The 121,971-nt window shown below is 43.8% G+C and overlaps 1 protein-coding gene across 1 annotated transcript; it reads left to right on the top strand.

Annotated features, from left to right (window-relative positions):
- The first annotated feature begins 14,972 nt into the window (after positions 1 to 14,972).
- Positions 14,973 to 117,328, top strand: POLQ (DNA polymerase theta). Its single transcript, XM_063433495.1, has 31 exons — positions 14,973 to 15,047; positions 23,110 to 23,880; positions 26,146 to 26,322; positions 29,888 to 30,018; positions 30,949 to 31,105; positions 31,310 to 31,418; positions 32,469 to 32,691; positions 34,964 to 35,123; positions 37,468 to 37,605; positions 38,289 to 38,501; positions 39,626 to 39,768; positions 40,738 to 40,936; positions 41,770 to 41,912; positions 42,360 to 42,553; positions 44,134 to 44,258; positions 54,439 to 54,682; positions 62,168 to 66,135; positions 67,659 to 67,802; positions 68,073 to 68,275; positions 75,705 to 75,945; positions 77,321 to 77,514; positions 77,960 to 78,097; positions 85,360 to 85,534; positions 87,248 to 87,374; positions 90,180 to 90,295; positions 91,657 to 91,841; positions 94,554 to 94,665; positions 96,942 to 97,066; positions 107,065 to 107,212; positions 115,341 to 115,441; positions 116,990 to 117,328. Exons 2-31 carry the CDS (start codon positions 23,355 to 23,357, stop codon positions 117,101 to 117,103), a joined length of 8,973 nt encoding a protein of 2,990 aa, XP_063289565.1. The 5' UTR covers positions 14,973 to 15,047; positions 23,110 to 23,354; the 3' UTR covers positions 117,104 to 117,328.
- The last annotated feature ends 4,643 nt before the right edge of the window (positions 117,329 to 121,971 follow it).

The following is a 121,971-nucleotide window of genomic DNA, read 5'->3' as shown; positions in this document are numbered from 1 at the left end:
TACAGGCCAAACGGGGTGACAAACGCCGACTTGGGGATGGCCTCCTTGGCTAGTGGAATCTGCCAGTATCCCTTACACAGATCAATGGTAGTGAGATACTGGCCTCTTGCCATCCTATCTAGCAGCTCGTCTATACGGGGCATCGGGTAGGCGTCAGACACTGTTTTGTCATTGAGCCTCCGGTAGTCTACACAAAACCGCGTGGTGCCATCCTTCTTGGGTACTAGCACTACCGGTGATGCCCAGGGGCTATCTGAATGTTCGATAACCCCTAACTGCAACATTTCCTCAATTTCTTTCCTCATGTGCTCCCTTACTGCTTCAGGGATACGATACGGAGTCTGTCTCATAGGGAGCTGTCCTGGGGTCTCTACTCGGTGGGTAGCTAACAGAGTGTACCCTGGTAAATTGGAGAAGGTAGCACCTTTTGCCGCAATCAACTCCTGTACCTGGGCACGCTCCTGGGGACTTAGCCGCTCCCCCAGCTGCACACCTGTAGCGTTTTCTGCAGAATCTTCCTTTTCTAACATGTCTGGTAAGGGCAGATTCTCATAATCCTCAGTGGCTGGGGCACAGATGGCTGCTACCTCCTATATTCTCTGGTGATAGGGTTTGAGCATGTTCACATGGAGCATGCGTCGTTTCCCTACCCCAGAGCACGGGCCGATCACATAAGTGGTGTCACATCTCTGTTCTACCACTTGGTATGGGCCCTGCCAGGTAGCCTGTAGCTTGTCTGTGCGGACAGGTTTCAAAATTAGAACTTTCTGTCCCACCTGAAAGCTACGGTCTCTGGCTCCCCTATCGTACCACCGGCGCTGTCGCCGCTGAGCCGCCCGGAGGTTCTCCCGTACGGTTTGGGTCAGAGCCTCCAAGCGGTCCCGGAACTCCAGCACGTATGGCACAATGGGGACTCCATCTGCACTGCTCCCCCCCTCCCAATGCTCTCTAATTAAGTCTAGGGGTCCTCTCACCCTTCTCCCAAACAATAACTCGAACGGAGAGAAGCCGGTAGATTCCTGTGGCACTTCTCGGTACGCAAAAAGCAGATGGGGTCAGGGGTGTATTTGCCGCGAGGCAAACAAGGCATTTGCCTTGGGCGGCATTTTTCAGGGGGCGGCAAAAAAAGCCGCCCCCAAATGCCCAGGGCAAATGCCTTGTTAGCCTTGCGGCTAACAAGGCATGCTGGGCGGCCGGCGGGCTGCTGGGAAGTGCGGGTAGGTGGGCGGCCGGCGAGGGAGCACTTCCTCTGAGCGGTCTGCTCAGCTCCCTCGCGCGCCGCAGAGTGAGGCTGGGAGCCGGAATATGACGTCATATTCCGGCTCCGCCTCCCAGCCTCACTCTGCGGCGCGCGAGGGAGCTGAGCAGACCGCTCAGAGGAAGTGCTCCCTCGCCGGCCGCCAACCTACCCGCACTTCCCAGCAGCCACTGGACCACCAGGGAGACAGATATCCCCCCCCCCCAGCTTTCCCAAAGGTAAGGAGGCTGGGGGGGTTAAATAAAAAAAAAAAAATGTATTAAATATGTGAGTGATTGAGTGTGTTTGTATGTCTGTGTATGTCTGTTAGTGTGTGTGTGTGTGTGTGTGTATGTCTGTAAGTGTATGTCTGTAAGTGTGTGTATGTCTGTTAGTGGGTCTGTGTGTGTGTCTGTTAGTTTGTGTGTGTATGTCTGTTAGTGTGTGTATGTCTGTTAGTGTGTGTATGTCTGTTAGTGTGTCTGTGTGTGTGTCTGTTAGTGTGTATGTCTGTATGTGTGTGTGTGTGTGTGTCTGTATGTGTGTGGGTCTGTGTGTGTGTGTGTATGTCTGTATGTGTGTGGGTCTGTGTGTGTGTGTGTTAGTGTGTGTGTATGTCAGTGTGTGTGTCTGTAAGTGTGTGTGTCTGTAAGTGTGTGTCTGTTAGACTGTGTGTGTGTCTGTTAGACTGTGTGTGTGTCTGCTAGTGAGTGTGTTTCTGTTACCTAGTGTATGCGTATTTGTCAGTGAATGTGTGTGTGTGTGTATTTAGAAGGCGGGACGGGGGAAGGGTTCGGTGGGGGTGGCGCGGGTGGGGGGGGAGGGTTGGGTGAGGGTGGCGTGGGTGGGAGGGGGGCGCCTGAGTTTTGTCCTGCCTAGGGCAGCACAAAACCAGGATACACCACTGGATGGGGTAAAAACCTCTCCCAGTCCTTATGGGACTCCCCAAATGTCCTGAGCATCTGCTTCAAGGTACCGTTAAAGCGCTCACATGACCCATTGGACTGCGGGTGATAGGCAGAATTTACAATTGGCTTAATGCCACATAACTTCCATAGCTGGTGGGTCACTTCGGCTGTAAATTGGGTCCCCATATCCGAAATTATCTCTTGGGGAAATCCCATCCTGGAAAATATCTTCATCATAGCTTCGGCTACCGTTTCTGCTTGTATATTGGAAAGGGCTATAGCCTCCGGGTACCGGGTGGCATAATCTACAATGGTCAGAATATACCGCTTGCCAGAAGGGCTAGGCTTGGACAGTGGTCCTACTATATCCACTGCTACTCTGCTAAAGGGTTCTTCAATAATGGGAAGGGGGCAAAATTTCGCTTTGTGGCGGTCACCCCTTTTTCCCACTCTCTGACAAATGTCACATGTCTGACAATACTGTCTCACATCTCTAGATATACCTGGCCAGAAAAATGCATGTGTCAATCTGTACCTCGTTCTTGTCATCCCTAAATGCCCAGACAGCGGAATATCATGGGCAATTCTAAGCAGTTCCTGCCGGTATTTCTGGGGCACTATAAGCTGCTTATTAGTCACATGTACAGACCCCCCTACCACCCGCTCAGCAACACAATACAACAGATTTTTCTCCCATACATACTGTTCTCCCTCTAAACCTGTCTGACCAGCTGTCGCCTTATCCTTATATATTTGCAACGTGGGATCGTTTTTAACCTCTGCCTCAAAGTCAGTCGGGGTATCCCAGGAAACACGGGTTACACGGGGTACATTGTCTCTTACCTGAGCCTCAGAGAGTGTGGAAGATGAAGCCGTGGTGCGAGCCTGCTGACGGGTGGTCACTGGATATGCCTCATGGCGAGGACTTTGGGGCACAAAAGCGGAAGTCATTTGCCCCAGGTCATTCCCCAAAACAACATCAGCTGGTAACTTGTGCATCAGCCCCACCTCCACCATACCTTCCCCCGCACCCCAATTCAGATGTACCTTGGCAGTTGGTAGCCGGTACATGGCACCCCCTGCTACCCGGACTGCTACCGATCCCCCGGTATGTGCTGATCCTGACACCAAATGCGGGGCAACCAAAGTTAAGGTAGCGCCGGAATCACGTAGCCCCTGTACCTCTTTCCCTTCCAGAGTCACGGTCTGGCGATGTGGTTGTCGGTTGTCAGTAGCATGGATGGACATTACATCGTGCAAAACGCCCAGGGGTTCATCAGCCGACTCAAGCGGCACTCCTGGCAAAGTTGGCTCTGTATGATAATGGGCAGCTGCCCGCGGGGCCATATTCTGCCGGAGCTGATTCCAGCTCTGGCGGCTCCGGTTTTGGGTGCACTCCCGGGCCATGTGCCCCCATTGCTTACAGGCATGGCACTGGATGTTGGCCCTGCCATTATAACGGGAGTGGGGAGGTTGTCCCACAAGTGCTGGTCTGGATGGTGCTGTCGCTGGGGCAGGAGCAATAACTGGAAACGGTTGCGGGTTGGGTTTTGCATACCCTCGGTTATTATTTTTATGATGCCTCCTAGCATCATAATGTTGGTCGGCCAATCGTGCCGCTTCGGTTAGGGTGTGAGGATTTCGGTCATTCACCCATTCTTGAGCCTCTGGTCCCAGGCCATTACAAAACTGCTCCAGTAGCAACATCTGGCGTAACTCCTCCATGGTGGTAGCTCTGCTGGCTTGTATCCAGCCTTGTGAGGCTTGGTCAAGCTTGTGTGCCCACTCCGCATGTGAGTCTTTGTCCCCTTTTTTCAATTCTCGGAACTTGCGCCGGTATGCCTCTGGGGTAATGGCATACCTTTCTAATAGCGCCTGCTTTACCTTGTCATAATTCTTGCTGTCCTCTCTGGGTACAGCCCGGAAGGCGTCTGCTGCACGCCCAGACAGTTTGCCTGCCAACAAGGGTACCCACATAGCTTGCTCTACATCATGCAAGTCACACAATCTTTCAAAATCTTGCAAGAATCCATCTATTTCGTCTTTATCCTCGCAAAAAGTTTTAAATGCATGATGTGGTATTTTTGGCCTTCCCTGGCCCACAGTTGAAACAGCAGCGGTTTCTGCTTGAGGTGAGAAGGCTTGATTCCTTTGCGCCATCACGTACTCCTGTGCATCCGCCGAAATTATGGTCATAATTTCTGGAGATACTGGAGCGGGCCAAAATGCCAATCTTGTCCTCAATTCTCGTTCAAATGGGGTCTCCTCCAAGTTTGCTGGGGGTGTAGCACTACGAGCTCGGTCTCCTTCCATTAGCTCGGCAATAAGTCTTGCTTTAGGCTTATTGCTGGCTATCTTACCCCTGGCTTCCAACAGCTCCTTTAACGTTTGCCGTTTCAATATGGTGTAGTCCGTCCCCATTCACTTCTGCATCTGTATCAATTGCCTTCTGCTTTCCAGTATGTCAATTCCAATTGTATAAACAGCGTTTTACCTGCTGTACGGTTGGATCCCACCGCTGCCACCAATTGTTGCGGAGCTGCAATATTATAATCCCAGGATCTCCGCTGGTAGAACACAATAATCCAAGTACAAAGCTGGAAGCAGGCAATATTCCCAAATCCTCCCAAGAACCAGACGAAACAGTCTGAGAGTCAACTGACACTTTATTCAAAAAGACTGATATTTAAAGCAGGTCACTCAACTGTCACTTTATTAAAAAAAAACTGATATTTATAGCAGGTCACTTAACAGGGGTTTCCAAAGATGGGCAGCAGGGGTTTTGGTTGAGGGGACTGGAGGGAGACTACCATTTCCAGGTCCTCCTCCCATCAGCCCCTGCTGTAACATACAGTAATGAAAACCACGAGGACATAAACCGTTACCTTTCTACTTCAAAATATACAACTTAGTCAGTTTTAATAGCAATGCTAACGAATGGGGAGGATTCGAACAGACATACACAATACAGCATAAATTAAACATAGCCGGAGACGCCCCACTATACCGGCGCGCAGTACACAACAGAAAATAGGCACAACCATTCTATCTTAGGCAGTCCCAAGTGGCTAGGTTTGCCACAATGTTTAAAAAAGGCTGACTCAAAGGGACACTTTAGGCACCCAGACCACTCCTGCCCATTGAAGTGGACTGGGTGCCAACTCCCACTACCCTTAACCCTGCAACTGCAAATATTGCTGTTTTTCTAAACTGTAATAATTACCTTGCAGGGTTAACTCCTCCTCTAGTGGCTGTCTATCAGGCAGTCACTAGAGGGACTTCCATGTTCTTAGAACACGAAAAGTGTTTTAAATGACGCTGAACGTCCTCATGCTATGTGAGTACCTCCAGCATCGCCGGAATCCCCATAGGAAAGCATTGAACAATGCTTTCCTATGGGGAGATCTAGTGCACGGCAATTGCCGCGCATGCGCATTAGGTATCCCCCACCGGCTGACGTCAGTGGGGGAGGAGCATGGGCGGAGCCTGCACCAGCGTTGCGGGACATCGCCGCTGGATTCAGGTAAGTCACTGAAGGGATTTTAACCCCTTCAGCAACATGGGGTGAGGGGATGGGAGGGAGGGGGGCACTGCAGGGTCCTGCAGTAACGGATTTGTTTTCCTGGCACTGGAGAGTCCCTTTAAGAGCAGACAATTAATTGATTAAAAAAGTATTTACTAAATTTCACACTAATATTTCCTATACTCTAAATACTTGCTTTACATCGCCTGCATATTGCCCTCTGTGGCCAATGAATAAAAATACTCTATTTCTGCTGAGCACTTTAGCTGAATACTGTGCTATTAAATCATTCATACATAGAAACAGATCTAAATCCCAAGGCTGCTCATAGCCCTGGGTGCTTCTACTGACACTTAGGGATATCAGTTGGAACTACCGGTTTAATTACTACATTTTATGGGGCCGTTAAAATAGGGACTTGCTATATAAAGCTATTCACAACTAAAATTCTCATCAGGCTCAGACAACCTATTCATGAGGTTGTTGGGAGTTATATTCCACGTGTGCACACCACCCAACATTTCAAATGGACAACAGAGGACACTTTAATTTTAGGGGTGTAAGTGGGAATGTGACCACCGGTGGGGCTGGTGTGACAGGGGTTTGGCCAGGGAAGGGGCTGTCCAGATACATTTTCAGTGACTTACTAACAATTTATAAAACTAAAATGTAATGTATAACAAGAACAATGTATCTTATTTACACAGACTGATTTCTACACACATTTATTGTAGTTTAAAGACACATTACTGGGGTATTATTGCTGTGGAGCTCTGTTATACACTCAGACACATTACTGGGGGTATTATTGCTGTGGAGCTCTGTTATACACTCAGACACATTACTGGGAGTATTATTGCTGTGGAGCTCTGTTATACACCCAGACACATTACTGGGAGTATTATTGCCGTGGAGCTCTGTTATACACTCAGACACATTACTGGGAGTATTATTGCTGTGGAGCTCTTTTATACACTCAGACACATTACTGGGAGTATTATTGCTGTGGAGCTCTGTTATACAATCAGACACATTACTGGGAGTATTATTGCTGTGGAGCTCTTTTATACACTCAGACACATTACTGGGAGTAGTATTGCTGTGGAGCTCTGTTATACACTCAGACACATTACTGGGAGTATTATTGCTGTGGAGCTCTGTTATACACTCAGACACATTACTGGGAGTAGTATTGCTGTGGAGCTCTGTTATACTCTCAGACACATTACTGGGATTATTATTGCTGTGGAGCTCTGTTATACACTCAGACATATTACTGGGAGTATTATTGCTGTGGAGCTCTGTTATACTCTCAGACACATTACTGGGAGTATTATTGCTGTGGAGTTCTGTTATACACTCAGACACATTACTGGGAGTATTATTGCTGTGGAGCTCTGTTATACACTCAGACACATTACTGGGAGTATTATTGCCGTGGAGCTCTGTTACACACTTAGACACATTCCTGGGAGTTATATTGCTGTGGAGTTCTGTTATACACTCAGACACATTACTGGGAGTATTATTGCTGTTGAGCTCTGTTATACACTCAGACACATTACTGGGAGTATTATTGCTGTGGAGTTCTTTTATACACCCAGAAACATTACTGGGAGTAGTATTGCTGTGAAGCTCTGTTATACACTAAGACACATTACTGGGAGTATTATTGCTGTGGAGCTCTGTTATACACTCAGACACATTACTGGGAGTATTATTGCTGTGGAGCTATGTTATACACTCAGACACATTAATGGGAGTATTATTGCTGTGGAACTCTGTTATACACTCAGACACATTACTGGGAGTATTAATACTGTGTATTATTATAGGATATAGACCCCACTGTCAGTGTGATATATTGTAATATTATGGGATATAGACCCCACTGTCAGTGTGATATATTGTATTATTATGGGATATAGACCCCACTGTCAGTGTGATATATTGTATTATTATGGGATATAGGCCCCACTGTCAGTGTGATATATTGTATTATTATGGGATATAGACCCCACTGTCAGTGGGATATATTGTATTATTATGGGATATAGACCCCACTGTCAGTGTGATATATTGTATTATTATGGGATATAGACACTGTCAGTGTGATATATTGTATTATTATGGGATATAGACCCCACTGTCAGTGTGATATATTGTATTATGGGATATAGACCCCACTGTCAGTGTGATATATTGTATTATTATGGGATATAGACCCCGCTGTCAGTGTGATATATTGTATTATTATGGGATATAGGCCCCACTGTCAGTGTGATATATTGTATTATTATGGGATATAGACCCCACTGTCAGTGTGATATATTGTATTATTATGGGATATAGACACTGTCAGTGTGATATATTGTATTATTATGGGATATAGACCCCACTGTCAGTGTGATATATTGTATTATGGGATATAGACCCCATTGTCAGTGTGATATATTGTATTATTATGGGATATAGACCCCGCTGTCAGTGTGATATATTGTATTATTATGGGATATAGGCCCCACTGTCAGTGTGATATATTGTATTATGGGATATAGACCCCGCTGTCAGTGTGATATATTGTATTATTATGGGATATAGACCCCGCTGTCAGTGTGATATATTGTATTATTATGGGATATAGACACTGTCAGTGTGATATATTGTATTATTATGGGATATAGACCCCACTGTCAGTGTGATATATTGTATTATTATGGAATATAGACCCCACTGTCAGTGTGATATATTGTATTATTATGGGATATAGACCCTGCTGTCAGTGTGATATATTGTATTATTATGGGATACAGACCCCGCTGTCAGTGTGATATATTGTATTATTATGGGATATAGACCCCACTGTCAGTGTGATATATTGTATTATTATGGAATATAGACCCCACTGTCAGTGTGATATATTGTATTATTATGGGATATAGGCCCCACTGTCAGTGTGATATATTGTATTATTATGGGATATAGACCCCGCTGTCAGTGTGATATATTGTATTATTATGGGATATAGACCGCACTGTCAGTGTGATATATTGTATTATTATGGGATATACACTGCGTGCAGAATTATTAGGCAAATGAGTATTTTGACCACATCATCCTCTTTATGCATGTTGTCTTACTCCAAGCTGTATAGGCTCGAAAGCCTACTACCAATTAAGCATATTAGGTGATGTGCATCTCTGTAATGAGAAGGGGTGTGGTCTAATGACATCAACACCCTATATCAGGTGTGCATAATTATTAGGCAACCTCCTTTCCTTTGGCAAAATGGGTCAAAAGAAGGACTTCACAGGCTCAGAAAAGTTAAAAATAGTGAGATATCTTGCAGAGGGATGCAGCACTCTTAAAATTGCAAAGCTTCTGAAGCGTGATCATCGAACAATCAAGCGTTTCATTCAAAATAGTCAACAGGGTCGCAAGAAGCGTGTGGAGAAACCAAGGCGCAAAATAACTGCCCATGAACTGAGAAAAGTCAAGCGTGCAGCTGCCAAGATGCCACTTGCCACCAGTCTGGCCATATTTCAGAGCTGCAACATCACTAGAGTGCCCGAAAGCACAAGGTGTGCAATACTCACAGACATGGTCAAGGTAAGAAAGGCTGAAAGACGACCACCACTGAACAAGACACACAAGCTGAAACGTCAAGACTGAGCCAAGAAATATCTCAAGACTGATTTTTCTAAGGTTTTATGGACTGATGAAATGAGAGTGAGTCTTGATGGGCCAGATGGATGGATTGGTAAAGGGCAGAGAGCTCCAGTCTGACTCAGACGCCAGCAAGGTGGAGGTGGAGTACTGGTTTGGGCTGGTATCATCAAAGATGAGCTTGTGGGGCCTTTTCGGGTTGAGGATGGAGTCAAGCTCAACTCCCAGTTTCTGGAAGACACCTTCTTCAAGCAGTGGTACAGGAAGAAGTCTGCATCCTTCAAGAAAAACATGATTTTCATGCAGGACAATGCTCCATCACACGCGTCCAAGTACTCCACAGCGTGGCTGGCAAGAAAGGGTATAAAAGAAGAAAATTTAATGACATGGCCTCCTTGTTCACCTGATCTGAACCCCATTGAGAACCTGTGGTCCATCATCAAATGTGAGATTTACAAGGAGGGAAAACAGTACACCTCTCTGAACAGTGTCTGGGAGGCTGTGGTTGCTGCTGCACGCAATATTGATGGTAAACAGATCAAAACACTGACAGAATCCATGGATGGCAGGCTTTTGAGTGTCCTTGCAAAGAAAGGTGGCTATATTGGTCACTGATTTGTTTTTGTTATGTTTTTGAATGTCAGAAATGTATATTTGTGAATGTTGAGATGTTATATTGGTTTCACTGGTAAAAATAAATAATTGAAATGGGTATATATTTGTTTTTTGTTAAGTTGCCTAATAATTATGCACAGTAATAGTCACCTGCACACACAGATATCCCCCTAAGATAGCTATAACTAAAAATAAACTAAAAACTACTTCCAAAAATATTCAGCTTTGATATTAATGAGTTTTTTGGGTTCATTGAGAACATGGTTGTTGTTCAATAATAAAATTAATCCTCAAAAATACAACTTGCCTAATAATTCTGCACTTCCTGTAGACCCCCACTGTCAGTGTGATATATTGTATTATTATGGGATATAGACCCCACTGTCAGTGTGATATATTGTATTATTATGGGATATAGACCCCACTGTCAGTGTGATATATTGTATTATTATGGTATATAGACCCCACTGTCAGTGTGATATATTGTATTATTATGGGATATAGACCCCACTGTCAGTATGATATATTGTATTATTATGGGATATAGACCCCACTGTCAGTGTGATATATTGTATTATTATGGGATATAGACCCCACTGTCAGTATGATATATTGTATTATTATGGGATATAGACCCCACTGTCAGTGTGATATATTGTATTATTATGGGATACAGACCCCACTGTCAGTGTGATATATTGTATTATTATGGGATATAGACCGCACTGTCAGTGATATATTGTATTATTATGGGATATAGACCCCACTGTCAGTGATATATTGTATTATTATGGGATATAGACCCCACTGTCAGTGTGATATATTGTATTATTATAGGATATAGACCCCCCTGTCAGTGTGATATATTGTATTATTATGGGATATAGACCCCGCTGTCAGTGTGATATATTGTATTATTATGGGATATAGACCCCCACTGTCAGTGTGATATATTGTATTATTATGGGCTATAGACCCCACTGTTAGTGTGATATATTGTATTATTATGGAATATAGACCCCACTGTCAGTGTGATATATTGTATTATTATGGGATATAGACCGCACTGTCAGTGTGATATATTGTATTATTATGGGATATAGAGCCCACTGTCAGTGTGATATATTGTATTATTATGGGATATAGACCCTGCTGTCAGTGTGATATATTGTATTATTATGGGATATAGACCCCGCTGTCAGTGTGATATATTGTATTATTATGGGATATAGACCCCCACTGTCAGTGTGATATATTGTATTATGGGATATAGACCCCCACTGTCAGTGTGATATATTGTATTATTATGGGATATAGACCCCACTGTCAGTGTGATATATTGTATTATTATGGGATATAGACCCCACTGTCAGTGTGATATATTGTATTATTATGGGTATATAGACCCCCGCTGTCAGTGTGATATATTGTATTATTATGGAATATAGACCGCACTGTCAGTGTGATATATTGTATTATTATGGGATATAGACCCCCCTGTCAGTGTGATATATTGTATTATTATGGGATATAGACCCCCACTGTCAGTGTGATATATTGTATTATTATGGGATATAGACCCCACTGTCAGTGTGATATATTGTATTATTATTATTATTATTATTATTATTGCCATTTATATAGCGCCAACAGATTCCGTAGCGCTTTACAATATTTTGAGAGGGGGGGATGCAACAATAAATAAGACAATTACAAGAAAACTTACAGGAATAATAGGTTGAAGAGGACCCTGCTCAAATGAGCTTACAGTCTATAGGAGGTGGGGTATTAGAAACATTAGGATAGGAAATATCAAGTAGGAGTGAAGCAGAGCTGGAGGAGAGAGCAAAGCACTATCCCATAGGAGAGCAAGAGACAGGTATGTAAGGGAGAGATTACTCTGGGAGGCCATACGCTTTCCTGAAGAGATGGGATTTAAGGCCCTTCTTAAATGATTGAAGACTAGGGGAGAGTCTGATGGCAGTAGGCAAGTTATTCCATAGGAGAGGAGCCGCCCGTGAGAAGTCCTGCAAGCGTGAGTTGGCCGTACGGGTGCGAGCAGCGGTCAGGAGGTGGTCGCGGGCAGAGCAGAGGGTACGAGGAGGGGCATACCTCTGGATCAGTGAAGAGATATAAGAGGGGCTGGAATTGTTCAGTGCTTTAAATGTATGGGTTAGCACTTTGAATTGACTCCTATAGGATACAGGGAGCCAATGTAAGGACTGGCAGAGGGGCGAGGTGTGAGAGGACCGACTGGATAGGAAAATCAGTCTAGCTGCAGCATTCATTACAGACTGTAGCGGGGCAGTACGGCTTTTGGGGAGACCAATCAGGAGAGGGTTACAGTAATCCATGCGGGAAATTACTAGAGCATGGACAAGCTCCTTGGTAGCATCTTGCTTAAGAAAGGGGCGGATGCGGGCTATGTTTTTGAGTTGGAACCTACAGGACTTGGCAACAAACTGGATGTGAGACTCAAAGGTGAGACCAGAGTCAAGTATTATTATGGGATATAGGCCCCACTGTCAGGGTGATATATTGTAATATTATGGGATATAGGCCCCACTGTCAGTGTGATATATTGTAATATTATGGGATATAGACCCCACTGTCAGTGTGATATATTGTATTATTATGGGATATAGACCCCACTGTCAGTGTGATATATTGTATTATTATGGGATATAGACCCCGCTGTCAGTGTGATATATTGTATTATTATGGGATATAGACCCCACTGTCAGTGTGATATATTGTATTATTATGGGATATAGACCCCCACTGTCAGTGTGATATATTGTATTATTATGGGATATAGACCCCGCTGTCAGTGTGATATATTGTATTATTATGGGATATAGGCCCCACTGTCAGTGTGATATATTGTAATATTATGGGAAATAGACCCCACTGTCAGTGTGATATATTGTATTATTATGGGATATAGACCCCCACTGTCAGTGTGATATATTGTATTATTATGGGATATAGACCCCCACTGTCAGTGTGATATATTGTATTATTATGGGATATAGACCCCACTGTCAGTCTGATATATTTTATTGTTATGGGATATAGACCCTGCTGTCAGTGTGATATATTGTATTATTATGGGATATAGACCCCGCTGTCAGTGTGATATATTGTATTATTATGGGATATAGACCCCACTGTCAGTGTGATATATTGTAATATTATGGGATATAGACCCACTGTCAGTGTGATATATTGTATTGTTATGGGATATAGACCCCGCTGTCAGTGTGATATATTGTATTATTATGGGATATAGACCCCCACTGTCAGTGTGATATATTGTATTATGGGATATAGACCCCCACTGTCAGTGTGATATATTGTATTATTATGGGATATAGACCCCACTGTCAGTGTGGTATATTGTATTATTATGGGATATAGACCCCACTGTCAGTGTGATATATTGTATTATTATGGGATATCGACCCCGCTGTCAGTGTGATATATTGTATTATTATGGGATATAGACCCCACTGTCAGTGTGATATATTGTAATATTATGGGATATAGACCCCACTGTCAGTGTGATATATTGTATTGTTATGGGATATAGACCCCGCTGTCAGTGTGATATATTGTATTATTATGGGATATAGACCCCCACTGTCAGTGTGATATATTGTATTATGGGATATAGACCCCCGCTGTCAGTGTGATATATTGTATTATTATGGGATATAGACCCCACTGTCAGTGTGATATATTGTATTATTATGGGATATAGACCCCACTGTCAGTGTGATATATTGTATTATTATGGGATATAGACCCCGCTGTCAGTGTGATATATTGTATTATTATGGGATATAGACCCCACTGTCAGTGTGATATATTGTATTGTTATGGGATATAGACCCTGCTGTCAGTGTGATATATTGTATTATTATGGGATATAGACCCCGCTGTCAGTGTGATATATTGTATTATTATGGGATATAGACCCCGCTGTCAGTGTGATATATTGTATTATTATGGGATATAGACCCCACTGTCAGTGTGATATATTGTATTATTATGGGATATAGACCCCACTGTCAGTGTGATATATTGTATTATTATGGGATATGGACCCCACTGTCAGTGATATATATTGTATTATGGGATATAGACCCCACTGTCAGTGTGATATATTGTATTATTATGGGATATAGACCCCACTGTCAGTGGGATATATTGTATTATTATGGGATATAGACCCCACTGTCAGTGTGATATATTGTATTATTATGGGATATAGACTCCACTGTAAGTGTGATATATTGTATTATTATGGGATATAGACCCCACTGTCAGTGTGATATATTGTATTGTTATGGGATATAGACCCCACTGTCAGTGTGATATATTGTATTATTATGGGATATAGACTCCACTGTAAGTGTGATATATTGTATTATTATGGGATATAGACCCCACTGTCAGTGTGATATATTGTATTATTATGGGATATGGACCCCACTGTCAGTGTGATATATTGTATTATGGGATATAGACCCCACTGTCAGTGTGATATATTGTATTATTATGGGATATAGACCCCACTGTCAGTGTGATATATTGTATTATTATGGGATATAGACCCCACTGTCAGTGTGATATATTGTATTATTATGGGATATAGACCCCACTGTCAGTGTGATATATTGTATTATTATGGGATATAGACCCCACTGTCAGTGTGATATATTGTATTATTATGGGATATAGACCCCACTGTCAGTGTGATATATTGTATTATTATGGGATATAGACCCCACTGTCAGTGTGATATATTGTATTATTATGGCATATAGACCCCACTGTCAGTGTGATATATTGTATTATTATGGCATATAGACACTGTCAGTGTGATATATTGTATTATTATGGGATATAGACTCAGTGATTTCAGCTCTCTGCCCATCCTTCTGCCCACAACAATCATGGCGCCCTCCCTTCCTGCCATGACGTCAGCGGCGCTGGAGAGTGACGTGCAGAGTTCAAACTTGAAGCCGCCAGCAGAGAGGGCAGGTTACCGGGAGCCCGGTCTGGGTCTGTCCGATTCGGGGTATGGGTCCAGGTAACAGCGGGGTAACCCGGGTAATACATATAGTCACCACTAGGAGGGGCTAAGCGACCTGCTCTTAGCTCATCTGGAGGAAGGATGAAAAGTAAGTTACCCTCTCAGTGGGGGCAGGGAGATCGGGTGCCTGCAGTTACCCTCTCAGTGGGGGCAGGGAGATCGGGTGCCTGCAGTTACCCTCTCTGGGTGGGGGCAGGGAGATGGGGTGCCTGCAGTTACCCTCTCTGAGTGGGGGCAGGGAGATGGGGTGCCTGCAGTTACCCTCTCTGGGTGGGGGCAGGGAGATGGGGTGCCTGCAGTTACCCTCTCTGGGTGGGGGCAGGGAGATGGGGTGCCTGCAGTTACCCTCTCTGGGTGGGGGCAGGGAGATGGGGTGCCTGCAGTTACCCTCTCTGGGTGGGGGCAGGGAGATGGGGTGCCTGCAGTTACCCTCTCTGGGTGGGGGCAGGGAGATGGGGTGCCTGCAGTTACCCTCTCTGGGTGGGGGCAGGGAGATGGGGTGCCTGCAGTTACCCTCTCTGGGTGGGGGCAGGGAGATGGGGTGCCTGCAGTTACCCTCTCTGGGTGGGGGCAGGGAGAAGGGGTGCCTGCAGTTACCCTCTCTGGGTGGGGGCAGGGAGAAGGGGTGCCTGCAGTTACCCTCTCTGGGTGGGGGCAGGGAGATCGGTTGCCTGCAGTTACCCTCTCTGGGTGGGGGCAGGGAGATGGGGTACCCTCGGTTACCCTCTCTGTGTTGTGGAGGGAGATATGGATCACCTTTGCTTACTCTGGGGGATCACCTTTGCTTACTCTGTTTGCTTTAGTGCTCTGTACCCAGTCTTTTAATAAAGATCTGTTGAGCTGCTGGGGCTGGTGGTTCAGGCTGGTATTAGAATTATGATCAGTTTGCCCATAGCTCTTTTAAAGCAATGTTCAGACATTTATTCTGCTGTTTTATGTATCAATCCCTGCCGGTTACAGAGTATCAAACATTCTGTCTGTGTTTTATTTTATTACATTGTATCAGCAAGTCACCCCTCCAGCTCAGTGTAACTGTATATAGTATTTGATTCAATTGTATCTATTTTATTTATTAATTCAAATTGTGTTCTTGTTTTGAACTGAGCTGAATGGGTGTTTGTTTTTTCTTTAAACATGAATCAGATGCCACTATAGTTTATAGTTGGCTTTCCAAATTACTTTTTTAGTCATCAATACATGGATTTTATAAATTATTAGATTTGAGTAACCTCTTCCCTGGTCCATTCCAGAAATCATGAGATAAGTTAAGAAGAAAAAATAGTGTTCTTTTTAAATACATTATATAGCGTGTGCATTCAAATGTATGCAAATAAATGAATAAGAATACAAACATGTTCACATTTAATTTATTTTCTTTAAATCCTCTGCAGTGAGCTGTCCCCAAACCAGGAAGTGACTATCCCAGTCATGCTCATTTAAATTCAGCCCTGAAAAATGATCCCTTTAGCCATGTTTTGTGGGTTCGGCAGGAGATTCTGAGAGGTGGAGTTCATTTGCCCACTGAGCACAGAATAGATTTGGTTTATAAAGAGCCCTCTGAATTCTTGGTGTTTTTTCACCATCAGGCTGGCCTGGGTGCTGCCAGACCCAGAGTGTTGGTGTCCTTTGTGTTACAATTCCCCAGACATAATGTGATCTCCTTATTAGGTTCATTTAAAAATCAAAGCAAAAAAACGCTAAATGGTTCCGTCACTTTGAGAGGGGTTTCCCGGTCCTTTGTGGGTAGAAGCATTGTTATTGAAACATAGAATGTGAGGGCAGATACGAGCCATTCGGCCCATCGAGTCTGCCCAATTTTCTAAATACTTTCATTAGTCCCTGGCCTTATCTTATAGTTAGGATAGCCTTATGCCTATCCCTTGCATGCTTAAACTCCTTTACTGTGTTACATAGTTACATAGCTGAAAATAGACTTGCGTACATCAAGTTCAGCCTTCCTCACATATGTTTTTGCTGTTGATCCAAAAGAGGGTAACTGCAAGCACCCCATCTCCCTGCCCCCACCCAGCTGGAATGCCATTCCATGCATCTACTACCCTCTCAGTAAAATAATACATCCTGATCTTATTTTTAAACCTTTTGCACCTCTAATTTAAGACTATGTCCTCTTGTTGTGGTAGTTTTTCTTCCTTTAAATATCGTCTCCTCCTTTACTGTGTTGATTCCATTTATGTATTTAAATGTTTCTATCATATCCCCCCTGTCTCGTCTTTCCCCCAAGCAATACATGTTAAGATCCTTTAACCTTTCCTGGTAAGTTTTATCCTGCAATCCATGAACCAGTTTAGTAGCCCTTCTCTGAACTCTCTCTAAAGTATCAATATCCTTCTGAAGTTACGGTCTCCAGTACTGCGTACAATACTCCAAGTGAGGTCTCACTAGTGTTCTGTACAATGGCATGAGCACTTCCCTCTTTCTACTGCTAATACCTCTCCCTATACAACCAAGCATTCTGCTAGCATTTCCTGCTGCTCTATTACATTGTCTGCCTACCTTTAAGTCATCAGAAATAATCACCCCTATATTCCTTTCCTCAGATGTTGCGGTTAGGACTATATCAAATATTCTATACTCTGCCCTTGGGTTTTTACGTCCAATATGCATTATCTTGCACTTATCCACATTAAAGGGACTTTCTAGTCACCAAAACAACTTTAGCTTAATGAAACAGTTTTGGTGTGTAGATCATGCCCCTGCAATCTTTGTGCTCAATTATCTGCCATTTAGGAGTTAAATCACTTTGTTTATGAACCCTAGTCACACCTCCCTGCATGTGACTTTCACAGCCTTCCATAAACATTTAAGAGTTAGATAATCTACTAGTTGAGGAAATAGCCATCTAATGTTATAACTTGCATAGCCTCTTTCTGCCTAATCTTATAGATCATTCTGTCTTCCTCACTCTGGTTTTTTTTTTTTTATAATTACTAAATGCTAACTTTTAGTTTTTTACTATTTTGGCTACATCTGCGGAGTACTACAGTGGTTTCTTGAATTTGTTGCTTTTACTGACAATCCTAATGCAATTTTCGGTTGCATTCATAGTTACATAGTTACATAGTTAGATAGCTGAAAAGAGACTTGCGTCCATCAAGTTCAGCCTTCCTCACACCTGTTTTTTGCTGTTGATCCAAAAGGCAAAAAAAAAAAACCCAGTTTGAAGCACAATTTTGCAACAAGCTAGGACAAAAAATTCCTTCTTGACCCCAGAATGGCAGTCAGATTTATCCTTGAATCAAGCAGTTATTACCCTACATTGAAAGATTATATCCTTGAATATTCTGTCTTTGCAAGTATGCATCTAGTAGCTGTTTGAACATCTGTATGGACTCTGATAAAACCACTTCTTCAGGCAGAGAATTCCACATCCTTATTGTTCTTACAGTAAAAAAACCTTTCCTTTGCCTTAGACGAAATCTTCTTTCTTCCAGTCTAAACGCATGGCCTCGTGTCCTATGTAAAGTCCGGTTTGTGAATAGATTTCCACACAATGGTTTGTATTGGCCCCGAATATATTTGTATAATGTTATCATATCCCCTCTCAGGCGACGTTTTTCTAAACTAAATAGGTTTAAATTTGTTAACCTTTCTCCATAGCTGATATGTTCCATTCCTTTTATTAATTTTGTAGCCCGCCTCTGCACTTTTTCTAGTGCCATGATATCCTTCTTTAGAACAGGTGCCCAAAATTGCACAGCATATTCAATATGTGGTCTTACCAGTGATTTATAGAGAGGCAAAATGATATTCTCGTCCCGAGAATGAATGCCCTTTTTCATGCATGACAATACCTTACTGGCCTTGGCCACTGCTGATTGACATTGCACATTGTTGCATAGTTTGTTGTCTATAACAATTCCCAAGTCCTTTTCGTGTGTTGTTATCCCTAATTCACTTCCATTAAGGGTATACGTTGCTTGTGTATTCTTTACGCCGAAGTGCATAACTTTGCATTTTTCAACATTAAATTTCATCTGCCATTTGAGTGCCCAGTCCTCCAGTCTATCTAAATCCTTCTGCAGCAAAGTAATATCTTGCTCACATTGTATTATTTTACAAAGTTTTGTGTCATCTGCAAACACTGAAACATGACTTTCAATGCTGTCTTCAAGATCATTTATAAAAATGTGAAATAGAAGGGGTCCCAGAACAGACCCCTGAGGGACACCACTTGCCACCTCTGTCCAGCTTGAAAATTTACCATTAACGACAACTCTTTGTATTCTGTTTTTAAGCCAATGTTCTACCCAAGAACAAGCATTTTCATCGAGACCGATTTCCTTGAGTTTGAACACTAATCTTTTGTGTGGAACTGTATCAAATGCCTTGGCAAAATCCAAATAGATCACATCCACTGCAACACCCTGATCTATACTTCTACTTACTTCTTCGTAGAACGCAATCAAGTTAGTTTGACATGACCTGTGCTTCATAAAACCGTGCTGATTTTTGCTGATAACCATATTCTTCTCAAGGAATTCTTGAATATTATCCCTTAATAACCTTTCAAATATTTTACCAGCCACAGAAGATAAGCTCACAGGTCTATAATTTCCAGGCAAGGATTTTGAACCCTTTTTGAATATAGGAACCACATCGGCCTTCCTCCAATCCTCCGGAACACTTCCTGAAAGAAAAGAATCTTGAAAGATTAAAAACAGAGGTTCACTTATTTCTACACTTAGTTCCTTAAGTACACGTGGATGGATACCGTCAGGCCCTGGAGCTTTGTTTATATTAACTTTCTTTAGTTGCTGCAGCACATTGTCTTGAGTTAACCAATTACAATTATTCTGCAAGTTTTTAGTAGCAATCATTTGCACATCTATTGCCATGGGTTCTTCTTTAATATATACGGAGGAGAAATAGCTATTTAGAATTCCTGCCTTTTCTTGGTCTTCATTAACCAACACCCCCGTTTCAGTTTTAAGTGTACCTATACTTTCATTTTTGGGTTTTTTGGAATTTATGTACTTAAAAAATGCTTTGGGGTTCAGCAGTGTAACTTTTTTTAAATAATACCTGTAACGGATCGCCTGGCACCCCGACTTGGTACCTCCGTTAATGGATGCTCCTAGTGCTTCCTGAGGACTCCAAGCACTCTGGCAGACACCACAATCACCGAATCCGAGAGAACCTTTTAAATTCTCCCAAGCATATGAATGCTGTAGACCATTGAATAGGAACCATACGAATAGGCTTGTACTTCTAGCAGTCAACTGGAACAGCATGCAATAAATCCTTCCCCCCAATAATGAGACGACACATCACTTTGAGGGTAAAAACAGGAACTCTGGACTGGCTCATCCAGACTGGCTTTTATTTCCATCTCACACATACAGGCCACACCCAGGGGGAGGCATAAAATAACCAATCCGAGATATGGTACAACCCACACATCCCCTCCCCTTAGCCTGAGAGATAATCCACTTATTATACAGTTTAAAACATAACTTTTACACAATATCTGTAACTTCAAAACCATACATCACATTCACATAAAAATACATATCCACAATCAATCCATTCAGGGGAACAACATATTAAAAAAATGGCATGGATCAGACCAGGGGTTCAAAAGTTAGTAAAGTATTTTTTTAAAACCCCTAGCTTTCCAGGTTTACAGGGCCTTCTCTGTGCTGGAGAAGTAATTCAATTATCTCCCAGCACAGAGACAGACTCCATTAAGCACATGGGGACACAAAGACAGTAAAACACTTTAAAATACATAAATTCACCTTTTACACATAACACACAGACATTTCACCTATCCCCAGATAGCTGGGATCTGCGCGCACAAAACTACCGAATAGCGCGCAGATCCTACTCACACAGTACAATTGCCATGGAGCTAAAGTCTTTCCCATAGTCTTTCATTATATGAATAGGCTCCATGGTATAGCTATCTGGGGTATCACATTCCCATAAAGTCTGGTCCATAGTCCAAAGGCAAGAGGCGGGCAATCAGCCCCCTCCAAGGACACGTGGCGAGGTCGGTTTCGCCACAATCCCAAAAAGTCCCAATATGTCCATCGATGATTTTAAAAGGGCCAGTAGCAGCAATATAAAGTACAATATGCCCCAAATAACCCAGGGGCCATAGTCAGCAGGTAGGAGGCTAGCAAACAGGCTTCTCCAGGGCCCAGTGGCGAGGTTGGTTTCGCCACAATACCATTTCTCTTGGACTCCATTTAAATGGCTCCAGTCTGATAATGACTCCTTTACACATATTCTAATTTTGAAAAGTCTGTTTTTCTAAAGTTCAAAACTTTTGTTTTTGTGTGGTGTGACTCAGTCACTGTTCTTATATTAAACCACACTGACTGATGATCACTGGATCCTAAACTTTCACCTACAGTAATATCGGATACCAAATCTCCATTTGTTAACACTAAATCTAGTATGGCCTCTTTACGAGTTGGCTCCTCAACGACTTGTTTTAGAGACAATCCCAGTAGGGAGTTTAGAATATGTGTGCTCCTGGCACAAGCAGCTATTTTGGTTTTCCAATTTACATCAGGAAGTTTAAAGTCACCCATGATGATAACTTCCCCCTTCATTGTCATTTTAGCTATTTCCTCAACTAGTAGATTATCTAACTCTTCAATTTGTCCTGGGGGCCTATAAATCACACCTACACGAGTTACTGTGTGATTACCAAATTCTAACGTAACCCAAACAGACTCTATGTTCGCCTCACTAACTTTTATTAGGCTAGATTTTCTGCTATCCTTAAAGGGACACTCCAGGCACCCAGACCACTTCTGCTCATTGGAGTGGTCTGGGTGCCAACTCCCACTACCCTTAACCCTGCAACTGTAATTATTGCAGTTTTTCATAAACTGCAATATTTACATTGCAGGGTTAACTCCACCTCTAGTGGCTGTCTATTAGACAGCCACTAGAGGTCACTTCCTTGTTTCTAGCACAGGTTTCCTGTGCTAGAGCGTCGCTGGACGTCCTCACGCTGTGTGAGGACCTCCAGCGTCGCTCTATTCCCCATAGGAAAGCATTGAAATGATTTTTCAATGCTTTCCTATGGGGAGACGTAATGCGCATGCGCGGCATTTCCGCGCATGCGCATTAGGTCTCCTCGGCCGGTGAGCGAGATTAGTCTCGCCCACTGGCCGACGTAATCACTAGGAGGAGCGTCGCGGAGGCGGAGACAGCGGCGAGGGACATCGCCGCTGTCCCAGGTAAGTGACTGAAGGGGTTTTCACCCCTTCAGTAACCGGGGATTGGTGGGTGGGAGGGAGAGGGACCCTCCAGTGCCAGAAAAACGGATCGTTTTTCTGGCACTGGAGTTTCCCTTTAACAAAGAGGTCCACCCCTCCCCCTTTCCTGCCTTCCCTGTCTTTTCTATATAAAGAGTACCCTGGTATTGCTATGTCCCAGTCATTTCTCTCATTATACCATGTCTCAGTAACCGCGATTAAATCTACACTATCAGTTGCCATTATTGCCACAAGTTCATGGATCTTATTCCCTAAACTGCGAGCAATTTGTAGACATGACTATCATTTTTTAACACACTTGCTGCAGGCACCTTCTGTCCTTGTTTTGGGGGACAATTGGATTGATGTTTTATCACCCTTTCCCCCCCCCCTCCTAGTTTAAATACATCTTAGCAAAACCTCTAAACTGCTCACTGAGAACATCTGTCCCCTTTTGAGAAAGATTCAAACCATCTTTTTGTACAGTTTATTTCCATTCCAAACAGAGCTACCATGAGAAATAAAGCCAAATCCTTGCTCCCGACACCATTCACCAAGCCACAAGTTATAATTTACTTTTAATGTTGGCAGATGTAGCCAATCTTTCTCCAGGAGTCTGAGTATGTTTCCTGTGATACTCAGAGAGTCATGGCTGGCTTAGAGTTTTAGTTTAAGAATAGCTGGAGACTGGCTGGTCTCTCCCTTGATTTGAGCTATGTATAAAACAATATGGGGTTAATTCACATTTAAAAATATCTATTTTAAATGATATTTTTCCTGATATCTTTGCTCATTGTCATTTTTGTTTCCTTGATTGTTTACAGGCTGCTGTCTTCCTGGGTATCAGAATGCAGATCTCAATAATAAAATGTGCTCTCCTTTGGCCTGTTCGATATGTCTCAGGATCCATTCAATTAACAGAAACCAGTAATTACTTAACTAATGAAAGGCTGCAGCTCTCTGTGGGACTTCACTGGAAAACAGCTCTCGATTGACACTTTTTATGGACTGTGTTATTTGTATTATCAATATGCTATTTATTTTATAATTAACCCAATAACCGTGCACAATGCAGCACCCGAATAAAAAGCTGCCAATGAATGGCCCACCTGGGTCAAGCACGAACCTTTCAAAAATATTATTTGGTGGTTTAACTTCCAAGGAAAATGAAAAGGCTAACACCTTATCTACAGTGAAAGGTATTTTAGGACCTCACAATGGCCGCAAGCGTTATCGACCCCCGTCACTCACAAGCCCTGGGTCAGAAGACTCTGCAAGCCCTTCTGCATCAAAGAAACCAGCAATATATCGCCACGTTTACAAAACATCTAAAGCCCTCCACCCCAGGTCTTCACAGAGACCTCAAACATCAGATTCTGGAAGGAGTAAGGAGATGTCTCCGAGCTCTGAAACCATTTCCACTGTCCACAAAGATTATATCCTGTTCAGTCCTGCCCATCAGGTGTCTATACTAGAGAAGAGGAAGCAACAAGACACAAACATCAATCTCTCTGTGTCGGTGTTGACTCCTCCACCTGGACTGGATCGGACATTCCTGGAGAACAGCAAACTCAGTGACAGCATATCTGCATCCGGTAAACCGTCACTTTGATTCAATGTGCCTGGGTAGTATCATACCATTATGTAAACCAGGGTAGGCAACCTTTTAGCAGTACTGTGGCAAAACAAGATACATTTTAGTTTTAATTAAGGTGTGTATGTTGCTGTATTTTGCATCGTATTTATGGATGCTGAAGTTGTTTTGTAGTGTTGTATTTGTGCGTATGTTGCCTGTTATGTATCACATATGTTCATGAGTAGTTTTGTGATATTATGTGTATATGTGTGAGGCTGCTTGTGATATGGCATGTCAGAGGCTGCTTGTAGGCTTGTGTGCCTGTATGTGGATTGTCAGTGGTGTTTGTATTTGTGAGTACTGTGTTGTGTTTGTGGTCTGTTTGTATTATTTGAATGAGAGGGAGGGTTCTTCTGCAGCTCTGTGTATAACTGGCAGTGTGGGTGGCTTCCCCGGGGACCAGACTGGCCAGGTACAGTTCAAAAGCAGGAACTACGATAGCTGCCATGAGCTTCTCTACTCCAATGTGGATTCCCATTCACAAGATCAGGGAGGAAGTGATGTGCGATCATGTCCTCTGAGTGCTTTAATATGTAATTTAAGGATTGTCCCTTGCCACCAGCTATCACCGCTCGGGTTGCACTAGCAGATATCTAAAGTCCCACTGGGACTCCTTTAAGGCCTGTTTGTCTCTGGCAGCCTTGAGTGCAGTGCAAAGACCCACGCGCCATAGCCTGCTGACCCCTGAGCTAAATCAAGTCCTTCTGCCAGGCTCCTGGATATTCCAGGTCGATAAACACTTATTTAGTGTTTTAGGAACAACGTTACTAAATTCCCCTCTACTGCTCTTTATATAAAGGATATTTGTCACAATGAGTTGATATTATTATTATTATTATTATTATTATTTTATTATAAATAAAGCGCAAGCAAATTCCTTAATAAACATTTCTGTAACAAAATGTACTGTTATCACAATATGTCCAACTGTAACAAGCCCTTGTCAAGCCTGGCTGCAGTGATCGCAAAAGGGGCATCTCCCACCTCAGACCTGGTCCTCAAAGCAGCAGAAGAATGACCTATTTAAAAAAAAAAAAAAAACTTTTTTTTTTTGCTTGCACAAAAAAAAAACAATGCAAAAAATAAATAAATAAATAGCTCATAGACCAGTCACAAGTTCAGAAGGTATTTTGTTCCCATTATTGATGTGTGAGTGTCTAACCTGCAGTGGCAAGCATGATTTGCCAGCCAATACTAAGAGAGCTCGGCATGCTCTAATGGACCTTAGTATGCTCTAACAGAGCTCAGTGTGACCTAATGGACCTTAGTATGCTCTAACAGAGCTCAGTGTGACCTAATGGACCTTAGTATGCTCTAACAGAGCTCAGTGTGACCTAATGGACCTTAGTAAGCTCTAACAGAGCTCAGTGTGACCTAATGGACCTTAGTAAGCTCTAACAGAGCTCGGCATGCTCTAATGGATCTTAGTAAGCTCTAACAGAGCTCAGTGTAGTATGCTCTAACAGAGCTTAGCATGCTCTAATGGATCTTAGTATGCTCTAAGATCAATTAGGGCACATTGAGCTCAATTAGAGCTTACTAAGGTCCATTAGGTCACACTGAGCTCTGTTAGAGCATACTAAGGTCCATTAGGTCACACTGAGCTCTGTTAGAGCATACTAAGGTCCATTAGGTCACACTGAGCTCTGCTGGAGCTTTCTAAGGTCCATTAGGGCACATTGAGCTCTGTTAGAGCATACTAAGGTCCATTAGGTCACACTAAGCTCTGTTAGTATACTCTAGCAGAGCTCAGCATGCCCTAATGGACCTTGGTATACTCTAACAGAGCTCTAAGGTCCATTATAGCACGCTGAGCTCTGTTAGAGCATACTAAGATCCATTAGAGCACACTGCGCTCTGTTAGAGCATATTAAGATCCATTAGAGCATGCTGAGCTCTGTTAGAGCATACTAAGATCCATTAGAGCATGCTGAGCTCTGTTAGAGCATACTAAGATCCATTAGAGCATGCTGAGCTCTGTTAGAGCATACTAAGATCCATTAGAGCATGCTGAGCTCTGTTAGAGCATACTAAGGTCCATTAGAGCATATGTAATGTTCCTGTAAAATTATTCTTCAAATACTTTTACACCTTGTGTCCAATGAATCATTAACAGTTTGGCTGTTGTCCTTAATTGAGGCGCAGCTTTTTGTCTATACTTTATGTTTTCATTATCTGTCAGTATAAGCACTTATTGATGGTAATGTATTCTTCCTCCCTGAAGGACTCCATATGGCAGCTCCAGATGACTTGACTGATAAACTCCTGCTGGCCAGCTGGGGGCTTCCTAAAGCTGTTCTTGAAGTGTACGGCAGCATCGGCGTGTCCCAGATGTTTGAGTGGCAAGCAGACTGTCTGATGCTCGGGCAGGTCCTGGAAGGAAGGAACCTGGTCTATTCAGGTGACAATAAATAGAAATAGCCCAGGGATGCTAGTCCATTTATGGATTTAGTGAAATAAAATCTGAAGAATTCTTGTAGGAGCCCAAGTAAAAATTGCTAATGAACATATGATAAAAAATAATACTGAAATGAGTCCATGCTGGGAACTTATATTTGGCAGGAAAAAATGCATCGGAGTAGTATCATGGTGGGATAACGGGAGTAGTATCATGGTGGGATAACGGAATTGGAACATGGTGGGATAACGGGAGTAGTATCATGGTGGGATAACGGGAGTAGTATCATGGTGGGATAACGGGAGTAGTATCATGGTGGGATAACGGGAGTAGTATCATGGTGGGATAACGGGAGTAGTATCATGGTGGGGTAACGGGAGTAGTATCATGGTGGGGTAACGGGAGTAGTATCATGGTGGGGTAACGGGAGTGGTATCATGGTGGGGTAACGGGAGTGGTATCATGGTGGGGTAACGGGAGTAGTATCATGGTGGGGTAACGGGAGTAGTATCATGGTGGGGTAACGGGAGTAGTATCATGGTGGGATAACGGGAGTAGTATCATGGTGGGGTAACGGGAGTAGTATCATGGTGGGGTAACGGGAGTAGTATCATGGTGGGGTAACGGGAGTAGTATCATGGTGGGGTAACGGGAGTGGTATCATGGTGGGGTAACGGGAGTAGTATCATGGTGGGGTAACGGGAGTGGTATCATGGTGGGGTAACGGGAGTAGTATCATGGTGGGGTAACGGGAGTAGTATCATGGTGGGGTAACGGGAGTGGTATCATGGTGGGGTAACGGGAGTAGTATCATGGTGGGGTAACGGGAGTGGTATCATGGTGGGGTAACGGGAGTAGTATCATGGTGGGGTAACGGGAGTAGTATCCTGCTGCGGAGTGGTATCATTGTGGGGGATGGCAGGAAAGGGATGCAATCTTGAATGTAGTTTCATGGCAGAGAGAGGTTTCATGCTCCAGGTGGTATTTTGGGTGATGGGATTCCTGCTGCGGAGTGGTGTCATTGTGGGGGATGGGATTCCTGCTGCGGAGTGGTGTCATTGTGGGGGATGGGATTCCTGCTGCGGAGTGGTGTCATTGTGGGGGATGGGATTCCTGCTGCGGAGTGGTATCATTGTGGGGGATGGGATTCCTGCTGCAGAGTGGTGTCATTGTGGGGGATGGGATTCCTGCTGCAGAGTGGTGTCATTGTGGGGGATGGGATTCCTGCTGCTGAGTGGTGTCATTGTGGGGGATGGGATTCCTGCTGCGGAGTGGTGTCATTGTGGGGGATGGGATTCCTGCTGCGGAGTGGTGTCATTGTAGGGGATGGGATTCTTGCTGCGGAGTGGTATCATTGTGGGGGATGGGATTCCTGCTGCGGAGTGGTGTCATTGTGGGGGATGGGATTCCTGCTGCGGAGTGGTGTCATTGTGGGGGATGGGATTCCTGCTGCGGAGTGGTGCCATTGTGGGGGATGGGATTCCTGCTGCGGAGTGGTATCATTGTGGGGGATGGGATTCCTGCTACGGAGTGGTATCATTGTGGGCGATGGGATTCCTGCTGCGGAGTGGTGTCATTGTGGGGGATGGGATTCCTGCTGCGGAGTGCTGTCATTGTGGAGGATGGGATTCCTGCTGCGGAGTGGTGTCATTGTGGGGGATGGGATTCCTGCTGCGGAGTGGTGTCATTGTGGGGGATGGGATTCCTGCTGCGGAGTGCTGTCATTGTGGAGGATGGGATTCCTGCTGCGGAGTGCTGTCATTGTGGAGGATGGGATTCCTGCTGCGGAGTGGTGTCATTGTGGGGGATGGGATTCCTGCTGCGGAGTGGTGTCATTGTGGGGGATGGGATTCCTGCTGCGGAGTGCTGTCATTGTGGGGGATGGGATTCCTGCTGCGGAGTGGTATCATTGTGGGGGATGGGATTCCTCCTGCGGAGTGGTATCATTGTGGGGGATGGGATTCCTCCTGCGGAGTGGTGTCATTGTGGGGGATGGGATTCCTGCTGCGGAGTGGTATCATTGTGGGGGATGGGATTCCTGCTGCGGAGTGGTGTCATTGTGGGGGATGGGATTCCTGCTGCGGAGTGGTGTCACTGTGGGGGATGGGATTCCTGCTGCGGAGTGGTGTCATTGTGGGGGATGGGATTCCTGCTGCGGAGTGGTGTCATTGTGGGGGATGGGATTCCTGCTGCGGAGTGCTGTCATTGTGGAGGATGGGATTCCTGCTGCGGAGTGGTGTCATTGTGGGGGATGGGATTCCTGCTGCGGAGTGGTGTCATTGTGGGGGATGGGATTCCTGCTGCGGAGTGCTGTCATTGTGGAGGATGGGATTCCTGCTGCGGAGTGCTGTCATTGTGGAGGATGGGATTCCTGCTGCGGAGTGGTGTCATTGTGGGGGATGGGATTCCTGCTGCGGAGTGGTGTCATTGTGGGGGATGGGATTCCTGCTGCGGAGTGCTGTCATTGTGGGGGATGGGATTCCTGCTGCGGAGTGGTATCATTGTGGGGGATGGGATTCCTCCTGCGGAGTGGTATCATTGTGGGGGATGGGATTCCTCCTGCGGAGTGGTGTCATTGTGGGGGATGGGATTCCTGCTGCGGAGTGGTATCATTGTGGGGGATGGGATTCCTGCTACGGAGTGGTGTCATTGTGGGGGATGGGATTCCTGCTACGGAGTGGTGTCATTGTGGGGGATGGGATTCCTGCTGCGGAGTGCTGTCATTGTGGGGGATGGGATTCCTGCTGCGGAGTGGTGTCATTGTGGGGGATGGGATTCCTGCTGCGGAGTGGTGTCACTGTGGGGGATGGGATTCCTGCTACGGAGTGGTGTCATTGTGGGGGATGGGATTCCTGCTGCGGAGTGGTGTCACTGTGGGGGATGGGATTCCTGCTGCGGAGTGGTGTCACTGTGGGGGATGGGATTCCTGCTGCGGAGTGGTGTCATTGTGGGGGATGGGATTCCTGCTGCGGAGTGCTGTCATTGTGGGGGATGGGATTCCTGCTGTGGAGTGGTATCATTGTGGGGGATGGGATTCCTCCTGCGGAGTGGTATCATTGTGGGGGATGGGATTCCTCCTGCGGAGTGGTGTCATTGTGGGGGATGGGATTCCTCCTGCGGAGTGGTGTCATTGTGGGGGATGGGATTCCTGCTGCGGAGTGGTATCATTGTGGGGGATGGGATTCCTGCTACGGAGTGGTGTCATTGTGGGGGATGGGATTCCTGCTACGGAGTGGTGTCATTGTGGGGGATGGGATTCCTGCTGCGGAGTGCTGTCATTGTGGGGGATGGGATTCCTGCTGCGGAGTGCTGTCATTGTGGGGGATGGGATTCCTGCTGCGGAGTGGTGTCATTGTGGGGGATGGGATTCCTGCTGCGGAGTGGTATCATTGTGGGGGATGGGATTCCTGCTGCGGAGTGGTGTCATTGTGGGGGATGGGATTCCTCCTGCGGAGTGGTGTCATTGTGGGGGATGGGATTCCTCCTGCGGAGTGGTGTCATTGTGGGGGATGGGATTCATACCCAATGTGAGTGCTGTTAAAAAGAACCCTTTTTCCTGTTTCTTTAGCCCCAACCAGTGCAGGAAAGACTTTAGTTGCTGAGTTGCTGATTTTGAAGAGAGTTTTGGAGACCAGAAAGAAAGCTTTATTCATCCTTCCATTCGTCTCTGTAGCAAAAGAGAAAACCTTCTACTTACAGGTAATTCTCAATATGGATCGGATGCCATTACGTTACCGTTATAAAGACAAAGTGTCATAGTGCATCTACACACAGGGCTGGGTGGGCCTTATATTCACAGTGAGAAAGTTTTAAAATACACTCACATCATTAGACATTGACCAGAATGTGAGTGGTGTCATTGCACTCACAAATTGTGAGTGCAAATATCTATAGCAGGGGCATCTCTACTCAACGGTGTTTCCCTATGAGTGTTCTCTGCTTTTGTTTTTTTCTAGGCGTATCTTGTTTTGTATGCTTCTTGTGAGGATTTGAGGAATCCTTTGTTACAGTCTAGATTTAAAGGGAAGTAATTAACCCTTCTCCCTAATATATTGCTGCACTTGGGTGGTCTTGTTTACACATTGACCAAAGGAACTCAACTTCTGGTTCCTCCTGTCTCCATGACGTATAAAATAAACCGGACTTGAGACTTGTCCTGCTGCGGGTTATCGGGCCTAGTGTACCCTAAATACAATATCTGACTACAGCCTTATTCGTTTAGTAAGTGACGGTTCTCTGTTCTTATTTTCTCAAAGTTGTCCCCCCCCCCCCAGCTCAATTTAACTTAGAAATGTTTATATCTGTACTATGAATACACTGCCGCATTATCAATGATGCCACCGCAAGCGATGCTGATTGATTAGCATGTGGAAAATTATCAGATGCATGAAGATAAAGCAATTATTCCTAATACTTATTGTGTACAAGCACCTACTCTCTGGATTTATTACAATGAATGTTCTAGTCTGTAAATATATATTACGCTGTGCACAATATATAGACTCTCTCTCACTATTGATATTTAATATACAGAATATTGTGTGCGTAGAAAACAAATATCACTCATTTTATTGGACATTGCCGTCTTGTAAAAAAATATACAGTCACTGCATGTCTCGGTCATTACAGAATCTGTTCCAGGAGGTCGGGGTAAGGGTCGGGGGCTATATGGGGAGCTCAGCCCCCGCAGGAGGATTCTCCTCTTTGGATGTTGCTGTCTGCACTATAGAAAAAGCCAATGGATTGGTTAACAGACTGATCGAGGAGGACAGGATGGATCTGCTGGGTAAGTTCCGGTTTCTGCAGGTAGAACAATCTTATTATCTGCAGGTAGAACAATCTTATTATCTGCAGGTAGAATAATGCTATATCATTGCCTCCCTCTGTATGCTGATAACATTGTGTCTCAGGAATGATGGATGTGTAAAGCCAGTGATTAACATGTAGCAGGTATGTGACATGTAACATGTTGGTTTGTCTCCCGTCCCAGGAATGATGGTTGTCGATGAGCTTCACATGCTCGGGGATTCCCATCGAGGTTATCTACTGGAACTACTCCTCACCAAGGTTCGATATGTCACTCAGAAGAGGGCCTCTAAGTAAGCTATTCATTTTAATTTTATCTATTTTACATTATTCTGCACATATTTAGCATTAATTTTTTTACTGTCTTATCTTTATAATATTTGATATTTATGTCACCAGTACCCAAGTCTACAAACATTTTACATGACCCTAATAATTCAATAGAAGAAAGTCTCATTATCCCTGATCAACACACCTTGACCCTATATTTAAAATTGGATGATGAGAAAGTGTGTTTTTTTTTGGGGGGGGGGGGGGGGGGGGGGAGGGGAGGGTTGGAGTTATGATTTTGCTATCTTACCCTAACAAGCTTTGTTGATCAGGTGTATTTTTTGACATCTCTCTGAACACATGCTTTCCGGAAACGTTCTCTTTTTGTCACACAACTTTTGCCTTCATCCTCTTTATCGTGTTCAAGTGATTCGTTAGTCGTGTTGTCATATGGACAACGTTTTGCATGTGGAAATATGTTGAAATAATTCCCGAGCCATTAAAGAGATCCCTTGATATGTAAATCCCACTTCACCTAATCAATATATTGTTCCATTTTCTAGATTCCCATATTGATAATCTCACTGTACTTGGTTTAATGCTGAATCAGTTGGAGAGAAACAATGTGTTCAGATCCATCAATATGCTAAGATCAGATGGTTCTCTGTCACAGTACCCTCTTATAGGGTATTACCCCTTAAACCAAGAACCCACTATAGTCCTCCTAATTCATTCTAAAATACGTGACCAGAAATGGGCAGGATTTCCCAGAAGTCCCATGTATAAAATTCTACAAAACAGAATGCTTGTTACTATCGCCAAAGCAGAGAAGGGCCCCCGGGAGATTGAGAATGGTCTTGTCAGCACTAGGAGATGTATATTACAGTGTGCTGTGATTGCATTTAATGCAATATTCACATCACAGTTTTATTTCCCAAACCAACTTCACTCAGTACAGCTAGTTCAAACTACATCTATATTTGTTTGCCAGAATGCTGTGAGTGATGCATAGTTTACAAACAGAAGATAATTTCTCTGATTCCCCCTCTAACTCTGCTCTCCTCTAATTACAGGAATGTTGATGCCCAAAGAGCCGATACACGGAATGAAGTACAGATTGTGGGTATGAGTGCCACCCTGCCTAATCTGGGCTTGCTGGCATCGTGGCTTAATGCTGAGCTATACTGCACAGATTACCGTCCGGTGCCACTTCTGGAGCAAGTGAAGGTTGGGAAAACGATATATGACTCCACCATGACAGCCATGCGAGACTTTGAGCCATTAATACCCCTGAAGGTAAGAATTCGAGCTGCGGAAATTATTGGTTATTATCGCTTATAGTCTAGCACACATCCAGAGGTGAAAAGCCTTATAGATTTATTGAGCTCTCCAGAGCAAGCTCAACAACGTTATGACTAGAGTTGAGCGGACACCTGGATGTTCGGTTTCGGCCGAACTTTGAAAAAAGTCCGGGTTCGGGCTTGAAGTCAATGGGGACCCGAACTTTTGGGCACTAAAATGCCTCTAAAAAAGTCCTGGAAAGGGCTAGAGGGCTGCAAACGGAAGTAAAATGGGGGGTAAGAGTAGGACAAGTGCCCTGCAAACAAATGTGGATAGGGAAATCACTTAAAATAACATAAAAATTAAAAATATAGCTGAGCCATAAAATAGCACTAGATGGAATCTTTGATTTTAGCTTTGGAAGAACATAAATCAAAATCTAAAGCATGACTGTCAGGAGGATCACCAGAATTATCCATTTGAGAGAGGGTTGGAGTGCAGGGTATTCTCTTTCATTGTTCAAACTGAACTCAACTCCTGATACATGGAGAAAAGGCCTTCACAAGCCTCGGCTATTGTGTACATAGTTTATACTAAGTGACCCATAGGTTGAGGAGGCGGTGACCGTGGCGGTGTAGGTGGAAGTAGCGGTGGAGGAGGAGGAGGTAGCCAACACTGTTTATATATATATATATATATATATATATATATATATATATATATATATATATAATTATAATATTTTAAAAAAATAATTATTTTTTTTAATTGGGGTAGCCCCCAAAATATTGGGACATATAAAAAAAAGACAACTCTGTTCCGCAGAGCGACTGACCTGTGCGTGCTGCAGCTGAATCGCCTGCTGCTGCTCACAGTCTCATGAGGCGGTGAGCGGGAAGGCCGAAGTTACGCTGCAGCGCAGACATGCGAGCAGCAGGGTGAGAACACCAAAAGCGCGCACAGACGACCTGCACTTTCTGCAGCAGCTTTGATATATCTGGGTAGTTTTTCAGGAATTTCTGCACCACCAAATTCAGCACATGCGCCAGGCAAGGGATGTGCGTCAAACCAGCTAGGCCCAGAGCTGCTACGAGATTTCGCCCATTATCGCACACCACCAGGCCGGGCTTGAGGCTCAGTGGCAACAACCACTCATTGGTCTGTTGTTCCATGCCTGTCCACAGCTCCTGCGCGGTGTGGGGTTTTAACCCCAAACATATGAGTTTGAAAACTGCCTGCTGTCATTTCCCCCTGGTTGTGCTGAAGTTGGTGGTGAAGGTGTTATGCTGACCGGATGAGGAGGTGGTAGAGGAGAAGGAGGAAGAAGCTGAGTAGGAGGAGGAGGCAGCAACAGGAGGCAAAGCTGTGTACCCAAATAAAGATTGTCAAACGTTGTATCCTGGAACTGTGTCCCATCCGGTTACTGGGGAAATGGGTCTGACCTATTCTAATCAAAGGGGATAACCATCAGTTACCCAGGTCCCGCTTCAATTGGTGGCAAGCGGCGGGATCCCATGTCCCTGCCAACAGACCCATGGACTACAGTGCTCTAAAGCGAACGCCTGGTGGGCGTAACAAGGCCGAATTGACTGCTGCGCTCATGGAGGATGACCAGGCACACAGTGAGGCAATGAACCCCAGCCAGGGGCCAAAGATGAGGAGGAAGTGTGCAAGGACATGGCTGTGATGGCTTCTAAGGGCACACGAGTTAAACGCTTGTTGATTGGCTGCCCTGCAGCCTTTCAAAACGCGCCATTAAATCGACGAACACCGAACTCCAACCCGAACATACAGTGATATGTCAGTGTTCGGGTCTGGGGTCCAAAAACCGTAATGTTCGGTACGAACCTGAACTTTACAGTCTGGGTTCGCTCAACTTAGTTATGACCTATCTACAGGGCTTTCTCCTTTTCTATTGTTAGGTTGAAGTGTTGTTCAGCCTGCTGTGGGGGCCTCAAAAAAATTATTTTTTCTTTTTCACCTCTGGATATGTACTAGACATTTGGGTTTTTTTTTTTTGTACAATATATTGAATGGTTGCAGAGCCAAAGTCTGTGTTTTGTACCCTAAAAGAGCAAATACATATACATGAGTGTCAAATGAAAACACTCTCAGCTTCCCCAGAAATTCTGAAATTATATTTTCTTTGGTTTTGCTTTTACTGCTCAAATTTGACATGATACAAAATGTATCTACCTAAAGACCATTCCCAGATTATGCATGTTTTTTACTAGTTTGCTCCAGGATACGTGTTAAAGTTTATATATTTTTAATGTTTTCCTTGCAGGGAGATGAAGATCACATTGTCAGTCTATGCTATGAAACTATACAAGGTGGACATTCTGTCTTAATCTTCTGTCCTTCAAAGAACTGGTGTGAGAAATTGGCCGACACCATTGCCCGTGAGTTCTACAACCTGTATCAGTCAGCCGCTCAGCAACCAGAAGGTGAGCAGAATTAAGGGTGAAATTAGTCTGGAATGGCACTGTTGAAGCTCAGTCTAGAGTAACACAGAAACATAGAATGTGACAGCAAATAAGAACCATTCGGCCCATCTAGCCTGCCCAATTAGCAGTAGCATGTCTTCTCTGTGTAGTCTCACCAGTGTCTCGCTACCAGTAGTATCTATGTTCTTCATTCTTCCCAAGACCTCTTTCTGCACATACCCATTCAAATTGCTTGTCTACACTGAGGCATCATGATACAGAGATCTCTCTTCATCCGTCATAGTGGCACATATTCTGCTGTTTTGGGTCTGTGCTAGCTAAGGAGACAAGACCTCATACAGTGAACTGTAACCACTAAAGATAAGTAATAGATATATGTATAGACAGGGGAATGTCGATTTCCATTAGAGGTGCACTGTTTAATCTTTAATCAAAGTATTACTGATCTCTCGCCAATCTATTGTCCGCTAATTTTTATTGTTCTTCCTCCAAATGTATTTCTCTAGAATAAAACTTTGTTTTTAAAAAAAAAAGAAACAGCAGAAAGCTTTGATATCTGATTATTCCATGAGCCCCACACCATATATCTTCTAGGAATCTGAACCTAGTATGGCACACAAATATGATAATTTTATAAACCGCTAGAATCCAGGTTATTTAGAATTCCTGCAGTAATCTTCAAATCTTCTCCGTAAGGTTGGAATGTAGTGGGATAGTTCTGTTGGCCTTTATTGTATCTGGCCTGTTTACATGTAAACTCTCTGCATACTATTGGATATTGCTGGGCTCCACTCATGACAGCCTGCTGTTCTTAATTTACAATAAAAATGATGAAAGTAAGTAGCTGCACAGAAAATGGCAATAAACAAATATCTACAAATATGTTGCTTGAAGACAGATAAAAAGCATAATACCTATCCACCTTTAGTCCACCTATTGTACAGCACTGCAGAATGTGTTGGTGCTTTATGTAGCAGAGCCCTAGTCCTAGCAGAGACTCTTCTCCGCTGGATCCACAAAATTAAAATGATGAACAAGTAAAACACCAAAGAAATATCCCACCTCCTCCCCAGCAACTGGACGACACACAGTTCTGGGGGTACAACTGAAGTTTATTCCCAGTCCCATGCAAGGGGTTTTCAACACAACAATACAATAGGATTCTCTGTGCCTGAGAGATAATTGCATGAGAAAAACCCTTTAATTTAATTATCTCTCAGGTACAGAAAATCCAACAAAATATACTGTACCCCAAAAGTACCCCCACCATACATAGGAACCCCCCAAAAAGTACATTCCTCGATAGCCCCGATCTGAGTGTATAACATTTCTAAGAATCGGTCCGGTGAAACGGAAATGCCATTGAGGTAAAACAGCCCAAAAGAGTTCCAGGGAAATAGGTGCCCTGGCCGGTCTCCGTTCGTAAGGTTCCAGTGCAAACACCAGGCAAGGGAAGTTCTTAATTTCAGGACTCAAATGCTCCCCCTGTTCGGTAGTACATATCTCCCGAACATCGTTCATCTAGGTGGTCTGGAAACAGAACGGGCAGCGGTGTAAGTTTTTTTTTTTTTTACCGACATTCGCGCGAGTGCCTAGCCGAAAAGAGTTCCAGACACTCGACGACCAAGTACCGCTGCCCACGTTCGGGAGACAAGATGGCTGCCACTATTTTGTCTGCCACGTGTTCGGTTATACGAAATGGTGGCCACCCAGGGGAAGCATGCATTAATTACTTCCCTTGCGGTTTCACACTTAAGTGGTCGGTGTCAGCGTTCTAATGGGATATAGGGCTGGTCTTCGTTCGGGAGATGAAAGAATTATGTTCGTATCAGGTCTCCCGAACGGAAAAAGGATAAAACAGGCGTTCTGTTCTGATGACGTGGTTGGAACAATCTCTTCATGTACACTCTTTATATTGTAACCTTAATTTGCATTATTCATTGCTTGTGCATTCGCTGCAATCGATTTCCCTTCTCTATATGAAATCCATTGGTCCCTTCAGTTCTTGGAAATATTTCTGTTTAAATGAACCCAGCTCATGGTAACAATTTACAGGACAATGATTGGTCGTCACACTTACTTTAAATAATAAAAGTTGAGTTCCAGCAAAGAGATGGAAATAACTGAACTGGGTGTGACGGGTTTCTGCTATATTCTATTATATTATTTTATGATCAGTATTCCATATTAGAACAGCCAATGGGAGACCGGGAGAGCAAATAAACCATCTTTCATTGGATGGACAGAGTTTGCCATTCTCAGTTTGATGAGCCACATTCTTCATTCATTCATTATTTGTCTGGTTTTGATTTTGAAGATTGTGTTCTCTCCCTTATTCATGCAGGAACGGGTATAATCGCCCCTGTGACACTGGATAAAGATGGTGTTCAGGATGTGGTGGATCAGTTAAAGCGCTCACCGGCAGCTCTGGACGCTGTATTGGCTCGTACGGTTCCCTGGGGTGTGGCGTTCCACCATGCTGGTAATGCAACATGTTGTTGTTTTCATTTCATCTCAGTTTCTTTTTTGTATTTTCTATTCTTGATGAGACTGCCTCAAAACCTTTGTGAATTAGAAAATATTTCCTTCCAAGAGAAGCTCAATGATCTAAGTTGTTAATCTCACATCAGTAATGTGGAGAGAGCCGGAGTATTTGCAAAGTGTGACATTTCTGAATGTGTGGTGCATTGAACTGCCGGGACATCTCCATTATATTGGCGTTTGTCACCATATTGTGGGTTTAATTTACAGACAGAACCAACCTTAACAGACACAGAAAGGACTGACCCCGATAAACAGATAATCCTGTAAGCCATTAGCTTTCCTGCAATGTAACCGGGCAGCTGAGCAAGTTAGAAATGATTGGATCAAAGATGATTGGAGAGATGGAGGGAATAAATTAACTCTGATTAAAACCAAATCCTGTTAACTGAGAACATTATGTTCACATAGAAACAGGGATTTCTCATCAATATCCTATGTGAACCCTTATTTACACCGTACACACATTCTAGTGTGCGAGATATCTCTATATTAAAGTTCTACATCACCAACAAAGTAATTCACTAATGCAGAATTTAAAGAGAATTTTACGATTTAGTAAATTATTTTTTTTTCCAGATTTGTTTATATTTCAAGTGAAATTCACTTTTTCTATCTATTCAGGTCTGACATTCGATGAGAGGGACATTATTGAAGGAGCTTTCCGCCAGGGATATGTCCGTGTCTTGGCCGCCACTTCAACTCTGTCGTCGGGGGTAAACCTGCCAGCTCGCCGTGTCATCATCCGATCTCCGCTTTTCAATGGCCGCCTACTCGACATTCTCACCTACAAGCAGATGTCAGGAAGAGCAGGGCGAAAAGGAGTGGATACTGTGGGTAAGTCCATAAAATGTCATGAAATATTGGACAGTCGGTCATTATAATATATACACGGCTTTATCACTGAATTTAATAAAACATTATATGTCCCAAATGATACATTTATTCTGGTGCCAAATACACAGAGCCTGCACACAAATTAGACCCTTCTAGTACCCTGTTCCAGCTCTTTAAGTTGCTAGAGGGCTTCCATTTATCATAATTTAATTTTATAAATCTATTATTTGTGTTGACAATTCCTGACTTTGATCCAGCTTTTTTTTTAAAGTCCAGTTCTTTAAAGTTTTTTCTAGAAGTATTTAGACAACGTGTGGTCCGACCATCTCATGTGAGCGCTAAAAGCACAGTCAGATGTAAGACGACACCGCTACTTTTTGTTTTATCAGTCATTGTGGTTGGAAGTGAATTCTTAATCGTTCATTTTTTTGTTAAGCCGTGGAACTATTGAAGTATCTAAAGTAGCTTCAGTTGCTAGAAATGTAATTTAAACATGTCCTGACTGCGACGTCGATGCTTTCAGCGCCTTAGGAAAGGTAGTAAGATCCCTTAGTGCTGTTATGGACCTGTGTTGGTAAGTTTGGAAGGTCAGAGCGCCTCCCATTGGTCAGAGGAGAAGGAGCAATTAAATACAGAGGATTAAAGGGATAGGACTGGTTAAAAAAAATGCATATTGTTTAATGCACTTGTGCAACATGCAATGCAAAAAATGCTTATATCAGGGGTTTAATATTTGTTACCTATGTCTGTCTAAAATCCAACCGCTGATGTTAATAAATAAAGTATTGTTATTTTACAGATACTGACAAAATAAAATACTTGCAGATGGGCTTACTTTGGTTAAGTCTGCAGGCTTGGGAAAATTGTGATCTTGTTTTTATATTCTTTCTTTATTGACATTGTATCTAACAGAAGGTGGCTTTACAATCTACATAGAAGGAGATAAGAACTTTCAGGAAGTTTTATTTCTGTGCATTGAACTCTACGCCTGGCTGTACAAATCCTTTCTAAAACCAGTTTAGACGTTCAGACTGGCACGGATTGTCATTGATCTGTGCTTTGTAACAGCGTTTGTTCTTTAACAAATAAATGTCTTCTCGTCTGATCATTGTTTCCATTTACAGGTGAAAGTATTCTTGTTTGTAAGAATTCTGAGCGCTCCAAGGGCATTAACTTGCTGCAGGGCACCCTTAAACCCATACAGAGCTGTCTGATGAGAAATGAAGGGGTTGGCATCACAGGAAGCATGATCCGGGCCATACTGGAGGTAAGTGAGCAGCATTATCTGGGCCATACTGGAGGTAAGTGAGCAGCATTATCTGGGCTATACTGGAGGTAAGGGGGCAGCATTATCTGGGCTATACTGGAGGTAAGGGGGCAGCATTATCTGGGCTATACTGGAGGTAAGGGGGCTGCATTATCTGGGCTATACTGGAGGTAAGGGGGCAGCATTATCTGGGCTATACTGGAGGTAAGGGGGCAGCATTATCTGGGCTATACTGGAGGTAAGGGGGCAGCATTATCTGGGCTATACTGGAGGTAAGGGAGGCATTATCTGGGCTATACTGGAGGTAAGGGGGCAGCATTATCTGTGCTATACTGGAGGTAAGTGGGCAGCATTATCTGGGCTATACTGGAGGTAAGGGGGCAGCATTATCTGGGCTATACTGGAGGTAAGGGGGCAGCATTATCTGGGCTATACTGGAGGTAAGGGGGCAGCATTATCTGGGCTATACTGGAGGTAAGGGGGCAGCATTATCTGTGCTATACTAGAGGTAAGGGGGCAGCATTATCTGTGCTATACTGGAGGTAAGGGGGCAGCATTATCTGGGCTATACTGGAGGTAAGGGGGGGTGGTCTCTGGGCTGTACTGGAGGTGAGGGGGAGCATGATCTCTGGGCTATGCTGGAGATGAGGGGGCATGATTTCTGGGCTGTACTGGAGGTGAGGGGGACATGATCGCTGGGCTATGCTGAAGGTCAGGGGGGCATGATCTCTGGGCTATACTGGAGGTGAGAGGGGGGCATGATCTCTGGGCTATACTGGAGGTGAGAGGGGGGCATGATCTCTGGGCTGTACTGGAGGTGAGGGCGGGGACATGGTTTCTGGGCTGTACTGGATGCGAGGGGGGTTCATGGCCATGTATACAGTCTGCAACTCTCTGTCCTATGTCTTTACTGTAAGTATTGGGGGGTCATTATTGATGATAGTGTAATCAGAGCATCCTATATCCTAGATTGTAGTTGGCGGAGTGGCAGACACCCCAGATGATGTTCGAGTTTATGCCTCTTGCACTCTCCTGGCTGCCAGCATAACGGAGAGTGAGGCAAACGTCAGGGGCAGGCAGGAAGAGGGAGCAATCGAATCCTGTGTGGATTGGCTACTGAAGAACGAGTTCATTCAAACTCTGGAGGAAGACAGAGAGGGCCGTAAAGGTAACTCACATCATTGCTCACGTTTGACAATCCGTGCAATTATCAGTCCTTAATACTTATCATTCCTTAATAAGGGCCATAAATGTCTCTTTCATACCTCCACATCTCTATGATTCTAGTCCTCAGTACATTGAGTAAGTACAGATTGGGGGCAAATTGTGTTTGGAACAATTTTATATTTTCTTTACCCTTGTTAAGAAATTGCTACACCACCATATAAGGTGATCATCGTAACCACTTCATATGGTGCTATGATAAGATCTGTAAAGATTTGTGGAATAATTCTTTACCTGTTACACAAAACACCAGTCAGGGAATTGAGTTACACGTCCCATCTCTCTGCAATAATCACATGCCGATGTGGATGGACTTTCCTCTGTGGTGACTGTTGCTTCCTGCACCGATCATTACAGAGACAGGGACAGTCTTAGAACTTGCGTGCACTCACTCATGGGACAGCAGTGACATACAGACTCATTGGCATAACTTTGTATGTGAGTTAGGATGTGTCGTTCCTGCTCTCTGATTGACTGACAGGGCTCTACCTGCTCTTCTTTAAAACCCTGTTTTATGAAAAAGACAGAATTTACACCCAAGACTGCAGGAACTTTAAAAGGAGTTTTGTCGCTAGAATGCCACTTTAGCACCATTTATTAGTGTACCGGGACATTCCTACCAGATTATGGGAATTAGTGAAGCATGCTCTGATATGTTCTTTAAGAGTACTAGCCAATGGATTGTGTTTTATGAAATTACCATATTTACACTGATTAACATGGCCTGTAACCCCTGCTATATTGGGATTCTATTGGAACTTTTGTTTCCATTTTTAGTCGAAGTCTATCGTCCAACAAAGCTGGGATCTGCGACTCTGTCCTCGTCCCTCTCTCCCTACGAAGCTTTGGGGATCTTTGCTGATCTGCAGAGGGCAATGAAGGGCTTTGTCCTGGAAAATGACTTGCACATCCTGTATCTGGTAAGACTATAATCCTCAGCAATGAATGGCCCGATCATGGCTCGTCTGCCACGTTCACTGATTCTCACACATGGGCTTTATTCTAATCTGTACTAATAGTAAACATATTGGAAACCAGCTTGGTACTTCGTTGCTTTATTACAAAACTCATAATCTGTAAAAATAACGTTTTGTATTGAAGCTATAAATTCCAGTTTATTCATTTACTGAGTGGCAGTTTGATTTGTAGCTGATTAGTTACTGTATATATATATATATATATATATATATATATATATATATATATATATATATATATATATATATATATACCGGTATATAAAAAGATTTATTGAATACCATTACATTATACCACGATTGCGAGAACAGATAGCAGTCTGCGCAGCCTATCTTTATGTGGCAGTGTGCCGGAGGGTTGTGCAAACTGTTCCTATGTTCCATTGTCAGGTCACACCGGTGTATGAGGAATGGACGACAATTGACTGGTACCAGTTTTTTTGCCTATGGGAGAAGCTTCCAGTCTCCATGAAACGCGTTGCAGAACTTGTTGGTGTTGAGGAGGGGTTCCTTGCACGTTCTGTAAAGGGCAAAATATCAGCTAAAAATGATCGGCAGCACCGGCAGATGGCAATCCACAAAAGGTAAGCCAGGATCCTTTATAAATTAAACTGGGACTGTGAAGAACTGATGAGGGAATTCCACTTTTGAGGCCAACATTGCTAAATGGGGCAAGCAGCTGAGCTGGCAAATATTTCCAGTTGAACTCTTTTTTAGCCTGTAGTTTGTAATTCCTTTGTCAGTTCTCCACAATTTTAGATTTAATGTGTATTTTGCATGTGTCTTGGTCTGTATCATCAGATATGGCTGTCTACATGGTCGGTCCTTGGTCTGTATGATCAAACATGGCTGTCTACACGGTCTATCCTTGGTCTGTATCATCAGACATGGCTGCGTACACAGTGTGTCCTTGGTCCGTATGATCAGACATTACTGTCTACATGGTCGGTCCTTGGTCTGTATCATCAGACATGGCTGCGTACACAGTGTGTCCTTGGTCCGTATGATCAAACATGGCTGTCTACACGGTCTATCCTTGGTCTGTATCATCAGACATGGCTGCGTACACAGTGTGTCCTTGGTCCGTATGATCAAACATGGCTGTCTACACGGTCGGTCCTTGGTCTGTATCATCAGACATGGCTGCGTACACAGTGTGTCCTTGGTCCGTATGATCAGACATTACTGTCTACATGGTCGGTCCTTGGTCTGTATGATCAAACATGGCTGTCTACACGGTCTATCCTTGGTCTGTATCATCAGACATGGCTGCGTACACAGTGTGTCCTTGGTCCGTATGATCAGACATTACTGTCTACATGGTCGGTCCTTGGTCTGTATCATCAGACATGGCTGCGTACACAGTGTGTCCTTGGTCCGTATGATCAAACATGGCTGTCTACACGGTCTATCCTTGGTCTGTATCATCAGACATGGCTGCGTACACAGTGTGTCCTTGGTCCGTATGATCAAACATGGCTGTCTACACGGTCGGTCCTTGGTCTGTATCATCAGACATGGCTGCGTACACAGTGTGTCCTTGGTCCGTATGATCAGACATTACTGTCTACATGGTCGGTCCTTGGTCTGTATGATCAAACATGGCTGTCTACACGGTCTATCCTTGGTCTGTATCATCAGACATGGCTGCGTACACAGTGTGTCCTTGGTCCGTATGATCAGACATCACTGTCTACTTGGTCGGTCCTTGGTCTGAATGATCAGATATGGCTGTCTATTCAGTCATGGTACATGGATTTGTAATATATAGGTATGTTTATGGCTACTCCCATTTTGTTGCCCTATTTTATCTTAGAAATGTTGGTATTTCCCAAAAGTTTACATATGTTTGTCAAATAGTCTTGTCACACGCTTTCTTTCCGGTTTTAACAGAGAATTATTCATAAAGACTTGCAACACTTTAATAAGTTGTTTAGTTCCTATTAAGCACTTTTATTCCATTTTTGAGTCGGCCAAAAGGGCTCCCCAGGGATCTAGGGTTCTTTTCATGTGAACACAGAAGGATCTTTGATTAACAGGATAGCAGCTTTACCAGGCCATTCCGTGATCCACCTCAATCATGGTGTGAGAAGGTTTGAAGGATCCTGAAGGCAGACGTTGAGAATTGGTTCTTTATGTTTTTAATATTTATGTATTTTTCTAGGTTTTTCACCAGCCTTGTGCTCCTTGATTTAATCAGTGAGGTTCCTCTAAAAGACCTGACCAAGAAATATGGCTGCAGCCGCGGCCAGCTTCAGTCACTGCAGCAATCAGCTGCAACATATGCAGGTGAGACACTTGTCACATGTTCAGCCCTATGGCATGATTGGTAAGTGCTGTTTGTAAATAATAACATCCACAAAGGTGCTAATGATATCGAGTCTTACAAATGCCAAATGTCAGACAGTCATCTCTTTAACGTCAAATAATCATACATTGCTTGTAGTTAAAGTTGTTCTAAGAAAGGATATCGAAACTGCCTTTTCATATTGAAACTACGCCAATCAGATGGTCTCCTTGATAGGAAGAAACGCCTCTAGTGGCTGTATGACCGTGTATGACCGCCACTAGAGGCAGATTAATCCTACAATGAAGATATTGATGAACGACAAGGTTTTCAGTTGCAGGGTTAAAACTGTGTGGACATGGCACCCAGGCCGCTTCATTGTCCGGTGTGTTCTGTTAAAATCCATTAAATCAACTCACTAGTTTAGTAAGTAAGCATTCATGGTTCTATTTCGATTACTGTATTTGACACTTGTTGCAGTTGGCTTCTTGAGTTATAAAATATTCAGGGTTTTTCATTGAGTGAGAATTGTTTGTTGTAGAAATAGAGCTTGGTTGCTTCATCTAAGTGTTGCTTCTAAGTGTGTGTGTGGTTGGAGATATTCTGGAGAGTTTTACAGAAGCTTCAACTGTCTAAGAGCTGTGCTAAGAGTTCTTTTTTACTGTTACAGATAAGATTCATCTGTAGGAAAAGGTTACTGACTGCACAAGGTTTGATTTCCTGTTGGTAATTATAAGGCATTTGATTGGATTAGGTAGCTACTTGCTATTGATTGCTATTTAAATTAGCTATTGTTTGCTAATAAGCAGAGGCCTACCCAGGTGTTAAACATTCCTAGTGGGTGGTGATTTTAGGAGTATATAAGGGTAGTTGTCATTAGCTTGGCTAATAGAGCTTGGTTGCTTCATCTAAGTGTTGCTTCTAAGTGTGTGTGTGGTTGGAGATATTCTGGAGAGTTTTACAGAAGCTTCAACTGTCTAAGAGCTGTGCTAAGAGTTCTTTTTTACTGTTACAGGTAAGATTCATCTGTAGGAAAAGGTTACTGACTGCACAAGGTTTGATTTCCTGTTGGTAATTATAAGGCATTTAATTGGATTAGGTAGCTACTTGCTATTGATTGCTATTTAAATTAGCTATTGTTTGCTAACAAGCAGAGGCCTACCCAGGTGTTAAACATTCCTAGTGGGTGGTGATTTTAGGAGTATATAAGGGTAGTTGTCATTAGCTTGGCTAATAGAGCTTGGTTGCTTCATCTAAGTGTTGCTTCTAAGTGTGTGTGTGGTTGGAGATATTCTGGAGAGTTTTACAGAAGCTTCAACTGTCTAAGAGCTGTGCTAAGAGTTCTTTTTTACTGTTACAGATAAGATTCATCTGTAGGAAAAGGTTACTGACTGCACAAGGTTTGATTTCCTGTTGGTAATTATAAGGCATTTGATTGGATTAGGTAGCTACTTGCTATTGATTGCTATTTAAATTAGCTATTGTTTGCTAATAAGCAGAGGCCTACCCAGGTGTTAAACATTCCTAGTGGGTGGTGATTTTAGGAGTATATAAGGGTAGTTGTCATTAGCTTGGCTAATAGAGCTTGGTTGCTTCATCTAAGTGTTGCTTCTAAGTGTGTGTGTGGTTGGAGATATTCTGGAGAGTGTTGCGTCTAAGTGTGTGTGGTTGGAGATAGTCTGGAGATAAGCTGGAGGTAATCCAAGGTATTCAGGAGGATAAATAAAAAGTTAAGGTTTGTTTGATTTAAATTATTCAACTCATTGGAATGGCAGACTTAGTTCAGTGTAATAGTTGCTTTGCATTTGTTTCACGTTCCACTTTTTGGAGGTTTGGTTGTTGTCTAATCTGTAGACAGTTCTCTATTTTGCGGCAGGAGATTGTATTTTTGAAGTCTGAGATTTGTAAATTATCTGGTAAACAAACTCAGGCTGGAACTGCTGCAAAGCCACTGCCGCAGAGACATACTAGGAATGGCAGATGGATTACTGTAGGATCTGGTAGACTTGGAGTTGTGGATAAAAGGCATATTGCACAGTCTGTTGCTCTACATAATTCATTTTCTGCACTTTCAGAGTGTAGTGGTGTCGTGGAGAGAGGCACTGAGGCTAGTGGTGTTGTGCAGAGAGGCACTGAGGCTAGTGGTGTTGTGCAGAGAGGCACTGAGGCTAGTGGTGTTGTGCAGAGAGGCACTGAGGCTAGTGGTGTTGTGCAGAGAGGCACTGAGGCTAGTGGAGTTGTGCAGAGAGGCACTGAGGCTAGTGGTGTTGTGCAGAGAGGCACTGAGGCTAGTGGTGTTGTGCAGAGAGGCACTGAGGCTAGTGGTGTTGTGCAGAGAGGCACTGAGGCTAGTGGTGTTGTGAAGAGAGGCACTGAGGCTAGTGGTGTTGTGAAGAGAGGCACTGAGGCTAGTGGTGTTGTGAAGAGAGGCACTGAGGCTAGTGGTGTTGTGAAGAGAGGCACTGAGGCTAGTGGTGTTGTGAAGAGAGGCATTGAGGCTAGTGGTGTTGTGCAGAGAGGCACTGAGGCTAGTGGTGTTGTGCAGAGAGGCTTGGTGAGGCCTAATAGAAAGCAGTTGTTGGTGGGGGATTCCATCATAAGAGGTGTGGAGATGGACAATGGTGGTCTTGTGAGGTGTCTTCCCGGAGCTACTGCTCACAGAGACAGGAGACGTATCGGTAATATTGTTAAGCAAGCAAAGCAGGAAGGGGAATTGGATGTACTTGTCCATTTAGGGACAAATGACTTGGCTTGCAATGAGGTTTCAGAGGTTAAGGAAGTTTTTAGTGTTTTTGCCAATGATATACGGCAGGTTGCTTCCACATTGTCATTCTCTGAAGTTCTGCCTGTGCATAACACTCAGAATGACAGGCGGATGCGTATTAGGGACTTTAACTTGTGGCTTGGTGAATGGTGTCGGGAGCAAGGATTTGGCTTTATTGCTCATGGTAGCTCTGTTTGGAATGGAAATAAACTGTACAAAAAAGATGGTTTGCATCTTTCTCAAAAGGGAACAAATGTTCTCAGTGAGCAGTTCAGAGGTTTTGCTAGGATGTATTTAAACTAGGAGGGGGGGGCAAAAGGGTGATAAAACATCAATCCAATTGTCCCCCAAAACAAGGACAGAAGGTGCCTGTAGCAAGTGTGTTAAAAAATGATAAGCTTAGAGTCATGTCTACAAATGCTCGCAGTTTAGGGAATAAGATCCATGAACTTGTGGCAATAATGGCAACTGATAGTGTAGATTTAGTCGCTGTTACTGAGACATGGTATAATGAGAAAAATGACTGGGACATAGCAATACCAGGGTACTCTTTATATAGAAAAGACAGGGAAGGCAAGAAAGGGGGAGGGGTGGCCCTGTATGTAAAGAATAGCATAAAATCTAGCCTAATAAAGGTTAGTGAGGCGAACATAGAGTCAGTTTGGGTTACGTTAGAATTTGGTAATCACACAGTAACTCGTGTAGGTGTGATTTATAGGCCCCCAGGACAAATTGAAGAGTTAGATAATCTACTAGTTGAAGAAATAGCTAAAATGACAATGAAGGGGGAAGTTATCATCATGGGTGACTTTAATCTTCCTGATATAAATTGGAAAACAAAAATAGCTACTTGTGCCAGGAGCACACATATTCTAAACTCCCTACTGGGATTGTCTCTAAAACAAGTCGTTGAGGAGCCAACTCGTAAAGAGGCCATACTAGATTTAGTGTTAACAAATGGAGATTTGGTATCAGATATTACTGTAGGTGAAAGTTTAGGATCCAGTGATCATCAGTCAGTGTGGTTTAATATAAGAACAGTGACTGAGTCACACCACACAAAAACAAAAGTTTTAGACTTTAGAAAAACAGACTTTTCCAAAATTAGAATATGTGTAAAGGAGTCATTATCAGACTGGAGCAATTTAAATGGAGTCCAAAAGAAATGGGATTATTTAAAAGTTGCACTACTGAAGGCAACAGAAAATTGCATTAGGCTTGTCAGTAAAAGCAAAAAATTCAAGAAACCACTGTGGTACTCCACAGATGTAGCCAAAATAGTAAAAAACAAAAAGTTAGCATTTAGTAATTATAAAAAAACCCAGAGTGAGGAAGACAGAATGACCTATAAGATTAGGCAGAAAGAGGCTAAGCAAGTTATAAGAGCTTCCAAATCACACACAGAAGAGAAAATAGCACAGTCAGTAAAAAAGGGGGACAAAACCTTTTTTAGATACATAAATGAGAAAAGAAAAGTAAAACAAGGATTAGTTAGATTAAAAACAAAAGAAGGAAGGTATGTAGATGAGGATAAAGGTCTAGCTGACTGCCTCAATGAATATTTTTGTTCGGTATTTACAGATGAAAATGAAGGAAAGGGACCTCAGTTAAGAAAAAGGATAAATGAGTCATTTATTACACGTGAGTTTACAGAGGAAGAGGTTCTATTTCAACTGTCAAAAGTAAAGACAAATAAGTCAATGGGACCTGATGGAATACACCCAAAGCTATTAAAAGAGCTTAGTGGTGTACTAGCAAAACCATTAACAGATTTATTTAACCAATCATTGATAACAGGAGTAGTCCCAGAAGATTGGAAGTTAGCGAATGTTGTGCCCATTCACAAGAAAGGTAATAGGGAGGAGTCGGGCAACTATAGGCCAGTAAGCCTAACTTCAGTAGTGGGGAAAGTGATGGAAACCATGTTAAAGGATAGGATTGTTGAACATCTAAAAACACATGGATTTCAAGATCAGAGACAACATGGGTTTACTTCAGGGAGATCATGCCAAACTAATCTTATTGATTTTTTTGATTGGGTAACTAAAATTATAGATCAGGGTGGTGCAGTAGACATTGCTTACCTCGATTTCAGTAAGGCTTTTGACACTGTTGCACATAGAAGGCTTATCAACAAACTACAATCTTTGAGTTTGGATTCCAATATTGTTGAATGGGTAAGGCAGTGGCTGAGTGACAGGCAACAGAGGGTTGTAGTCAATGGAGTATATTCGAAGCTTGGGCTTGTCACCAGTGGGGTACCTCAGGGATCTGTACTTGGACCCATTCTCTTTAATATTTTTATTAGTGATATTGCAGAAGGTCTTGATGGTAAGGTGTGTCTTTTTGCGGATGATACTAAGATATGTAACAGGGTTGATGTTCCAGGAGGGATAAGCCAAATGGAAAATGATTTAGGTAGACTAGAAAAATGGTCAGAGTTGTGGCAACTGACATTTAATGTGGATAAGTGCAAGATAATGCATCTTGGACGTAAAAACCCAAGGGCAGAGTACAGAATATTTGATAGAGTCCTAACCTCAACATCTGAGGAAAGGGATTTAGGGGTGATTATTTCTGATGACTTAAAGGTAGGCAGACAATGTAATAGAGCAGCAGGAAATGCTAGCAGAATGCTTGGTTGTATAGGGAGAGGTATTAGCAGTAGAAAGAGGGAAGTGCTCATGCCATTGTACAGAACACTGGTGAGACCTCACTTGGAGTACTGTACACAGTACTGGAGACCCTATCTTCAGAAGGATATTGATACCTTAGAGAGAGTTCAAAGAAGGGCTACTAAACTGGTTCATGGATTGCAGGATAAAACTTACCAGGAAAGGTTAAAGGATCTTAACATGTATAGCATGGAGGAAAGACGAGACAGGGGGGATATGATAGAAACATTTAAATACATAAAGGGAATCAACACAGTAAAGGAGGAGACTATATTTAAAAGAAGAAAAACTACCACAACAAGAGGACATAGTCTTAAATTAGAGGGACAAAGGTTTAAAAATAATATCAGGAAGTATTACTTTACTGAGAGGGTAGTGGATGCATGGAATAGCCTTCCAGCTGAAGTGGTAGAGGTTAACACAGTAAAGGAGTTTAAGCATGCGTGGGATAGGCATAAGGCTATCCTAACTATAAGATAAGGCCAGGGACTAATGAAAGTATTTAGAAAACTGGGCAGACTAGATGGGCCGAATGGTTCTTATCTGCCGTCACATTCTATGTTTCTATGTTTCTATTGTTGGGAATTCAGACAGAATACAAAGTAAACTTCAAATTTAAATCCAAAATAGCCCAACTGGAATAATCCTGTAAGTCGGCTATGTTACCAGTTCAGCTACTTTGGACTTTGAATTTCTTACAATTCTCACTTTCATAAATAACCCTGATGGAATATTATTTTTGGCAACAGAACCTCTTTAAATTCACTCTTTACCTATTAATTTATATCGTGCAAAAATGTGTGCAAACCTTATCTCAGCTGAATTAAGAGATTTGTAACCATAAATCTTAAACCATGAGTTTCTCCATTATGTGGACAATCTCCAACTCACAGCACTTTCCACAAAATTGGATACTTTCTGTGGGTTCCCACCAGACCTCCTCCATCTTTATATAAATACTCTAAAAGACTGGACTCGCGGATTTGTGTTTCTTGATTGATGTTACTTTTCATTCTTTAAAGGGACTCTATAGTCTACATATAAAAGCAAGAAAGACAGGTCCCCCAGCCTTCCTTCTTGCTTTTATATGAACTTACATTTAATTAAAAAAAAATTTGACGCGTTTTTATATTAAAAACTTACCTCCGTTCCAGCGCCGAGCTCCCAGCCAGGCCGCGCCCCCTTTTTCGTCAAAATGACGAAATCGCGGGGCCCAATAGGACGCTTCTCTGAGAGAAGCGTCAGGGCGATGTGGTGCGCATGCGCGGCTTCGCGCTGCACCAATCGCGTTCTTCATAGAGCGGCATTGACAGCCGCCCTATGAAGAACCTGAGCGCTTTACCGCGCATGTGCGCGGAATGCGCGTTCGCGAGCTGAGCTGTCTGACTGACAGCTCAGCTCGCTTTCTAAAATTATCAATAAGGGGGGACCTACTGTCCCCCCCCGGCCCCCACCCCTGAGCGGTGGGTGGGGGCCCTAAAATTCCAATAGGGGGGGGACCTACTGTCCCCCCCCGGCCCCCACCCCTGTGCGGCGGGTGGGGGCCCTAAAATTCACAATAGGGGGGGGACCTACTGTCCCCCCCCGGCCCCCACCCCTGTGCGGCGGGTGGGGGCCCTAAAATTATCAATAGGGGGGACCTATTGTCCCCCCCCGGCCCCCACCCCTGAGCGGTGGGTGGGGCCCCTAAAATTCACAATAGGGGGGGGACCTACTGTCCCCCCCCCGGCCCCCACCCCTGTGCGGCGGGTGGGGGCCCTAAAATTCACAATAAGGGGGGGGACCTACTGCCCCCCCCCCGGCCCCCACCCCTGAGCCGTGGGTGGGGGCCCTAAAATTCACAATAGGGGGGGACCTACTGTCCCCCCCCGGCCCCCACCCCTGTGCGGCGGGTGGGGGCCCTAAAATTCACAATAAGGGGGGGGGACCTACTGTCCCCCCCCGGCCCCCACCCCTGTGCGGCGGGTGGGGGCCCTAAAATTCACAATAAGGGGGGGGACCTACTGCCCCCCCCCCGGCCCCCACCCCTGAGCGGTGGGTGGGGGCCCTAAAATTCACAATAAGGGGGGGGACCTACTGCCCCCCCCCGGCCCCCACCCCTGAGCGGTGGGTGGGGGCCCTAAAATTATCAATAGGGGGGGACCTATTGTCCCCCCCCGGCCCCCACCCCTGAGCGGTGGGTGGGGGCCCTAAATACAAAGGGGGTGGGGACCCTAGTTAACCTCCCCCCCCCCCCAAAAAAAAAAAACTTATCTCCCTACCTACCCCCCTCACCCTAAAAATAATGAGGGGGGACCCTTTAACTAAAAACCTGTAAAGAGAAAAAAATAAGATAAAAACAACTTACCATTCGATGTTTTCTTTCTTCTAAAATCTTCTTTCTTCAGCCCCAAAAAAGGCCAAATAAAAATCCATAATAACCGACGCAATAAAAAAAAAAAAAAGACCCGAGCGCAAAAAAAAATAATCCATCTTCACCCATGGAGGGCTCCGCGCAGACTGAGCTCCGCAGGGCGGGGGAAGGCTTATAAAGCCTTGCCCCGCCCTGCAATTAGGCTAAGAACACTCTGATTGGTGGGTTTAAGCCAATCAGAGTGCTCTTTGTCATTTTACAAGCGTGGGAAAGTTCTTTGGAATTTTCCCACGCTTGTAAAATGACACAGAGCACTGTGATTGGATGGATTTCAAGCCATCCAATCACATTGCTCTGTGTCATTTTACAAGCGGGGGAAAATTCCAAAGAACTTTCCCACGCTTGTAAAATGACAAAGAGCACTCTGATTGGCTTAAACCCACCAATCAGAGTGTTCTTAGCCTAATTGCAGGGCGGGGCAAGGCTTTATAAGCCTTCCCCCGCCCTGCGGAGCTCAGTCTGCGCGGAGCCCTCCATGGGTGAAGATGGATTATTTTTTTTTGCGCTCGGGTTTTTTTTTTTTTTTTTTTTTGCGTCGGTTATTATGGATTTTTATTTGGCCTTTTTTGGGGCTGAAGAAAGAAGATTTTAGAAGAAAGAAAACATCGAATGGTAAGTTGTTTTTATCTTATTTTTTTTTTTCTTTACAGGTTTTTAGTTAAAGGGTCCCCCCTTATTATTTTTAGGGTGAGGGGGGTAGGTAGGGAGATAAGTTTTTTTTTTGGGGGGGGGGGGGAGAGGGTTAACTAAGGTCCCCACCCCCTTTGTATTTAGGGCCCCCACCCACCGCTCAGGGGTGGGGGCCGGGGGGGGGGACAGTAGGTCCCCCCCCTATTGTGAATTTTAGGGCCCCCACCCACCGCTCAGGGGTGGGGGCCGGGGGGGGACAATAGGTCCCCCCCCTTATTGTGAATTTTAGGGCCCCCACCCGCCGCACAGGGGTGGGGGCCGGGGGGGGACAGTAGGTCCCCCCCTATTGTGAATTTTAGGGCCCCCACCCACCGCTCAGGGGTGGGGGCCGGGGGGGGGCATTGGGCCCCCTCCCTTATTGTGAATTTTAGGGCCCCCACCCGCCGCACAGGGGTGGGGGCCGGGGGGGGCAGTATGTCCCCCCCTTATTTTTTATTTTAAGGCCCCCACCCACCGCACAGGGGTGGGGGCCGGGGGGGACAATAGGTCCCAATTATTGATAATTTTAGGGCCCCCACCCGCCGCACAGGGGTGGGGGCCGGGGGGGCAGTATGTCCCCCCCTTATTTTTTATTTTAAGGCCCCCACCCACCGCACAGGGGTGGGGGCCGGGGGGGGACAATAGGTCCCCCTTATTGATAATTTTAGGGCCCCCACCCTCCGCACAGGGGTGGGGGCCGGGGGGGGCAGTATGTCCCCCCCTTATTTTTTATTTTAAGGCCCCCACCCACCGCTCAGGGGTGGGGGCCGGTGGGGGGGCAGTAGCCCCCCCCCCCTTATTGTGAATTTTAGGGCCCCCACCCGCCGCACAGGGGTGGGGGCCGGGGGGGGCAGTATGTCCCCCCCTTATTTTTTATTTTAAGGCCCCCACCCACCGCACAGGGGTGGGGGCCGGGGGGGGACAATAGGTCCCCCTTATTGATAATTTTAGGGCCCCCACCCGCCGCACAGGGGTGGGGGCCGGGGGGGCAGTATGTCCCCCCCTTATTTTTTATTTTAAGGCCCCCACCCACCGCACAGGGGTGGGGGCCGGGGGGGGACAATAGGTCCCCCTTATTGATAATTTTAGGGCCCCCACCCGCCGTACAGGGGTGGGGGCCGGGGGGGCAGTATGTGCCCCCCTTATTTTTAGGGCCCCCATCCACCGCTCAGGGGTGGGGGCCGGGGGGTGGGAGGAGAGTAGGTCCGTCCCCCCCCCCTTCAACCACTATTGTGGCCAGACAGCATCCCTGTGGGTTCGGGCTTCAGCTGTCAGCTGAAGCCACGCCCACAGCAGTGCTGACAGGCTGTCAGCACACAAAGCGCGTTCACAGTGCTTTGTGTGCTGATAGCCCGTCTGATGCATTCACCCAGAATGCATCGGACGAGAGGCCTTTTTAGGGCCTCTGAACTCGGAAGTCCCTCTGGTGGCCGTCTGATTGACTGCAACAAGAGGTGTTCCAAGCTTCCAATGTAAACACTGCATTTTCTCAGAAAATACAGTGCTTACAAGAAAAAGGCTCCGGGTAGCTGTAGCACTCACCTAAACAACCTCATTAAGCTGAAGTTGTTCAGGTGACTATAGTGTCCCTTTAATGTTGGAAAGATAACTTGTCTCCTGTAGTCTTTATACCAATATGGATTTAATGCTTTGTGTTCCAGGAATGGTGACCATATTCAGTAATCGGCTCGGATGGCACAATATGGAGCTTCTCTTGTCCCAGTTCCAGAGCCGACTCACCTTTGGTATTCAGAGGGAGCTGTGCGACCTGGTCCGAGTGGACTTACTCAACGCTCAAAGGGCCCGGGCTCTCTATAATGCTGGCTTTATCACAGTGTCAGAGCTGGCAAGAGGAAATGTCATCGATGTGGAAACCGCATTGAAGAACGCAGTGCCCTTTAAAAGGTGAGTGCTTTATCTTGAACTGGCTTTGGTCTGTCAGTGACCAACAATGAAGTCAAGGTTGCTTACTGCTATTAAATGCTTCTTATGATGCCACTTGCGCTATGCCACGTGGCCGATTCCACTTGCGCTATGCCACGTGGCCGATGCCACTTGCGCTATGCCACATGGCCGATGCCACTTGCGCTATGCCACGTGGCCGATGCCACTTGCGCTATGCCACGTGGCTGATGCCACTTGCGCTATGCCACGTGGCTGATTCCACTTGCGCTATGCCACGTGGCTGATGCCACTTGCGCTATGCCACGTGGCTGATGCCACTTGCTCTATGCCACGTGGCCGATGCCACTTGCGCTATGCCACGTGGCCGATGCCACTTGCGCTATGCCACGTGGCCGATGCCACTTGCACACACACTTGGCCTATTATTATGTGATTGTAATTGTGCCTAACGTCTGTCACATTTCTATTTGATCTGACTATTTACGTACTATTATCTAAAAGATAATTGTACTATTCCAGGTTATATCATTTGCTTATTATGTGTGTGAATTATTTGCGTATGACATCCTCCATTGCTCCAGGAAGATGAAGCTGTAAGTCGGGTTAGAAGACATAGGTTTTATTTATGGTATTCCCATCATTCAGGGTTTTTTATTATTCAGGATGAATAGGCCAAGTTTAGGCCAAAATAATAGAAATGACATTTTTGAGGATTTTTCCAGTTGGCTGTTGTGTGAATTTCTGACCGTCACATTTTGGAAAATATCTCAATCCATTTTCCCCAACACAACTGGAAGACATATGTGCATCCTCTGAGACGTAACCAGATCAGTAATTGGTTCATTGATGTCACTTTTCCCAACTCCGTGAAACATAACTTTTACCTTAGGAAGGGTGAGTGACTGACTGCATTTACCCAATCGGGAAGATAACAAACTTAAGGCCTCGATCCAATTCTTCTCTAATGGTTTATCTGCAAAAATGAATATAGACTTTTTAAAGGAATGCTATATTGTCAGGAATACAAACATGTATGGTTTCTCTGTGACTGTTTAGGGGTCTGCCCTCCTATTAAATCACTCTGAAATGGTGACTTTACTCAGAATTCCGCGCTGCGCCAATCGTCATGTCCTCATGCAGATTCATTGAATCAGTGCATTTCTATGGGGAATGTTCAGCACCTCCATGGAGATGCTGAACGTAGGTGCTACACGCTGCAGCACTGACACCAGAAGCACCTCTAGTGGCCAATGGAGTGACTGCCAGTAGAGGTGTTACTAGGCAGCAATGACACTGCTTTGTCTCTGAATATTACCGTACATTGAAAAGGCTGCAGGGACAGGCTTTACACACCAGAACCACTGCATTAAGCTGTAGTTGTTGTTGTGACTCTATAGTGTCCCTTCACAGATGAGTTCTTTCTTTTTTGTTAATCTTTATTTTCAGTAATTAAGCTTACAGGCATGCTTGTAATGCCACGACAGCAAGTACAAGCCTATCCAATCTGAAATAAGCAACATCATGGTCATGAAAAAATGGGTGGGGGTATAAGAAACATGCTGGGCAAAATGCGACAGTAGGCTAGGAATCACTAGTAGTAACGTATAGGCTATACAAACTGACCTTATGGTTAATCTGAAAGTAATAAGGTATAACAGACTATGTTGAAAGAACTTTCCTGGTACTATACGGTGGCTAATACAGCCTAATGTGATTTAAAAGCAGGAATACATGAATGAGGAACATAACTGGTTAATGAAAAAAAACTCTGTGGCTTCAGCAGGATACGGGAAAGTCCCAGAATATGAGTTGCAAGTCTGGGAAACCCTTGACATAGCAGCTGAGCTCATGAAATGCAGCGGTAATAAGAGTGCGGTGTAGAGCATCCCTCCAGCCCCAAGACGGAGTACAGGCCAGCATCTCTGTGCCACGGGGTTAGTAGCTCACAGAGTCCAAGTCCATCTCGGTAAGGGAGAAACAGGAAGCCTCGGTGTCACTGCACCGCTGGTTGCAGTCGGTCTTCTGTCCATGTGGACAATGCCATAGGGTCTCACCTCCATTGGCTCTTGGCCAGGTGGACTAGTAGTACAGGAAACTTGCGCTTGTAAAATGGGAAGTCCCAAGGTAGACCCACCTACTATTCACCTTCAAGAGGTTGAGGTGACCGTTATCTGGCGCGCCTCCAAGGTGGCCCAGAAATGGATAAATATGTTCTTCACTCGCTTCAGAGATTGTTGGATGCTATCAGGGCTTTCCACTTTGAGCTTCATATGCTCTGTACCATGGAGTAAAGACATAGCTGCCATCCTAGCAGAGGGAGCCATGTTCCCAGTCTGGAGCAGGTGCAGTATGCAAGAACCACGCCTGTGTGGACCGGGAAAACCCCCACAGGTTAATTTATTATATAGCTAAAACAAAATATAAATAACATAAAATAAAATAATATAAAGGTAAATTTTTCTGCATAACTTGCAGCTTATGCAAATCTAGGAAGTAACTGGGCTCACTTTGTTTTCTACAGCACTGCTGAACATATTGGTAAGCTTGCTTATGGCCAAACACAGGTGTCCAATCCGTGGCCCTCCAGCTGCTGGATCAAATGTCACATTTTCTGGCTACCACTGATGCTAAATGCATTTGTATTGCAACGTCGTTCTTTACTATCACAGCCTCAGCGTTGTGTGATTTTTGTGATACAAATTCTTAAAGAACACCACTCTTTCTCGTATCTGATAGATTAAATAAAAACACACATTGCAATAATCAGTGTGTTCCCTTGGCATTTCAGCCCAGTAAAAACCATGGTACAGGCATGGGGATTTGTTTGCTCCTGTTGAGAAGATTGTGGTAGGTGGGAGGTTTGTCCTGGTTGGTTCACCTGTTAAATTGAGTTGCAGGTCTACCAAGACAAGGCCGGGGATTACTAGAACCTTTGATAGAGGCTGTTCTATTTGGTGCATAATTGATTAAAACAAAGTTAACTGCTTTAGACTGGGTTATAATGAATGACAGCAATGCAGATGATGATCTTTATTCCTAGCCATTCAATGTCTCTGATGACAAGAGGCACAATCCACAGCGTGCAGAGCCCTTCCTGCATAATTAACAGTGACAGACTCTGTACGTTCAGATGCAGATTGTCTTTCTGCTATGAATACAATTTACATTTTCTGATTTACCATATGATTATTCTGCAAGACTCCCGTATTGATGGAGATTTTCATGACTCACATCCTTTCTCTGCAAATTAACACGGCACACAGATGTTGTTTAATACCTTATTGATTTAATAAACCCCCTTCCCCCAAATTGTTTCAAGGAATTTCAAATAATTGTGAATAATAGATTCCTGTCCTCTTTCTTAGGAACCTCTTTGGGTTTCTATTCACTAAATGCTGTAAGACAGTCATGTTAACCTGTTCAACTATTCACAAAAGGTTATTCGGGTATTCATTATTTCAGCTGAATTTCTACTTCTAAATTGACTGCAGTTAAGTTCTTTATATCTTATCTTTTATCTTCATAATATGAGTGAAAAGCTACATTGCAGCCAAATTGTTACTGAATTGGCTTCATTAGGTTTCTCCAATTCTCCTAATATAGAGCTGGGAACTAATTCCCCTAATCCTAAATCACTCTAAGCCCCCTTAACAATCTAAGGTTACCCCAGCCCTAAATCGTACCCCAAATCTGACCTTAGATTAATGGCATTTTTTTTCATGTGGTAGGAAAATGTTGATGCAAATTTGGTTGCAATTCTTTTGTACTATGTTAAATTGAATCTCACTGCAGCAATAAGATCAATGGCTAGTATGACTAAATTTGGTTACCTTTCAGTTCTTGGTGAAAAAAGTGAACTATTGGGAAATTTTAACAAATTGAGCCAAAATTGCAAAAGCTAATTTTAATAGGTCCTTTTGTGTCAGGAATTATTTAAATACTGGTCTTCCAGTTCATAGCATAAAGCATTGAATAGCCTTCCAGCTGAAGCGGTAGAGGTTAACACAGTAAAGGAGTTTAAGCATGCGTGGGATAGGCATAAGGCTATCCTAACTATAAGATAACGCCAGGGACTAATGAAAGTATTTAGAAAATTGGAGATATAGCAGCAAGTGAGATTTCTGGCACTTGTTCCTTATGTGTACAGCAGCTAAAGCTTTCCCAAACCAGAGTCTCTTTTTTCTGGTCGTTGATGCAAGTAAAACTGGGGATGTAGGGAACAGGGCCGTCTTTAGCGCGGGGCAAACAGGGCAGCTGCCCCGGGCCCAGTTGCTCCTGGGGGGCCCCAAAGCAGCTGCCCCGTGGGCCCCGCGATTTGAGCAGCCCCCATGTACCCAACTAAGGAGGGCCCCCCGGGTGGCCCATGCACTAAGGGCCACCCGGTAAGCATGTGTGAGCAGGGGCCGGTCGGGCGCTGTGACACTTAAACAGTGCGATTGGACCCCTTCCTGTACCGGCTGGGAGGAAGTGAGTGCCGCGCGTCACTTCCTCCCACCGGAGATAATAGCCGCGCGGGAGGAGAAAGGCAGGTGGAGGGGAGTTCCAGTGGAGAACTCCCATCTGCCTCAACCTGCCACTGGACCCCAGGGAAACCACCCTCCAGGAAAAGGTAAGAACCTGGAGGGTGGCTAAATGTGTGTGTGTGTGTGTGTCAGTAGTATGTATGTGTATGTCAGTATGTCTGTGTATGTCAGTATGTCTGTGTGTGTGTGTGTGTGTGTCAGTGTGTGTGTGTGTGTGTATGTCAGTATGTCTGTGTGTGTGTCAGTATGTTTGTGTGTGTGTGTATGTCAGTATGTCTGTGTGTGTGTCAGTATGTTTGTGTGTGTGTGTATGTCAGTATGTTTGTGTATGTCAGTATGTCTGTGTGTGTGTATGTCTGTGTGTGTGTCAGTATGTCTGTGTGTGTGTGTCAGTATCTGTGTGTCAGTATGTCTGTGTGTGTGTCAGTATGTGTGTGTGTGTGTCAGTATGTCTGTGTGTGTGTGTGTCAGTATGTCTGTGTGTGTGTGTGTCAGTATGTCTGTGTGTGTGTGTGTCAGTATGTCTGTGTGTATGTCAGTATGTTTGTGTATGTCAGTATGTTTGTGTGTGTCAGTATGTGTGTGTGTGTGTGTCAGTATGTCTGTGTGTATGTCAGTATGTTTGTGTATGTCAGTATGTCTGTGTATGTCAGTATGTCTGTGTGTGTCAGTATGTGTGTGTATGTCAGTATGTCTGTGTGTGTGTCAGTATGTTTGAGTGGTTGTGTGTGTCAGTATGTTTGTGTGTGTGTATGTCTGTGTGAGTATGTCTGTGTGAGTATGTCTGTGTGAGTATGTCTGTGTGTGTGTGTGTGAGTATGTCTGTGTGTGTGTGTGTCAGTATGTCTGTGTGGGTGTGTGTGTCAGAATGTCTGTGTGTGTCAATACATCTGTCAGTTTATGTGTCTGTGTGTGTTTGTATGTATGTGTGTGTCAGTATGTCTGAATGTATATAAGTATATATTTGTGTCAGTATATGTCTGTATGTGAATGTGTCAGAAGGTCTGTCAGTGTGATTGGGGGTTGGGCGTAATTGGGGGGGGAGGGGAAGGGGCAGGGCCTAGGGTGCCCAAGAAAATGCTTTGCCCAGGGTTCTATTCATATTATAGACGGCCCTGGTAGGGAAGCAGCGCTAACAATTAAAATCCTTGTGTGGAGTCCAATGGAGCCAATATAAGGGAGAAAACAAAATGGGACAGGAATACTAATATAGTGTAGTATGTCTATAACAGCAGAGGCAGAATAGAAGGAAAAAATACATTGCACTCACACTTTTCTGGAGCTTAAGATCAGCTCCAGATCACAGCGTATGGGCGGTACAATCCCCGTCTGACCACCAGGACCATGCTTGCATCCACAGACGGGGATTGTGCAACATATGTTTTCCTTATATTCTGCCTCTGCTGTTATAGACATATTACACTATATTAGTATTCCTGTCCATTTTATTTTCTCCCTTATATTGGCTCCATTGGACTCCACACAAGGATTTTAATTGTTTAGCGCTGCTTCCCTACATCCCCCGTTTTATTTAGAAAATTGGGCAGACTAGATGGGCTGAATGGTTCTTATCTGCCGTCACATTCTATGTTTCTAAAGCTTTGCTATACAAAACTGGGCAATTAAACCGCAGAGTAGCGCTTATCGCTCCTTAGTGTTGGTTAGTAATATTACTGACCCTAATAACCAGCCGTTCTGTTCGGCTTCCTTTAATACAAAACAGCCATATAATCTACTACCCTGCAATCTGTATTACTTCTATAGTATCCTGATAAACTGAGAGATATTACTACTACTGAAACAAAACATAACAAAACACTGTCTCATATAACCATTGTTGGATTACAGGTTAGTAAAGTCCTTTAGATCTATCTAATTGGTTTCAATTAATATGCAGTTAATAGCCAATCGGCTATTTACACTTGTCCAATTATTTTAGCTCCCTTTTGTGCCAGTTCTAATATGTATCACAAATGTTGAAAAGAGAAATAAATAAATATTATTTATAAAGCCAGAAGTTAGGAAGGAATTCAGGGACAGGCTGTGAAATAGTGTCTGCTTAATGGGACACTATAGTCACCTGAACAACTTTAGCTAGATGAAGCAGTTTTGGTGTATAGAACATGCCCCTGCAGCCTCACTGCTCAATCCTCTGCCATTTAGGAGTTAAATCCCTTTGTTTATGAACCCTAGTCACACCTCCCTGCATGTGACTTGCACAGCCTTCCATAAACACTTCCTGTAAAGAGAGCCCTATTTAGGCTTTCTTTATTGCAAGTTCTGTTTAATTAAGATTTTCTTATCCCCTGCTATGTTAATAGCATACTAGACCCTGCAAGAGCCTCTTGTATGTGATTAAAGTTCAATTTAGAGATTGAGATACAATTATTTAAGGTAAATTACATCTGTTTGAAAGTGAAACCAGTTTTTTTTTCATGCAGGCTCTGTCAGTCATAGCCAGGGGAGGTGTGGCTAGGGCTGCATAAACAGAAACAAAGGGATTTAACTCCTAAATGACAGTGAATTGAGCAGTGAAATTGCTGGGGAATGATCTATACACTAAAACTGCTTTATTTAGCTAAAGTAATTTAGGTGACTATAGTGTTCCTTTAATATCTTATCTGCTGAGCCACTTCTTAAAAGGTTAGCATGTCCTATAGATGGTTGCATTCTCTGAATACTTGCAAGTATTTCAAAGGTCTATTATTTTGTCCTCTATCCCTGCTCTGCCTCTTTGACATCCCGCTTGTTTTCTTCACCAGTTCCATGTCTATTCATTGAGATAGAAATTTTAATGGCACTTATCAAGTTTCACTTCAACTTTTACAAAACCCACAGAATCTTTCTCGTGCAGAACCTGGGATGTTTTCTACTGAATTCTGTAAGACCTCACTAATTTAGTTGCTTGTTACTTGTCAGAAAACGTTTCACTCTAACACTTTGTGTTGCCTATATCTTTCAGTGTCCGGAGAGCAGTGGATGAAGATGAAGAGGCAGCTCAAGAGCGTCGAGCCGCTCGTTGCATCTGGATATCAGGGAAGAAAGGCCTCACTGAGAGAGAAGCCGCTGAACTGATTGTGGAAGAGGCCAGAAGATTACTAAAACAAGATTTGGCCATGATGGGAATCAACTGGGATCCTGACTCTGATTCCTCTTTCAACACAAGCGATGAGTCAGGAGAGAGGAGAAGAGAAATGGAGTCTGGGCAAACATCCGCTTCATCTAGAACAGAAAGGGAGCCTGGGCAAACTTCTACTTCATCTAGAACAGAAAGGGAGTCTGTGCAAGCATCTACTTCATGTAGAACAGAAATGGAGTCTGGGCACACATCCGCTTCATCTAGAACAGAAATGGAGTCTGGGCAAACATCCGCTTCATCTAGAACAGAAAGGGAGTCTGGGCAAACTTCTACTTCATCTAGAACAGAAAGGGAGTCTGTGCAAGCATCTACTTCATCTAGAACAGAAAGGGAGTCTGTGCAAACATCAGCTTCATGTAGAACAGAAATGGAGTCTGGGCACACATCCACTGCATCTAGAAGAGAAATGGAGTCTGGGCAAACATCCGCTTCATCTAGAACAGAAAGGGAGTCTGGGCAAACATCCGCTTCATCTAGAACAGAAAGGGAGTCTGGGCAAACATCCGCTTCATCTAGAACAGAAAGGGAGTCTGGGCAAACATCCGCTTCATCTAGAACAGAAAGGGAGTCTGGGCAAACATCCGCTTCATCTAGAACAGAAAGGGAGTCTGGGCAAACATCCGCTTCATCTAGAACAGAAAGGGAGTCTGGGCAAACATCCGCTTCATCTAGAACAGAAAGGGAGTCTGGGCAAACATCTGCTTCATCTAGAAGAGAAATGGAGTCTGGGCAAACATTCGCTTCATCTAGAACAGAAAGGGAGTCTGTGCAAGCATCTACTTCATGTAGAACAGAAATGAAGTCTGGGCAAACATCCACATCATCTAGAAGAGAAAGGGAGTCTGGGCAAACATCCGCTTCATCCAGAACAGAAATGGAGTCTGGGCAAGCATCAACTTCATCCAGAACAGAAATGGAGTCTGTGCAAGCATCAACTTCATCCAGAACAGAAATGGAGTCTGTGCAAGCATCAACTTCATCCAGAACAGAAATGGAGTCTGTGCAAGCATCAACTTCATCCAGAACAGAAATTGAGTCTGGGCAAACATCTACTTCATCTAGAACAGAAAGCGAGTTTGTGCAGGTATCTACTCTATCTATTACAAAGAGGCTGTTGGGGCAGGTATCTGTATCATATAGAACATTAGATGATTCAGAAAAACCATCTTCTTCATCTCGAACCAAGAGGGAATCAGGTCAGCCATCTAAATCATCTAGAAAAGTGGACAAGACAGGGCAGCCATCTGGCTCATATAGAAGTGAGGAGTCGTCAGAGCAGGCATCTTCACGATCTGAAGCAGAATTTAAATCTGTAAAATTATCTGCTTCATCTAGAACTGCAGTATTATCGGAACCATCAACTTTATCTAGAATCGATAGGGAGCTAGTAAAAGCATCTACTACACCTAGAATAGAAAGGAGATCAGAAGGGTTGTCTTCATTAACAAGAACAGAAAGAGATCCACTGGAGACATTTAAGTTCTCAAGAAAAGACCCCAGGAAAAATAATTTCCTGGAAAATGTGTTATTAAAGGATCCTAGACAAGTGTCAGTGCAGAGAAAGGAAGATTGTGTTCATTCAGACTCTTCACAACCTAAACCAAGTTGTGCAGAGAATGAAAACAATCCTTCAAGTCCATCAGCCACAGTGTCTGAGAACATTTTTAACGAGCTTCAATTAATGAATGAGCCTAGAACAAATTTACTTAAATATAACTCAGAGGAATTATTAAGTGATAACACTCTGAGTAATTGCTTGATTGATGAACCATTAAGAGAAATCGTTAATGTCAATGTGAACAAAACACTGGTCTATACAACTGAGAGAGACTGTGCCTCAAAGGTCAATATTATACATAAAGCCATGGTCGTCCAGGATAGGGCCAAACCCCAAAGCAATGCACTACCTGCCGTCTCCTCGATTTTACAAGCACCAATCATCTCTCATCTTGATTCAACAATGGGCCACATTATCTTAGGGAATCTGCCCGCTATACAGAGCGAGAATGACGCAACAGTCTACAAATCTGAAACCCTGAACGTAACACCCAAAGCTGAGATTTGCATACCAAGTAATTCTGGATTTTATTCATCTCCAGATTTGCATTCTGGATCAAAGGCATTTGAAGACAGTTTTCAGTTGGATACCCAGACTGAGCGACTCATGCAGCAGCGGATGACCGCAGAATCTGTGATACAGAAGGAAGAACTAGATCTGGACTTGCCGGCAGTATTTTTAGGAAGACAAAGTGTTTTACAAATTGCAAATGTTGCAAAAGTTATCACTGAGGCAAGTGAAGCACTTACAGAAATGAACCCATTGAATCAGATGACCGTGAAAGCTATAGAGAGAGCTGCGAGCTTCCTCAGTGAACAGATTGTATCCTCAACATGTCCAGAACCGGAGAATCAGCTAAAAAGTGCAGAAAAATGCTCTTGGCTTAAAGGTAATGATATGTCTCTCACCGATACACAGCTCCAGTGCTTTTTTCAGAATTCTCCCTCTCTAAGTAAGTGTCATGTCCTGCAATGTGTAGAGAGCCCAGACTCCCTACACAAAGATCCAGACTGCACACAGGTGACTGATACTGTCTATCAGATGGTGGAGACAAGCCTGAATATGAGTGATAGTTTCCTCTTTGATAGCTTTACCGAGGATATAATTACCGATCCTAAACCACAAGATGTCAATCAGCCTTTATTTGCAGCTTTACAGCCAGCCATCTCCAATGAGAGGCTTCAGATTGATAATCTAGATAACTCCTCTGACCTCAGAACTGAGCAACCAAATGAACTCGTTAATTTTAATGATGGATCCATGACTTTTTCCCAACTTGATTCCTTCCAGGTAATGGAAGTTCTAGAAAATGTAGATATTGCTCCACCATTGGACATCAAAACCGCAACCACAAGTCCCACTCCACCAAAAAAGGCTGCAGAAGATGGAACTAATTCTCATGCACAGCCCAGAAGGCTTGGAGTAGTAGAGATAATGAAAGGCCAATCACTGTGGTCTCAAGCATCATTTAGTTTGAGTCAAGGTATGCAAGATGCCCTAGATCAATGGCCAAGTCTTTCAAATAATCTTAATTTCACTGCCAGTCCTTCTGAATCACATGCAAGAGAACCTTTACTGGGATTCAACCAAGAAGGGGCAGAAGGTTACTCAAGAACAATTTGTCAGCAAATACAGATTTGTGCTTCTGATATAGAGGCTGATGCTATCAACCCTCCTGTAAATGACAACCATTGTTTCCTAGAACTCATGAGCCGGAATTCTACACCTATTGCTCTTCAAGAAAATAAAATAAAATCGGACACCAGGCCTGGAAGTAGGAATGAACTTGTTCCACCAACTCCGCCAGCAGATTGTGTGACTGGACAGTTGCTTGGCATGTCCTCTATTAAATCAAGCAATAAAATTAAAGTGATTGAGTCTCCGACAAGTCCTCCGTTCATTCAACTGGCGATCGAGGATAATGAAGAGGAAGTTCCTGGGACGCCAAACAAAAGCTTTGATCCAAGGGCAGGCCGCATTTCTGAGTTAATTCCAGATGTCTCTGCTATAGACGAAGGCTTTTCTCTCCAGTTATCACAGGATACATGTCCCTTCTCTGTTCCTTCTAGCTCAGATACTTTCAGTATTATTGATGTTGCGAGTGACCAGAAACTGTTTCACACATTTCTAAAGGAATGGAGAACCCAGTCTAGATTTTCCCTATCTGTGGCTTGTGAGAAGAGTAGGCAGCCATTGCAATCCCATTCCTCTATTGGAGGAAGGTTTAAACAAGGTCAGTGCTGTTCTTTACTTCTTAGAAGCTATAAAGGAGGTAATCATTTGAATTTCATGTTGTCTTTATATACTACTTGCAGACTCCGCATCACTTGTATGGTGGGTTACATGGCACACACAAGGTTATTTGAACTTTAAGCACACACAGGAGACTATTAACCGAGCGGGAGATAAGAAATTCCAAATTAAACACACTGTGTAATAAGGAAGCTAAAATGTGCTTCCTTATTACACAGTGTGTTTCAGAGTCGTCAACCTTCATCACTCCAGCAATTGTAGACCACATCTTCCCTGATGCTTTGCCAGCATTATGGGAGATATAGTCCACAACATCTGGAGTGCCGAAGGTGGACGGCTCCGAAACACACTGTGTAATAAGGAAGCACAACTGCGCTGTAACCACAATATTTGACGCTTCTATTTGACTCTCGGATATGAAGTGCACCCCACTAATGTACTATTTAGCAGTGTGTTTAATTTGGAATTTCTTATCTCCTGCTCGGTTAATAGTCTCCTGTGTGTGCTTAAAGTTCAAATAACCTTGTGTGTGCCATGTAACCCACCATACAAGTGTGCAATGATCTTTGATCTCCCTTTCCCGCGACTGAGTATATGTCTGTCTAACTATATTGATACTCTCTATATATGCATTTGCAATATGGGGCTGAAGCGGCTCGGATCTCTTACACATGTGTGGCTGCTCTTGGCTGTGCAAGGATTGAACTTGATTGAGATGTCACTTGCCAAATATACTAAATATACATATGTAAAAAAATTGCCTCACATGAAAAACAAAAGGCTAACTTAAGTTCTAAGTGATTATCAATGTATTAGTCATGGGTGTCATTTTCAGAGAACTGACAGTTCCTCTTTAAAAACAAAAATATCTAAAAATGTCACCAAAAGATCCCATCTGTGTCTATGACTGGGATAGGTTACCAGAGTTTTCTGTGTAATGTAATATTAATACTTAACAAACCTTATTTCAGTAGGAATAAACATTGATAAACAGTGTCATTTCTTGAATACAAATGACTGTTTTATTTTAATTTCTTTGTGTTTCAGGCTGATTTATGTTTGGCCATGTTCTTGAGATGTTACAATGTATACTTTGAGCTCATTGGACTATAAAGGAAGAGAGCCTCAAATGGCATAATCCCATTCCGATTACAGCTTCCGATTGGATGGTTTTAGCAGCCAATGGGAATGAGCAATGGAATCCCCCATGTCCTTTAATACCGTCACTTAAACAGGGAGCTCAGCCAGTAAATTCCATTTAGCAGCATTTAATCCATGAATAATCATAGATTTGTTTCGGTCTGTTTAATAGCGGCTCGCTGCCCCTGTATTTGGCCTTTCAGTGCCTTTAGCTGAAATCAAGTTTAGAAATCAATGAACTGCTCATTTCAATATAACGTTATTCATGGTATGACCACTAGAGGTCTCACCTTGCCTTTTCACTGTGTGCCATGACACTAGCTGGTGCAGATGAAGTTGAATTTTGTCTTTCTCTCTCTGTAGTAAAGTCGCCGTCTCGAGTGCCGAGTAAAGAAGACGGACTGCCTATCAAGGGCTGGGATGGTCTAGTGGTTGTTGGGCTGGCGGTGTGCTGGGGGGGGAAGGATGCCTATTACCTCTCTCTGCAGAAAGTAGAAAACCAGACAGGTAAAAATCATGTCCTTCCAACCAACCGTTTGCATCGGGAAATCCAGGGCTTAAACCCATCAGTCATATGTACTTTTACCTTTTATTCCAAAAAAAGAGAATATAAAACATATAAAGAGAGTTAGAAGAATAATACAGAGAGCAAAGAAAACAAGATAATCTTTATTTCTGCTATGTGACAAACGTATATTTAATGATTGGATTACCCAGAGCTGTAACTGTTGACAGAGCCTGCTTTTGTTGGGTTTTCACCCCATTTCTGATTTCTAGATATCAGCCCCAGCTTGGCTCCTCCCCCTCTGGACCAGAACCTCTCTGTGAAAGACCGTCTGTGGCACCTTCAGACCACGTTACAGCAGATATGTGGACGCAGAGGCCAGTGCTCCATCATCCTGTACAATGTCATCGACCAGTACAAAACCTTAGTCCGGGCGTGCAGTATCTCCCTGACGGGACACTTCGAGGACCCAAAGGTTCCGTAACTTGTTTAAAAATTAAATGGCTCCAAGAAACAGGATCTATTATTTATGCAGTAGAATCCTAATAGCTTTTGGAAGGCTGCCTCGCCTGTTGCCCCATTTATATTTTATTTGCAATTTATAGAAATCTGCTGCTGAGTGTTTGCAGAATAATCACCAGTAATTGCAAAGGATGAAGTGGTTTTGTACGTGGGGGATTTGATTCTTCGTTTAAATGCACTTTGTAGTTTAACTCGTTGCTGTTGGCTGGGTGTGCACGTTATCAAGGTATTTGTTAGAAAGTGGCTCAGACTGGAACTTTCCTTGCCGTGAATAGCTGTCACTGTTCAGATAAACGGTGCCTAGTACTGGTTACTAATTACCGGTACTAACTTGTTACCAACCATGGACTTTATCCCGGCTGACCGCCTACAATGACCTGTAAAGATACTAACCGATGTCTGGCAAAGCAAAGAGACGCACATTGTAACCATAGCAACCACACCGTGTGCATGCGTGCTTCACCCTGTTATTGGTCTTGGTATACAATGTATTTACTGTGTGCCCGATACATATCTCTATGGAAGTTTTGAAGTTCATTGCTGCTATGGGAATTTCACTGACATACACTTTACGTATAGAAAGAGTAATGTTATGTTTATATCAGGTGTGATGTTGCTGTTCTGTATGGTTTAATATATGTTTTGGAGTTCCCATGTAATGCCATACATACCATGTGTTCCTCCCATAGGATGGATCAGAATGTACTGCCGTTACTGAGGGTTAGCGGCAGCCATTACAAGGTAGCGGCAGGGCGTGAAGCCAGCCGCTAAGAAGTGGTTATCGGTAACACACAAAGAAAGAGATACGACTAAAAATGAATCTTTAGGGTCAGATCTAAGATAACGCTGATCCTATATAAATGTGATGTTTTATATAATATACAGCTAAAACTAGAACCAAGAGTAATATAAATCATAACCACTAGTACATTACAACGACGCAACCTCGGTAATATAAACCGTAACCACCAGTACACTACAGCAAAGCCCCCTCAGTAATATAAACCGTAACCACCAGTATACTACAGCAAAGCCCCCTCAGTAATATAAACCATAACCACCAGTACACTACAATGACGCCCCCTCAGTAATATAAACCATAACCACCAGTATACTACAGCCACGCCTCCACAGTGATATAAACCGTAACCACCATAAATAACAAAAGAAAAAATGGCAAGCTCAAGCAATCTGTAACATTTTGTTAGCGATTCAGTTGTGACCATTCTGCTTTATTTTTGCGGCCCTGTCTCTGGATGAAATAAACCTGGGTGGTTTGCGCTGTCTGATCTTAATTTAGCCGTGCTAGTGGGCAGTTCTCCCACCTTGCACGGCCGCCTGACTTGTTCTTGGCTGATCTTTAATGAAACGTTAAAATGAGTGGATCTAAGTATAACGCAGTCCTTACACGGTTACAGTGACGCTTATCTCAGTTTAACACCAGGTGGTTCCTTAATTCACGTCTTACACAATGACATTGTTTCACTGTTCCTCTTTCACAGTGCTCTCCTCTCGTGGTCTCCCAATCGCTCCTTTCAGCACCTTATAAAGTAAGGAGTCGTGTTGCTGGACGCAGCATGAATTAAATATGATCAGCCGTGCTGGGATGTAGAATTTGTCATAGTGACATTACAGGCCATTAGCGGGGATGTCTGTTTTACAGATAACATTTGTTCTAGGTCGGAATTCTAACACAAGATCACTTGTACCAAATATCGTCTTGTCCCAATCTGTGGACGATTTCCGTCCCAAGCCATAAATATTCAGGTCCCTGTAGCCCTGCAATCATAATTCAGATGCAATATGGGGGGACATATCTGTACCTCTTTCATAGAAGTAGATTAATTGCAGCTCTGCGTATAGATTAAATCTCTAATTACCTGAAGGTGAAATTAACTCCACATGGTTAGTGGATGGCAGGTTTAATTTAAAGAGACCGCCATGACTAGGTGTCAATTTATTGAGAATAAAATGTAATCAATATTTATTAGCATAAAACACACTTACTGACAAGGTTATTCTTTCAAATAATCTTCAAATCAGCCACTTTCTCAATTTGGCTATGGCCTAAAATTTGACATCAACCTTGAATTCCCAACAGATTACACGTTGGTGAATAATCCTGTGTGTATTTTATATAGTGTGACCTTTCTGGGCTCCTGTAGGCAGAGCATTATAGACAACATGTAAAGCTGGTCAAGCAGCCGCCATTCAATGAAGATGTCGAATCCTAAAATGGTTAGTGCGTAAATGCATGCTAAGGATTCTGGGATACAGCCCCATTCATTTCACAGCCGCTCCGCCCTGTCCAGGACGCCATGTTGGGAGGTATTGCTGGAATGTCTGAAGAAAGCAATCTTCAGCTAAATGTTTTCTTCTAATAAATACATTCTATGTATTGATGAAATCTGTCCCTACTTGAATGTGGACATTATTTGTGAAGGATATGAAGTGGACCAGACATGCACAGCTAAGGTTTTCCCAAGTTTTATATTTTGATATCTGAAGCAGTTTGAGGGTTTTTACTATTTATTTTTCAGACTAAAATTGCAGGGAGCAGTGTCCGGGAGACAGATGGAGTTAAACCATTACTAACTGCTATGACTGCTTACATTGGGGCGGGGGGATTGGGGTACCATAAACACCGTTACTACTGTACTTGTAAAAAATGGAGAAAGAAGCTTTGGATTTTTTTTTATTATTATTATTTATTTATTTTTACACAGATAGCACAGAATTAATATACCTCAATATATTCATATAGAGGTATAATTGTATTCTTTCCTTATTTTGGGAATAAATCATGTGTTTATGATCTAATCAAATTTAGAAACTATAGGCAAATATTGCAAGGAGCACATTGATACACCGTTTCAGTATCACCCAAGGAAGGAGCCCAGTGATACACCGTTTCAGTATCACCCAAGGAAGGAGCCCAGTGATACACCGTTTCAGTATCACCCAAGGAAGGAGCCCAGTGATACACCGTTTCAGTATCACCCAAGGAAGGAGCCCAGTGATACACCGTTTCAGTATCACCCAAGGAAGGAGCACAGTGATACACCGTTTCAGTATCACCCAAGGAAGGAGCCCAGTGATACACCGTTTCAGTATCACCCAAGGAAGGAGCCCAGTGATACACCGTTTCAGTATCACCCAAGGAAGGAGCCCAGTGATACACCGTTTCAGTATCACCCAAGGAAGGAGCCCAGTGATGCACCGTTTCAGTATCACCCAAGGAAGGAGCCCAGTGATGCACCGTTTCAGTATCACCCAAGGAAGGAGCCCAGTGATACACCGTTTCAGTATCACCCAAGGAAGGAGCACAGTGATACACCGTTTCAGTATCACCCAAGGAAGGAGCCCAGTGATACACCGTTTCACTATCACCCAAGGAAGGAGCCCAGTGATACACCGTTTCAGTATCACCCAAGGAAGGAGCACAGTGATGCACCGTTTCAGTATCACCCAAGGAAGGAGCCCAGTGATACACCGTTTCAGTATCACCCAAGGAAGGAGCCCAGTGATACACCGTTTCAGTATCACCCAAGGAAGGAGCACAGTGATGCACCGTTTCAGTATCACCCAAGGAAGGAGCCCAGTGATACACCGTTTCAGTATCACCCAAGGAAGGAGCACAGTGATGCACCGTTTCAGTATCACCCAAGGAAGGAGCACAGTGATACACCGTTTCAGTATCACCCAAGGAAGGAGCCCAGTGATGCACCGTTTCAGTATCACCCAAGGAAGGAGCCCAGTGATACACCGTTTCAGTATCACCCAAGGAAGGATCACAGTGATACACCGTTTCAGTATCACCCAAGGAAGGAGCCCAGTGATACACCGTTTCAGTATCACCCAAGGAAGGAGCCCAGTGATACACCGTTTCAGTATCACCCAAGGAAGGAGCCCAGTGATACACCGTTTCAGTATCACCCAAGGAAGGAGCCCAGTGATACACCGTTTCAGTATCACCCAAGGAAGGAGCCCAGTGATACACCGTTTCAGTATCACCCAAGGAAGGAGCCCAGTGATACACCGTTTCAGTATCACCCAAGGAAGGAGCCCAGTGATACACCGTTTCAGTATCACCCAAGGAAGGAGCCCAGTGATACACCGTTTCAGTATCACCCAAGGAAGGAGCCCAGTGATACACCGTTTCAGTATCACCCAAGGAAGGAGCCCAGTGATACACCGTTTCAGTATCACCCAAGGAAGGAGCCCAGTGATACACCGTTTCAGTATCACCCAAGGAAGGAGCACAGTGATACACCGTTTCAGTATCACCCAAGGAAGGAGCCCAGTGATACACCATTTCAGTATCACCCAAGGAAGGAGCCCAGTGATACACCGTTTCAGTATCACCCAAGGAAGGAGCCCAGTGATACACCGTTTCAGTATCACCCAAGGAAGGAGCCCAGTGATACACCGTTTCAGTATCACCCAAGGAAGGAGCCCAGTGATACACCGTTTCAGTATCACCCAAGGAAGGAGCCCAGTGATACACCGTTTCAGTATCACCCAAGGAAGGAGCACAGTGATACACCGTTTCAGTATCACCCAAGGAAGGAGCCCAGTGATACACCGTTTCAGTATCACCCAAGGAAGGAGCCCAGTGATACACCATTTGAGTATCACCCAAGGAAGGAGCCCATTGATGCACCGTTTCAGTATCACCCAAGGAAGGAGCCCAGTGATGCACCGTTTCAGTATCACCCAAGGAAGGAGCCCAGTGATGCACCGTTTCAGTATCACCCAAGGAAGGAGCCCAGTGATACACTGTTTCAGTAATGCGAGACCCAAGGAAGGAGCCCAGTGATATGCCATTTCAGTACCACCCAGTGATGCACCATTTGAGTATCACCCAAGGAAGGAGCCCATTGATGCACCGTTTCAGTATCACCCAGGGAAGGAGCCCAGTGATACACCGTTTCAGTAATGCGAGACCCAAGGAAGGAGCACAGTGATACACCGTTTCAGTAATGCGAGACCCAAGGAAGGAGCACAGTGATACACCGTTTCAGTAATGCGAGACCCAAGGAAGGAGCACCGTGATACACCGTTTCAGTAATGCGAGACCCAAGGAAGGAGCACCGTGATACACCGTTTCAGTAATGCGAGACCCAAGGACTGAAGACCTAACGTTGGAAAAGTCTTATGCATACACTGATTTGCCTGCTATGTAGACTAACAATGTCTTCCATTGTGTTTTGTGGTGAACAACACTTTTTAATCTTGAAAGTTTGATAATTTAGTTTTGTTTAGTAAAAAGTACCTTGTTATTTTGTAACCACTTTATCATTTATTGGCTTATCTTACAAAGCAGAAATACCGTCAGGCCTACTGTATACCGCTGTACAGACTAAGCCAATATGTAAAGCTCAGAAACATGTGAGTGAAGCCTTATCTAAACTTTACTCACGTTAAGTTCTAACACACTGTACTATCAAAAACACTGTTATAACCCAAAAGCAGGTACTCTACTGAGCGTATAGGGAAAAAAAAGTCCCTTTCAGCAGAAAGATGGTTTATTAAATTGTGCAAAGAGAATAAAAAAGATTGTTTAATTTTGCCGACTCTTTTCCTTGTTTCAGCAACAAGGAAGAAGTTGAGAGGCAGTACGCCAACTGTTGGTAAAATCAATGGGTGGACCGCATGTCTGTTGCCATCAGGGTGCAGGTTCCAGGTTTATCCCAGCAGGATTCTTGTGGATTTCTGTTGAAATGTTTTACCAGTTTCTCTGCTGGTTTCACTTTTAGTGATATATCTGTACTTTGCGTCTGACAAGTCTTGACATCTTACGGCTCTCGGTTTGTAATTAGGTTTCTGATCCTTGCTATATTTTGATTAATGAGAAGCTCTATGTTCGGTCCCCACGGTCCGTGGCACGGTTGGGCTTGCTCTGATTCCCACGACTGACAAGTGTCTTATCTTCCAGCAAATGTGTTGGATTGGTTTCAGCGTTAAAAGCCTGGGCTTATTCCGCAATCAGCTTATCTGTGATAAGGATATAATGGCTACTTATTGGCTAATCCCATCAAAGGCAGGAGGCTGTTAAGATCTAGCTGCATGTAATTAACCGTGACACCTCATTCCCAGAGAGAGCGCCCGGCTGATTAAAAATAACATAACCTCGCCATTCCAGCTCCTTGTGATCTTTAAATCACGGAAACATCGAACATATGACGGCATCAGAAGTGCCATGTGAAATGCCAAGTGCCTCTTGCTGGCTGATTGCAGGCACTTTAACATGCTCCGGGTTTCTTCCTATTAAAACAGCAAAGACAGAGATGGGACTGAATGTGGGTGATAACAAGCAGGCATTGCACGTATAATGATCAGTGTGTCTCTGGAAGCACTTTCCGATATGTATTCTGCACGGAGACGTTCTCCACTCTCTGCGCGACAGGAAGTGTGGGCTGTTTAGATAGAATTTTACCTCGATTATATCAGCCAATACATGGGTTCTCAGATCAAATGTGTTGGTGATAATGTCATATTTCATTGGTAAATTGCATTAAAATGTGTTTTATATATTCCCTAGTTTTATGTTCTCTCTATCTTTTCTGGTTCGTACATCTTCTTCATCTCTCTCTTTCTCTCCTTATTTATCTAGCCACGGGTTACTATGTCCATTTATCCCATGTCTCGATGATACTTTCTACATCTCTGTGTCCCTCGCCTACATCTCATTCCACCATGTTTTCCACTTATTGAGTTGTTTTGCATTGTAGTGTATTTTATACCTTTTATAAGCGGGTTTAGTTTTATTTATTACTATGTGATTGTAGGATTTCTGTTGTATCTAAACAGCATGAATTAAATTTACACACCCCAACCGAAACCAGACACGTGTGATATACTGTAGGGCTTAGATTATGTAGATATATTATGGGGCAGGAGATTGTATGACTGTATGGAGATTATGTAGATATATTATGGGGCAGGAGATTGTATGACTGTATGGAGATTATGTAGATATATTATGGGGCAGGAGATTGTATGACTGTATGGAGATTATGTAGCTATATTATGGGGCAGGAGATTGTATGACTGTATGGAGATTATGGGGCAGGAGATTATATGACTATGGATATTATGTTGATATATTATGGGTCAGGAGATAATGACTGTGTGGCGATTACGTTGATATATTATGGGGCAGGACATTGTATGACTGTATGGAGATTGTTATATTGCTCATTTGAAGGTGGGTATACCTAGATGTATCCCAGCGATATTACATCTCATCAATCAGTCATTAAAGGTAAAGCTAATATTAAATTCTTTATAGTTTTTATTTGATATCTTATTTGTTTAGCTTTATAATTATTACCCTGCTACATTTAGTAGGTGTTATTAAGTCTGTCCTTTCCTTACAGGTGGCCTGCTGGTTGCTGGACCCTAGCTCAAAGGAACGGACCCTTCACAACATGGTGACCAACTTCCTGCCTCATGAACTGCCCTTGTTGGAGGGTGTGGGCACTGGGCAAGGAGTGCAGAGTCTGGGACTTAGTGCCAATGGAGACCAGTCAGGGCGCTTCCGTGCAGCCATAGAGTCTGTCCTTGTTCTCAGCACCATGAACAAGCTCAGCCACCTGCTGGACAAGGAGAAACTCAAAGGTGATGCTCTCATTCATCTCTGTAGGTCTCCGGCTATTCCAGAGGAAGACGCGTGCTCGGAGTGTTCTCTTAGCTGAGCACATGGAGGCAGCAGCAAATGCAGACTTGGTGACATTGACAAAGGACATTGTAATAACAGAGGCTTATTTTATATGTTAGTATATGTTACACACTAGATACCCAGCTCCTCCCATTTACAAAATGTGTTACGTAGATGCCACATTACACATTTTGCAAAGAATATGTATTTAAAAAAACAACTATTATTTTTTAGAAAAAATACTTATATGACTGACTTTTGCTGACTTTTTAGCTGACTTTTTTCCTATGATGCTGGTCACCGACTTTGACACACTAAATACCAACACTACAGCAAGTGCAAATATGTTGGTGTTTGCGAATGTCGGTTTACTGTTGCAAACAGAAGCAGGAGTTGATAGAGTCCGTAGAATTAATTTTGTTAATTCGTGGCCTCTCCCTGCATACATACTGTAACATTTGTGGCATTCCCCACGTGGCCAGATTGTGCTTTACCATCTGCAAAAGGCTTATTACATCAATCTGTCTCTACTCGTTATAACCCTGACGAATTTGTTATAAGCATGCCTAATTAAGATTGCAGTGGGGGTTTCCTAAACACGCTAATTATTTCTAAACTTTTAACTGTTCTGTATGTCTGTCTATTATTATTTATTATTTTTGTTTTCTAAAAAATGTAAAAAATCTTTTCCCTGCCCCCGATCCCCCACTTACAGCCCTTTTTTTTAAAAGATGTGAAGATGTCTGGGTGTTCCACAGGGGATTTATCAGTTTAACAAACTAATTTATTTTAACGATCCTTGGTAATAAGTATGTGACGCGGTTTGATTGTGAGATGTTTAATCTCTCGGTGGAGATATGAGACGGAGGGACGAGCTGCTGTACAGTAATCCTGTCTGTTTACCTCTGATGTGGATATCACGTTTTTTCCTTCCCACAACATAACTAAACACTTACATTGGCTTCATTTAAACAATAAACATGTTGGAGATTTTTTACATTGCTACATTTTATTTTCTTTCGTGGAATTGTATAGTTGGTGAATGCGAACTCGTGTAGAAAATATCCCATAGATCTCTCCACAGTCTGTCATAGTAATTCGGATTTCTGTCTGACCTGTTCCTCTCTTTCCTGTAAACCTGGTGGTTATTTTATACCATTGTAGTTGGCTTACTCGCTTATCTCTGTGTCTGTCATTAACTACGAGTTACATATGGTTTCACTTTCCTGTATAAACTTTTTACGAAGACTCTTTTCAAGCACTTGTATAACTGTATTTCCTTCTGATGTCCATATTGAGATACTTGCCAATCAGCTGGTTTCCTTTTCCTGGCAGACGCGTTTTACAGGGTTGAGATGCCCACGCAGTACTGCCTGGCTCTGCTAGAACTGAACGGCATTGGGTTCAGCACTGAGGAGTGCGAGACCCAGAAACACATAATGCAAGCCAAGCTGAATGAGATCGAAGCCCAAGTCTACCAGCTGGCCGGCCACAGCTTCTCATTGACTAGCCACGAGGACATTGCTCAGGTATTTTTATAAATGGTTTCTTTTCCCCTCAGAAAAACTCCCACAAAGAGATCACAATGGATGCTGTGATAATGGATATGGTACAGTATATTGCAGAATAACTTATAATTCTCAACAAATTAATCTATTGAAATAGTGCTGGTCGGATATTTTTGTATGAAATTTGTCTTGTTAATTTCACACAATTTCTGGTTTAGCTACGAAATAATGTAGATTTATAAACTGTATCAAGTTCAGCCATTTACACATCTCTATTTCTGTTCATTTAAAAGAATCAAAAAAACAAATTTGAGAAGATTTTCAAATGTAGTGAATGGGATGAAACTCCGACTTGACTCCACTATAGCAATCTGATTTCTCCTTGGATCAAGCTGTACCGCACATATGAACTAATATAAGTAATAATTAATAAAAAGTTAATTAAAATGTATCCTCTATTTTCCAGGTCTTGTTTTTTGAGCTTAAACTTCCACCGAACGGAGATTTAAAAGGGCAGGCAAATAAGAAGACTCTGGGATACTCGAGGAGGACAGCAGTCGGTGGATCTCGGGTCCGACTTGGCAAGCAGTTCAGTACCACAAAGGTAACCTGACACTTTTGGTGTGGCCCTTATTTGTTTAGGCCAACATATTTTGCAGTGTTGTACAAAAGGTGGACTGATCATTTAATTATGACTGTATGGAGATTATGTAGATATATTATGGGGCAGGAGATTGTATGACTGTATGGAGATTATGTAGATATATTATGGGGCAGGAGATTGTATGACTGTATGGAGATTATGTAGATATATTATGGGGCAGGAGATTGTATGACTGTAGCTTCATTTGCAACTTGGGTCCCCCGTTTTGCATATTTGGGTGGGGGCCTTATGAAAAGGATTGGCCTTTCTGTGCTTTGCTGAGCAGATCCCTAAAACATGCTGTGACAAGACCAATCTCGTCAAATTGCATTGGAGGAACCTGGTTGCCTGCCTGTTGCCTCTGGACTATGGCCCCATGTTAAAGTCTTCCTTTCGCCTGTTTATTCGTGCCTTTCTGCCCGGCGGTCGGTAGATTCAATCTACCGAACTAACACACGAATGACTGTACCACCTGGGAGCTGGAGTGTGCCATCTGTAGCGGAGAGCTGATATTCCACAACTATTCTCCACTTAAGATCCCAGTGAGGCTCAGGAACAAGTATTATAGATCCATACAGTAGTGATTCCCGCAGGCAAAATAATCCATCAGTATCCCAACAGCACTCCCAATAACTGGACGACACACAGCATCAGGAGCAGAACTGATGTTTATTCCCACAGCCTCCTTTTAAGAGTTTCTCCCATGCAAGGGAGGGATTTACAAACATTAGGACATTAACCAATACAGTCACAGTTAACTCCCACACATCTCCTCCCCTCAATGTGACTCATAATCCCCTTAACTGTAACACACAGTTCCCCAGAACCTGGATGTACCCCTAAACCAGTAGGTAGCATAATTCTTAGGGTACCGCCAGGTAGCCCTGATCTGGGTGAATAATATATCCAAAATTCACCCAGATCGGACCAGGGGTTCGGGAGTTAGTTGGAGGGTGAAATTTGAGCGACCGCACACGGGGTGGCATCCGAAAAAGGCTCCATGTGTTTGGGCCCTGCGGTCGGTCTCCGTTCGGCAGTTAAAACATATAGTAATCCTTGCCATCCACGCTTAATAATACATGCATTGTATTTCTCTTGTTCGGGGGGTAGCCTGGTCTCTCCGTTCGGTAGTTACGGAACTCTGGAGGTCTCAGCGGTGTTAGGTTGTTTGAGTGTCCGATTTGAGTTCCAGACACTCGACGACCAAACACCGCTGAGATTTTTATGCGTAAGATGGCCGCCGCGCGTGGTTCGTATATCGACCAGCGGCCACCCAGGCACTTAACAGTTACCAATTAAGTTGCGGTTTGTGAGAAGTGTGAACACTTAACGAGGCGCACACTTCTCACTGGGGTGGTCTGATGGTTCGGTAGTTTAATTCGTATGAGGCTACCGAACCCAATATATGAAATTACACATCTTTTGCATATACACACAGATACAATAAAACGAATGCAGTCTTATATAACTATTACAGGGCAGGCTTAATACAATCCGCTACACCATCAATTGACCCCCTAGAAGCTGCGGTTAACCGATTATCTCCCTGATAGAGGGGAGGGATTGTAATGTACTGTGGGAGTGTTTTAACCCGGTATGCCTGTGATTGGTTATTTTACCATTTGTGTCCCAGTCTTCCATCTGATCCCCTAGGGGAGTGTCCACCAGGTGGAAGACCTGCATAAATACCGGGCAGGTAACCCACAATAAACCAGACCACTGCTTGACCCTCAACACGGTGCTCTGTCTCGTATTTGGGGAGATTTACTGTATGCTGTTAGAGACTGATTGCCAGGAGTGTAAGCCGCTTGGGTGCTTTTCCTGTTCGTCTGCTAGCAGCTATTCGTGAGGTTACAGTTCAGGAGTTTGGAGTGCTATTTTGTATCCAGTTCGGGAGTTTGGTGTTCTGCAGTAGCTGTGCCTGTGTCTCTGGAAGGGGAAGATCTACTAAACGGCGGGTTTAACCCTTTTATGCCCGGGGTGCCGTTACAATTGGTGGCAAGCAGCGGGATCGTTCCTACAGTGAGAAGGACAGCTACAGGAGACACCATTTCTTTGGATTTTACAATTTGAGGGCAACGCATGACCCAGTACAGCGACCCTAAAAGCAACAGAATGGAACCAGCAGTGTTATACGAGGAGGAGGACCTGGATGGCTGGGATGCATTAAGGAAAGGCATCTGGTACCAGGCCCTGGATAATGTACAATACCAGCGGGGTGAGAGTCTACCCAGTGAAGAGCAGCGATTACAGACACGACTGGCACTGCGGATGACCTTCCTGGGAGAGCAGTCACTGGAGCAATGGGTAAAGGAGCTCGAGCACCGGGTATGGCAGGAGCTGTGGCTAGAGGATGCCTACCAGGCACTCTGGTGGTATACGGTTCAGTATACACCTTGGACACGATAACCCAGAGGGAGAAGAGTTTAATGGCCCTGGCTTGTTGTGGGAGGCGTTCACAGAACCTGACTTTGGGAGCCCTGCAGAGATCCGGTTCCATGATATCTTTGACTGGAGGGAGGGTATGCAAGACGTGCACGAAGTGGGACCAGTACACCTCGCAACCCTGGAGTGGGAACTGGAGCAAGATTACAAAAACCTGTTCCGCTCCATCGAGGATACCCAGCAGGAGAGAATTGTGGCAGATGCCGGTCCAGAGCCCTTCAGCTGGGAGGATATCGTAGACGTTGACTGGGAGGACCTCCAGCCGGCCAGTAGAGATGGGACCGAGGTCTCTCCACTGGCCCCACAGGGAGAGGAGAGCAGTGTCCCCCCTCCCCAGTGGCAGGGTGAGCTACCGGGATGCTGGGCGGTCGGCTCAGATCCCCAGCGGCAGTGTAATGTATTGGGAATTGGGAGCCCAGTCTCCATTCCCCAGCGGCAGGCTGAGTTACAGGGGGCAGAGATAGTTGCTCCTGTCCCCCAGCAGCAGAGTGAATTGCAGGGAATTGGGAACCCAGTCTCCATTCCACAGCGGGAGATACAGCAGGGAATTGGGAGCCCAGTCTCCACTCCCCAGCAGCAGGACTCTGTATTGGGAGCGGAGACAGTCGGTCTCCCTCCCCCTCGGCTGGAAGTATATATGGGAGAGGAGCTTGTTACCCCCTCTCCCCAGCGGCAGCTTAACATACCAGGGGGAGACAGTATACCAGGGGGAGACAGTAAGTCCCAACTGTGCAGATGGGACTGTGGTCTCTGCACTTACAGCACAGGGGGTAGGGACGGTCGGTCCTGCCACCCAGCGACAGGGCTGTTTAGCCAAAGGGGAGACAGTCAGTCTCCCCCTCCGGCAGCAGAGCTGTGTATCCAAAGGGGAGACAGTCGGTCTCCCCCTCCAGCAACCAGGCTCCAACCAGACTACTCCCGTGGTAGTGCTGGAACCAGGGCAGAGTACCGCTGGTCTCTGCCCACTCAGCAACCCACCAAGTCAGCTTACCAGTCACCCACACAGCCATGGTGAGGCACCTGGACATGGACAAAGTTCTCCTCTACCCAGGTGTAGTAACCAGTTATTGTGGGTGGGCTGTATTACTGATTGTGTTTTGTGGGTGGGCTGCTGGACTAACCAGGGCACTGACCGGCAGGAGGTCAGATACCCTGTTAGTCTGTTTGGAAAAGGGGAGAGATGTGACGAGACCAATCTCGCCACATTGCATTGGAGGAGCCTGGTTGCCCGCCTGTTGCCTCTGGACTATGGGCCCCATGTTAAAGTCTTCCTTTCGCCTGCAGAAAAGGCTTATTCGTGCCTTTCTGCCCAGCGGTCAGTAGATTCAATCTACCGAACTGACGCACGAATGACTGGACCACCTGGAAGCTGGAGTGTGCCATCAATTGACCCCCCAGAAGCTGTGGTTAACCGCAGCTTAATTGACGAATACTGGGTGGCCTTTGTTCGTTTGCCGAACACGTGGCGGTGGCCATTTTAAAGTCCTGAACGGCCAGCGGTGTTCAGCGCCCAAACTATGGAACTGGAAACGGACACTTATTTGCGCGAACACCGCATTTAACCAGATGCCTGTTCATTCGGTAGTTTAAACCGTATGAACAGCATTTCCCCAGATAGCCATCCCGTGGAGTCTATTCGTATGGAGAACAGACTTTGTGAACACTTTAACTCCACGGCGATTGGACTGTGTGCATAGGATCTGAGCGCTATTCAGTACTTTGTGCACTCAGATCCCAGCTATCTGGGGATGGGTTACATGTATACATTTTATGTGACAAATGTAATATTATGTATATTATTGTATTTTAGTGTTTTACTGTAACCATGTGGTTAATGGAGTTGTGCCTCTGTCCTTGGAGATAATTGGATTACTTCCTAATTATCTCCCGGATAGAGGGGACGGATTGTAATGTACTGTGGGAGTGTTTTAACCCGGTATGCCTGTGATTGGTTATTTTACCATTTGTGTCCCAGTCTTCCATTTGATCCCCATGGGGAGTGTCCACCAGGTGGAAGACCTGCATAAATACCAGGCAGGTAGCCCACATTAAACCAGACCACTGCTTGACCCTCAACACGGAGCTCTGTCTCGTATTTGGGGGGGATTTACTGTATGCTGTTAGAGACTGATTGCCAGGAGTGTAAGCCGCTTGGGTGCTTTTCCTGTTCGTCTGCTAGCAGCTATTCGTGAGGTTCCAGTTCGGGAGTTTGGAGTGCTATTTTGTATCCAGTTCGGGAGCTTGGAGTATTCCCTTGTATCCAGTTCGGGAGTTTGGTGTTCTGCAGTAGCTGTGCCTGTGTCTCTGGAAGGGGAAGATGTACTAAACGGCGGTTTAACCTTTTTATGCCCGGGGTGCCATTACACATGCTGTGCTAAGTGTAGCTAATTTGAGATGGGGTGTGCATTGTGTATATGTATCTGCAATTCACAGTACACGGTCACCCATTGTGTACAATCCACAGAATTTTGTGCAACTGATAATCCTGGAGAAATGGCCATCAGCCTGTGGGTACATTTCCTAAATTCTGTGAGTATAAATGAACACAGATGGCCCCTCCTACACACTCGGTGCAGAATGATTTTCTGCTTCAATATGAGGGTTTTAATATTTATTTATAAAATATTTTACCAGGAAAGATACATTGAGATTTCTCTCTTTTTCAAGTATGTCCTGGGTCCACAAATCATTGCATTGTTACAGTTAGTGTACAATAAAATACAAATACAATATTAATACACGATATATACAAAATGTAACATAGAACAGGTAGGAAATATATAATCAACCATGACAGGTACATTCTGTTTTGAGGTATGTAGAAAGGGACCTCTTAAAGGACTTTAAGCTTAGGGAAGATTTTAACTTGTGCGGAAGGTCGTTCCACAAATGCGGTGCTCTGTAGGAGGAGGATCAGGCTGCTTTCTTTTTATATTGAGGTAGACCAAGTAAAGTGTTGGTACTGGATCGGAGGTTGTAGGAAGTGGGAACAGCCAGGGAAAGCATTGCGTTCAGGTAGGGTGGGAGTTTCCCAGAAAAGCTCTTAAACACAAGGCTGGAAAGATGAAGGGTGCGTCTGGATTCCAGCGACAGCCAGTTTAGTTCTTTTAGCATGTCACAATGGTGGGTCCTGTAATTACATTGTAGCACAAATCGGCAGAACGAGTTATACAATGTGTTGAGTTTATTAATGTGGGATTGCGATGCAGATGCATATACTACATCCCCATAATCAATGATTGGCATCAGCATTTGCTGTACAATCTTTTCCTTTACTGAAGGGCTTAGGCAGGATTTGTTTCTGTACAGGGCACCTAGTTTTGGATAAAGTTTAGATGCAAGCTTTTCTATGTGCAGGCCAGAAGATAGATTGGGGTCTAACATCATACCCAAGTATTTGAAAGAGTGGACTGCGGTCAGTGTGCCATTTGAATTTGTTTTGATGGATAGGTGGGAATTGTGTAATTTGTGTAATTTAGGCACTGTTCCAAAGATCATTGTGACAGTTTTGTCAGTGTTCAGGAACAGTTTGTTTTTTGCGATCCACTTTTCTACCTCTGTAAACTGGTTTGGAGAACAGCCTCAAGCTGCGGTAGATCGGAATTGCTCGCATAGATTACCGTGTCATCTGCGTACATGTGTACATTTGAGGATTTGCAGACATTAGGACGATCATTTATAAATAATGAAAATAGTAGGGGGCCGAGAATGGAACCTTGGGGAACACCACACGTGACTGGGAGAGGGAGGGAGTCGCTGTCAGAAATAGACACATATTGCGAGCGTTCCGATACATACGATCAAAACCAGTTTAGCGAATGATCACCAATATGTGATCACCAATATACGAATGATCACCAATATACGGTATCTAGAGAGATCTCTATTTCAGTATTTACCATCAGTGCGAACGACGTACCCCGTGCATATTTCATCTCTATATTGAGAAAGCCAACATGGAAATGTTACCTGATCCACTTTATTTGCTGTGAATTGGTAACCTAGTCTGATACTGTCTCTGTAAGTCTACAATGTGCAGTGTGATAATTCCCTTTATAATGTGGACTTATCCTCGAGTTTACAGTTCTGAGCATTCCTACACACAATATTATCTAGACACCTAATCTATTAAATGAACATCCACACTAAGCACTGTAGCTTGCTGAAGGGTTTTATGTGTCTAGAGTCTGTTATTTTCATGACTTTTTATAAAAGTGACAATTTCTATAGAAATCAGCATTTTTATAATTGGGGGCAGAAACACCTCCCTGGCTGTCACTCGGACGCCAGCCATCACTGGCCACTCTGACACTAACTTTACTGCAGCTCTTTTAGATGAATTAGAAGTTGCTATTGCGTGCTGACGTCTACAGCAGTTTCTGATTGGTGGAGGGGATGACTTGCAAAGGTTGCAGACAGCAGGTCTGCAGCTTTTTCAAGCTGTTTTTCATATCTTCCAGAGAAACAAATGCTGAAAAAAAATCCATACACATTTTAAAATGTTTCCATAAGTTTGTCTTCATTAGCATTACTAAAACTGACCATATATCTGTGCCTTGGGGGGCTCAATGTCCCATAGAAATAACTGCCTGATATGTATTTTATTTCTACATGCATTTAACTGATTGTCTTCTGGTTGAATACAATAAGTATTTTCATAATTATTTAAACTGTAGAAATTCCATGACCTTCACTATCTGTAATTGTTTCTTTGCATCTATGGAATTCCAAGCATTATCTGATGGGGATTGGTAATACATTTTTTTTCTTTTCTACAGGATGTTTTGGAGAAATTGAAAGATTTACACCCCATTCCTGGTCTGATCCTGGAGTGGAAGCGAATCACCAATGCTCTGACCAAGGTGGTGTTCCCGTTACAGAGAGAGAAGCGTTTCAGTGTCTGTCTGGGAATGGAACGGATCCATCCTGTGTCTCAGACACACACAGCCACAGGTAACTCATAGCCTGAATGTCCCAAACCGGCCTAGAATATCCAAACCAAGGGATCCACTCCAAATCTGTCAATCACTGCACGGACCAAGCCTGCCCCAACTGTCTGCATCCACTCCAAATCTGTCAATCACTGCACGGACCAAGCCTTCCCCAACTGTCTGCATCCACTCCAAATCTGTCAATCACTGCACGGACCAAGCCTGCCCCAACTGTCTGCATCCACTCCAAATCTGTCAATCACTGCACGGACCAAGCCTGCCCCAACTGTCTGCATCCACTCCAAATCTGTCAATCACTGCACGGACCAAGCCTGCCCCAACTCTTTGCCCTTAATCTGAGATTTTCATTTACTTGATATTTCTCTATCACAAGGCCTTAGAAGGAGTGAGATGCACACTCCTGTTTGGAGCATGTCTTGAATTATTTTACAAAACTCTGTTTTTACATGAATGGGACGCTCATGTATGCATTGTGTGAAGAGTTATCCTGTATATAGTTTGTATCTTTTTTTTTTTCTTTTTTTTACACATAACGTCAAAGTTTCAATAGAAATTAGAACTTTTTTAAATTAAGCTTGTTCCACTCCCCTGGCTTTCAATCAGACACTCAGTCCTGTTATTTCCTGGTTTGGTTAGCTCAGTGGAGATAAAATCAAGAGGCAGCCATTGCACAGAGCATCTCTGCTTCTCATTGAGCTGCATTGGGAAGTCTGTGATTGGATAGCCACAGAAAGTCTGACCGGGGTTAGAAGGGGAGAGCTTGCAAAGGCTGCAGACATAAGATCTGCAGGTTTTGCAAGTGTTTTTTTATATTTAATATATATATTTAGATACCCCCAATGAAAAAATGCATAATTAAATAATGTTTTCATTGCATTGATTTTTGAGCAGTGGAGTATCCCTTTAATCATAGCACTTAAATCCATTGTAAGGACTAAATTGAGATAAAGAATTCATACATAGAAGCAGGGCTGGCCAAGGGTTTCAGCCCAAGGGTAAATTGTATCCCCCCTCCCACGTATATTAACTGACCCCCTCACACCAAAACTAGCCATTTACTATGCCTTGAGATCAGCCACAAACTCGAACATGTAATGTAATTTGCACTGTGACACCACGTTTTGAATGAATTTAGAGTATTTTATAAACCTATAATCTCCACACCTACTCTATTAACCTTAAGCCATGACATTTTATCTAACCCTGCACCCCACTGTATGAATCCCTGCACCCACAGCATTACTGCTGTATATTAACTACAAATAGAGTGCATTAAAGTGTCACTATCACCAGTTACGTAATTGGGGGTGTCATTTCTTTCTCTGAGGACTCAGGGATAACCGTGAAATTGAACCAAAATTAGACCCGGGTTTTTTAAAACCCCACTAATAAAACCACTGTATGGGAAACATTATAAAAAAAGAAATATAGTTTTCAGTAGTTATAGTGTAGTGATCGATGAAGAGTTTTTCTGTGACCTGGGTTTACATTGACCATTTGTAGCAGATATGTATTATGTAATATTGAGTTGGAAGGAGACTGGGTACCCCTATTTACACAGTTAGAAAGTATCACTGTTCACTAAGGCAGGTTACTCTCCATCTTCCTCAGTGTGTTCCACCCTTGGTGGCACTTCTAAATATAGTGTAATGTTTTCAATGATAGCCATTTGCTCGTCCAGTGGCTAACAGTCTACTCTTTATCTCCTTTTTAGGTCGTGTCAGTTTTACAGAGCCTAATATCCAAAATGTGCCCAAAGACTTTGAAATTGAAATGCCACGTCTTGTTGGAGAAAGTCCACCATCTCAGGACAAGGGGGCGCATGCTCCTTCACGAAACAGGTTTAAGGGGCAATGGGGCTTTAATTGTAATTAATAGGACACATGCAGGAAATCCTTTATTATCCTTTATCCCTTCACTGTCCCTCGTTTTTTGTTTCGATGTGCTTCACTGGTCATGAATCTTCACAAACTGCTCCTAATAAGGAATCATTCCTCTTCCTATTACACTCCAGGAATCAGAAACTCTGCCTCGATCAATCAGCTGACCCAGGACATTTACCACTAAATCTCCAGACAGCCAGAGGCTCTTGATAAATTCTTGCCCTCTAATGAATTCACAACAATATAAATTTAGCTACCAGCCAGGGCTAATGTCTTCTCCACTTGGCCCTTGTAAACCCTAAATATTTCAGGAAATTGTCAATCTTTCTTGTAACCAAAATGCTGACCTTTCCCACCACTATCCATGAATTTTCAATAAAGCCACTTGTACTCCATCGCTCAGGTGACCTGTCCCTTGTAGCAGAGAAGGAGGATTCATTTTCTGTTTAACACGAACTGTGATCTGCAGTCCTCTGTCATCCTTTACATATACCCATCCTCTCTGTAGATGTCAATAAATGGGCAAAAAATGAATCCGTAAATAAAGCTTTTCACGTGCTTTGTACCTCAGCCTTTTCTAGATGGGGCAAGTGCCTGAGTTATATGCGGATATCTCACCAGTTATCTCTAAATGCTATATGAATGCAGAATTCTTACAGATCATCCTCCACAGAGTGATCTCTAGGGCAACTAAGTAAACGTAAAATATAAATAAAGATGGTCCCTTCATCTGTCTGCAGATATGACTTTAGTAAATACCACATCACCATGATGTTGCTTTGGCCAGAGTTATTTTTATCAATAACCAAATTGGCCATTCTTGTGATAGTATATACAGCCCAATTAATGACTATAAAAGTTTAGATAATTGTATGGCCCTTAGACTGGGTCTAGAATTACTCACATTGCCAGACATCTGTGGCTCAATTCTTAAATATATCACTGTGTAATATTGTGGATGAAGGGATATATCATGTAGAAAAGTCCTGGGGCACGTCAAAGATGTCTCAGATTGTTTTACTCTGTCTGTTACAAGTGCTATAGCTTGTTGCTGCTGTTAAACAGCAATTAACCAACTTTTTCTGTGTCCTTGCAATCTCGTGTGGCATGTCCGTGCTCGTTACTTTGAAGGATATTTGATGTGTTAAGCAGATCTGCTGCAAGACTCCTGTCCCAGCAGAACTCCATTTGCGTACTGACTCTTCACCCTTGCTTCTGTGACTTCTGAATCATGTTTTAGACTGCCAAGGGGACTTGTGCTTCAGGTTAAATGAAAACAAACAAAATAATTCCTGGACTTGTGCACAAATATGTGTCCTCTAGTACGAATGAATCAAATGCCTTTTAATCTACATCCGAACAAATCCACAATCTGGGATTTACCTGCTGAGTCTTATTAATTGCATAAGGTAAAACGGGTTAAAACTGGATGGATCGATTAGTTCAAACATAGATTAAAAGGAATTTGATTTGTTCGTACCATCTGAAATGCATTTGCGCACATTTCTAGTAATTACTTTTACACAGATTTCGAGATTCTTAGGAGCAGAGTTATAAAAGTGGAGAAATCCCCTTGGAAACGAGTGGAATATTTCTAAATATTGATCCACTTATTTTAATGTTACTCTGCTTTTATAAATTTCCTCCACCTATCATCTGACGTTGAGTTTAGTTTACTCTGCACAGAACTATGGTAGTAAGTCTGGCTGAATAATTGTGGGTTAGAGACCAGGTGAATATGACCACCGTCACTATGTGGGTTAGAGACCAGGTGAATATGACCACCGTCACTATGTGGGTTAGAGACCAGGTGAATATGACCACCGTCACTATGTGGGTTAGAGACCAGGTGAATATGATCACTGTCACTATGTGGGTTAGAGACCAGGTGACTATGATCACCATCACTACGTGGGTTAGAGACCAGGTGAAAATGACCACCGTCACTACGTGGGTTAGAGACCAGGTGAATGTGATCACCATCACTATGTGGGTTAGAGACCAGGTGAATATGACCACCGTCACTATGTGGGTTAGAGACCAGGTGAATATGACCACCGTCACTACGTGGGTTAGAGACCAGGTGAAAATGACCACCGTCACTATGTGGGTTAGAGACCAGGTGAATATGACCACCGTCACTATGTGGGTTAGAGACCAGGTGAATATGACCACCGTCACTACGTGGGTTAGAGACCAGGTGAAAATGACCACCGTCACTATGTGGGTTAGAGACCAGGTGAATATGACCACCGTCACTACGTGGGTTAGAGACCAGGTGAATATGACCACCGTCACTATGTGGGTTAGAGACCAGGTGAATATGACCACCGTCACTACGTGGGTTAGAGACCAGGTGAATATGACCACCGTCACTATGTGGGTTAGAGACCAGAGGAATATGACCACCGTCACTACGTGGGTTAGAGACCAGGTGAATGTGATCACCGTCACTATGTGGGTTAGAGACCAGGTGAATATGACCACCGTCACTACGTGGGTTAGAGACCAGGTGAATATGACCACCGTCACTATGTGGGTTAGAGACCAGGTGAAAATGACCACCGTCACTATGTGGGTTAGAGACCAGGTGAAAATGACCACCGTCACTATGTGGGTTCGAGACCAGGTGAATATGATGGCCATCAATGCAGTGCCTGGTGATTTTATATATTAATGCTTGTAAGTCAAATTTCAAGAAGCTGTTTCTCTGCAGTGATGTTAAATGACACTACGCTGTGTTTCTGCATTGTGTGTTTACAGGGGTAGGAAGAATACCTTCATTTCTCTGAGGTCGAAGTTGCCCGTAGAAGAAATACCTGCTGAGAAGGGAGTGCCATTCTTCGTCAGTATGCGTCATGCCTTTGTGCCATTCTCAGGTAACCTGGTGTAAAAATAGCATTAAAACCTCTGCCTAACATCTAGCCCGATATTGCTCTTTACATACATAGTTACATAGTTCTATAGGCGATCTTACTAAGTGGAGAAAGGGGGGTCCTTCGATATGTGGTAACGGCACCCTTTTAGGTCTGAGTTCAAGGAGTTGAAGGTACAGCAGACCTGCCACACATTGTGCACATAAAGCCTGGCTGTCTTTACAAGATTACATGTTGGAGAGAGGTGATATCCTGCCTGACTTGAAGGCGGCCTGCCTGTGGCATCGGAAGAAACACAGATTTCTTGATAGCAGAGAATTAACCCCATTATAGGTTACCAGCCTGTTCCGAGTGCAGGGGTATTTGCCCTCTTATTATATTGCGTCCAGTACCGAGTGACATTAAAGCTATTTTGTTACATATGTTAGTCAGGCACGGATCATTAAATGTAAATCGAATTAGCCTCTATCCGGTCTAGAAGGCATAATTAGTCTATAAGCTTACTTTGTGCACAGTATACAGGCATGGATGTTTAGCTGACCATATAGAATCTATTTTCCTCACTCTCCATGTCTAGACAAGCTTCTTAGTCTCCAGAATCTAGTGAGGCACATCCTTTTAGATTTTTACCCTAACAAGTTACCATAAAATGAGGTCTATCTCACTGATATGCGTTTTGTGATATGCACGTTTTTCGTTTAGTTATTACAGTGTTGTCTCACTGTATCGAAATGTATATGCCTCAATAACAAAAAGAGATTGACAAAAAAAAACAGTTTGAACTGCTTTCCAATTTTGCAACAAACTAGGAAAAAATCCTTCTTAACCCCAGAATAGCAACCAGAACTCTCTTTAGATCAAGAAGCTTTTTGACCGTTTTTGAAAGAGTTCTTCAAGTTGTTGTTTCAAAAAAATCTGTAAAACCACCTCTTTAGGCAGAGAATTCCACTACTTATTGTTCTTACTGTAAGAAATCAGTTTCCTTTGCCTTAGACTAAATCTCCTTTCTTCCAGTCTAAACACATGACCTATAGTCTTGTTTATGAATAGATTTCCAGACAATGGTTTATTTTGGCCCCGAATATATGTGTATATTGTTAAATATGTTTAAACAGATATAAATTTGTAAGCTTTTCTTCATAACTAGAATTGTCCATTTTAATTTTGTAGCCCACCTCTGCACATTTTCTAGTGGCATAATATCATTCTTTAGAACAGGTGCTAAATTGCACAGCATATTCAAGGTGTGATCTCACTAGCGCTTTAAAAAGAGGCCAAATTAGGTGGTTTGACCAGTATGATAGCCGTGTTGCCCTGGAAATTTGTATTTTCTCTCTGTTTTATATTTTGTTGATGTTGTTTAGGAGGGCTTATCTTGGCTGCAGATTATTCCCAGCTGGAACTGCGAATCCTCGCTCATTTATCCAGAGACAGACGGCTCACCCATGTCCTGAACAGCGGAGAAGATGTGTTTAAGAGTATTGCGGCAGAGTGGAAAATGATTGATCCTGAAGCCGTAACAGACAAAGTGCGTCAGCAAGCGAAGCAGGTCAGCCCTCATACCAATGACTGAGTTACTTACCAAATACAGAATCTGAGCTTCGTTGAATGAATATTAAATTAGTAGGTTCTTCACTACCTGACCATAAATCTGAGCATTTCTGCACATTTTTGGTGTCCCTTTTCCCTACTCTTTGTAGTAACCTTCTGATACCTGATCCGATCGCACAAACACCCTGTTTCATTGCTGCAGTGAAAAGGCTGAACCCGAGCTACTAAAATAAACCTTCAGGTGTGATTAGGAAAGGATGCATGATTGGGCAATGCATTCTACAAGAACGATTCAGCCGTGATTAGGGAAGAGTCGTTGTACAGAGAACCTCCGGCCATGATTAGGAAAGACACTCTACACAATAGCTTCAGGTGGGATTAGGAAAGACACTCTACACAATAGCTTCAGGTGTGATTAGGAAAGGGTCATTGTACATAAAACCTTCAGGCGTGATTAAGAAAGACATTCTACCCAGGTGTGATTAGGAAGGCCTCATTGTAAAAGGCACCTTCAGGCGTGATTAGGAAAGACATTCTACCCAGGTGTGATTAGGAAGGCCTCATTGTAAAAGGCACCCTCAGGTGTGATTAGGAAAGACATTCTACCCAGGTGTGATTAGGAAGGCCTCGTTGTAAAAGGCACCTTCAGGTGTGATTAGGAAAGACATTCTACAGAAATCTTTCAGGTGTGATCAGGTAAAAGAAGTAAGGACGTCCGTGCTGTTATCGGGCAGATAATCAGGGGTGGCACGTTGGGCAGCTTGTGGGTAGTTGCTTTTGTTTGTGTTTTTTTGTTTTAGTTGCCGTTAGTGGCGATGTGCTGATTGGAGCTCTGCATGGTGAGAGAGAAAGCAATTCTAACCCCGGTTCTAATCCTCGCTCCATGACTGCGGCTGCCAGTTAAGATAGCTGGTTTTATTTCTCAGATCTAGACATTGGCGTGTGTTAATCCAGGTATTATTTTGTACAGAGAGATGGTAAATGTTACTTTTTCTGGATCCGTGCAGAGCCCAGCTTGTTTCCAATGTGTGCAAGCACTGCGCATCCCCGCTGTGCCGGAGCCCCTGGTATTAAAGGCAGGTGGTGAGGCACTGATAGGCAGTTTGCCCAATTTAATGCTCTGTGCCAAGCAATTTGTTTATAAGAGAGAGCATTATGCTTCTTCTGTTTGATGCTAATCACTAAAATGTGCGTTGACTGCTGTACTGGCTCCCAGCGATTAGCCATGTGCGACTGTAATGCTTAGTGACACCACTCTGCGTTAGAACGTTCCCTGCAGGGCACAGAGCAGTGCATTGTGGGAGCCGCCCTCGGCATCCTTACTAGTAAGCAAACATGACTTGTCCACATGTCCGTGTTGTGTGGCGCAGTCACGTGACACCCTGTTGGCGACTCTGCACTCTGTAAGGGTTAATTATGCATTCACACTGACAGTGAAAATGCCCACTGGTTTCTTGAATACACATTTCGTTTCATTCCTTCAGTGCCAGGGGCATCCATCACAGTGTATGTCAGTCCTGCCGGCCTGTAGTGTCTCATTTCATAAAAGGGATTCCAATAATACCCCGCTTTATTTTTATATCTGCTGTTTTTTTAACCCATTCTCTGCTTATAAAACATTTTAAAGTGCAAGCTCTTGTGATCAGAAATGGTAAGTGAGGATTAGCTTACATTGCTTTGGAACTAGAGTTTTTTTCTGGTATAATTATCATATAAGTAATATTATTATGCAAAATGACAGTCATCCTGGTTAAATACGAGTTTTTTGTTTTATTTATTTCTGCCAGGCCGGTAACAATAATTTAGAAGTATTAACAGTACAGTCAGTTTCTTTTTCCTAGAATATCTGAGCAGCCTGATCGGACTCCAGATGGGTGAAATGAAACCATAAATGGTGCATTTTGGGTGGATATTCTAGGGCTGTCTGTGTATACTTTAATAACGGTTATAACGTTTTGCTGACTAGTGAATCCGTTTCAGAAATATTAACGTGGAATATAAAGCTCATTAGAAAATCCCTTCAGTGGAAAATGTAAACACAGCAGTAATTTGTATAAATGTGCAGAATACGTGGGATTTATTCTGCTCAGGTGGAATAAACGCGATAAGCCTAGAATTCCTTCGCGCGATTCCCCGTGCTGACCCAGAGGAATGTTAGCACACCTGGGGTCCGTGGCTTCCAAGGAAACATACTTAATAATATGTCCGATTATACAGCAACTGTATCTTCTTCTTTTTCAATTCCAAACCCTTACTTTCGTTATATTTGTCAGGATATTTATCATTGCGAAATCTAAACTATTCTTGTAACGTTGTTATTTCTTTCTTCAGATATTCAGTAAAAACATATTTGCCTCTCCTCCTTCCCAACACTTTAGGCTTTACCCAGGCAGTACATGAAGCAGGGATTCTGGGGACCCATCAAACCTTTTAATCAATCAGCAATTCTGGGGAAGAATATAAACAGTGAAGCATTTTGTAAGAACAGTCCATTGGTTGCCATGGTGCTTATAGAACCTTATCCCAGAACCGCTGTAAAGAGACGTTTACAAGACCTGTGTTGTCCTGCAGCTAAAGATGAATTGCAGAGAAGGGGTATATTAACGGATCTGGGGTTCTGTTACTATTGTCAGGTTTAACCTCCGCATTCTCCATCGTCTGTCTCTCTCCAAACTGCCTGTATTTGCTAACGTTGTTCCCTGTCTGATAGATCTGCTATGGAATCGTCTATGGGATGGGATCGAAATCGCTGGGAGAGCAGATGGGCATCGAGACTGAAGATGCAGCTTCTTATATTGAGTCCTTTAAAGCAAGATACACAGGTAGGTGTCATAGGAGAACCACCTGTCACTCTGGCCGTCAAATCTTTCTCTCTGCAAATCATTAATCATTAATTGTATGCGTGTTAAAACATTGTCATTCTGGGTTTCTATGTCTCTTGGGGCTTTTGATATATAATCGGAGTATAGCAATGACTCACCTTGAGATAATTCAGTGATTTAATACTGTGTATATAATGTATGGCTCTAGGACGCGTTTAAAATGCAATTCCCTAAATGAGGATCGGGTAAAAGTAACCATGGAGGCAAATGCCCATTTGGTAGAGAGGGAAACTGTAACGTTAATAATATAGATAGTTCAGCTCTTGATTTTATGTGTCACTGTGCGTTCAGGAAGGTAGTGATGGTTAAAATGACAGACAATTGTAACGTGCTCTGCACTTTATCGACATTGTGCGCTCCGTCACCTGTGGCTTCTTCACACTTTCACTTCACAGTAACGGAATGGGGTTCAACACATCGTGTTAGTATGCAATTATCTAGTAATCGCATTTAAAATATTCCAAGTAGAAAACACAAACCATCCCACGTAACGCTGTAATTAGCAGCAGTTCTGGTAACCCAGCATATTGAACGTATGATGCTCAATCTGGGCGTTTTCTGCAGTCAGACTCTCGATATATATGACATCTTAACTCATGGTGACTTGTGACACCACACGCAATGTAGGTTTCGCTGGCTTTGCAGCTACCGGAGGAAGGTTAGTAGCCGCAGTACTGGTAATAATAGATAACGTGTGATAATAACTCTGTTCCAAATAGACAATGATATCTGGGGGCCTCTAATATGATTCAAAACGGACAATTTAAGGTATAATGCACCGTTCTAGTATAGTTGTTGTGTTATTGATTTTACTATGCCATATTGGTCCTTTATGTTCTTTTTAATTACTTTAATTAATTAACATGGAATCATTAGTATACATTTCATGTTACTTTAATAGAATACCAGCTAAGAGGAGGAGTTTGTTCTGCTTACAAATATTTGGGGACAGTAACTATTTTAAAAGAGTTTTTGGTGATTTAGCAAGTTTTATTGTTCAATTCTGAAAAAGTGTCCGACGTTTCTGTTAATTGATAAATCTTCCTCAGCGGGATCACTTCATGTAGTTGGCATTTCTGTGAATTTACAGTTGTTTATATTTGTTTAGGATCACTCCTGTGGTGACTGATAGACAGACGGCACTAAATCCTTAAGACTTTCAGAAATTAAAGTCTTCATGTTGTCAATTGTAACGCCCAGAATGGCATGCAGAACGCATCCAGTGCTTCTCATACAGAAGCATCAAATTCATTGTTTCTGTATAAGAAGCATCATATTGGCAGGGCATGGTGATTGGACCAAGATCATTAAATCAGACTAAATAAAAATATACAGAAACCTTATTGGACACAGAGTCTGTACGGTGGACCCTAGCTAGTCCTGGCTGCGTATGCTGAGCCATTTTTTCAGATCTGTCGGATTAATGGTGAATTGCTGGCCATATGTAGTGAGTGCAATTCACATGCCAGCCGCTTGCAGTTAGCACTGGCCAGATTTGCCAGTATTTACCAGAGCCCAGAGGGCTATATATTAATCATGGCTCATGCTAACGGAAAATCGAAAGCGTACAAGGCATGGCTCCTATATGAAAAATGGAGAACCTGTCTGCACACATTGGGAAATAAAACAGAAAATGACCATAATTCCAGCCTCATCAGGGCCATTTACAAATCTTATAAAGTGCTAACAAGCTAGTGGTGTTTCCCCACTTGCACTTTGTCATTAGCTGAAATTTTTGTCTTTGGAGTAAAATGTTTTATAAATTGGAAATCCATTTCAATTAAATAATGCTTGGAAGAAAAAGTTCTGTAAATGACCGTTTGATTCACATTATTTATCATTCTGTAAGACAAATAGGAATTGTGTAATTTAATTAGTATTCTGTATTATTTCAATTACCAACCTTCTCCGTTTTTGCAAGAACCTTAGATAACCTGTTTCTCTCGTTCAGTAGCTGATTTAAACTTCTCGATGTCTGAGGTCTGCACATTCCTGGCTATTGTCACATTGATTGTCCACCAGTTTCTTTGTATCTTCTCCATACTCTATCCATGATCTCCTTTAGCATATCTTCCCAGATGATAAAATCCCTGTTTATTGCATTGGTTTCCTTGTTCCTTTCACTTTGACTCAAAGTATTCTCTTGACTCCTTATCTCTGGAGCCATTGAAATGTCTGTGGCAATGTCCTTTGCATTAATTGTCTGTGTGTGCTAGGTATCCAGAAATTCCTGAAGGACACAGTAAAGAACTGCACTCACAATGGCTTCGTACAGACCATCCTCGGCCGGCGACGATACCTTCCTGCCATCAAGGACTCAAACCCCCATGCTAGAGCCCATGTGAGTAAGCTGGTGTCAGTGTTTTATTGTTAGACCTGGTTTGTTGTCTTTATTTCTACAATCATTTTTCTTATACTATTAAGCAAATTGTACATATTTCTGTTCAGCACTTTTCAGTTACTTCTGTCAAGGAACTGTGACACATGAACACATATACAGCCATGTAAATGGATGGTACTGGTATACCTAATGTAATACCCAGGGGAGAGGGAGTCCGACTAACAATAGGTCGCTCAAAAACTGGAAAAAATAGGGATTCACTAAAACCTATACAAAAAATGGAACACTCTGCTATAGTATGCAGAAACCAGGAGCTAACCTATGATACTGGCTGAGTATGGTAAATGGTAAGGGATTGCAAATATAAAAAAGTGGACTATGCCTTTAAGGTATGAGAAATATGTGCTGTGCCTTTAAATCTCACATAATGTGCGTGATAGGTCTGCTGGTAAAAGAGAAAATAAAACAAAACAAAACAAAAAGAGGGTCCAAAAAATCGCAGAAAGAATGGAGAAAGAGAGATAAGAAAATGGGAGGAAGAAGGATAAATAGAAGGAGAAAGTAAAATGAAATAGAGTATAGAAAATAAAAATAAGTAATGAAAATAAATAGATGAATAGTGGATAACGCAGCCGATGATATGTGCAGTGCAGATAACTCTATCCCTAATGGGGTATAGGGTAGTTGGTATCTGCTCCAAATATTATACTTTGTATATATCAAAGATCTGGTTCAAATTATGATAGCAATACAGTATGTGGAACTGGATGCTAAGGTGGTTGTCTATTTAAAAAGTATCACTCGATATAGAAAGCAATGGTACAAACTGGATGTAAATAACATAAACCAGTTTATTGGTAAAATTATAAAAAATATATAAAAATATGTAATAATATAATGCAGGAACAGTTCATACAGTGGTTACCAGTCTGAGTTTCAGAAAAGTGCAGGAACCCTTGGATTTGGCTGGGATTGATGTGGATTGACTTGGGCCGTTGAGCTTCAAAAAATCCTGCTGCCGGTGAGGACGGCGGGCTTTTCGGTGTGCGTCCCGATAAGGATCTCGCTCCAGGGGACGTGCTCTGTAAACGGCTCCACTCGGCAAATACACAAAAGGTCCTGTGCGAATACTGTTCTCTGCTGGTGAAACTGGGAAATACCTGTAGCTGTCCTTCTGGTTGTAGGAACGATCCCGCCCTGCGTTATCCACTATTCATCTATTTATTTTCATTACTTATTTTTATTTTCTATACTCTATTTCCTTTTACTTTCTCCTTCTATTTATCCTTCTTCCTCCCATTTTCTTATCTCTCTTTCTCCATTCTTTTTGCGATTTTTTTGGACCCTCTTTTTGTTTTGTTTTGTTTTATTTTCTCTTTTACCAGCAGACCTATCACGCACATTATGTGAGATTTAAAGGCACAGCACATATTTCTCATACCTTAAAGGCATAGTCCACTTTTTTATATTTGCAATCCCTTACCATTTACCATACTCAGCCAGTATCATAGGTTAGCTCCTGGTTTCTGCATACTATAGCAGAGTGTTCCACATATACAGCCATGTCTATTACAGACAGTGATCCGATTACTTCACGCCCATTACAGATTGCAATCCACTTTGTTTATGCCAATTACAAACTGTAATCTAATTTATTTATTTTTTTCCCCATTACATACTTTATCCGCTTCCTTGATGCCCGTTACAAACTGTGATCCCCTTCCAGTATACCCATTACAGACTGTGATCCCCTTCCATTATACCCATTACAGACTGTGATCCCCTTCCATTATACCCATTACAAACTGTGATCCCCTTCCATTATACCCATTACAGACTGTGATCCCCTTCCATTATACCCATTACAAACTGTGATCCCCTTCCATTATACCCATTACAGACTGTGATCCCCTTCCATTATACCCATTACAGACTGTGATCCCCTTCCATTATACCCATTACAGACTGTGATCCCCTTCCATTATTCCCATTACAGACTGTGATCCCCTTCCATTATTCCCATTACAGACTGTGATCCCATTCCATTATTCCCATTACAGACTGTGATCCCATTCCATTATACTCATTACAGACTGTGATCCCCTTCCATTATACCCATTACAGACTGTGATCCCCTTCCATTATTCCCATTACAGACTGTGATCCCCTTCCATTATACCCATTACAGACTGTGATCCCCTTCCATTATACCCATTACAGACTGTGATCCCCTTCCATTATACCCATTACAGACTGTGATCCCCTTCCATTATACCCATTACAGACTGTGATCCCCTTCCATTATACCCATTACAGACTGTGATCGCCTTCCATTATTCCCATTACAGACTGTGATCCCCTTCCATTATACCCATTACAGACTGTGATCCCCTTCCATTATTCCCATTACAGACTGTGATCCCCTTCCATTATACCCATTACAGACTGTGATCCCCTTCCATTATACCCATTACAGACTGTGATCCCCTTCCATTATACCCATTACAGACTGTGATCCCCTTCCATTATTCCCATTACAGACTGTGATCCCATTCCATTATACCCATTACAGACTGTGATCCCCTTCCATTATACCCATTACAGACTGTGATCCCCTTCCATTATACCCATTACAGACTGTGAGCCCTTTCCATTATACCCATTACAGACTGTGATCCCCTTCCATTATTCCCATTACAGACTGTGACCCCCTTCCATTATACCCATTACAGACTGTGATCCCCTTCCATTATACCCATTACAGACTGTGATCCCCTTCCATTATTCCCATTACAGACTGTGATCCTCTTCCATTGTTCCCATTACAGACTGTGATCCCCTTCCATTATACCCATTACAGACTGTGATCCCCTTCCATTATACCCATTACAGACTGTGATCCCCTTCCATTATTCCCATTACAGACTGTGATCCCCTTCCATTATACCCATTACAGACTGTGATCCCCTTCCATTATTCCCATTACAGACTGTGATCCCCTTCCATTATTCCCATTACAGACTGTGATCCCCTTCCATTATACCCATTACAGACTGTGATCCCCTTCCATTATACCCATTACAGACTGTGATCCCCTTCCATTATACCCATTACAGACTGTGATCCCCTTCCATTATACCCATTACAGACTGTGATCCCCTTCCATTATACCCATTACAGACTGTGATCCCCTTCCATTATTCCCATTACAGACTGTGATCCCCTTCCATTATACCCATTACAGACTGTGATCCCCTTCCATTATACTCATTACAGACTGTGATCCTCTTCCATTATATCCATTACAGACTGTGATCCCCTTCCATTTTACCCATTACAGACTGTGATCCCCTTCCATTATACCCATTACAGACTGTGATCCCCTTCCATTATTCCCATTACAGACTGTGATCCCATTCCATTATTCCCATTACAGACTGTGATCCCATTCCATTATTCCCATTACAGACTGTGATCCCATTCCATTATACTCATTACAGACTGTGATCCCATTCCATTATACTCATTACAGACTGTGATCCCCTTCCATTATACCCATTACAGACTGTGATCCCCTTCCATTATACCCATTACAGACTGTGATCCCCTTCCATTATACCCATTACAGACTGTGATCCCCTTCCATTATACCCATTACAGACTGTGATCCCCTTCCATTATACCCATTACAGACTGTGATCCCCTTCCATTATACCCATTACAGACTGTGATCCCCTTCCATTATTCCCATTACAGACTGTGATCCCCTTCCATTATACCCATTACAGACTGTGATCCCCTTCCATTATACCCATTACAGACTGTGATCCCCTTCCATTATACCCATTACAGACTGTGACCCCCTTCCATTATACCCATTACAGACTGTGATCCCATTCCATTATTCCCATTACAGACTGTGATCCCCTTCCATTATACCCATTACAGACTGTGATCCCCTTCCATTATTCCCATTACAGACTGTGATCCCCTTCCAGTATTCCCATTACAGACTGTGATCCCATTCCATTATTCCCATTACAGACTGTGATCCCATTCCATTATTCCCATTACAGACTGTGATCCCCTTCCATTATACCCATTACAGACTGTGATCCCCTTCCATTGTTCCCATTACAGAATGTGATCCTCTTCCATTATACCCATTACAGACTGTGACCCCCTTCCATTATACCCATTACAGACTGTGATCCCCTTCCATTATACCCATTACAGACTGTGATCCCCTTCCATTATTCCCATTACAGACTGTGATCCCATTCCATTATACCCATTACAGACTGTGATCCCCTTCCATTATACCCATTACAGACTGTGATCCCCTTCCATTATACCCATTACAGACTGTGATCCCCTTCCATTATACCCATTACAGACTGTGATCCCCTTCCATTATTCCCATTACAGACTGTGACCCCCTTCCATTATACCCATTACAGACTGTGATCCCCTTCCATTATACCCATTACAGACTGTGATCCCCTTCCATTATTCCCATTACAGACTGTGATCTTCTTCCATTATACCCATTACAGACTGTGATCCCCTTCCATTATACCCATTACAGACTGTGATCCTCTTCCATTATACCCATTACAGACTGTGATCCCCTTCCATTATTCCCATTACAGACTGTGATCCTCTTCCATTATTCCCATTACAGACTGTGATCCCCTTCCATTATACCCATTACAGACTGTGATCCTCTTCCATTATACCCATTACAGATTGTGATCCCCTTCCATTATTCCCATTACAGACTGTGATCCTCTTCCATTATACCCATTACAGACTGTGATCCCCTTCCATTATACCCATTACAGACTGTGATCCCCTTCCATTATACCCATTACAGACTGATCATCTTCCATTATTCCCATTACAGACTGTGATCCTCTTCCATTATACCCATTACAGACTGTGATCCCCTTCCATTATACCCATTACAGACTGTGATCCCCTTCCATTATACCCATTACAGACTGTGATCCCCTTCCATTATACCCATTACAGACTGTGATCCCCTTCCATTATACCCATTACAGACTGATCATCTTCCATTATTCCCATTACAGACTGTGATCCTCTTCCATTATACCCATTACAGACTGTGATCCCCTTCCATTATACCCATTACAGACTGTGATCCCCTTCCATTATACCCATTACAGACTGATCATCTTCCATTATTCCCATTACAGACTGTGATCCCCTTCCATTATACCCATTACAGACTGATCATCTTCCATTATTCCCATTACAGACTGTGATCCCCTTCCATTATACCCATTACAGACTGTGATCCCCTTCCATTATACCCATTACAGACTGTGATCCCCTTCCATTATACCCATTACAGACTGTGATCCCCTTCAATTATTCCCATTACAGACTGTGATCCCCTTCCATTATTCCCATTACAGACTGTGATCCCCTTCCATTATACCCGTTACAGACTGTGATCCCCTTCCATTATTCCCATTACAGACTGTGATCCCCTTCCATTATACCCATTACAGACTGTGATCCCCTTCCATTATACCCATTACAGACTGGGATCCCCTTCCATTATTCCCATTACAGACTGTGATCCCATTCCATTATTCCCATTACAGACTGTGATCCCCTTCCATTGTTCCCATTACAGACTGTGATCCCCTTCCATTATACCCATTACAGACTGTGATCCCCTTCCATTATACCCATTACAGACTGTGATCCCCTTCCATTATACCCATTACAGACTGGGATCCCCTTCCATTATTCCCATTACAGACTGTGATCCCATTCCATTATTCCCATTACAGACTGTGATCCCCTTCCATTGTTCCCATTACAGACTGTGATCCCCTTCCATTATACCCATTACAGACTGTGATCCCCTTCCATTATACCCATTACAGACTGTGATCCCCTTCCATTATACCCATTACAGACTGTGATCCCCTTCCATTATACCCATTACAGACTGTGATCCCCTTCCATTATACCCATTACAGACTGTGATCCCCTTCCATTATTCCTGTAACGGACCGTTTCAGCATAAAAGGGGAAAAATCCGTTTAGGCGATAATCCCCTTTTCTAGAGACAGGCACAGCTACTGCAGAACACCAAACTCCCGATCTGGATACGAAATAACACTCCGAACTGGAACAGCTGAACAAGAAAAGCATACAATCCGCTTACACTCTTGGCAGTCAGCTTACAATCCAATCCCCCCCAAGAACGAGACGACACTTCATTTTGAGGGTTAAACAGGAACTCTAGACTGGGACACCCAGTCTGGCTTTTATTTCCAACTCACACATACAGGCCACACCCAGGGGGAGGCATAAAAGAACCAATGACATAGATGTTACCTCCCACACATCCCCTCCCCTTAGTGTGACACATAATCCCATTATGCATACAGAGTAAAATATACTTTTACACAACTTTCATAACTTTAAAACCATACATCACATTCACATAAAAATACATATCCACAATCAATCCATTCAGGGGAACAACATATTAAAAAATGGCATGAATCCGACCAGGGGTTTAAAAGTTACTAAAAGTATCTTTTGGGCCCTTGCTTGCAGCATGGCACAATCTGGCCCAAACAGAAGTAAAACATCCCCCACAATGCATCCCGGCTTCCTCCCTTCTGCCCTGGAGATAATTGGAGAAGTAATCCAATTATCTAGGACTAGAGTCAGACTCCATTAACCACATGGTTGCAAAAAGACAGTAAAAGACATAAAATTACATACTGATACATTTAACACATAAACCACACATTTCTACATATCCCCAGTTTAACTGAACACAAATACCTACATAATATTTAAGACAGTATTACTGTGATATGTTACAAAGTCTTAAAGGGACATTAGTCCCAAAATGTCCACCGCTGATTTTAAAGGGCCAGTAGCAGCAATATAAATTATACATGCCCAAATATAGTCTTTAAAGTGCAATATGTCCAGGGGCCATAGTCGCAGGGCAGGAGGCTAGCAGCCAGGCTTCTCCAGCCCACAGTGGCGAAGTTGGTTTCGCCACAATTCTCCCCTTTACCAATTAGACTAACAGGGTATCTGACCTCCTGCCGGTCAGTGCCCTGGTTAGTCCAGCAACCCACCCACAGAACAGAAGTAGTAGAGCAGCCCACCCATAATAAACAGTTACTACACCTGGGTGAGGGAGAATTTTGTCCAAGTTCAGGTGTCTCCCCACGGCTGTGGGAGAGACTGATATGCTGTCTTGGTGGGTTGCTGAGGGGGCAGAGACCAGCGGTACTCTGTCCTGTTGCCAGCACTACCACGGGAGTAGTCTGGTGGGAGCCTGGCTGCTGGAGACCGACTGTCTCCCCTTTAGGTATATCGCTCTGTGGCTGGGGGACAGGACCGACCGTCCCTACCCCTGGGGCTGTAAGTGCAGAGACTACGGTCCCATCTGCCCAGATGTGGGGCTTAACATCTCCCCTTGGTGGGTTAGGCTGCCGCTGGAGAGAGGGTGTAACAAGCTCCTCTCTCTGGACGGTAAACTGCCGCTGGGGAGGGGGGTTAGCAGGCTCCTCTCCCTGCCACTCTCTCTGCTGGTGGAAAGGGGGACCAGCTGTCTCCCCTTTCATTCTCTTGTCCGGCTGCTGGGGTGCGAGACTGACTGTCTCTGCTCCCTGCAGGACACACTGCCGCTGGGGAGGATGGACGACACCATCAGCTCCCTGGGATAGACACTGCCGCTGGGGAGGATGGACGACACCATCAGCTCCCTGGGGCACACACTGCCGCTGGGGAGGGAGGACGCTGCTCTCCTCTCCCTTCGCTTCACACTGCCTTCTTGGCATCTCACTTTGCTGCTGGGGGGCAGGAACAACAACCTCTGCCCCCTGTAACTCAGCCTGCCGCTGGGGAGGAAGGACTGCACCTTCGGCTCCCTTGGACACACACGGCTGCTGGGGAGGATGGACGACACCATCAGCTCCCTGGGGCACACATTGCCGCTGGGGAGGGAGGACGCTGCTCTCCTCTCCCTTCACTTCACACTGCCTTCTTGGCATCTCACTTTGCTGCTGGGGGGCAGGAACAACAACCTCTGCCCCCTGTAACTCAGCCTGCCGCTGGGGAGGAAGGACTGCACCTTCGGCTCCCTTGGACACACACGGCTGCTGGGGAGGATGGACGACACCATCAGCTCCCTGGGCCACACATTGCCGCTGGGGAGGGAGGTCTGCAAACCCCCTGGCCCACTCTGATTCCCGCGGCAAGTACTCTCGCACTGCTTTCTTCACACACTGTATTAGCTCCTCTGAGAGGTTGGGTCCGCATATAGCCAGCACCGCGGTGACCTCTCTGTCATACGCCTCTTGAGTGTAGCTGGGTGCCATGCTTGCTCTGCTGCAGTTGGTTCCTTGTAGATAGGGGCGCTGTACGGGTACTGGCGTTGCCCTCACTTTGTAATCCAGGGATGGTGTTGTCTGTAGCTGTCCCTCTGGTTGTAGGAACGATCCCGCCGCTTGCCACCAATTGTAACGGACCGTTTCAGCATAAAAGGGGAAAAATCCGTTTAGGCGATAATCCCCTTTTCTAGAGACAGGCACAGCTACTGCAGAACACCAAACTCCCGATCTGGATACGAAATAACACTCCGAACTGGAACAGCTGAACAAGAAAAGCATACAATCCGCTTACACTCTTGGCAGTCAGCTTACAATCCAATCCCCCCCAAGAACGAGACGACACTTCATTTTGAGGGTTAAACAGGAACTCTAGACTGGGACACCCAGTCTGGCTTTTATTTCCAACTCACACATACAGGCCACACCCAGGGGGAGGCATAAAAGAACCAATGACATAGATGTTACCTCCCACACATCCCCTCCCCTTAGTGTGACACATAATCCCATTATGCATACAGAGTAAAATATACTTTTACACAACTTTCATAACTTTAAAACCATACATCACATTCACATAAAAATACATATCCACAATCAATCCATTCAGGGGAACAACATATTAAAAAATGGCATGAATCCGACCAGGGGTTTAAAAGTTACTAAAAGTATCTTTTGGGCCCTTGCTTGCAGCATGGCACAATCTGGCCCAAACAGAAGTAAAACATCCCCCACAATGCATCCCGGCTTCCTCCCTTCTGCCCTGGAGATAATTGGAGAAGTAATCCAATTATCTAGGACTAGAGTCAGACTCCATTAACCACATGGTTGCAAAAAGACAGTAAAAGACATAAAATTACATACTGATACATTTAACACATAAACCACACATTTCTACATATCCCCAGTTTAACTGAACACAAATACCTACATAATATTTAAGACAGTATTACTGTGATATGTTACAAAGTCTTAAAGGGACATTAGTCCCAAAATGTCCACCGCTGATTTTAAAGGGCCAGTAGCAGCAATATAAATTATACATGCCCAAATATAGTCTTTAAAGTGCAATATGTCCAGGGGCCATAGTCGCAGGGCAGGAGGCTAGCAGCCAGGCTTCTCCAGCCCACAGTGGCGAAGTTGGTTTCGCCACAATTCCCATTACAGACTGTGATCCCCTTCCATTGTTCCCATTACAGACTGTGATCCCCTTCCATTATACCCATTACAGACTGTGATCCCCTTCCATTATACCCCTTACAGACTGTGATCCCCTTCCATTATACCCCTTACAGACTGTGATCCCCTTCCATTATACCCATTACAGACTGTGATCCCCTTCCATTATGCCCATTACAGACTGTGATCCCCTTCCATTATACCCATTACAGACTGTGATCCCCTTCCATTATACCCATTACAGACTGTGATCCCCTTCCATTATACCCATTACAGACTGTGATCCCCTTCCATTATACCCATTACAGACTGTGATCCCCTTCCATTATGCCCATTACAGACTGACCCACTTGTTGCTCCTCCTTAGATCTCATTATCTGTTTAATATAATGTAATGTGACAATGTATTCTCTGTAGGCAGAACGTCAGGCTGTAAACACAACTGTACAGGGGTCTGCTGCTGATATTGTAAAAACCGCAACAGTCAATATCCAGAAACGCCTGGAGGAAGCCTTCCCATCAGCACCGAAATCTCACGGTCACCAGGAGCATGCTAGTAAGACAGGTATGTGGTAACACGTCAAATAAAAGGTGTGATATTGGACTGAGGGGCTCCATACCCAATGCTGATCATGAACTGGTGATTCCTCTCTAGTCTGCTATTTATATATGAATCAGAAACCTGATTATACCTTGCATTCCGTGCCTGTGTGTGTGTGTATATGATTTGCAGTATATCGGTATTTTTACAAGTTTAACAGTTAAGTGGAGGGGGAGAATATCAGCATTCCTTGTAGGTACCCGCTACTGTATAAGACATGCCAGACCATGCCCATCCATTGGCCATGTAACCTATTAATATGTATTATTTAGACTGCTAATTGGATCTCGCCCCTCTGTAAACAGGAAAGTGGTGGGAAATGCAAGGGATTAGCAGGGAGTCTAGTTAATCTACAGGAATTTTTGAAACGTCCTTTCCTTTTAGATTAGTGTAACAAATTGAAGATTATATTAGCTTTAGTGTACTAATAATCTTAATTTTAGTAATGACAGGAGGCGAATATTTGCATATCTTTCTTTACTGAAAACTCCAGCAGCATAGAAACAGTAACAACCAATCAGAGAAAAGATATGCTGCCCATAAAAGGGCCTGTCTATGACATAATTTCCTCTTTCTTTGAGGCGAAAAAAGGTAACAGTCAATACATAAAATATCAATACAGATTAACGATTCAACAATATAAAACGATAAAGAACTTAGGTAAATCCATGATATGACTCAGTGGAAAACGATTCTTCGTCCCATGAAATGAATATTCACGCTGAAAGAAAAAGAAAAAAGGTGAAAGGTTTCTGGCGTGGAAAACGTGTCCGCATATCATAACCATTGTATAACTGAACAATAATATATATTAAGAGTAGAAATTTAAACCTAGGGCATCAAAGTATTATACTTAAACTAGGTTATCAAAACGGAGCGTGAGTAACATGACCACAAAGTCAAATGAAAAAATGATGATATGAATAATCCATACATAACCAGAACAATGCAAAAAACATATGCTAACATATACAGTAGTAACCTGCATGCTTACCTGAGCACTAGGACTTAAACCTGAAGAAAAACAAAATATCTGGGGGGGAAAGAAAAAACCCTAGGGCGGGAAATATTTGCCTCCTGTCATTACTAAAATTAAGATTATTAGTACACTAAAGCTAATATAATCTTCAATTTTACCACATGACAGGAGGCTTCATATTTGCATTTTTAAAGCTTAGGCCTAACCAGTGTGAAGGAAGCATGTGAAACCTGGCGAAAATAGAATGTCCGAAAAGTACTTTCCCTAGACCAGTCCGCGCAACGCATAATGTCGGTTAGGGAGGCGCCTGCCAAGAACGCTTGGGATGCCGCCGCCCCCCTAACTGAGTGTGCCCCAAAGCTAGATTCGATTCCCACCAGTTGTAGTAACCAGCGATCCCATCTGGCCAGGGTGGTCGTAGACACTGGTCCGTGAGGCTTCACGTAGGAAATCAACAGTTGACCCGTCGGAAAATGCCGGAGAGAGGCTGTGCATTCTACGTATCTCCTGAGTGTCTTGACAACACACAGTTTGGGGTCCAATTCAAAGTATGGATAGGATACAGAGGGCGTATCCGATTTAGTCCGTCTCGCAATGGAAAAGGTGACTCCCTCTGGAGTGAGAGAGAAACCGTCCACGTCAAAGGCCCTAATGTCAGACACCCGTCGAAAAGAGACCAGACACAACAAAAGGGCCAATTTTGCTGAGAGTTGTTTCAGAGATAGAAACGGGTTGTCCGGCCAACCTCTCAGAAAGTCCAGTACTTTACTTACCTGCCAAAGGTTGGAATATTTGGGCGCTGGGGGTCTCGTCATTCTAGCGCCTCGCAGTAGGCGACACACCAGCGGGTCTTGACCCACCGGTCTGCCTTGTACTGGGATGTGAGCCGCTGAAATGGCCGATCTGATCACGTTAAGGGATCTGAATGATCTACCAGTCGAGAAGAGATGGGCAAGATAGTTAAGTATCAGCGGGATAGGGGCAGTAAAGGGATCGGAATCCCTCTCCACGCACCAATCACTCCAGGCTGACCAAGCGGAAATGTAACATCTCCTGGTGCCCGGGGCCCACGAATCCCAAAGGAGGTCCTTAGTAGACTGCGATAGGCCGTGGACTGACCAGGATCCCCTGAAATCGTCCAAGCCACCAGTTCCAACTGGTCTTCCAGGACGAGGGGGTGAGGTTCCCCTCGAGGTCCCGACAGCAGGAGTGGGAAGGTCGGGAGTCGCACGGGAGTGTCGTGGGACATCTCCAGGAGGTCCGGAAACCACGGCTGACTCTGCCAGAGGGGCGTTATGAGTAGAGCCGAAGTCCTGTGGGTGCGTAAGTACCGTAGCACTCGTGGGATCATCGAGAATGGAGGGAAAGCGTAGGCTCCGTGTGAGGGCCAGTCCTGCAGGAAAGCGTCCGCCCCTTCGCTCATCGGATCCGGAAGCCAGCTGTAGTATCTCTGCAGTTGGTGGTTGGTCCTCGATGCGAACAGATCTATTGATAGCGGACCCATCCGTTGTCGCAGTGACTGAAATATCTCTCTGTTGAGCGTCCAGTCGCTGGTGTCTCTCCAGTGCCGGGAGAACCAGTCCGCCGTCAGGTTGGCGACCCCTGGGAGGTATTCCGCCTGTAACGTGATGTTCCTCTGCATGCAGAAGCTGTAGATGTCCTTCGTAGCTTCGGTCAGGTCTTTGGACCTCGCTCCGCCCAGGCGGTTGATGTATTGCACCGCCGAAATGTTGTCCATGCGGAGCAGGATACAGCAGTTCGATTTGTCCTTGGCCAGGCTGCGTAAGGCGAAGGAGCCCGCGATCAACTCCAGGCAGTTGATATGCAGACCGGTCTCCTCCCCTTGCCAAGGACCCCCTGTGGAGGCCTCTGAGCAGTTGGCGCCCCATCCCCATAAACTGGCGTCCGATTCCACAACGAAGTCCGGGGAGGGGCCGAAGATCGCCTTGCCGTTCCAGGCTTGTATGTGTAGCAACCACCATCTCAGTTCTGATCTCACCTCCCGAGTGCGTGGGATCCAGTGGTCGTAGGAATGTCCGGTGCGTAAGTATCCCGCTTTCAGCCGTTGCATGGCCCTGTAGTGTAGTGTGCCCGGGAATATCGCTTGAATGGATGAGGACAGGAGTCCTACAATCCGGGCGAGCATCCTGAGCGGCATTGAGTCCATCTTCAAGACTCGCCTGATTTCCTTCCTTATTGAGGCAATCTTTTTCGAGGGAAGGCGTAATACGCATTCTCTCGAATCGATGTCGAACCCCAGGAACTGCACTGACTGGGATGGAGTGAGAGACGATTTTTGCATGTTCACCACGAATCCCAGGGACTCTAGTAAGTGAACTGCAAAGTTCGTCTGCGATCGTAGCCTGGACGCGGACTCGCAAAAAATCAGTACATCGTCCAAGTATACGAGACAGCGTATGCCCCTTGTACGGATGTGAGCCATCACTGGTCTCAACAGCTTCGTGAAACACCACGGAGCCGAGCTGAGGCCGAATGGCAGGCAAGTAAATTGGCATACCCGTCCCCTCCATCTGAAGCGGAGAAACTGGCAGTAATCTTTGTCTACGGGGACCGTGAGATACGCGTCTTTGAGGTCCAGGCGCGTAAACCAATCGTTCTCGGCGAGAAGGTCTTGCAGAAGATGGATGCCTTCCATCTTGAAGTGTCTGTAGGCCACAAAGGCGTTTAGTTGTCGGAGGTTGATAACCGGCCGATACTCGCCTGTTTTCTTCTTCACCAAGAAGATATTGCTTATAAAGCCTCCCCCGTCTGGCGCGTACTGAACCGCGCCCTTCTCGAAGAGCGAGTGGATCTCCTCGTCCACCAGTCGGTTTTGTTCTGCCGACATGTGTATCGGGGGGGGGAGAGCGGTTTGGACAGGTTGTGCGGTGAAGTCTATTACGAAACCGCGTACCGTCTGGAGGACCCAGGCGTCTCTGGTGATCCGTGTCCAGTTCTGGAAAAAAGAAGACAGGTTGCCTGCAATAAACTTTGGGGCAAATGTACGTATGGAGGGACTCACCATTATTGAAGCGGCCGCGTCCGCGGCTCCTGAAACCTCTGGACCTTCCTGCGCCTCGAAATGTAGAGGGTTTTTGTGAGGAGGACGGGAAGAAGGTTGGCGTCTGTGGGAACGCCCTGGAACCTGAGGTCCAAAATCGGCTGGCGGCACGGTTCCGCTGTCGGCCAGCCCTTCCAAAAACACCTCTAGCTGGAGGAGTGTGGAACACTTGTCTGAGTGAGGTCTGGGCCTTGTTCAAAGTTGTGAATAAGTTCACATGTCGTTTCAGCTCGGAAATGAAGGCATCGCCAAATAAAAGACCTTTGGCCTTAGGCCCGAATTCCTTGGCTCCCAGTTCCAGGAGCTTGCTGTCGATTCTGATCAGAGCCGATCTGCGTCTCTCGACACAAAGCGCTGCGTTGGCGTTGCCCAGCAGACAGATTGCGCGTTGGGCCCATTCGCGCATGATATGGGGGTCCAGTAGCGATCCTTGATTGAGGGCCATGTCAGCATGATACAACATCTTGGCTATGGGACCCAGCAGGTCCAGCACTTTGTCCTGTGCTGCCTTGATGCCCTTTTCAACCCCTTTGCGCGGGTCTCTGCCCGAGCGTGACATAAAGGCTACCATCGTATCATCAAATTCTGGTGTTAGCGCCACCTTGTCGGGGATCAGGGGTCTGGGGCATTCGGCCCGGAGGCGCGTCCGCACCTCCTTCTCCAATGGCTTGCGCAGCCAGTAATGAATAAATTTTGCCAGATGTTCTGGCAGTGTCCACTCTGAGGAGCGAGGGTGTCGGATGGTGCGTGGGTCAAACAGCGGCAAGCCCTGCTCGTCCATAAGGACGCCATCCCCGGACGGACCGGCGGTGTGGCTGTCATCGGCCTCTCCGTCCAAGAAGGTCTCCTTGACATAAGTCGAAGAAGTGGGTGGCAGGTCCTGCCAGTCCTCGTTGTCCGAGGGTGAACCCTCCCGTTGCCATTCATCCACCACATTTAGGTCACGTGGGTCGTAGGCGTCGTCCTCGTCCGAGGACAGGGGTGCGCAGGGTGCGGGTTGTTGGTCCGCGCCCTTGACCCGTTTGGCGGGCACCTTGCCCTTCGCCTTGGCGGAGGGGGGGCTCAAAGGTTTCTTGAGTCGCCTGGTCTTGGACGTCTCAGAGCCCGACGCTTCCATGCGTCCCGAAGGGCTAGTATCACCATGGCTGTGGGGGAGGGCTCGCAAGAGGGCCTTTTCCACGGAAGCCGCCACGGCGGCATTGATCATGGCTTGAAAATCTGAGCTTTGCGTGTCTTCCATGACCAAAAGTAGCGTCAAACCTGTGGGGCGAGAACAAGGTTCAGTGGGGAGAACCGTGGAGGTTTTTCGTATGCAAACATAGACAATATAGTCGTGTATAGAAGGCTTTTATGCACGTATTTTTTATCCAAAGGGCTAAGCGTCAGACTTAGGTACGCCCTAGTGCATATTCTCGGGGTTCACCCCGGGTGGCGTGCCGTGGTAACCAGAGGACACCCACATCAACCAAAAAAAAAAAAGGGGGGGGCCGTAGCGCCCTGCATGCGTGACTGGGGGGTCACCCCAGGTGGTGTGCCATGAAAAAATACCCAGAGGACACCCACATAAATTTCACCCTTGGGTGCAGTAATTTAACAGGACCCTATGAGGGGTACCCAATGATATACCCTGGAGGGTTGGTAGTGTCAGTAAATTCCCCTGAGGGGTGATAACATATATATGTGTATATGTATGTATGTCCCTTTAATAGTAGTCACATTGAGGGGACGGTAGCCTTATGAGCCTTCAGATTATTGCATGCAAACCCTTGCCTTACAGTGAGGCAGATGTACACATAGTAAACCAACGTGTTGTGGAGAAATCTTGCACCCTCAGTGAGACAGAGTGCATTAACACATAAAGCACAAAAGGAACTATCCCTGCATGTGGTCCAGGAGCTGAGAGTGAAAGGAGACCGGGGAGACACACTGATGGTGGTCCCCGGTGTCGATACGGCGGTCGGTGAGTACCGAACCGCAGAGAGAGGCCGCCGCGGATCTCGCGATAACCGCGAGATCCAAGATGGCCGCCGGCCGCGTGGGGAAGGGGTTCCCGCTCGCGGCCGCGATCTGCAAGGAAAAAAACGCGGCGAAAAACTCGAATAAGCCCTGGCTACCCTCCACCCGTCACCCCACAATAGCCCTGCGCTAGATAGAGGCAGGTCCGTGCGGCGAGCGTGGCACAGGCAGCCGCGCCGCCCGCGGATCGCCGGAAAAATAAAAGTGAGAAAAACGGTCACAGAGCAGAGTGAGGGAAGCAGGTACAGGCAGTCAGGGCAAGGATAAACACATGTTATACAAAATATACAGTACACAACTAAAAAACAGGTATACAGTAAATATCTTTGCACAAGGCAAAATACTCTGACCTGTTAATGGCTGGAGCAGCAAAGAAAGAGGAAATGATGTCATAGACAGGCCCTTTTATGGGCAGCATATCTTTTCTCTGATTGGTTGTTACTGTTTCTATGCTGCTGGAGTTTTCAGTAAAGAAAGATATGCAAATATGAAGCCTCCTGTCATGTGGTAAAATTGATATTTTTTTTTAAATCCCATTGATATGAGGCTCTTGGATGAGTGCTAATGCCTTTTCAACAATAAATCCTGAGACTACTATTCCTAATGCACTAAAACAAGTTTAGCTTAAACAAACCGTTTTGGTGTGTAGATCATTCCCCTGCAGTTTCACTGCTCAATTCTCTATTTAGTAGTTAAATTGGATGGCTTAATTTTTAATCAGATGTTACAGCATAGTGTGTTTACTTTAAAGTTCAATTACAGAGTAGGAAAAAAAATATTACATTCTCACACAGGAGGCTCCTGTAGGGTCTAGCAAGCTATTAAGGAGATAAGAAATGTTAAATTAAACAGAATGTACAATACAGGAAGTGTAAACATTAGATGTCTATTTACTGGAAGTGTTTAGGAAGGCTGTGTAAGTCACACACATAGAGGTGTGACTAGGGCTGTATAAATAAAGTGATTTAGCTCCTAAATAGCAGAGAATTAAGCAGTGAGACTGCAGGGGCACGATCTACACACCAATACTGCTTCATTAAGCTAAAGTTATGTTGGTGCTTGTAGTCCCTTTAAGAGTCTTTCACAGTATTGGAAAGTGGATCTTTGCGGGTTATTCACAAGTTTGACTTATTGTATTTATCAAAATAAAGTTAAACAAAAACAATCTCTAGATAATCTTTGATTTCAGTGACCGTTTTGACAGAAAATTTGAATTCACAAATAATTCCTAACAATTCCCACTTTAATATATAGCTGTCTAAATCTAGGATTACTTGTGCTGTTCACAAATAATGGTTCTAGCATTTCTTTAACGACCGGGAAGGAGCAGATTCATTTCTCACATGAGGTCCTGGATGGTCAGAGCTTCCGGATCCAGAGGCAGTTGAAATGCATGTTTACGTGTGAGTGAGTCTGTGCTGACACCGGGGGTCAGAGTGGCACCTCCTTGGATAGATACTGAGATTGAGCTCATCAGATAGGAATGACCTTGAGCTGAGACCTTTACCAGTTCTCAGCAGGAACACAGTCTGCTGGCAGGAGAACCCAATTAACCCCCTAAATGCTGGCTGTCTCGCATACATGGTGTGTCTGAAAAAGCCACTCGCTGCCTGCGAAGCAAATTGGGTTTATGTACACACACAAAAATATTCTGCTTTAATGCCATCTCTAACTGCAAGCTTCATTATTATTTCTTGATTTTCATATTGAGAATAATTTGATATGACAAAATGAGCATCAATGAGTAAAAAAAACCAGTGGGCCTCAATGTTTGGGAATTGCAGTAGTAAAGGAAGGAAACGTATGCAGAATGGTTACTGTGTTTTCTCAACTCCTGAAGCTTCCATCTGATAAAAGATATTATCCCCACCAGTCACTGTCTGTGCTGATTATGAATATACTCTATTGTCTACGAGCTATTCTATTGTCTTTTGAGCCTGTTTCACAACTCTGATACAAACTGTATGTGTTGTTTTAGACCGGAAAAAGCAACAACCTATTTCTCTCACATATATCCACCTTTTTACATATTGCAGGAAGGCAGAAGAATCTTTTCCAGCCAACCCACGGTGCCTTCTTTATCCTGCAACTTCATGATGAACTTATTTATGAAGCTGCAGAAGATGATGCAATACAGGTAAGTGCATGGAGTGCAGAGGATAAGAAATTCTCAATTAAACACACTGTGCAAAAAAGGAGGTTTAAGAAAAAGATCTCTCTTTACTGGAAGTGTTTAGGAAGGCTGTGTAAGTCACGTGCAGGGAGGTGTGGCTAGGGCTGCACAAATAAAGTGATTTGACTTCTAAATGGCAGTGAATTGGGCAGTGAGACAGCAGGGGCATCATCTTGCAGTAACCCTTTACTATTATTTGTTTGTTTAATTTCTGACTATTACTTAACCACTATGCAATATCCACTCCACAGTAATACAGTATTGCCAGTACTGCAGTATTCTCGTCAGTCTGTATCCACACTGCTACTACTGTATTCCTAAGGCCATTTTGTACCCATCGTGTTTGTTGTTACATGTGTTTCTGGTGGTGAAAGTGTTAACTGAAGCCCAGGTGGAATTATTGGGAATAATTGTGGCGCCTCAGCCAGCCATTTCACATGGTGATCGTGGCACCACAGAGCAGGTGACAGTTAATTAGTACTGTGTAAATACAATCCCATATCACAGTTTCCTTCCGAGTGTGACCTATTCCAATCTGGATCTGGAATGGAGCATGAATCCACAGGAATATATGATTATAAGTAATTATATTTATTCCAATTAAATAAAAAATAAATATCCTCCTAGTTTGCGTAAAACCAGAAGTGATGCAACGGACATAGAGCAGCAGGAATTACTTTTTCTAATCATATAGTCCTGTGGTTTTTACTCAACCATTTGAGCCAACATCAGAAGAAAGGTTTGTGATCCCCTTTATTGGCACAGATATTCTTATACCCAGGGCAGGTTGTAGCAGTTTGGGATATTATGTTAAATAGACTTGTATATATTATCTGCACTAGGAGTTTTCTCCTTTTTGGTTTATATCTCCCCTGCATGGACATGAACCTGAATATAGAAGAGGGACAGTGTCCCCAAAGTACACATCTACAAGATCTAAGCCTGTCCTTATTAGGCTCTTCTCAATGTGAGTGATTCCAACTAACACTCCTGTCCATCTCTAATATATCATATAGCACCGGGGACTGGATTGTGAGCAGGGAGAGGAGGGCAAGCAGAGTAAGAAACAGGGAGGTTTGGATAGGGCTATTTACTGAGTAATAACTATTAGCGGATGTATGCTATGCATGGATTAAATGGCAATCCATATTCATTACCTGTGCCTTGTTGTGTCACTATGGGAATTAAGACCCAAATGTTTAGTAAATCTAAAAGACGGCTAGAATTTCTGTATTGAGTGGTTAGAAACTCGGTAGATTTACTGGCGGTAACCCTGGCACTTGCGGTTGGTGCTCCTTTAGCAGTTCTTATCTTGCTCACATGCAGAGACTCATTCCAGCTGCAGCTACATCGTCCATTGTAATTAAAATATAGCTTTTTTTTCTTTCTTTCTTTCTTATTCTTCTTTTCAAGGGAAACAATAGGACAGAAAGAGGCATGAATAAAGATCTAAGAAGCGGTTAAACGTGCAGTGCTTGATCCAAGCTAACACTGTTATTTCTTCCACCGCAGGTAGCGCAGATTATAAAGAACGAGATGGAAAATGCCATCAAATTATCCGTTAAACTGAAAGCAAAAGTGAAAATTGGCCCCAGCTGGGGGGACTTGCAGGATTTCGACCTGTAGAACGAAGGATCCCCCCCCCTCCTCATGGAAATGAATTTCTGTTTGTTACACAAACCTGCTGCTTGATAATCCCACATCGGGAACCGACTGAAACCCAACATGATGGCACATCCCGATGTTTTATGTCATTTTATGGACTCAGGAAAATAATTGTATGAAATCTGCTTTTCTATTCTGTCTAATGAATTTTTACCAGTAAATCATTTATATATGACCTTTAACAGATGTAAATATTCAATGAATTTAAATGTATTAATCGTTTTCTTATTAAAGTAATATAAATTACATCCTATAATATTTTACATTAGATGGGATTACTAACGGTCTCTTTTTCACATAAAACTGTCTGTTTGTGTTGGGCGTGGGCAGGAGGGGTGCTAAGGACATATCTGGAATATATTAAAGGGTTAAAAGCTTAAGGGTGGCTGTTTGGTTAGAGAGAGAGGATTCCTGACATTGTTGATGTAGTAACCATAACAATTTGCTGTTTGAGGTGAATATTGTACAGACTTCCCAAATCTACGAAGCCCAGTTTTTTGAGAAAGGTGAACATTACAAAACCACAACAACTCTGTTACTCCATATTTGATTCTATTTTTTATTTATTTATTTTTTTTAGTAACCTTTTAAAAATAATATAAAATAAGCAAGTAGGAAAATATCTTTTAATATCCGTTAAATGTTTTTGTTGGTATTTGGAACATGTGGAGGGTTTTATAAAGTGGATTAAGTGCTATAATCTCCCATTCTCACTTTTACCCATAAGTTATGCATTCTTTCAGTCTATATATAAAGTACCTAATGACTAATGGGTGAACACCATTATTTACAATATCAGTCATTATTAAAACAATTCTCTTAACTATACATAGGAATTTAGGAAAGAGCGCAGCTTACTTTTTTTTTTTTCCCCCCTTTGGTTTTTACTGTATGTATTGGGGCGATGTGTACTATGGTCGTTGCTGCCACCCAAGAGTGATAGGAGTTTGAGCGCAGGACTTTTTAGTATTTGTATTTACTTTGTATCACACAGCCATGTTACAATGCTGCCGCCCATCCCATGTTTTCCCTATTAAGAGTTAATAAGTTGCTGCAGAGTTGCTCCCGCTGTGCTGAACGCTCCTGGAGGAAGTCCCGCACCCAGGCAGACTATCTTCATTATAGATTCATGTTGCTTTCGTACAGCGCAGCCCTTGCCCTCGCCAAACAGTCTTACTTTTCCTCTCTCATTAGTTCATGCTCCCGCAATCCCAGACGTCTCTTTGACACTTTTAATTCCTTTCTCCGCCCTGCTGTGGCCACCCCCCAAACTAACCTTACAGCTGATAGCTTTGCATATTACTTTACTGACAAGATTGAACAGCTAAGGAAACAATTCTCCCCTCCTTGCCTTTCTCTTTCTCAACCACACATAAATCATGCTTTCCCTACCCTTCAGACTTTCTCCCCAGCTACTGAACAAGAGGTGGCTGCACTTCTCCATTCCTCTCGCCCCACCACTTGCCCACTTGATCCTGTCCCATCTCACCTCATCAGATCTCTCTCCCCTTGTCTTGTGCCTATCCTAACACACATCTTTAACTGCTCTCTCTCTTCGGGCACTGTTCCTGCTGACCTTAAACATGCCACTGTTATACCTATCCTGAAAAAAACACCTCTTGACCCGTCCTCCCCCTCTAACTATCGTCCCATATCCCTGCTCCCTTACTCATCAAAGCTTTTGGAAAGACTTGTCTTTACCCGTGTGTCTCACTTCCTTAATTCCAACTCTCTCCTTGACCCTCTTCAGTCTGGCTTCCGCCCTCTCCACTCTACTGAGACCGCTCTTATCAAAGTGACTAATGACCTAATCTCCGCTAAATCCAAAGGTCACTACTCCATATTAATTCTCCTTGACCTCTCTGCTGCCTTTGACACAGTTGATCATGCTCTCCTCCTTCAAACTCTTCAATCACTCGGTCTCTGTGACTCTGTCCTCTCTTGGTTTTCCTCCTATCTCTCCCAACGCTCATTTAGTGTCTCCTTTTCCAAGGATACCTCCTCCCCTCGCCCTGTCTCGGTTGGAGTTCCCCAAGGCTCTGTCCTTGGTCCCCTTCTATTTTCTCTTTATACTGCCTCCCTTGGAAAACTTATTGCCTCTTTTGGATTCAACTACCACCTGTACGCTGATGACACTCAGATATACCTCTCCTCACCGGACCTCTCCCCTGCCGTCCTGCAACGTGTCACTGCTTGCCTCTCTTCCATCTCTGACTGGATGTCGTCACGCTTTCTCAAACTTAACCTCTCTAAAACTGAACTCCTTGTATTTCCTCCTCCTAATACTGATCCTCCTCTCTCACTCTCCCTTCAAGTCGGTGATATCCACATAAGTCCATCCCTACAAGCGCGCTGTCTTGGCGTCATACTTGACTCTGGTCTCACCTTTGAGTCTCACATCCAGTTTGTTGCCAAGTCCTGTAGGTTCCAACTCAAAAACATAGCCCGCATCCGCCCCTTTCTTACGCAAGATGCTACCAAGGAGCTTGTCCATGCTCTAGTAATTTCCCGCATGGATTACTGTAACCCTCTCCTGATTGGTCTCCCCAAAAGCCGTACTGCCCCGCTACAGTCTGTAATGAATGCTGCAGCTAGACTGATTTTCCTATCCAGTCGGTCCTCTCACACCTCGCCCCTCTGCCAGTCCTTACATTGGCTCCCTGTATCCTATAGGAGTCAATTCAAAGTGCTAACCCATACATTTAAAGCACTGAACAATTCCAGCCCCTCTTATATCTCTTTACTGATCCAGAGGTATGCCCCTCCTCGTACCCTCCGCTCTGCCCGCGACCACCTCCTGACCGCTGCTCGCACCCGTACGGCCAACTCACGCTTTCAGGACCTCTCACGGGCGGCTCCTCTCCTATGGAATAACTTGCCTACTGCCATCAGACTCTCCCCTAGTCTTCAATCATTTAAGAAGGGCCTTAAAACCCATCTCTTCAGGAAAGCGTATGGCCTCCCAGAGTAATCTCTCCCTTACATACCTGTCTCTTGCTCTCCTATGGGATAGTGCTTTGCTCTCTCCTCCAGCTCTGCTTCACTCCTACTTGATATTTCCTATCCTAATGTTTCTAATACCCCACCTCCTATAGACTGTAAGCTCATTTGAGCAGGGTCCTCTTCAACCTATTATTCCTGTAAGTTTTCTTGTAATTGTCTTATTTATTGTTGCATCCCCCCCCCCTCAAAATATTGTAAAGCGCTACGGAATCTGTTGGCGCTATATAAATGGCGGCAATAATATTATTATTATTATTATTATTATTATTATTAAGTATATAGGGATGTATATAAAAAAATACCCCTCTCTGTCTCATTAGAGATATCTTTGTCAGAAGCTCAAGGAAGCAAGATGAAAGGTTAGTGTAGGACCCACCTGAGGGGGTCTGCCTTGACGTTGGCAGGTGGGCTAAGCTCTCTCATGGCCATTGGAGTAACTAAAAAAAAAACTCCATTTGTTGAAATATACATAGGGATTTGGGAAAAGCGCATGTAACTTTTTTCTCTTTGGTTTTTACTGTATATATTGGGGCTGATGTGTACATTGCTGCCGTCCAAGAGTAGTGGGAGTTTGAGCGCAGGACTTGTTTTTTTTTTGTAATTTTGAAACAATACCTGTTTCAGACCACAGTGGGTAAAATAAAACGTGCTGGATATACAATACATGATAAAAAATATCTGTTAGATGTATTTTTATCGATGTGAAATTTAAATGTTAGAAGAGGGCAATTTGAGCAAATTAAAGTCTCCTTAAAATTAATTTCTATTAAAGAAAAAAAAAAAGAAACTGAGACAAATCGGATGAAGAGGACGGGATTAAATAATGAGAGGATAATAAGGAAGATAAACGCATGGAGATCTCTGCAGTGAGGACACCAAGCTTCTCTGATCACCAATGCTATGACTGCACTGACTGCTAACCTGGGACGTCTTGCAGGATGAAGATGTTATTGAATGACTGGCAATAGCAGCCGTGAAGGGTCTAAAGACAACATGAGAACATGATGTGTCATTTCCAGGAGGGTGCGAGGGACCCCGAGGGAGCCACAGTGTAAAAGCTGACAGTTAGTAGGACTGAGCGCTCGTCCCACTGCTTAATTAGCTTCTGCAAGTCAAACTGATTTCCATTGTAAATACCATGTGTTGGATCAAATCAGATGGTTGTCACAAAGTGCAGTGACAACCTCGGGGACTCGAACTTCTCATTTCAGAGCACATCTGCCCCATCGCACTTTGTGTAACAGCTGCTCATCTGCATTAGACGCCATGATCGTGATGGTGGAATTTGGGAGATAAAGAGAATCTCATCCTCCTACACATACCTCTGGGTGCTTGGCACGGGCACTGAGCTTGGAAAGGCAAATAATTTGATTGTTCTTCTGTTCAATCACTTTGCATGTTGTTAAGTTATTAATAAACTATTAACATTCTTTTTCAAAGTGTTCCACCTGCCTAAAACGTTTGCATAGTTGTGTAGGTAAAGTCCTTTTTAACACTTTGTTCTGTCATTTTATGAGCTAAATAGAGGCACATATCAAAACAATCCACATGCTTCGCCTGTGCTTCTTATGATATTATAAGGGGAGCAAAATGGGCATCGAAACACACTCCACATTTAATACCCATCATGAGAGGAGAGAAATACTCTCATAACTGAAACAATTGTTATGGTAAATGAATGCCAATGGATTGAGCCATCATAACTAACCATGAGACCGAGTCTCCAGAACTCAGAGATTGTATTACATGTTCTTAATACAGGCTTTGGCGTTAGGCGTATCTTTTATATTACGTTATGTTAGAACGCTGTGAGTGAGACTGGTGTT

This window comes from Pelobates fuscus, chromosome 1, assembly GCF_036172605.1.
Source record: "Pelobates fuscus isolate aPelFus1 chromosome 1, aPelFus1.pri, whole genome shotgun sequence".
NCBI lineage: Eukaryota > Metazoa > Chordata > Amphibia > Anura > Pelobatidae > Pelobates > Pelobates fuscus.
Note: the sequence above shows the minus strand (reverse complement) of the source record. Positions and strands in the feature narration are given on the sequence as shown.

Excerpts from the sequence above, each read along its gene's own strand:
- POLQ (XM_063433495.1), top strand. The coding sequence starts at position 23,355 with ATGCAGCACCCGAATAAAAAGCTGCCAATGAATGGCCCACCTGGGTCA. Across the intron at positions 37,606-38,288 it reads TGTGGCGTTCCACCATGCTG|GTCTGACATTCGATGAGAGG; the intron begins GTAATGCAACAT and ends CTATCTATTCAG. Across the intron at positions 67,803-68,072 it reads GAAAGTAGAAAACCAGACAG|ATATCAGCCCCAGCTTGGCT; the intron begins GTAAAAATCATG and ends TCTGATTTCTAG.